General features: G+C 44.7%; 1 protein-coding gene across 1 annotated transcript; it reads right to left on the bottom strand.

The window, feature by feature from the left end:
- Positions 1 to 42,621: 42,621 nt before the first annotated feature.
- trabd2b (TraB domain containing 2B) lies at positions 42,622 to 106,806 on the bottom strand. The gene is made up of 7 exons (XM_070961227.1): positions 106,412 to 106,806; positions 103,182 to 103,751; positions 68,596 to 68,742; positions 63,254 to 63,428; positions 46,437 to 46,533; positions 43,579 to 43,854; positions 42,622 to 43,429 (listed from the first exon to the last, which is right to left on the bottom strand). The coding sequence occupies exons 1-7, from the start codon at positions 106,523 to 106,525 to the stop codon at positions 43,195 to 43,197; spliced, it is 1,614 nt and encodes a 537-aa protein (XP_070817328.1). The 5' UTR covers positions 106,526 to 106,806; the 3' UTR covers positions 42,622 to 43,194.
- Positions 106,807 to 109,787: the final 2,981 nt, after the last annotated feature.

Below are 109,787 nucleotides of genomic sequence, written 5' to 3'. Positions count from 1 at the left end.
ACTCGAGTGGAACTGAAAGTTGTAGTAAATCAAAGGCCAAGAAGAGGAGTCCTGCCACTTTGTCCATGTGTCCATGCTGTGGGTGTGTATGTGTGTGTGAGAGCTCTTTCTTTGTGCATGCAAGTGTGTTTTTGTCTGCATATGAGTCTGCTGAGTGTGGGAGGGTGTTCGTTCCCTCTCTCTCTTTTTTTTTTTTTTGCCTCTTAATCTCCATCGTCTTCCTCGCTGGTGTTGCCACAGACCTCCTTCTCTCTTCCTCTCCAGTTCCTGTGGCCTCACGAGGCTTCCTCTAGCCGTCAAGACGTAGGACTGCTGAGGGACTTGGACGATGGTGGTGGGGGTGGAGGTTTTGAGGAGTAGGGTGGGTATCATGTTCTCCCTCTCTCCCCTACTACAGATTTATGGGGGCTCAGTCCTTCTCTAAATATTTGCCTTTCCCCCTGTACTGTGGGAGATTGATGGCCTTTGATGTGTGTGTGTGTGTGTGTGGGGGGGGGGTGATGGAAGTGCAGAGGCTCAGGGTGTTGGGATGGAGGACGGGAGGAGTGTACGGATAGGTAAAGACCCGGTTTACGGCCACTGAGGGGCCCAGTGATTCTGATGTACAGTATATGGTTGCTGCATGTTAAGGTTAATGTCTGCATGCGTTTTCTGAAGCATCCTCCTCTCTGTCGTTTTACTCGCCTGTATTGGGTCGATATGGTTTATACATCTTTACAGTCTGGTACATGGTGAAACCAATGACCCGATGATTTTAACATAAATGTTTTGGAGTAATGGAACAAGCTCTGCCAATTACCTGTTCCGCGGAGGATTATGCTGGAAAATCCTGAGTGGAGCTGCTAATAATAATCCTATCCAGAGTCAATCACGAGTTACAAAAACATCTGTTATAAAGCTAACTCTCAATCTCTCCGAATCTCCTCTGTAAATAATTGGTTTCAGATTCCAAAATCTATTTCCAGATCCAACAAAAGTTGCATCATCTGGAGTTAAATTTGTCGACGTCTGTTTTCTTTTTGAATACAACCCTTGCTTTCACTCCCCAAAAGCTAATTGCACGCTCCCCACAGCAAAGGCCAACTTATCCCCAGACAATGATGTTTATGTATACGTAATTGTCGTAACTACGCAGCATAACGGCCCCATTCTCTCTCTGCCTTGTTGTCTAATCAATCTAAATAAATCTTATAAAGACACGCAGCCAAAGTAGTAACTGCCCTGTGAAAGCAAATAATTGCTTCGCTTATTAGAGCTGAAAGGAACATAAACAAGTCATTTTAGCTATCACGGTGGCGGTGACACAAACTTTCTCTCAGTTGCCTCCCCTTCGCTGTACATCTATAGTTCCGTGCCAGCCATGACACACACATGCTAACACACACACACACACTCCCACTCCCTCCACCCACTCCACCCTGCACATCTCCTTTTCTACTTTTCTCAGTTAAAAGCTCAGTGTCAGGGGGTAAGTACTGGGGCCCTACCTCTGCACCCCGCTGAGTGGGGGAGCTTCCACTGCAGACACACACACACACACACACCCCCACACTCGCATTTATACTCAGATTTTCATGCACGCATGCATACACGTCGGCATGTCTGCAGACCTGCAATAATAAACAGATTCAGATAAACACAGAAAACGCAAAATGTTTTCGCAAACACACTCAGTTCAGCTCTGGTTCCTATTTACCTCCCTCTTCCCCAGGCAGCCATTGCTCCATAGCAGCGCTGTGCTAGTGACACGGAAGGGAAAGGGGAGGAACAGAGAGGTCATTCGGATGACTAATGGTAGAATTCACAGGAAACTCCGGGAACATTCTTCTTCAAATTATGCTATTAGCTGCTTGGGGGAGCAAAGAGAGGGAGACAGAGGGGGAGAGATGGAGGGAGAGAAAAAAAAACAGGCAAGGTTACTGTGTGTGTGTGGGGAATGGGATGGGGGGGAGGGGGGTGGCAGGCCTTAAAACAACAGAAACAGAAAGAGAAAGGAACTTGTAGCCGTTTGGCCTCCTGTTCTTTAGTGGAATGTGGTGCAGTGGCATTTACATGTTCGCAGTGATTTATCAGCACTGGCGTCCCCCCCTGTCTCTGTCAATACAGGCCTCTCAGAGTCAGGAAAAGGCCCTAAGCCCAAGGAGACAGTGGGCCTGGACAATTCTCCTTCTCCCCCTGCACCTGTTCCCTCGGCGGGGGGAAATAAGAGCCTGTAATTATGTGTGAAAGGGGCTCTGCCGGATAGCCGGTGTGATAGTGTCAATCCGCTAATGTTTTGTATGGGTGGACTATATGATCCTATGAGCACGGGGGGGGGGGGTGTCTTTGAGGATTTGTTTCAGTATTGTGTCACACGACAGGCATTTACATGTGTTTGGTTTGTGTGGTATTTTGTGTGTGCGCGTTATTGTCAGATGTATTTATCTTTTTTTTTTTTTTTTTAGTGCCTGAACATAGTCTCGCATAACTGGATGTAAGTCCACAGTGCTGTATCAGCGAAAGTTCTGGCTGCACCCATTGTCATTCCAGTACAGGGGAAAAAACACACTTATTTCTTAAACCAATCACAATCATCTCGGACGGCGCAAGGCCCGATATGCAGCAACGGTGCTCTTGCAAAATAGTGTCGCCAACCTGTTTTCATTCCCAGGACATCAGATACCAATGCTTTGTCACGCTCCTCATCGTCTCAGACAGACGCACAAAGTGTCCTTCAGTGTCTGTATGAGACGCATCAGGCTTCCAACTCCACTGTTAACCCATTCGTGGCAGTATTCGACACCCAGGGTAGCTGCAGAAAGCCTTTTATAACACATGGTTTATGTGGCAGTTAGTTGAAAGCCTGGTGCGTCCCATACGGATGCTAATGCAGGAATGAGACGCTGGCAGCTTACACACACCTAGCTGTAAACTCAACTGGTCAGACAACAGGGTCGTCAAGTCATCTTCATGTGCTGAGGTCCTTTGGAGTGTGCAGGACACTGTTAAGAACATTTTAGGACACAGTGGTGGACCTGCGGTCTTCTGTGCAGTGGTCTGCTGGGGAAGTGGGAGCGCGGGGGGCAAGAGGGCAAACTTTGTCCTGGACTGCCCCGTAGATTACATAGAGGAGCATGTTAGACAAGATGACCTCAATGCACAAGATGTTGATGATGGTAACTTCTAAATCCCAGCTTTTTTTTTGAGCAATTCTTTGGCATTTTGATTTTGAGCAGGACTGACAGGAAACATGGGAAGCGAGAGAGGGGCATAACATGCAACAAAAGTCCCCACCGAGATCAGAACCAGGGACAGAGTGGCTTCATGCTATGTGTCCCAACCACCAGGCCACCAGTAATGTTCAACTTTTGAACCAAAATGTATGCTTTGCATCATAAATTGGAAAAACATCTATCATTTGACAAATTCTCCTCTCAAAATATTGGATTATTTCTGGAAGAAAACATGGTTTACTGCTTCCAGCATTGGTAGATAATTTAATAACTGGTAAATCTGTGTGAATTTTTCAGCTCTACTGTTGGTTTTACTCCAGGGTCAGGTTTCCTAGCCTGAGCATGACTTAAGTTGAAAATGGCTGCAGTGGGAATAAGGTCAGTTATTAAATATCAATTTATGTCCTCCAGGTAGCAGCCTCTATATTCAGTGGTCTGAGCAAGACTGTGCTAACTATTAAAGCTCCGATGTCTGTGCTTGGGAAAATAAAAGGCAGGAGAAGGCACACTGTGGGGAAAGGGAAGGAATTAAGTGTATGTAACGCCTGCTGTGGCAGCCTTAGCGGGTAAAACTGTATTCTCTCAGTCATCCATGAGAGAGACAAGGAGACAAAAGCTTATTTCAGTTTTTCCAGGAAATGTGTTGGCATTGTGTATATGTGAGCGTACATGTGTGTGTGTGTGTGTGTGTGTGTGTGTGTGTGTGTGTGTGTGTGTGTGTGTGTGTGTGTGTGTGTATGTGTGTGTGTGAGTGTGTCTACAGCAGTCAGCATATACAGGAAACCACAGAAAGCTAACATTTATCTCCATAAAATGAGGGAAAGGTTTTGCTCCACCTGCCTGATGCAGAGAAAATCACAAAGCACAGCGGTCAGACAAAATAACCAACGATTTCTACAGCCACCACTAACTTCATAAACCATCTGATGTGTGTGTGTGTGTGTGTGTGTGTGTGTGTGTGTGTGTGTGTGTGTGTGTGTGTGTGAGATTGTGATTGTGGAGCGACACTGTGTGAGTCATAGCAAGGCTGCAGGTGATTGGTCAGGAAGTGGTCATGTTATTATCTCTAATTGAGGGGTAATTGTAGAGCTGAGTGTACCGTACTGTATGTGTGTGTGAATGTGTATGTGTATCTTTCTATGTGTCTGTGTTTGTGTTTAGGTGTATGCAGAGTGGAAAATTACATCTAGAGTTTAGGCTTGCTGTGATTAAAAACAAAACAGAGTAAACACTGGGCTTCAGTGGGCAGCAGTGGGAATGGCTGGATGTTCTGCATCCTGTGTGTGCGATAGTGTGCAGCGATTGTCGGTCTGCCGACGGTGATGAAAAAAGTCCAGCGCACAGGCAGCCAACTCGTCTAAAGTTGCCAACTACAGCGGGTCTTTAAGCTGGTTATTATTTTAACCTGCTTTCTATTATTTCCAGCTATGAATAATTAATCCTCAAAGTCCACTGACAGACAAGCTAATGTAAAGAGCATGTAGTTAGACTCAATTTGCCACCGATTTCTAGGAAAGGACCACCTGAAAACATGTCAGTGCTGGTAAAAATGGTGCATTATTCTCATTTCTGCCATTTTTTATATAATTTAGCCATCTAGCTATCTCGGACATGCCTGCTTCTCCATGGTACAATCTGCTGAGGGGCTGCTGCACCCCTTAAAAACTTCTCCTTTCTTACCAATTGACATTAGTAGAACATCAGTATCTGTTGCAAGAAATGGGTTTGATCTTGTTTTTTAGCCATTAATTATCAATATTCTTCTGTAATACTTCCTGCAACACGTGAGGCGTCTTGTCAGCAGATGGGTGTTTATCTATCACACGCAAACCTTATTATAGGGAGTGCAGCGTACCGAGTTTCAAAGGAATGAGTGTGCATTGGTAGATTCACATATATGCTCACATGTTGTATAAAACATCTGTATCCGCTCTGTCTTGCATTGTTATAAACCATGATAACCTGGGTCACATCTCTTGCCCACATCCATGCACTGCCTCACTTCCTCTTCCTCTTCTTGCAGTGCTCATGCAGTAGTTCTGTATTATATTGTATTATATTGTATTGCCGATGCTGTGGCTGCTTTGATTTGTTCAAGTTTGCTGTGTGTTGTAATGTAAACCGTTCTAAAATTAGTGTAAAATGTTATTAATACCTATAATGCAACAACCATGACTATCACACAGCATTTACTACCCCCAAGCCTGACTGACTTCCAGTGTCCCTGCATAAAACCAAAGAAAATAGGCTTGAAGCATAAAAATACGGCTTGTGTTATGTTTGCCATGTTAAGATGTTGAGAGTGAGTGAAACATGAGCTGTTACCCTCAGACAACCGTACTCATTGAAATAGGAGCAAATCTGTTCTGTCAGATGTGAGTGAAACGTCTCCAGAGCAGAAACGCTGCAAGTTCCAAGGCCTTGATCACTGGTAGATGTTTGGGAGCGGTAGCTGACTTTCCTTGCATATATGGCCGTAGCTTTGATTGAAGACAAGGACATACTCCCATCTATGTGGGGGTCAATGGTTTTGAGATGCAAGAATTTGGTAATTGAATCTGAAGGAGATGAGGCAGTTTTGGGGAAGTCGCTTAAAGTAAACATCAAAAAACTGTACAATACATCGAACATGCAGCCGTAGTCAGGAGACCTCTGGATTTATAGTTGACGTGTGTGGTTATGGCATTGTAACAATGTCAACAATGTCAAATCTCCACCGACAGCTGAAACTTGTTGGAGAAAACACAAGCAGCCAAAGCTGACCAATCACAATTCTTGTGGTTTCCACATAGTATCTATGTAGCCCCGACGTGTAGCCACATTTTGGAGGAAATTGAAGTTGGCTTTGGTGCAGATAGTTTTCCAACTAAAAGCTTTTGCTCATGCAAACTGGTTGTTTATAATCGTAATTTTGAAGTTTTTAAGTGGCGTTTATTTTTGCATCATCATGTTCTTAGCTTTTTGTTTGCTAGTAGGTGTTTCGGGCCCAGGGTAGGTCTTTTCTGACCTCTCTACTTTAAAAACTGCAAGAAGACGAATTTTTAAAACACAGTTTGGTCATGCATGTACATATTTTTTCATCACAATCGCTTCTTCCCTCTCTCTGCTCCAGCTGGCTCTCCTTCTTCCTCTTCCCTCAGTATGTGGGGGAGGACGAGTTTTCCTCACTCTCTGACTCCCCATCTTTCCTACCGTCTACTGGTTTGAACCCCCGAACCCTCCCCTCTGCAGATAGCTGTCTGTTCTCACCTCCCTTTGAGCAGGGATCTAATTGAGGGCAATCATTCAGATAAAACCCCTCCTGATGCTGCTGTGCTTGTGTCTATGTGCATGTTATGTATGTGTTTGTGTGTGTGTGTGTGTGTGTGTGGGGGGGGGGGGTGTCCTCTCTCCTTCTACCTCCATCCCCACCACCTCCTCTCCTCTCTCACTCTCTCCACCGCCATTAAAATGCCATGCCGCTCTCTCGACCTGTCTACCCTGCTGCCCCCCCCAGCAATTCTTTTGTGTGGCACAGAGAAGAGGCACTGAGACCGAGAGAGAGAGACAGAGGGGGAGCGAGGGAGAGAGAGGGAGAGAGAGGCAGCTCCTGTTGTTGACTGGTCGTCTCGGACCTGTGGGAGCACCTCCTTAACATCAGGAGAGCTGGGGGTGCTTCCAAAAGCGCTCCACTTTTCACTCCTCTCAGCCCCCCAACCACCACCCTGACCCCGGCCCGATTCCAACCCATATCAATGCTTTTTGCTTTTTTTATTGCGTTCCTGGACTTATTTGGTGATTTGGTGCCTTTTCTGACTTTTCATTTCGTCCCCGCTCTCTGTCAGGGTCTCACTTTGACCTCAGTTTGTGGTTTCCTACATTTCCAACACATTCCTGTCAGCAAATGTTGGGAGTTTGCTCTCGGGTGTATCGAGGCCACTTGAAATCGGTGTTCCTGCCTCCTCTCCAACAGTTTTCGCCCAGAACGATGGTTGAATGCTGATATAAAAGACTTTCTATCAAAGAGGCCCCTCACTTTTTGTTCCTCGTGGCAAGACGCTAAAGCCTAACGTGCACATGATTTTTTTTTGTAGAGCTCAAAATGTTCGTGCTACAGATTCCACTTTGGTGGAACACGATGTTACCTTGCCTGTCAGCTGGCTAATTATCCTCTGGATGGAGAAAAGTAGATGCAAGAAATGCCATGCAACATTTAATAAACATGTTTTGTATTATATAAATTAAAGCATGATCCCATTAGTGATAGACACCAGTAGACGTCTGCTATAATGACATGTGCATCCGTAAAATATGCGAAGTGATTGCAAAGCCCTCCATGTGAAGAGCACCCCACCATCCTCTCTCCCTCTCCCTCTCTCTTTCTCGTTCCCTCTGTCGCTCTCTCTCCATTCAGCCAGTAAGAGCCAGTGATGTTGTCATTGTAGTGCGACTGGTGGTGTGACCCCACAGAGCAGGGGGACATGGTGGTGATGGTGGTGGTGGTGGTGGGGAGGTTTGGAGAGGGTAGAGTTGGGAGTTGGGGGAGCTCGGAGGGTAATAGGGTGGGACAGGCTGTTGTCGAGTGATCCAACCCCACTTGGCACCACTCTGCTCCCCATAGTGTCCGTATCCCACTCAGGGTTCTTCTCATTCCTCTGACGCTCCTTCTCAAATCACTTTCAATTTTATTCAAGAAGTTTTATCGGCATGAGATCATTATAACATCGCTTCCATTTCTTCCGCTGTGTCTTGGGGCTTCTTCATCTCTTTATCACCATGACATATGTTTTGTATAACTGACAAGGAGGTACAGATTACTGATGACAACTTTTCTACAATCATAATCGTGAACTATTACCTGTAATGCAAAATACATCACCCGTGCAATGCAGAAAGCTGTCAGATATCGACATTTTTTTATAACTTTCCAATACCGTACATCAGCATTAAACCTAGTTTTTGATGCTGTTTAAGGTCAGAATTTCTCAGCAATAGCCATTTAATTTACTTTCATTCAGTAGTTAATTCTGTGTGTAGAAGTTGTCATTGTGAGTGGTGCAAAGTTTGCATCCCACCCTGGATACAAATTGCCTTCACACACAGAGGGGATTCACGGGAAAATGATGCAGCATTACTGATTTAATCGTATTCATATCAGCTGTTTCTGTTCACTCTCCCGCAGCCAGTGTTAAGTTTTGTGCAAACCAAACATTTGCTGGTAATTCACATGAAAAGCCTTTGACTGGTCAACACCGAGGTTGTTTTGGGAAGCATTAATTTCTTAATGTTTCTCAGAAGTAATGCGGCATTCCTCAAAACTCTCTCTGCTCAGCTCCTGGTGCTCTAGACTCTAGGAGTTTAAAGGCCATCTTGTGACCCTGGACCTTCTAATTCTGTCGCCCTGTGCTCCATCAGACCTCCTCCTCAGACTCCCTGTTATGTGCTTCTGTGCACCTAGTCATGTGTAGGCTAAGTGGAGAAAAAAAAGGAGGAATGTTCAGTAATCTGAGGTAAAAGAGCCACTTTGGGAACCTTATTCTGCATTCACTTACATTATAGTTGGCAAATGGAAGAGCCACTAAGTAGAGCTGAATGAAGTTGCTGCTTTGGCTCTAATGTGATTTGGAGGTCTGGTTTGTATGTGCATTCTGTGGGTGGCTACTGTACTCCTAATGTGGTTTTGTGTGCGTGCGAGAGAGAGAGTGAGTGTGTTTGGCACTGTGGGCTGGTGAGCAATCCAGCAAGAAGACCCCTCTCCAGTATCAATTAAAGCCACCAGCTCACTCCACTTGCTTCTGTCACCCAGGTTTACCCAGCTCTCTACTGCAGCCAGCACACGAGCAGCGAAAACATTAACATAAGTAAGCCCTCTACTGACAACTCTCCCTCTCTATTTCTCTCTCTTCTCATATTGCCCTCTTTTCCACATTCTCTCTTTGCCTTTTTCTCTTTTGCAATCTCTCGCTTGTCTCTTTCTGACTCTCCAGCCTTCTCTCTCTGTCTCTCCAGCAGGGAAAACATCATTGTCATGGAGAGAGGGATGACAACAATGAAGCGGCTGCAAATCACACTGATTGTTAGTGCTGGACCTGGTGGATGGGGAGAGGGCTAATGTAATTGTCCAGGCCCTTGTCACTGTTGATACAGGCTCTTCAGAAGGCGGGGTGATTTAGCTAAAAGCTATCTCTAGGCCAAGTAATTAGACACACCATTCAGGGTGGCATTAGCTCCGGCTGCTGCTGCCACTGCGTCCCTCGCACTGTGTGAATACACACACACGCACACACAAACGCATCTCGCTAAGGCCTTATCACGCCACTCTGGGTGTTATTCAAACCATTAGCAGGGAGCATGGTGTTCTAGGCTAGGAACAAGTGTGTGTGAATTTGTGTGTGTTTATATGTGAGAGAGAAATTCTTGCACGTGGTGGCTTCTCTCTGCTGGTGTGCACTTGCCTGTCGTGTTTGCCTTTATGTATCATCGCCATCGGCAGTTTCTGCTGGCTGACACGGGCCGTCTAAGATCGAGTTGAGGTAGTGCCGTACACTTGACTTCCCTAAAGCATCCTGTGTTCGCCATCTCCCGCTGTGACTCCGTGCTCTCCCATTAAATCAATTAAAGCAATCCAACACTCAGCTCAAAACAGACGGGGCAGAGTAGAGCAGGCACTGTGCCCCCCTGTTCAACGTGTACTTCAGTGGCATTCTAACCTAAAACCCATGGGAATTGAACTGAAGTGTGTTGGATTGTTTAGCTATACTCACTCCAGCATAATGCCTTCTGTAGAGGCCCGTTTTCATTTGAGGCCTTGAGATGAATAACGCTCTGATTTCTTTGGGTTTTTCTTTTCCAGTTGTATGGTCAATGCAGATTGTTTAGAGCATGAATGACATATCTGCTGGTTTACATGATGAATCTGTGGTGCTTTACTGTTTCTATCAAGGCAATTCATTTTGTGTGCATCCATTGTGATACGAAGAAGACAAAACTTACACAATATAAGGCGTAATTGGTGAATTTATGAGGGAAATCGATTGAGCAATTATGTGACAATGGCCGGTGCATGAACCCAGCAGTGCTCTTTGTTGATGATAGACTCGTTGGTTTATGAAACCCCCAACCGAATCCCTCCCTCCCCCACCTCCTTCCAAAGCAAACCAACATATTTATGAATATGAGAAGAACGAAAAAGCTCATTTTCTGGGTGAAAAAACCTTTTTGAAATCCAAAAACCTGCATCCTTTCCTCTCCCTGCATCGTTACTAACACAGACAGAGATATTGCTCGATCATACCCTCATTCAATCCCCGACATTAATCAGAAATTAAAAGATTTGCTAATGCACCTGGGCAGATGCATTAAAAACAGTGTCATTTGGAGGAATGTGTTTGTCACACTTTGGCATGGCCGCTGTTCATTTCCTTAGGTGATGGCTCTGAATACTTCTTTCACCACTGACCGGCACAGCCGAATGTAAACACACATGTTGCACTGTTAAGATGTCAACCATGAAGACTTTCATGTGTTTGGCTGTCTCGAGTGTCAACAGACAGTAAAACAGTGACACCACTTTGTAATTCTAACAGCCATAAAAAAAGACTGGTAGCATTGCTGGTGAGTCAGCTATGCCCTGCAAGCATCCGGATGGCCTGAGGGTGCTTTGTGTTTAAGTTAAGGCCAAATGGAAAGCACTAAAACTCCCTCCTAAAAATCATTCCCTCTCTCTCTATTTTCCACCGTTCACCCCTCTCCCCTCCTCTCCTCCTGCTCTGCTCCCTCTTTATGGGGACACCGGACTCCCTGACAGTTTGTTTTAAATTTGACCGTGCAGATGTTTCTCTGGGTGACTGACTTTTATAGTTTAGAAAAGATTATATCAGCTTTCCCTAAGATTGTGTTACTGTATTTAAAAATGGCTGGAGATCGAACAGGAGGGGAGGAGGGGGGGGTTGTGCAGCGGGAGGGGAGGAGAAGGGGTTTGTACTGTAGGTCTCTAAATCCTGGGTCTCCCTCTCAGCACAGACTGGACAGGGAGTTGCTGGGGAGGATGGAGGATAAAGGGGGGAGATGGAAATCAGGGGAAGGAGGTTAGAGTTCACAGCAGCCAGGTTTGGCTTATTGCATTAGACACAGATTCTTTCTAATTTCAAAGGACAACACCAGCGTTAAATTTGAGGATATTAGTTTTTGATAGGCAGCTGGGGCAAAGCACACAGTAAGGGGGCGGGTGAGGAGGACAGGGTGAGTCCTACTTTTTCACATTACTGGCCACATAGCCAGATGGTCACTCCTCTTTTGCTCTGTTCTTTACACATTTAAAAAAAGATCTCTGTTGGGTCTGTCCACTGGGAGCTGTTGCTTCCCCTTTACATCCCTGCAGCACATTTTTCCTGGTAACCAGTTTAAGGTTGTAAACTGTCTGGGTATTAGGAAGGTGAAAGTACATTTTTTTTGGATTTCCGTGTTGACCTTTAAATGGTGAATAAGTGTTTTCTGTCTTGTCATGTGAAGGCTGGAGTGACACAGCAATTTTAACTGTGATACTGAAGCTGTAATTCACTGTACTTTAAAGTATGCTCCAGTTATTTTCTTAAATAAGACCCCAAACACTGCAACGTCCTCTACTGGGAAACAGGTTGAACTTATTGGCCCAGGAGAAGGGGCCGTTAAGGGTAGAGAAGAGGAGGGTTAAAGGACGAGGCATACAGACATAACGGGAAAAAAGCATACAATTTATTGGTAATCTTTATATCAGACAGTCTTCCCCTTCCGTATCGGTGTCAGGATGAATCAATTCGGTCATTCATCCACATTCTCACAAAGGGCAAAACCCATCAGCAGCAACCTCTAATGTTTCCTTATGAAAATATGCAGAATAGCAACAGTCACTGTAATTGAAAGATTAAAGAAATGGAAGCCGGCCATTGCGTCTGGCCCGGTCTGTATGTCCAAGCGATTTTAATGAGAGATGAAGAAAGGGCGATGTGGAGGTTTTCTTCACAGGTTCGGCCTGTTTGTTTAACAGGGAGCTCGGGTTACGTTCATTAAACCACGGGCTGCTGCTCCACTGTGAGGGTGTAATGCATATGTGATCAGGCTGCGTGGCAGGAACAGTTCAGTACTAAACTCTGTGTCCTGTCTGACTACCTGCCTGGTGCGCTGGCTGACTCCTCGCTTGCTGGTTGACTGATCATCTGATGAGCCTGGGTGGCTGACTGAAAGATCAAACGCCATGAATGTTAAAAATAAAATGTTCTTTCAGGCTTTAAAATAGCCACTCAGAGGCCTTCCTCAGACTAACACAGGACAACAATGCTCATTCCCCAATGGCAGTTCAGCAGCAGCGCTGTCTGGGGTTAATTACAGTTAAGGTTAATTGTCCATCAGTTCCAGTTGTGGTTCTGGTGCATGTAGCAGCATCAAAACAGCTCTTACCATTGGCCCTATACTTACTTGCTGTATGAGAGGAAATTGGGCTTAGTGCTGGTAATTTTCTTGCTGTGGTGGCCCACCACTGCTGAGGAAATGCATAGGTAATGCTGAAGGACAAGACAATGACTACATAGGCTGTGGTGGATTTACTGGCTCCCTGACTGACCTGATGTCTGACTGGTTGGTGGGCAGCCTGACTAATCCATCTTGCTGAATCACCACTTCCTCCTCTCTCTCTGCTTGTGGGGTATGATGGGCGCAAGAGTGAGGATTATGTCTCAGTGCTTGACTTGATATACATGATACATAGATAAGGGGTGTGTGATGGAGGGCAGCTGGAGGTACTCTACATGATACCTGCCGAAAATACACAGGGCCTTGTAGTCCCTCAGTCTGTCTCTGCCAGTCAGTCAGACAGTCTTTGCCCATAGTGTTCGAGGAAATATCTGAGGAAGTCCTCAGTTGAGGAAGTGTAGTTAGCATGTTTTCTTTACGTTATTTGTTAGCTTGTAACCGGCAGTTGCTGACAGTGTTAGTGGTTGTGAAACATAGTGCACAATAATGCCTGCCATAATATTACAGTGTGTTCATTGTTATTACATAATTAGAAACAATCACAGGTCCAATCAGAGTTTGCATAAAGATATATTATGCCGAGACATGTGAGAAGACCTCTCTTGTAACAAACCTTGAACAGATACAAAGAGTCAGACATTTTAAGGGACATGAACATAAGAAAAACCAGCCTGTTCTCACTCCCAGCTCGTCACATGTGGACACTTGTTCGGACCCCATGGGGTCACTTTTGAACCCACTGCCTTAAAAAGTGACGCCAGGGGGTCCTGACTGGGCGATGGTGTGTGACATCTTTAAAGGCTATGGGATGTCATATTACTAGTACTGTAGTTCTCTCCTGAGACCAGGGTGTCCCCCGTGTGGTTTAGGCAACAAAAGCACTTCGGTTAAGGTTAGGATAAGATCATGGCTTCAGTTAAATGTTAATAAAGGAAACACTTCCTGTCTCATGCTTCAAGTCACTTTGGACTCTTGCAGTGTTTAACCAAGACCACAATCCTTCACCAACCTTAACAAATGTGTTCCTAAACTTCGCCATAAAAAGTCTGATAATGCTGTAGCTGCTACACGCGGATGTTGAAATGTATACATTACAGTATATAAGGGTAATATAAACAAGACGACATTGAAACAGCATGGCGGCAATGCGCCCTTTGTCTTATATTTGACTTATTTCCCCAAGCCACCAAAGTAAGAAGAGAAAAAGTATTATGCAGGAGTTAGTTGTGCCGCCGCCTCTTCACTTCTTCCTGCCTTCTGCTCCTTCTCAGGGAAGCAAAGATTGGTAGTTTGCAGTAATGTACATGTAGAACCCAACATGATTGTCTTGAAATAGATGAAAGGGCACCCCTGCCTTGAACTTTGAGTGGCTTCCATCTCTTTATCCTCTCCCGTTCTGCTCGCCCCTCCAGGCTACTCAGGGATGAGGAAGATGGCACGGGAGACAAAGAGCCTGTACCTCCACCACCTCCCTCGCCTTCCCTTTGTTGCACTCTCTCCATCACTGTTAGTCACACATGATTATGCCCTGTTGAATGCCGACCAAGTGTTGCTATTTGCCTGTAATAGCATGACAATCAGTGTCAATCTGCTGGGCTCCAAATGTCGTTCACACTGCGCGTCCTTTGACTATGCGTTTTACATATGGTTAGCATACACAGATGTCGCCTTGTCTCCACTCGGACCAACTGATCCGGTTTATGCGCCTGTTCAATGTATGAGAAGAAGCGGCGTATATATACACTGTTAATAATGATCTACATTTTTCCATATAAATACCCACTTGGCACAATATTGTAGCCTACATCTAAAGGGTAAACAATTGACTGTCTGCACTTGTCAAATCAGTTATGTTTCATTGGTGAGTATGTTTGGAATTGTTTTCAACCAACGATGAGAATGAGATGAGGGTTAAGAAAGAAAGGACTGAATGGGGACGATACAGAAAAGAGGAGATAAGGTGGCGAGGGCTCAGCGTTCATCTCCGTTAAGTGTTTCTGCTTCACCTTTAATCTATGGAAATGTATGGAGCAGATGAAGTATAATTGTAAGGTGGACTTTGACCATTAAAATCTCTCAAGTGCTCGTAGCAGGAGGGGCCGCAGGGAGACCGGGCAGTAATCACTACGGGTTCACTCCGCTGATGATGGGGAGGGAATTAATTTACCCTGGAGAAAAACAAATTAAGGCTCTACTCAGCCCAGCGCTCTGTCACACAATAGCATATATAAATATTTTATCTTGGGCGATCCAGGTTAGCAAAGGTTTAGTACATCTCCATTTTCACAAGGGCCCGCTCTCCACGCCGTGGCCTCCGCTCCCTCTCGGCTCTCCTCCTGATGAGTGCCTGGTGTCCTCTCCTTCACCTCCCTGTCTTCCTCCTTTCCCTTTCCTCGCCGGCCTCTCCATCTTCCAGCAGCGTCTTTCTCACCCGTACACGTCATTTCTCCTCTCGCGCCCTCCTCCACTTGAACTCCTGCCGCCTCTTGTCTGCACTTTTCCTCCACCTCCTCTCGTTGTTAAATACAAAAATCCAAATATTCATCCTGAAGACCAACTTGCATGGCTCCGATGTCTTAATCCCCTCTGACACAGACGTATCGCTTGTTGACAGACAGTGTAGAGTACACCGTGAAAAACAGGATTCAGCTGACACAGTTGAAAACGTCTCCGTGATTTATGGACCTGTGTGTAAATCAAGCTTGGGGCTGCGCTGTGTTATAGAAACAACTTACTTTTCCTATTTAAAATGTTGGATGTTTTGGATTGCTATAAATTTGCCCTGGCAAAAAATATGAGGTTTGTTATTTTAGCTTCCTTTTTCACTTGCTTTCCAGTCGAACAATAAAAAATAAGAGCGTGTCATACTATATTATAGGAAATATAATAATACTGTAAAATAGCTTTCCACTGAATTGGACCTCACTAAGAGTGCTGCTTGTAAAGAAATACCTTCAGTTATAGGTCCCCTGAACGCCTCTTCTAGCCCACAGTTGGCTAGGTACAGTATTTATCAAATTAATAATAATAACTGCTGTGTTTATCTAAGAATAAAATGATTTTGTGTTTATATCAGTAGAAGTTAGCCCTGTGATAGGATGGTGATCTGTCCAGGGTGTTTTCTGGCTCTGCCCCAATGCATGCTGGGATATTGTGGTATAGAAATGGATGGTTGGATGTTTGTAGTGCCTACAGGGAAGTCATCATTTACCCAGTCTTTTTTTTTTTATTAAGCACTGCTTCACTTTCTGTGACTAGTGCTGGAATGTAGCGGAGTACATTTAAGTGCTGTCATGTACAAATTTGAGGTACTTGTACTTGACTAAAATACTGGAAATATTACCTTATACTACTATACAACTTTCACAAATTAAGATTTTACATTGAAAACATATGTTAAGCTGATAAATTATAATGATTGTTAACAGTGTAAAAATTGCATGTTTTGCACTCATAACAATCTAATTAGCCTATATAATTTAATATTCACTCACAGGGGTCACTTTAACTGCTCATTCAGTACTTGGATGCTTTTACTTGCATAACATTTCTTGTACTTGTAGTGACTGAGGGATCTGAATACTGTGTATGACAACCTCTGCTGGAGTTACACTGGTGTTGAAATGAACGTAGCGTGTGTTGTGCTGACGTTGTGTTGTTGTTTTTGTTGTCAACAAAATGAGGCAATTAGAGCCACAGCAAGCCAGTAATGACTGCGGTGCGGAGGGGAGGGGAGGGCAGGGCGACACCCGGTGTGAGAATCAGCACGCGCCCCTGCTCTGCGTCCCGCCTCGCAGCAATGAGGCTCACGCTCTAATGAGAGGGATTTAATGGATTTAAAGCGGTTGAGGATTCCTGTGCGTCCGCATGCTCTTGGCTTCGCCGACTAGAAACGTCTGTAATAATTGGTGAGCCGCCTCCACATTAACAGGAACTGTAGCGAGAGAGAGAGAGAAAAAAAAAAGCTGCATCTCCTCTCCACTGCTTTCCCACGGCCGTGGTGAAAACAGGTAGCCTGTGGGCCAACACGCATGCAGTGAGAAGAGGATTGTGAGAGTTTACGTTTTAAAATTTAAAAATGTGTAGATGTGAAGGTTCATCATAAAGGTGCTTTTCTCACATTTTTACATGGAAGATCTGTAGTCTAAAGTTGAGTTTGTTAAGGGTGGCTGTGAATTGACGCCATTATTTCTCGTAACCTTTTAAGTCAGGCAGGTGTACTGCAGAAAAGAAGCTAACACTTTCTTTTACAAGCGCATTGCTTTTTAAATATGCCTTGGGTTTATGTACCTTTTAGGATAAGTGTGTGTATGTGTTTTATATTGTTCACGAGCAGTTCTATCATTAAAGAAAGAAATAAAGACATGCTTGCTTTTAGTGAACAGGTTTTTATTTGAGTTGGAGAATGTTGTTTAATTGCCATCCGAAGGTCACACTCTCCTTTTTTATTTGCCGCAACATTAAACCAACATATCTCTGCCAATGAGGCTTTGAATTTAGAGACACAAGCCTTGGCTCTGGTTGCTTGTAATTCCTCTTTGATCCAACCTTTTCAGACCGCGCTCCTCACCAGCTGTCACTGAGTCACAGTGTCCTCTGCTTTGTGGATCGATAGGCCTAGTCTGCTAATTTATTGTTAATATGTCCATTGATCAAGTGTCCTCTGGGGCCAGATAGAGAAACAGCACTTAAGCCTTGTTCAAGTAAAGCCCTAAGTAACATCACATCAAATAAATACAATCAAGTGAAATCGCCATGATGAGCCGAGCCATTCCAACTGAATGGATAGATGAAAGTCTCATTAAGAAACTGTGTGTAACCGTTATTATTGCTACATTTAAAGGCTGTCAAAATCCATTTTCTAATAGATTTTCATCCATTTTATCTTAATGCTAAGCTGCCATGAGCAGTATTTATGTGATTTTGTATTTCCACATGTATTCATAATGGATAACAAACATGTCAACATTTCTGTCACATCTGACCCAAATATCCCGTCTCCCGAACCTCATCCGATTTTAATAAATCGCATCAAAATGAAAACACCGGTGACAAAACCGTGAGCACTTATTGAGTTAACAAGTCAAATTCTCCTTTCCCTCCCGGCTCGCTGCTCGCAGGCTGAGGAGAATTTCAGGACAAAAGAAACATTTAGTGTCTGCTTGTTTATTCCTGTGCTCGCTCTGTATTTATTCACTCCTGTCACTCATCTTTTTTTCCCTCTCTCCACCTCGCTCTCCCCTGCGGCTTGCTCTCACACACAGGCAGTGTGATGGCGCTGCAGCAGAGAGAGAGAAAGATCTGGGTGACCATCTGAAACCAATTATGGCGGCGCTGCAGCCACCCAGAAACTCAGTGACGGATGGGGATCTTGTATTTATAGCTGGGGTAATTGGCAACACTCAGACACACACACACGCACACACACACGCACTCACACACACACAAGGAAGTACAAAGAAATAGACACTTTTACATGCACACATGAGGCACAGTTTGTGTTTACACCCAGGGATAGACAGCACACACACATGCACATGCCTCACAGGCAGCAGAAAAGGTGCACACTCCCTCAGTCCATGTCTCGTTTGCAGTCAAAGTGACGCAACCCGCGTATGAATCAAAGACCTTTGTCATGGGAAGACAAATAAGGCTCAGGGATGGCCTGAGAGGCATGTTTGTGTTTTCCACGGTCTAATCAGAGCTGATGTTTACAGCCGATACTGCAGCCGGGACAGAGGTTGTACATCTCAGCTATCTGTCTCGGCCTGTCAGCGCGTCAAACCTGCATGTGAAAACATATACAAAACACATCTGCCTCTTGTTAAGCTCCATAAATGGCTGCCATGTGGTCTGCTGATAAATAGGCCAGTCTATTTATTGGAGCACAACAAATTGGCTACAAACACTGACAAGGAATTGAAGAACTATAAATATTGCGACGTGATGAAATCTTTAAACGTGCTGCAGGTATTTTACGAGGGTCCCACTCCTTTGCCTTTTTTATGTAGTTGGAGGTATTTCTTTTGACTGCTTTCTTCTTTCACACACCGCCTTGTTAAAGAGGTTGGGGGGGGGGGACAATGGCACTCTCACACTGAGCAGGTCCAGCGCTAAGTGTGTGTGTGGAAGGCTTGGCCGCAACTAAGCTGAGCAGATCCGCCACTTGAGAACGATAAAGAGCCCTGTTACACCCGAACTCTCAGAGAGACGTAACCAGAAATTCCTGAATGAATCGGCAACAGACAAGCCCTAAACCCCGTGTAATTACATATTTGGAGTTTATCGGGGTTTATGCGAAAATGCACAAGTTTCCCTTCCCTGGTGGTCCTTAAACACATCCATATGTTTCCATTTCTGCTCCTCCCTCTGCTCTCTCTCCCTTTCTCCCTCTCTCTCTCTCTCTCTCTCTCTCTCTCTCTCTCTCTCTCTCTCTCTCTCTCTCCCACCCTTTTTTTATCTTCCACCTCCTATTTTCCCTCCATGAAAAATGGCTGTGGCGCACAGATGGATGATATGACCCGTTGGAGTGGTGTTTTCCTATTGTTAAGTTGTTGTTGACTCTCTAGACTCACAGTGGGACGGATCCAGTTTGGTGTTTTGGAGTGTGTCAAGGCCATCAGCACAGGGCCAGAGCTCTTGGTGGAGCTGTGTGCAAACAGAGGAAGCCGCAGCCTGTCCACATCGCACAGACTGGAACACACACACAAATCTGGGGAGGCCTTCTATCGTGTGTGGGCCAGTTTTTTCATTTCTTTTCCTCCCTGTCTGCCTCCCTCTCTCCTCCTCTCTCTCTCTCTCTCTCTCTGTTTCTCCCTGCTTGAGAAAACCGATCTGTTTTAAAACACGTGCTAAATATTACCATATTTACATTTTCCTGTTTCAAGAAGGCAGCGAAGGGGGAGTATGTGGTGTGGATTTTTTTTTTTTTTTGCAGTGGAAAGGTCTCAGTCCGGGGTTAGGCGCTGTTTGAAACTTTAAACCTTTTTCATGCTTATTTGTTTTATGATTCTGCAGGGCACTGTGTTTACACAAAGAGTGCAACATCTGGATTAGATAATTTGTTGGGAATTAACCGAGCCCGTATGCTTATCGACCTCATCTGATTACATCTGTTTGATGTTTGGTGCTTTTTTTTTTTCTGCGTTCATTATTTCTCCGCCGGCTCACCGGTATTCCGTTTTTGCTGCACATTTTTGTTTGATATGTTTTCAGACAAATGGAGGATTAACTTTGTACAGCATTAACCTCACCTCTAATCAGCAGCAGGCCCTCCATGCACTGTCACGTCTCTCCAGTCACAGCACTGCTGGCCTTTCCATAATGGCCTATTCCCAATTAAATCTCACTGGTAATGTTTGACTTTCCAGTGACGCAAGAGGCTGCTGGAGTGGACGTGCTGCTGCCACGCTTGTGCTTTGTATTAAGAGGACACATTAAATGATTAAATCCTCTAACCTTCTCAGAGGATAATCTAGAGTCTGATGATGTTAATTATATTTATTTAAAATGCAAAAACAATGATTCAGATGGAGCGATTGGTGACTCAGGGATTCTGAAGCCGCTGTCATTGCTCAGGAACGATCTATTAATCACTGTCAGTACTTTCAGCAGGGTCATGTTAATGTTTTCCTCTTGTAATAATTGTCTCCATGATTTTCTCGACTTTTTCTCCGTCCTCTCTGTTTACATTCTTCCCTCATTCCTCACGTCTCTCTCGCTCGCTCTCTTAATCACTGCCTTTCATGTATATTTTATTAGCTCCAACCAGCAGCTAGAATACTTCACTCTGTCACACAGTTAGTCAGTTGGTTGTCCAAAGTAGTTCAACAAACTTGACATATCCATTAGAACTGTTTGAGCCTAATTGCTCTGCCACTTTGAGTTTATTGGGGTTTTTAAACATAGTTATTGCCACACTATAAATCTCAAATCCTCAGTCAGTCAGTTTAGCACCAAACTGTTTGCACGTATTCATGTATTTAGTGCCTTATGAAGGGCTGGGTGAAATATAGTTCCAGGTACATAAGGTGAGACAATAGAAATCTTCAAACAAATTACCACTTATGGCACACTGTCTGTTCTGTGGTTGCTGTCCTTTAAATGCAGAAGCTTTATGGCAATATTGGTTTAATATAACTGTTGCATCAAAGTGATGAAATACAACCCTAATTCCAAAAAAGTTAGGACGCTGTGTAAAACATAAATAATACAGAATATGATCATTTTGACATATACTCAATTGAAAACAGTACAAAGACAAAATATTTAGTGTCTTGCCTCATCAGCTTCATTGATTTTTGTAAATATATGCTTATTCTGAATTTGTTGCATGTTTGCAACATAACAGGAGCAACCAAAGACTGGGAAAGATGTGGAATGCTCCAAAAACACCTGTTTGGAACATTCCACAGGTAAACAGGTTCATTGGTAAGAGGTGATAATGTCATGATTGTATGAAAGGGGCATCCTGGAAAGGCTCAGTGGTTCTCAAGCAAGGATGGCGTGAGGTTCACCACTTTGGTTCTATTCCCATCTGAATAGCCAGTGTTGATTGTTTTAAGAAAGCAGGTATTTAAAGCCAAACCATCATCTTTTCCTAAACCCAACCATGTAGTTTTGGTGCCTAAACCTCACCAAACTGCAACCGTGACACATGAAATATTTCTCAGCTTTATTTTGTAACTCTAACTGGACATTGCATATTTATTATTGCTAACTTAACCGCCTAAGAGACACGAACGGCAATGCTGGTCGACTGGCGGGTTTTACTATTCTGGATTGGGATATTACTGCACGGGATGGGAACACTGTCAGGCCGTCTGTTCTTGGCCAAACAGCCAAGAACAGATGCTAAATTTGAACACTTTGTGAAAGTTGTTTCCAGAAAATTCACTGTATCACTAATGTTGATATTGCAATGTAAAATTACACATACCCTGATTTTTGCTTTATTTTGTTTTTTATATTATGTTGTCAAGGATGTGTTAAAAAAATCCCAACAGTAAGATAATGGACACATGATAGGACATTTCTCTCTGGCTCTTATCCACGCTACCGCCTTTATCTGCCTAAAACATATCCCCCCCGGCCTCTGTCGGGCTTTATCTCAATTCTACGATCCATTACAAAGCTGCCTGCTGTCCCCTGGGTGATCTGCCCCGTCCCCTCTAATCTGGCCGAGCTGCTGTGATTCCATCACTCCTGTGGAACCGCACAGAAAGATTAGTCAGACTCTACGTACAACAGATGTGTCCAACACTTGATTTGTGTGTGTTTTATTGACTCTGGCCATCTGTTAATACAGTTGCTGGTTCCTCCTCTTGTGTTTGTTGATGCACACAGACAGGGGAGCTGAGTGCCAGAAGAAACATTCAGCAAAGCAGAGATGAGAGATAGAGACAGAAGGACAGAGAGAGAGAGTGGAGTCGGAGGTCGGAGGGTAATATTTCATAAAAGGCTGCTGGTTTAAGTGTTAACCTGCGACCTGCTGTATTCCTGCATATGGAACGGAGGTGTTCTTGTTTTTAGTTTAGTCAGAGCGTTGATACAGGAGAGCACACAAGCAGCGCTAGTTGATGAATGAGTCTCAGATGTTCGGGGCTTTCACAAAACAGTAAGGGCTAAAATTCCTTCACTAGGAGGAAAGTGAAAGATTGCTGGAGATATCTGAAATTCCTCTCTGTACCATTCCTTGGATTCCCTCTCAACACCGAAGGCGCATAAGGAGCAGTTGCTGTCAGCATTCCTGGGGTTGTCCATTTGTGTGTGCATATATGTGCCTGTGCATGCTCATGTGCATCGCAGGAATTTCTGACCATGCAAGAGGAGGATAATGCCCAACAGTTGCAGTCACTTGTGTTGGGTTGTTGTCTCGTGTTTTCTTGGACATTCCACCCGACTCCTTGTCTTCCTCCTTTCTGTGTCACTCCTCCTCACAGCCCTCACTCCCATGGTGTCTTTTTCCCTCTTCTCCTGGCTCACATAGCATTCGTATGAATGCCTTGGAAGCCACAGAGCTTAAGAAAACTTTTGCCACACATTAATTATCCTCCATCTCACTAAGATACCTAAAAGGTGAGATGGATTACATCTTAAAGCTTAACCTACTCACTCAGCAAGAATTACATCATTTAGTCATCACAATCTCAGACAATATTTTCACTCTGTGCTCTCCTCGCTGGCTGCCCTCCTACCCTGCATTCCTCCCACCCGTCTCCTGTGTTTGCCCACTGAATGGAAAGTTAAGAGCAGTCTGGATTCAGCCGCCTCGCTTTTTTACGACAGCGGTGATGTTGCTTCTCGCTACCCTCTCTGCCGTGTCATGATGATGTGATTTCTTGACACGGGCGTCGCTTGGCCAGCTGAAACCCCAGAACTCCGTGTGAACCTGCTGAAAGGGAGGTGGCGTCCGGCCTGGGTAAACACAGTGTAAGGGGGGAGCCAGGGACACAGCCTGTTGGTCCTAAATGTGGAGGGAAAAAGTCCAATAACTGAGCCTGTGGGAGCGAGCAGGGCCAAGGCTGACCCGAACACAGGCTCGTTGGGAGCAGGCATAGGAGTGAAGTTGGATCGCAGCTGCTCTGAGGGACGTATAGGTAACAGACGGGATTTGGACCTGGATCTTGCGAACAGGAAATCTTTTTCCAGGGGGCAGTATCCCCTTTGCAAAGCAGCAAAGTGTAATTCATGTCTAAGTCAACCTACCAAGTGGATTTTCTTAAAAATAAAGGTTGAAAATAACCGTTAAATTGCTGCAATAACCTACAAGGAAGTGATTCATGATTAAGTGTATTTTATCATTTAATGAATTGCGGTTTTGAATTACATGTTAAACTGAGTAAACTGAGAGCAAATTGACCTCAACTCTGCAAGGGAGACATTTGAGCTTTACATGGACATGCACTGCTACTTATGTATCCACCCTTCGTCCTGTACATTCACCCCTCTGAAGAGGTATGGATATCGCCCTTCATGCCTTTTTACCTCATTGACTCTCGGTTCCCCCTTCAACTCTGACCGCTGAGGGTTTTAAGCGCAGTCCAGGCGAGCAGCAGGGGTTCATGGGAGGAAAAAAAATCACGCACAGAGAGAACACTGTATTCAGCACAGAGCTGGAGGTGTTAACAGTAGTTGTGTCTATGTGGGGGATAACACAGGCAGACTTGGGTCAGATATTCAGAAATAATTCTCACTGCGTATTTTAACTGCATGAAGTGACACGTGGGCTGGGTTTACCCAGTCAGAACAACTCTGATGGTATCTGGATGATAAGTATACTTCACTGACTTTGCTGTGTTTTTCTAAACTCGTTGGCGCTGTCTGATATGGTAACCTCCACCCACCCAGCACACCTGACGTATGAGCACCAAGCATGCTTTTATTTTTATCCACCTGTGGCAAGTGAACAGAAAAATGCTGGTTTAACAAATATAACCCCGATTACAAAAAAGCTGGGACACTGTAAAAACAAAAAGCAGTCATTTGCAAACTGTGTTTACTGACAATGGTTTTACGAAGTGTTCCTGAGTTCATGTAGGAACATTCATGCAGTCATGTGTTCACAAAGTGGTGAACTTCTCTCCAGCCTTTCCACGATTCCCCTTTCATACCCAATCATGATACTATCACCTGTTACCAACGAGCCTGTTTACCTGTGGAATGATCCAAACAGGTGTTTTTGGAGCATTCATTAACTTTCCCAGTCTTTAGTTGCTCCTGTCCCAACTGGTTTGAAACATGTTGCCTCATCAAATTCAGAATAAGCAGATATTTACAATAATCAATGAAGCTGATGAGGTACAATATCAAATATATTGTGTTGTGTACTGTTTCTAATTCAGTGTGTTAAAAAGGATCAGCAAGTAATCACATTCTGTTTTATTTCAGCTTTATAAAGCGTCCCAACATTCTTGAAATCAGAGTTGTATAACATCATATTGTATAATGAATTATAAGTCGGCTTTGTAACAGAATTAATTTATTACAAACACAAAACATCTGATGGTTGGGAGAGGTCTGTTTTTTATAATCGGAGACCTTTCACCATGCAATGACAGCATTTTGCTGTAAATATGCTGAAGTCATCCACTCTCCCCTCTGTGGCCAACCTTCCTCTTTGTCATTGTGTTTTAGGAAATAAAACCCTTTTGAACTTGTTCTGGTTCACCCCTGTGGCCACTTGCTCCACGTCCCCGGTGCTACCTCACAACCTCCAGGATGCAGTTAATGCTTTAATTGGCACTTAATTAGTTAATTGACCCCAGTGTGCAGGGTGATGAGGGCTTGGGGGTGCAGGTGAGGGTGGAGAGGATTGGCCCAAGGTGCTTCCTGTGTCACATCACCAGCGGAGGTACCCATCAGCCCCTTTGAAGTGGGACACAAACACTGGAAACACTTTCATCGCGCCGATGTGTCATCACAGCCGGGTCCCATGTATATGTATGGGACTGTCTGAAAATATACAAAGTCCAATTTGCCCGGGACAAACCAACCTCAGGATAATGAATCACATGTGATGTGTATCTGATATGCACCCTGAGTCATCACCAGATGTTTCGACAGGATTACTTCCAGTTCTGGAGAAGCACTGTGGATTTTCAAAGAGAAAGCAACAACTCTCCATGTAGCAAGACAAAGGAAAGAAGTCAACAAACGTTTGCCGCCACGAGGAGTAAAACAGAAGAGTTTGTGAAAATTCGGCGCTGGAATGCTCCCAGTGCCTCTGGAAGGCAGACCAAAGTGTTTCTTATGTCTGTAATTGGGGGTACACATGCCAAATGAGAGGAGTTTTGAGGTCAAGTACAGAAGAGGAAGTAACTTGGGCACCAGGCCTTCAGATAAAAGCTTACAGGTGGAACTAAGTACAGTCCTACATATGTAAGCAAGCTGTGGTGCTTGTTTGTTCTGGTGTCTGTTTGTATGTGGAAAATGCAGCTCCCAGCGCATAATGTGTTTGCTCAGTCGAAGCATTGCATGCACTCTGGATAACATCCCCTGTCTCTTTCACTTGGCAAAAACACATATGAACCTGTGTGAATTTGTGAACCCATGTGCAAACCTCAGCACACTGACATACCCACACAAACACAGAGAAACACATGCACGCCTGTCATTCGCTCGCACACATGCCTGTTGTTCCTCCTCCGCAGCTCACTCACACGTATGCAAAAATAATTAGCATTTGCTTGAGTTTACAACATCCTGCTTTGCTGTTTCCTCAGAAATGAATGGTAGTGTCTTGCGGGCCGCGGCCTGCGTGTGAATCTGTGTGTGGGTTCCTGCGTTCGCCCCTGTGTGTTTGCACCCATGTGTGTGCATCAGAGAGGGACGCCCAGCAGGCAGTGTTGTTGTAGGTGAGGGTGAGGAGCCCCCTGATGGGCTGCTGTGGCAGAGAGGCCAGCTTTGATCAAAGGCCCAAAAAGAGGAGGAGGAGGGAGGGAGGGAGGGGAGAGCAGCAGGCCGAAGAGAGGAGAGGTGAAGCAGGGCTGCAGAATAGGGGACCCGGGATGACGGTGTCCTTAAGCCCATGGTGGGACCCTCTAACAACCAAGAAAAAACACCTGCTTCTCTGCTACCACGGCGCTGGGTCACACTCACTGGAATATCCTCCTCTGGCAGCGCTGAAATATTCTAAATGTTTATGGAAGTTGGTGTTGCAAAACAGCGCCAAAGGTGCACTAAAAGTTGATTTTCTCTCTGAATTAATTTCCTTTTGTAACATTTGGAGCACCGCTGAACGGATGCCAAATCTGACTCAGTTTCTGCATTAGTTTTCCTCCTCTGATGAGATGAAAAAGAGGCGCACGCAGCTGAGTTTTCCAAATAATTGAATCATGTATTTATTCAATAGGCTCTGGGCAGCGTATTGATTGTCGACAGATTGAGTTACGCTGAGAATCTGTGGGAAGTCTCGCTAAAGGAGACGACCTAACCAAGGGCATGTGTGCAAGGAGCCGTGTGGCCAGACAAATGTATTCAGACGAAATTCATGTCGCTTAGGTCATTCTGGCTTCACGTTTGCCTTGAGGGAGACGTATTTAATTTAGGCCTTTAGTTCTAACCTCCTGCTACTTCGTTTACTTTTCTAGCTTCCTGATTATACTGGGTTGAGGAGCGTAGAGGACAATTTATGTTTAAAATTATTTCAAAATATTTTACTTTAATCCGTTTATTTTTATTTTTTAAATGTCACATTAAAATAACAACGTGATTTTTTTCTACAAATAAAAAGTCCCAGAAATCAAAGGAGACACTGTCCAACACTGGTGTGAGTTCAGTATTTCACTGTAATAAATATGGGCCTATAGACTGGGGTATTTATAGCAGCTTTTGCCACACTGTGGAAATTCCGCCAAGCTCAGGAGCTGAGAAATTATATTTAAAAATGAAATAAAAGTAGTCTTTGAAACCCAAGGCCATGCAATCTTGAAACAAGCCAGGTTTCTCTGCCAAGCACAACTACAAACATCCCTCCAAATCCAGGCTTCATTGGCCTTGACGCACTCCCAGAGAAAATTAAATTTGACACAATAAATTAATGCCAGTGCGTCATTTCAGCAGAACTCAGCTGCGCTGACATGTAGCTCGTTCTGGGACATGTAACTGTGTAAAAATGTAGAATGTTTTGGCTGTAAGATTCTTTTTCTCCTCTTTGCTATAGCTACTGAATTTTGAACAGGCTCCAACAATGACAATAATAATAATAATAATAATAATAATAATAATAATAATAATAATAATAATAATAATGATAATGATAATAATAATAATAATGCTAAATTAACAGCCACAATGTATTATTGTTATTATATTTTAGACTTTCAAGTTAATATATTTGGTTTACTAGCACCATTTTAATTAGCTTTTTTTAACCTAACAATCAATTTAAGTAAATCTATTTGGATAAATGTGTGCTCAGTGAATCAGCCGTTTGGATCTGCCTTCTATTATTTCGTTGAATTATCGCAAGCAAATTACGCTACTAAAACTCTGATTATTTTTTAAGTCCTTAAGTATTATGTAATGGATGATGTTATTTGGTGGCCCGCAGGAGTTTATGAATCACAGCAGCGTTTCAGGACCGTATGGAAATGGAGAACATGTGTTTCAGCTTTGACTGCATGATGCACGTTTTCATGCCGTTGTGCGCTTGGTACAAGGATGGTTTTCTTAACCCCTTCATTCACCTGCATAATATCGTTTATTCCCCCCCTGTATTATAATGAATGGCGTTTCAATAAGGATGAAGGCGGATTAGAGCTGAATAATAAAAAAAATAGAATGAAATCCGACCCTGAAAATTGGTGTTAAATAGTGCGATCAGCGTGCGCTGGCAGGAGGAGTAGTGAAGTTATGACAAACGAGTGGGGGCCGCTGGTGTGTGCAGCCCGGCAGCCAGCAGACAATTAAAGGCTGTCATCTATCTTACAGTTCCTCGCCTGTCATTAGTGTATCAGAGTAATAGCCGTATCATTGCGCCGTGCACTCACAGACAGGCTGCAGGCTGTAAGCGTCAATCATTTGGCCCTTAACTTCTCCAAGGCGATACTCCGCTTGCTCCAGAGTTAGAGTGGACCCCGGAGGCAAGCGTCGTTGTTAAAAGAAAGGCAGAATGAATGAAAATAAGTCTCATTGATAGCTAGTTTTGCCAGATAATTTCAGATTCCTTGCAAAACAATGAATGCGTGACTTCTCGGACGCAGCGCATATTTTCAGCGCTCTTCTTCACTGATGCTAAAACGGACACTGACTTCCGTTATAATTATAGCTGTGTTGATCTCCGCATAGAGAGAATGACGCTTGTTGGGCCGCAAGCCCGAGCCTGCTGCTCTGCATGCAATGGGAAACGCCGGCCCTGCGCGGGGCTGTTTAGTGTGGTTTCAGAGGAGTACCGATGCCATATGCGCTGCCTGTCCTGCATGATGCATGTGCGCCTTGTGGGGTACACTAAAAAAGAAAAACAACAATTAGACATGAATGTGTGTGTCCAAACAAACGAATCAAAGGGCCGTTGTGTTTGTGGGAAGATGACTGGTGGGGGAGAGCTCTTCCCCCGTCTCTCTTTCTCTCTGGGCTGACCCCGCGTTTTAGTCCTGCGGTGCGAGGCCGAGACACACAGATGGGCTGCAGGCTCTCTTTTCTGTCGCCCCTCTCACTCTTTCATCATCTGCCTTTTACTCCCAGTTCAGTTAATTCCGCGCAGTTTAATTCGGCTCAGGAACTCAATTCGGGGCGGTGTGAATTTTGAAAAATAGTGAAATAAAAAATGCGAGCATCCATTAAGCCAAAAAGCGCATTAAAAAAATAAAATAAAATAAAAAATCTTCCTGTCTGTCTCCCACCCACAACAAACAAACAGCAGTCAGTCAGTCAGTCCACGCCTGTCCCAGACAAGCAAAAAATACCAACTGCAGTGTTGTTATGGTTTTCCTGTAGACACGTGAGGATGTGGTCCCGCTCCATCAAATATAATAACAGGACCAAACAGCTGTCATGATCCGGTCATATTGTCCAAGAACAATATGACGCGTGAGGATTTACTTAAGATGCTGCCCATGTTTGAAAATGGAAACTGTCGCGAGAATGAAAAATAAACAGTAAAATAAACAACAGCCATGACAATAAAGGGAAGAGATGTCAAAGACTAACAGCAGTTTTAGATCAGATTTGACATCCAGCGGGCGTTTTATAGACAGAAAATGACGCTGCTGAGCTTTTGGATCAAGCGCAAATCCTGTCGGTTTTGTGTGATTTATATTTTATTTAAATTTCGTTTAAATTTAAATGCATGTTTTAGCAAACTACTAACTGTGGGTTAGCTCTGCGTCGCGGATTTGAAGCTATTCTGATGCGACAAACGTGCGTTTTTCCGCACAAACGCGCGCTTTCGATGGGTGAAATGTGCGCGCAGCTTGTGTGGGCCTGCGGCGGTGAAAACCTCACGTCCCCGCCGGCCCGACACCAAACTGTCTGAGCCTCAAACCCCGGTCCGTGTGTGTCCCTCTCAACCTCCCAAGCTGCTCAGAGAAGGTATAAAGCTCCAGAAGTACATCGAGTCTGAATAGACCGGGCGGGCCAACAAAGCGGCGCAGCCGTGGGGGCCCCGGCCGTGCAGGGTCTGTGTTTGCAAGCCTCCGGTGGCTGAGGCGAGGCGGTGCACGGGGGCCGGGGGTGGGGGGCTCCCACTGCATTAGGCAGTAGTAATAGGTTTGGGATGACTTAAACGATTTGTTGACTGGGACAATAAATCTGTTGTGTGTTTCTTGGCATGCTGAGGGGAGGATTACAAGTTGTCACACAAAGGAATGCAAATTGCAAGCCAAACTCTCCGAGAGGCCTGTGGAGTAGCCAGCTATTTAGAGCATTTGTGCGGATCTGTGCTTCTCTCTCTCACTATTTTATGTTTCTCTATTAGTCCTAATAACTGTGAAGGGCCTGAGAGTAGCCACTGTATTCATCTCAAATCAATGGCTTTCCCGCACCAGGCCCTATAGGCCTCCACATTTGCATTCTATCGAGTGAGATGACCAGCAGGACAATTGGCGTTAAGTCTCTTTCAGGCGGCCAAATGGAAATCTTGAATCCTAAATGACATTTTCTCTCGGCCCTTTTTCGAAAATCCACTCTCCATATTATGATTATTTTTGCTATTTTCCGCACACAGTTTCTCACTGGTTGAACCCAGGAGAGCCCAAAGGTGAGATTCAATTCTATATTTATATATAATTGAAAAATAAAATAAAAATGGATTTTTTTCATTCTATTCTCCCTATTTGTCCCACTCATATTTTTTTTCATCCTTACCTCTTACTTTGTTAGGCTTTTTTTTCTTTTTTGAATTTATATCCTTATTTATGGGGTCATTTTTTTCAGTTTGCAGAGGAGTCTTCATTCATAACTCCTCCTAGCGACTGAAGGATGAAATACAGGGACAGCAGCCTCCTAAATTAGAGCCCATCAGCAGCAACAGCAGCAGGTCGACCGGGTTTGGATGAACAGTAGCCGGATTATTCTTAGAGATGTGTTTTTCCATATCTTGCATCCAGCAGACACCGCTACTAAAGTACTTTTCTTTCTTTCGTTCGTTCTTTCTTTCGTCTCAGCGTCCCTCAGGTTAAACCGGACTGTGGTCCGTGCGCCAGCTTTCCGTCAGGCGGCAAATGCCTGAGGCCGGGCGGATGAAACCGCAGGACTCGGATCAACACATAGATAGTGGAATTATTCCTCTCAAATCTCAGCAGTGGGCTCCTCGGTCTGACCCACCACTGCTTGAACTGAGAGAAATTGCAGATGGCAGAAGCTGCCGGATCAAGTTACTGCACCGAATCAAGCGATCATCCTGACACAAACTCCCACTAAAAGACGTGATGAATTCTGCCAGAAAATGAACCCCTGCTAATGTGATTTAGAGCTTTATTTGACTATATTTCCTTAGTGCTGTAGGAGGCATTGCCAGTTAACACCACTGTAAGCAAGTGGATCGACTCAAACGTGATTCATACATAGGTTTATGACTGGATTTCTGCAAGGTTAGCCGACATCTTGTCGAATTATAAGCAATAAATATTCACAGTTAAAAGCGACTATCAGCTCACTGGACAAAAATAAAAGTATCCTCTTATAGAACCAATTCTTTTGAGGGTGCAATGCTCGAATATCTACTTTTGCATAAAGTAGATAGTTTAAGGCAAACAGTAAACCTGCACTGTATAGAAAACATATTAGTTTGAGTGATTCAGCTTAATGTTGGGTCTCTGCAGCCTTTCTTATGTGTTCTATGCTCTGTGAGACCTCACTGCTGGGTTATGCACGATGTCCAATCGGTTTCCAGTTCAGTTCCAGGTTTTAATCTCGTAAACCGAAGCCGCTTCAGAGGCTGATCACCTGATTCCTGTAATGAGCTCTGATGGTTGATTCATAACTGTGATTGCAGGAGTCAGTTTCATGTTTTGACTGAGCGGAGCCTTGTTTTAATTGGCCATCAGTCTGGAAAGAGCACACACACGCAAACTATTAATGCGCACGCACACACACCGCCACGACCACACAAAGAAGCTACAATACTCCTCGCTATTCCACAGTGCATTGTTTTCAGCCATTTGCCCAAGGTTACCATACCTATGTGCCTTCTCCCCCGCTCCTTAACACAGCACAGCAGAGATAGTTTAATTAAAGAACAACATTATCTTAGGGCAGCAGCACTCCTTGCAGTGAGGAATGCCCTGTTTTCAGTGCTGCGTCAGGAGAGACAAGAGAGCATGCCGCCTACACCGGCTGCTGCTTGCCTTCCTCCAGCTTATATGGCCCATGCTCTCTCAATAGCTTTTAATGGTGTGATTGTAAAACATCTTGTCACATGAGGGAGTTACAATGATGTTTTACAGCCCCTAGCTTTCAAAGATGAGTCACAATATTGCCCTCCGTAACTTTTAAAACAGACTCGGTGTGTGCAAAGACTTGCATAATGCCAAGGACCTTTTTTTTTCTTTTCTTTTTTTAAAATGCACACTTCAAGACAGGAGTATGTGTGTTCTGTGATCATAAAGTGGGTGCTTAAACACAAGGCCGCAGATGCGGACATGGATACATGCTGCGCTCGGGCCTGAGCGCACTTACAGGATGACCTGCGGCACACACACATGCGCTGAAACAAATTGTAGCAGAGAAGTGAGATATTATCTAGATTGGGGAAATATTTGGGCCATCCTTGAGCAACAGAGAATACTTGCAGCAGCTGGACAGCACAGGTAGACAGATGAGCACACAGAGGCTTGACAGACAGACAGACAAGGTCGATGGGCTGTTTGGATGGGGGAAGGAATGGAGCCCTGATCACTTCCTCTTTTTTAAGAAATATTTTACCCAGACAAATGTAGGGTTTGCATTCACGGATTATTAATCTGCTTCCCATTATCTCCCTGTTTTCAATCAACGCTGGTGTTTGGATGCTGATCTGTTGGCCCGGCCGGCCACGCGATGTCTGAGGCCGGCCAACAGGGCGGGCCGTTTAAACAACATTTTTTTTTCCCTAATCAACACGATCGTAACCCCTGCAGAACAAAGGCATGAATATCCATTTCCAAGGAAAAGGGTGAGTGCCCTCTCCATGCCCCCCTCACCCTCCCCACCCCTCCGTGTACTGTACTCGTTACCCTGGTAACCCCATGGGCAGAATGCAGATCAGGGGGACCAACCAAGCGGCCCTTTGCGTCCCCTCACAATTCACCCTGATGATGACTAACACTTTTGTTCATGGAGAGGGCAGGTGGGAGTTACAATACGCCTCAAATCACTGCCCACCCGAGATCTCCCCTTTACTCTCTCTAACTGCCCCCCCCCCCACCCCTCATATCTTTCTTTCTCTTTTCCTTCTTTTCATCTTTCCAACATATTCCCTCTGTCTTTGATCCAATAATTTATATTTATCTTCTTTTTTAATTCTCCCTTTTTTCTTCATCCGTCCACTCAGGGGTGATAGTGAGTCCCACAAAGCTCACTCACAGCAGACGGTGGCGGTGGTTTGCGAGAGGTCAGTGTTATCTAAACAGACCCATTGGGCTATTTGCTATAGCACCCTCCATCAGGCAGGAAGCTCTGAGGAATCAGCCCATCACTTCAATCAGCCACGACAGCGTACAATGAATTTATAATGGCCGGAGCAGGGCGAGGAATGAAATCAGATGAAAACCCGAGAGAGTGAGAGGAGGAGGGGGGGTGGCAAAGAGGGAGAGGGGTTGGGGAGGACAAGAGAGCAAAAGATGGAGAGTAAAAGAGACAAGCCAGAGTTCAGGCGCTGTTTGTGTCAATGACCACTATGTGGGGGAGTGTGTTGTTTGTTTGTGGTCTGAAACAAACAAGTGATTGTTGAAAGTGGACTGTGTCTCACGGTGAACTGTACAGTGTATGTGAGTGTGTGAGTGTGTGTGTGAGGTTAAATCCTGCCCGAAAGCCTGTGTGCGATGTTTTTATTTTAGCGTATGCACAAATACACGTACAGTAGACGCTACATGTAACAGCACACATGCATGCATTTATGTGTGTGCGTGCACGGGTGGATGCGCTGATGTGTTTATTGGCCTGTGTGCAAAGAGAAGTAGTAATCTTATCTCTGCTCAGAGGGTAAGTACATGTGACAGTAGATATATACAAACTCTTGATCAATATCTTGATAGATTGTCAGATAATGACTCTTCAGGCAGATATGGACAATTGCTTCAATATGTATGTTTTCCTGGCTTGTGTGCAGACAGCTTGGCTGGGAGCCACCATCCACAATGCACGGTCCAAAAGCTGAGCGCGGTCCGGTCTCGGCTTGGACTGACTGACTGCAGCCGGCCCCTCACTCCCCAGCGCAGCCTCTGCCCTTTGACCACATTAACCGGTGCAGTCAAACTCATCTCCCAGTCTTCTCTTATCACTTGGAATCAAACATTAAAAGAGGGAGGGAGCCAGAGTTACTCATAAAGTCAGAGAAATATGGGCACTGATGGGGGGAGAGGGAGAGATAAAGACAGTGAGAGGCAGAGAGGGGGGATTAGAAAAAGGAAACTAGAATAACTTCTATCGAAGAGTGGGAAATGGGACAGAGGAAGAGGAGCGCAGACTGTCAGAAGCGGGAAGAAAAAGGAGGTGGGATGAAAAAGAAAAGGAGAACAAGCAAGACACCATGCCATGTCACCTCGTCCTATGAGCTGCCGCCTCCTGCCTCACCAAGTTTGGCGTCTAAAACAAGCAGGGCGGAGTTCAGCTGTAGGCAAACAGGCCGTTTTACGAGTGCCGTTCCGCAATTACCTGTTACCTTGACTGTCGTGGGTTTTAAGAGCGGCCTGGCCTTGGAGTTACCTGGATACACCTGGAGGAGAGCGATAAAAAGAAGAAGAAGCACGGGGTGGGAATGAGCTCCTATCTGAGCCGCCGCAGTCTGCCCCCAAAACTCCATCTGTCTGTCTGCTGTGCCACGACTGCTGGTGCCCACACACACCCCGCCTTTCGGTCTGTACGACTGATCTAATAAAGCCAAGTTGTCTCAGTAGTTTCATCATCTAAGCTTTTATATGCTGCTCGGCCAGCCTGTCCTCCGTGCACGCACACGCGCACGCACAGTTCAAGATTTCAGGCAGGTGGTTTGCTGATAGTGATGGGTAGGAAAATATTTGATGTCCCCAGCTTGGCCATTTAACATTCTCACCCTGCGCTCTGACCTTAAAGAGTGTGCATGCATGCATACAGCGTGCATGGGTTTGTGTGTGTGTGTGTGTGTGTGTGTGTGTGTGTGTGTGTGTGTGTGTGTGTGTGTGTGTGTGTGTGTGTGTGTGTGTGTGTGTGTGTGTGTCTAAGTGTGTATTTTCTGCTCCTGTGGATCTGCACAGTGCATCTCTGTGTGTTTGTTCGCTTAGCTTTTAGCCCCAGTTAGCCGGTCAGACCCCCACGACCCTATTCAGACCCGCACACGCACACATACACCGTCCTATTAGCGGGACTTATCAGAGCCCATTTGACCTCCACCTTCTCCCTGACCTCTACAGGGTGGAGGTCTCCATCCCTTGGGAGAGCGGGTCAGCGAGGCGAAAGTGTGTGTGTGACAGGATGGGGGGCTGCTCTGCTGTCTGACTGTGAGCAAACACTGATGGTCAAACACACGGCCTCCTCCACCACCCGTATTCTCTATCCCTCTCTCCATCCTCCTCTTCAGCGACTTCACCTGTTTTTATGCGTCAATGCACAAGCAAATAAAATACATGTTAACTTGAGATGCAGCTTCAAAAATCACTCTAGAATCAACATTATTGTGATAAAACCTTGACTCTGAATAAGAAGAAAAGCACTCTATGCATGACTCCTAAGTGTTGTCTTTATTCTTGTCAGCTGTTAAATCCATATCCAGCTTCTGCCAAGAATAGAGTATTTTTCTGTTGTAGCAACTGAATGCTGGTAAATATGAGATTTCATACTGCCTGACAAAAATGGCACCCAAAAGTGGTTTATGATATTCAACCTTTTTATGAATCATTATTTAAGATAACAGCTGAAATTTTGGAAGAGTGAATGCAGCGACCATGCTAACTCCTCCCAGCCTCCTGTAATATTAAGTTAGCGCTGACGGGGTCCGCCCCCCCCAGCCACGCTGTGCTTTTCACACCCGTCCTCCATGCCACCTCTTCTCCCTGTTGTTCTCCACTGTTTCCATGCAGGTCAGTCTCATGGGGTGTCTTTATCTGCAGAGAGACCACTAGGACTCCAAAGCCAAATTTTACCTCATTCATCTCCAGCAAAACCCACTGCCAAATTTACCATCCGTCCAAATCTGCCCCACTCACCATCCTCCAGCACAATCATGCAACCATTTCCGTTTTCAAAAAAGGAACTGACGATATATCGAGCTGCGGTCCTTCTCTCGTGAACTTTGATTTGTTTCTCTGGGTCACTGTTGGAGCTTGACTGGAAAATGCAGGCGTATTGCTCAAATTTCCATTGTGTAAACTTTAAACATTATACTTTCCTTTAAATCTTTTACCTCCTACAATCAAGTTACCAGTTTTTCCACAAATGGGACTTCTGAGGCGTTCGATAGAGCCAAGTGTTTGTGCTGCGGAGTTAGTTTTGCCGTTCAGATTGGGTGAATTTCAAATCAGGAAGAAAATATCTGCGGCTGCAAAGGAAACTGTTAGAGCGGCAGAGCACGGCACGTAGAGCACTCTCTTTGGAGGTCTTTTTTTCCACACTCCTCCATCCTGTGTTCTCCAGCAGACAGAGTCTTCTATTGAAAGGGAACAATAGGGTTCTTAATCAGCAGACCTTTCCCCCCTCGCCAGTTCCTGGGTCAACTGATGGCCCACACTGCTTTGTAGCAAGTGAACAGCAGAAAATATATGTTTATGAACAGGAGAATTAATCACAGTAGGTATCTTTGGATAAAGTCATATTTGTTGTTTTTTTTTTTATACCCTTTCTCCAGCTCTGTCTAGGAGGGCTTTCATGTGGCTGTAATTACCATATTTCATTAGCGTGTGGAGTGTCACTGCTGGAGCATCAAAGCGGTTGGCTCTTCGCATGTGCGGCAACCACTGCCAGGGAAGTACACAACTATCTGTTTTTTTCCCAGAATAAATTCGCCCGCGCCTGTTTTTGAGTGCACTCTCTCCCTCAAGCTGCTGTCGATATCAAAGAGAACCCATTCCGCATGTGAAGTGCCCCTTGTGCAGAATAATAAAGCAGTGCATCATGGCAAAAAACTGTGAAACACAACACTCTCACCACCATCTTTCAATGCACACACAAGGACACACATGCACATATACGCATGGACACACAAGCACACATGGTATTCCTCTCTCCTTTGTACCTACTTTACTCTCCTTGGTACACATTCACTCCTTCTACCTCTGCACTCAAAAACAAACTATTTTGCCCTACTGTATGTTGAAATACAGAACCGGTCGTGCAACATAGCTAGTTCACTATTCTCCTTCCTTAAATGCAAGTTTATTTCCAACGTAGTAATTCATGCTGTTTTCATTTGATGCAGTATATGAATTTAATATCCTCATTCACAATCATGGGGGGTACGGTTGGGATTGTCTTTTTATTATTATAAACAAATCTGAGCATAAATATATTCTGGTGAAAAGCAATATATCCGTTCGTTGTAATGAAAGAATAGGTCACCCAGTGCACACACCCTGTTATGTGTGTGTCTGGATAACACTTGAGTTGTATGGTACGGATTCACAATAATTAATAATGATAATGTATTGTTGATTTTGGTATCTTCAGGGGTTTGATACAAATAAGATAACACCACTGTATTCTTTAATTATTGCTCCTTATTCCATTTTAAATCGGGTTTTAATCACCAAGAAGAGGCTCATTGACACACCGAATGTAACTAAGCAAAATCAAATCTACACAGTATAACATGACGGCTTCATCATGAGCAGAGCTTTGATTCACCTTCACCGGACGCCGTCTTGCCTGGGAGACTTGCACCTGACCCGTGTTAAGGCACTACAAGGCCACAGGGCTCAATCCTACGGCTCAAAGCCACACATCTTCAATAGGACTCCGGACAATGGGAGAGAATAATGTCTCAACCAGCACAAACACAGATGAGCTGTGAGTTAGCAGAGCTCACCAAACAGCACCGCTTTGCCTCTCGCTATCAGCAGGATTATCTAGAGGGAGAGGAGCTATCTGCCCCGCGGCTAAACACACTTTTGTTTTCCCAAAGCTTTATGGCTTCCCTCGGCTAGACAGAGAGTCAAAGCTTTCAGCGGAATATGTGGTAACAGTCACCACACAGGACATGGTTAGGGTAGACAGACGTTCCCTGTAGCACGCAATTACAGATCTGGTGTTAAAAACAAACAAACAAAAAAAAATTGCCATTTTGAAAACATCCTTCGGCAACACCCAGACAAAGCCGGCGCTCCTCGCGTAGCTTTCAGCGCCTACGTGTGTCGCTACAATAGATATGATAAGCTGAGAGACAACAATGTGTTGTCTTGGCTGTGTGATAACAAACTCCTCCGTGTGTTATTGCTGTAATCGGTGTCGACCTGCGGCTCAACCATCAAAGCAGCACACACTTGAAATGCTCGTAACAGCTCCAGCTGCTGGAGATCGATGTTCACCTTGGCTCCGGTGACTTTCCCTCTCTGAGGTATTGATCAAAGATGAGGCCACAGTGCTGAAATGTGAAAACACTACAACACTTCCTTTCACTATTGTGCATTTCTATTTTTTTTTCAGCTGTTAACTGCACCATATTTGTCATATGCATTGTAAAGTATATGTCAATAGAAGAAGCTTCTAGGTCCAAGACCTTGAGAGAAGTTAACAAATGATCCCTTATCTTGCTTCTATTTCTTCCACCCCATCAGTTCAGCGACGCACTGTGTGCGCCTTAACGTCCTGTCACGGCAAACACATGCAGTTTGATTCTTAATCCTTTTACCAGAGGTGATATTTAACAACTTCCTGGTCCCCTTTCAGGCAAGTCAATGGGTCTGAAGCCTGATCTACTGCAGAGGCTTCCTCAGGCCCAGTAAGCTTTAACCTTGGAGCCCCCCACTCCTCCCCAAGAGGCCGAGGCCAACAGGGAAGGAGACTGGGGGGGAAGGCAGGCCGGAGGTGTGCGGAGAAACGAAGGACCTGCCACATTATATGCTTTAACATGACTGGCAAATCCACCACGGTTAAACAAACTTAACCTTCATTTGTGAAACGGTGCAAATCAAAGGGCAAAAAACGACTTGTGCAAGTAATTACCACCGGGGGAGAGCAACAGGGCAAAGGAAGGATGGAGGGGAGAGAGGTGGGAGGGATGGGACAAGGCAGCGGTGGCGGGGATGTGGGGGTGGGGTGGTTGGTCTCAGGGACAGCTAGGCGTTAACAGGTTGAATGGAAGGAAATGGGAATCATTTAAGGTGAGGGGCATTTTTAATGAGTTTGCTCAGAAATTGATTTTCCACTGTAATCTTTTATTTATATGCGGCTGGCGGCGTGTCCCCGGCAGACTGAGGGTCAGCCCTCGGAGCGCCCTGTCAAGGCCCCCACTCCTTCAAACAACACCCCAAAGTCCAGGCAAAATGGTATTCTAGCTAAGGCAAATATTGTCCTGTCTTGGCTTAAGGGGCGAAAAAGCTGTTTGTTCTAAAAAACTTGCTCTTCACCGTTTAAGAGGAGACTGTTTAAGAGGCGAAGGCTCTCTTGAAACATAAGTGTTAAAATTGAAGCAAAATTTGCTCTATAATTATTTATGCTGTTCAATTAGTATTGATTAGAGGCATTTAATTCAAACATCTTGAGAGGATTTTGTACCATTACCAGTTCAAAGCTATATCAAAATTAAACACTGTACTTTAGACATGAACCTACATGTTTGGCTTATTTCACTTTATTTTTACTCGTTGACTTTTGAATAAGTGTCCAAGCGAGTTAAATCTATGGAATATGTTTTACTTATGGGGTTCAGCAGATAAATTTTCTCTGCTTTTTTGAAATATTGACATGGATATTTTAATTCTTTATTGTTTCGTGAATAACTTCGTGATTTCAACTGAGGCAAAATATTCTTTCCATTTTATTATTGTTATTTCACAATCAAATATAGAATAATATTTTTGGCTCAGAAGTTGCTCAGAAATAATAGCTGAATTGGGTTAAAATACAATTATCTCATAAATATTTTACATCTTTAAAACCTTCTTGCAAAAGCACAACCTAAAACAAAAAGTAATGAAGCTTTTGTTTTGTTTTCTTTGAATTTTTCTGACCTTGATATGTGTGTATCTGTGATAAACATGCCAAAAACGGGTTAGTTTAAAAGAAATCTCTAACTGTTTTTTTTTTTTTTTTTTTTTTTTTTACAAACACTTAGAAATCTTAGAATATTTGCAAGTTTTCTTATGTCGGTATTTTTTGTAAAGATTTCAAAATACAGTTTCTCTGGACTGCCAAGTTTAAGTCAGACCAGAAGGTCTGGTTTTCATTGGCTTATCTAAAATATACAATGAAATTTTATTAATTGGATCAGTTATCACGTGACATTTAGTTGTTTATTTTTTGTTAAAGTGTGTCTATACACACATTCAGCATTCACATATGGTATTCAGAAATCAGTGCCTACCTCTGTGTCTGCATGTCTTCAGTGTCAGGCTCTGTTATGAGGCCTTTAACCAGTGTTTCACAGACAGCACTTTGTGCCATTTGAGCTGTTGCTGAAGATATTTTGTGACTGTGGCGCCACTTAGTGGTTAAAGTGCTAATTACAGCAATGCAACAGTTACTTTGTGTGTTTTTTAAACAACTCGTCTTATATATTATTACGATTTATTTATTAATTTATAACGTTACAGACATGGATTGACTCTTTACAACCAAAATATTCTGCTTTGGCCACTCAGCAGTTCAGCTGGAGCATGTTGGGGTCAAGTGTCCGGTTCAAGGACAGCGAGATGATACTTGTAAGTGGAGAGCGTTCATCTTTCACTTTACTGTACTTTCCTGTGGACTCTTAACCTGTGACTGCTTCTCCACCTTGGTGTTGTTTCTCCAACCTGTAAGCTGTATAGTCAATGTGAATGTTGTTGTTTTTAAATACATTTCAGCTACTATTTCTACAGTAAATATATCTTCTCATTTACTTAAAGAGTGCTGCCTTGTTGATGTAATGCAAAGCATCAGACTGAAAACTATGGAATCAGATTAGTCTCAATATTAATGAATGCACTATGATTCATATATAAATGTCTCTCTTTCATCGCACACAAAATGTTTAACATTCTGTGAATGCTTAAAAAAAAAAGAAAATCCACATGCAAAATAATAAAGTAGCATGTTAGCTATGCAACGCTAATAGACAATCCAGGATCATTTGGTAGCTAGCAAGCATTCATAACTCAAACATGTTTAATCACACACACAACAGAGTTATCACTGGAGTATGAATTACAGTCATATTTAGGATAATATTACTGTGTGTAATGTTCCTACTGTACATGTCATTGGGACCATTGGCACCACGCCACTAACTAGCTCCACTCTGATTGTTTTTTGCTAACAACATTAGCAAGCAGACAAGCTAATGCTAACCAGCTCGCTGTAGCTACTCTGCATGATCTGTCATTGGTTGCTTTCTCAGCTGTTCAGGTAATTTGCAAATGGAAAGCTAGCCGATTTACCCACCAGATCAGCCCCAGGAGTCTGGATGAACTAGCTAACGTTGCCCATTCAAGACAATATTTTGCTACATTAACTAGCAAGCAAATTGTCCATCTTGGGTAATTATTTAAAAAGATTCGATGAGAAAATCCACCTTATCTTAAGTGACTTTAGTGTTCATGTTCCCTGAACTGATTTTTTTTTTCCTTGACTGAAATCTGGAACATTTATAAACAGAAATCTGGAAATTGAAATGATGCTTTTTCTAGTAATGACCTTTTAACTTCCCCTGAGACATGAAGAATGTACAAACTTTCAACTCCTTCAAACACATTTCGTGCTCGTCAGACAGAATAATCTGAACAAGATGACAGCCATGAAGCGAAAGTGATACGATCAGTTGCCATTATCCATGCTGTCAGTAAGAATTCAATTCAAACTGTCGTTGACTCACATGTGGAGTTACAGTGTAGTCAGCCAATATTTCATCCCTTTGAGAAGAGCTGGCTGGTTTCAGAGCTCTTCATTGCACTCATGTTGCTGCCTGTGGAGATTGTCATTCATTGAAGTGCTTTTCAAAGGCAACTAGTCTTGCTCGAGGATGATATAGCATTAAGCAGGCCTAAATGTTTTCCTCCTGAGGTCTGATCATTCTGACGGACTGTGGGACCCTTAAAAATGGTCTCCCAGTCCTCTCTGGAAGTGTTTAATGCAGCTGCAGTGATAGTAGCAGAGACAGAAAGTGAGTGGTGCTTTCTGAGTTTTAGCCAGCAGGTGGCAGATTGAGATCACCTGTTGCACATGTTTCCTCTTCTGCACTTATGTTCAACTGAAATGCTCAATAACTTTCAAATTATGCTTTCAGTATGACATTTATGGGTGTTTACTGTGTTTTCATTTACTAATTTATTTACGCTTAATTCAGCCTGATACTGACATTTACCCTTTGGTTCATGAATGTGCCTGTCAAATGCATAAATGAATAAACTGATGCATGATGCAAGGACAGCTTACTGTAATAACTCTATATAAAAATAAAATCCTTTATTTTACAAATATTAAGAATTTACATGGAAAGCATGGGAGATTCTGTCTTTAGGAGGCTGCTATTGATTTATTCCATTTGATTCTATTTTTCCTCCAAGACCTGGCCCTTGAAAATGATCTGAGGAAATTAATCTTGAAACATTTGGACAGTTTTCAAGTTTATTTTTTTCCATTTGTCTTCAACAAGCAAGAAAATATACTCTTTTCTTCCAGAAATAATAAATATACAATATTTCTTTATGAACAAAATGCACAATTTACAAAAAGTGGCAACCGAGTGCTCCACCTCCTACACAGTACTGTCCGACTGTAAGCATTCGACTCATTTATCGCAGAGTTACAACAGTTATTAGTATGTTCTATTCTCATTATTAGTGTCAGTCTATACAGTATTACAGTTTTTTTTATTAGGTAGACGATTCCACGCTTCAAAATGACATCTTCATTGTGGTATGTGTTCGTTGGTCTACCATCATACTTTCTTGAGGTTTGAAGTCCCCACCCTTCAGAGACCAACACACTCATTGCTTGTGTCATGGCTGAGAGCTTATCCCACACATTTTGAGACGTGACAAGTTCGTGAACACTTGGCATTTCGGCAGGCTGGAGGTGATCAATCCCTGTGGGTGGAGGCCGACAGCAGGACTGTCCCGCCTCAGGACACCCTGTCCTCCATCTCTTCTCTGCTAGTGCTGACCGTCATTCCTTGTTTATCAGGTACATCCCACTGCTGGACGCAGTGGTGTCTTGAGTGTTTGTGTGTCTGTGAGATAACGCTGTCCTGTGGTCAGGAGGTGAACAGCATGTATGATAACAGCCAGGTTAAAATACAGGACAGTGTCAGCGTGCTGTGGACTAAGGCTGGCGGGGCCGAGCTGGGGTTGGGTGGGGTAGAGGAAGCTGGACTGGGTCGTCGCTCTGTGGCGTAGATCTTCATCTGTCTGCGCTGCTCTTGATGGGTCAGCGGAGGCTCCACTGTCACGTAGCCATTGATGATCCTCACACCGGGTGGTGGAGTAGTGCTGGAATACAAGAGCATAATAAGAGGACACAAGAAATGTAATGTTTAAACAAAAATGCCAAAAAAAATCCTCCCAACACCTTAAGTTACTGTATAGAGCTGAATATCTTTCTAAGAACTAAAGTAACCGGATCATAACAGATATCTCACCTATCCCCAATGCGAACCCACAGGTCACTGAAGAGGCGGGGTCTGCCATGCCCACGGTGGGCTTTGCGAGGCCGCTTGTGTCGTCCGAATTCCTCCAGCTGGCTCAGGCTGTCGGGGAGCAGCATGTGGGGCAGCTCCTCGTCTCCGATGCCGGGCATGTTCTCTGGTTCCTCCAGCTCCAGCTCCGTGTCTGGTGGACCAGTGAACCAGCTGGTGGTAGTCGTGTCAACGCTCTCCTCGCTGGACCCCGCTGCAGACTCCTCGGCTGGTTTACTCCTGGACCGGGAAGAACCACATTTTTTTGACCATATGAATCCTTTGTGTATACAACACCATCACTTAAACTTTTGACTTACAGATGGAAAACAAGCCGTTTGTGTATCTTAGCTGATCATTATTGAAAATGCACAACTGCTTCGCTTTGTGGCTGCTGGCGAACGTTATTGTTTGAGGCTTCTGACCGCTGTATTGCTTTCCACTTACAACTCTTGACTTCAATCAAGGGCATGAACACCACATAGGGTGCCTTGCCCTATAAACGCTGTACTGAGTGGCAGAAATACCGAGCAGGCAACATTACAGGAAGTTGTAACTCTTGTGGCCGTACTGTTGCGTCAAAACTGACATCTGCCCAAAGCAGACCACCCAGAATGGCCGGCCTCTCCTTGAAAACATTTGCCATGCTCCTCTCTCTTCCACCCATTACTCATACTTTCTCCTCTCTTCCCTGTCAATGTGGCTCTCCTGCGACTTTGCGTTTCAAGGTAGATCAGAAAGAACCTACTGTACACATCATGTCAGGGGCCGAAATAAGCAGAAGAAACCAAAACATGCAGTGACAGGGTTTCCAGCGCTCATGTCAGAGTTTGAGATGACGGACTCAGATTTCTAAACATGATATGATGGATTGTAGGATGGATCTTAGTCATGATTTCCTCAGCTCACTCATAATTAGTTTTGTCTGTCCAGTCATCATAAATCTGATGTCTGTACTTGAACTTTTACAGACTTGAACTCCCCTCCCCCGGTCATGGTGATGATAGCTCCAGGCCCGTGGTCAAGCTACTGTGGAGCCAAACCCGGCTGCTCTGTCTGTCAGTCAGTCATATAATCGCTCACGAAGACCCTTTGCCAATCGACTCTGGTCTGAGGCTAACAGCTTTCATAAACACCTCTCATTCAGCCATCTTGTGGTGTTTTTCCTCGCCTGTCATGTCACCTTGTATCAGGGAGCAAAAAGTGTCTGAGCGCATGGACTCGTGTAAGTGTGTGGTCATGTGGTTGCGCGTGTGTGCGCAATGTACGCAAGTGTTTTGTGACCACAGTAAGTCAGTCCACTTGTCAGCTTTAAAAACCAGAACCACTGGCTAAAGCCCACAGCTCTGCAAACAGGGTGGAGGGAGATAGAGAGGCTGCGTTTCCAGTTTGCAGTGAGACGTTCGGAACGTCTCCGGCTGGCTGGAGGGATGGATGGATGGGGACGTCTTAACCGCTTAAAGAGATGCCCTTTGTTTTGCCTTGTTTTTCCCCTTTTCACCCTGATTCAAGTGGCTTTTGTTGCTGTTTTATGGGCCCATGGATCAACCCCCTTGGTGAGAGGGGAGCTGATCTGTGCCAAGGAATGGGGGTGTACACACACACACACACACACACACACACACACACACACACACACACACACACACACAGATATTAAGAGGGCTTGTAGAAAATGCAGCAGGACGCCAAGCCTCTGTGTGAGTTTGAGTGTGTGTGCGTGACCTTGCTCCTTGGCACAGTGCATCGCTTTACCTCCCCCATGTGTACGTGTGTGTGTGTTTGTGTTGACCGTGGTACCAGTGGCTACTGAGAACAGGGCAGAAACACCGCTGGCGGCTTGCCTTTGGCAGCCAGGGGGGAGAGGGTGGGAGGAAGGAAAGGAGGCAGCGAGGGAGGAAGGTGAGGGAGTTGATGAGGTATCAAAGGATTCCTGCATAGCTGAGCTTTATTTGTTTCAGAGCAAAATTTGGACCATATCTGCACTGCACTGCAATAAATCTACTGAGGTTAAATAGCTCCACTCTTGAGGGAATTAGATGGAAGTGGGCTTTCTTTCTTTCTCCGTTTGAAGGCCTCTGTTGATGTATGTCCACATGTATCTGCACGCCTGCCAGAAACTGCGAGTGCGAAAACGCTCTGTTTTGTGGCCGTCTTATCATAACATCATGGCGGTGACGCTCGTCTTTTTCCATTTATTATCTTGTCAAGTTAACAGGATCTCAAGGTTTCAAGTGCAACCTGTGGCTGATTATCTACACAAAACTGGAATCGTCCAGTGCTCATAATTTAATCACAGGGGAATTATTTAGCCTCCAAAATAAAACAATGCACATGTTTTATTATCATCTACACCCCTGTGAGATTCGGTCATGTCAGACGATTACTGTCATCAAGGCCGTGCACGATCCTGCTAAGGGAGGGTGTTCACTGTTCAGGCCCATGTTTTTGGTGAACGGTGAACTAAGCGTGTCTGTTTGTGAGCGTTGTTAACTCCTGTGAGAGTTACCCAAAAACAAGACTTGCACTAGACTGCACTGTAAGAGATCTGCAGCCTTTAAAAAAGGAGGAATGAACGTGAACTAGTTCCCTCTTTTTGGGACTGTGAGCTCATGTGAACTGAACTTTGAACCAGCTCTTGTGATGTGTGAACTTGCACAGCACTGACTGTAATGTTGTCGTCAGATGTATACTGTGAGTAACCCGAGCAATCGCCCGCTTTTTCTGTTTTTAAACAACAGATTTTTTGTTTGTTTCTTTGTAACCACAGTACTTTAATCAAATGACATGCTCTGTCGTCTGTTTTGGTTCTGCTTACTCACTCTGTGACTGGCTCTTGGTGATCGGGGGGCATGTGGACGATCTCGTAGCCCTCCTGCCTCAGGATGTCCAGCACGCTGTGGTTCCCCAGGAAGTGACCTAACAGCAGACAGAATGCCAAAAGTCATGAGTCAAGAGTCAAAACCATGGGCCAAGGCAGAAACCATTAAAATTTGGAGCAGATCTGAATTACAGGGCGCACGCATGACTTTCATTATCACAGCAAGAGAGGACAGGTGGTCATTGTCAACTTCAGTAATGACAAAACATAGCCGACTGTGGAAATACGATGACTCCATATCACAATCCACAGAATGAGAATTCTTCGGGGATATCTGTCACATGTAGTTGCTCAAACTTCATACAGAAAGCAGTTGGAGCACTCAGGGACAGTGATTTCATCGGAGAACACAATTGTAATGCTTTTTTTCTCTAACTAAGGCATGCTTATGGAAATGGAAATACACAAGCATCATGCAATGATACTTATGTAAACTCCACCAGAGATATGAAGGAAAAATGTTCAAACTTTACGCACAGAGTGGCCTATTAGCCTTTGCAGAGGTCTGACTTCCCTTCTCGCTTGATATGTAAAACCCAGTATTAGATGCCCTGAAAATGTCATGCAGACACTCATGGTCCCTGGAAGATAAACCCTGAAGACGTCCCCTGATCACTGCCCATACTACCATTATTAAGACTCAACTTGATACAGATTCTTTGAAATTGACTTAATGGGATCTCAGACATCTTCAAAACACATCTTTTAAGATCAGACCAACACTGGATATGCCTGACAATCAGTCGACCTCCCCCACCAAAGATGACACGTTTCCATCCAAGGTGCAGGGAGGCTTGTTTCATAGCAGCTACCGTCCCCCTGTAGAGAGACAGGACCGTAGAGGATCTGTGAGATAACAGGCTTGCTCTTCATCTACTGGGCCCACTTGTTGCTCTGTAATGACCCCATATTGTCGGCACTCAACCTCCTGCCTCCTCTCCGCCCCTCTGCCTCTTTCCTTCAGCTTGTGTATGATTCCTTCAGACTAACATCAAACATGTGGGCCCCAGCCCCACGCTGATAAAAGCTTTTTTTTTTTTTAATTTCTCCCATCAGCCGATAATCCTGCGTGTCAGTCAACCTTGCAATAAGATGTAATGTAGCCTGACATCACCCCCGCTACACACACACACACATTGTAGCAGAACTCATATTTGTGCTCACACATATACACAAACCTGCACATGCAAACATTTGCACACACGCAGGAATTCACACACTCACACACCTCGGCTCTCTGCTGCAGCTTATTAACAACACGTTGACAATATTCGAGCCTCGCACTCGCTTTTTGTCAGGGCCTTCTGCTCCCACTCAGCTCCTCACCCCCTGCCAATTTTATCATTATAATGTTCCTGATCATTCCTGAAAGTCAAAGAAAGAGGCACGCGGTGTTACACTTTCTTGGCAGCCGAGTTCAAAGGCAGCGCTGGGATAGGCTGCAGAGTGAAAGGAGGCTTCTAACAACAGAGTGTCGGCGAGATCAGATGGGATTACACAGAGGGGAGAGTGTGAGTTTTTGTCTGGTTGAAGGTGGGTGTATGTATTTGTGTGTGCGCGCGTGTGTGTGTGTTCCAGTTTTGCTATGCTTGTGCAGACTGCTTATGCAGAAATGCCCTCACAGTTTACAGACGTGAGGATGTGTTTCATATCCTTGTTTCTTTCAGATATTTAAACTGAACCATGAGACAGGAAAAGTTTTTATGAAGGAAAGCAGTTACAAGTGATCTTGTCACTGCTGTATGAAATATGCATACAGAAAAGTTCAAATTAGATCCCTTCAATGGAAAAGATGAAGAAAATAATGATTTTGTAGCCATGTTAGTCCACCACTTAGGCTATAGTTTCTCAACAACTATTGGATGGACTGCCATGAAATGCTGCACAGATGTCCCCAGAGGATGAATCCTAATGACTTCAGTGAACGTTTGTATCTACTGCCACCAGTGGGTCAAAATTTTCACTTATCAAGTAAGATATCTCAACACGTACTCGATGCATTGGCACAAAATTTGGCATGCACATTCATGGTTCCGTTACCTTGCGAGGCAGCAGAATTCAGGAGATCAAGCAACATGAGAATCCATCTTGCCAGGCTTCAAGTTATGCACTGGTGGCTAAAGCGCAAGTCTTTTTGGACCAATTGGCAACCTCTGAGCAACTACTGGCAGCTATGCCCGTGGTTTGGTGACAGTGAGATGAAAGAGGTTAGTGTAGATACTGCTGTAGCATTGGTTTTTATCAGAACTGGAGTAACTTACTCCATTGAAAGAAAAGCAAAGAACAGAAGGCTCTTCTCGATGGAAAAGAAGAAGAAGAAATCCTTTATTTCTGAAATTTTTTGACACACAACATGCGAAGTTAGGGAGGGGAAACTGCACACGCCATGCATATGTGAAATTAATTCTTCGCCTTTAACCCATCCTTGGTCCGTCCTTCCTCCACAGTGGACCAGGAGCGGTGGGCTGCCAGCCGACCGGCGCCCAGGGACCAGTTCCTTGTCGTCACCATTGGTCAGGTGGTGATCTTCTTACATGTTTTTAGTGGGGGTATTTTTATGGACGATACCCCAGGGAAAACATGCAAACTCCACACAGAAAGGCCCCCTTTTTCCTTGAGCAGCAGGCACTGAAGGCATGGTGGAGGACACGCCACCAGCGCCCACAGTGGGATTCGAACCGGGACCTTTTAGCTGTGAGGCAACAGTGTTACCACCTGTTCCACCATGCCACCAAAAGATGTTTTCTCTCTTCTCCCAAATGGCTTTGGTAAGAATTTCGCTCTCCTGTGAAGTCATATGGTCTGATTGGTTAAAATTAGCTGTGGATAGACTATGACAGATGGTTTATCCAATCACCTGAAAAGAATTTTTTTTCAGTACCTGGCCTTTTTCCAAACAGTTCCCATGGTCGACTTTCCCGATGGTTCTGTATAACAAACCGCATAGCACGCCAGGTTAAGCTCCCAGACGATGTGCTTTAATGACTTTTTCTCTTGTGCCGTCACAAGTTTGACATTTGTTTTTTAGTATTTACCCATCAGCTTTTGATTGGATTGCCGTGAAATCTGGCTCAGATGTTCATGTTCACCTTGAGATGAATTGTAATAACGGTGGTTATCCTTTAATCTTTTCATCGTAACATCAGATTTTCAATTCGCTCTCCTTTGTTTTCTGACTAGATATCTGCACATTATAAACAGTATATCTGTTTAGCATCAGCATGTAAGATTGCTATTTTTCAGCATGTTAGCATGCTGGTGCTAGCATTTACCTCGCTGTGCCTGAGCACAGCCTCACAGAGCAGTTAGCATGTCTTCGCTTAGTCCTATTTTACTGAAAAATATTACATTTTCCATATTTGGCACATTTATTTTCTGGAGAAACTGCAGGAGATGTAGCTACGGATGATTTATGTTACCACATGACATATACAGTAGGTAGCAGCCTGTAATACTGAAGTAAAAATCACTGCTAAAATGCATACACTCAGAAAAGTCCCACTACACAAATACCTGCTAAATTACTGCCAAGAATAATTCTTCCCCTCTGCATTCTACATTCTTCCCTCTTTTCTTTCATCCCTTTCTGCTAACAAGACTCAGGGGCCAAAGTCAGCTCATTCAGTGACTGCACGCTGACAGATTCAACCACCCTCATATCTGTGTCAAGCAGCTATTTCATTAATTTCTGCCGGCTGAGGGCAGAGAAGAACACCTCCTGTGTGTTCCGCCGGGTGTGAGGTCAAGCTGACTGTTTGATGTGCTGACTTGATTTCCTCTGCTTCGCCGTCATGCATAACACACCCAGACAGAGCAGTGTATGTGTGCGTGCGTGTGTTTGTTTGTATGATGAAATTGTAGTTTTCCTTCACAACCAGCAGACGACCACATGTTTTCAATTTCTAAGACACACCTGCTGTAAATCTGACATTCTTTAAACATTCAAATCTGCTGAGTATTCCTTTCAGTATCCCCCCATTTGTTGTTTCCAGGCTCTTGTAAACATGTACCCACTCCTTAAACAGCTTACTGTACACACAAACAAACAGGCAGGCAATGCAAACACTTTTGTCTGCAACGAAGGGCTAAAAGAAGACACGAATAAACTGCAAACAGCTACAAACACACACTTGTGCACACGCGCTCCCACACACACTCAAACAAACTGTCATTCTCATTGTGAAAACCACCATTTCTCAAAATTTGGTAAATTCCCTGTTTGAACTTAAATTGAGGGATTGCACAGTTCCCCATGAGTTGGCACAATTTGTCAAACAAACAAAAATGTTTGTCTGAGTTCCTCAACATTTGGGCTTTTGGAAAAAGCTTATTCACAAGCTTTTCATCTGACAATAGTGGCATGTGTATTGTTTGATTCTGAGTGTTTTTGTGGTTGATCCCTGTGTGTGGGTGAGCGACTGGGTCCAGAGATAATAGCTCTTTCCATACACATAACTGTGTGTGTGAGTGTGTTTGCTCGAGGATGGGCTAGTGTGTTTGTTTGTAGAGTATCGAGACAGTAAACAGTGTGGTGCTTCTGAAGCAGAGAGCAGGCCCAGCAAACAGCTCCATTAGCTAAGACATAATGAGAGGTCAGCTGACTCCTAATCGCTCCCCTGCTGCGTGTTGTGCTCGCAGGTTGACTACACCGGGAGCACACTGCAAAACATGCCGCCGCTGCTGCTGCTGTGGGGAATTCTTCCAAGTGACTGATGACATCTATGACTTTATGCATACAAATAAATGAAAAACAGCAACAAGGGTCTATGTGAAATGGAAAAAGAGGAACGGTGGAGGCTATCACGAGCAAAACAAATTATAACGTACAGAAACTGTTCAGATGCCTTTCTATGTACTGTATTTTTCTGCCTCCAGACATGAACAGAAAATGGACCACATGAGTCTGGAAGGCCACCACCAATTAAACTTAACAATGAGAAAAGAAAATGTTATTCCAAAGATTTAATTTTTTTTTTTTTTCCCCTTTTGCTGTATCACCGCCGTTCACATGTTGTTTTGATGTTTCGCAGCTGTGAGCAGCTCCTCCATTTCCATGATTAATGTTTTTATGGTTATATTTAGGCACTTATTCAGAGAAGGTTAGGGAAAGATCGCAGTCTTGGTTAAATCATGAAAAAGTCAAAAGTGACTTCAAGCATGAGACAGGATGTGTTTACTTACTTATCAACATTTAATCGAAACCCAAATCTTTGTGTAACCTTAATCAAAGAGGCTCTGTTGCTTAAATCTAACCACAGGCTGGACTGCACTGTGCAGGCCCACCATTCACCCCAAACTGAGCATAATCCAGCAGCGATTATGTTTTCCTAAAAAATATAAAGCAAAGGGTCAGGGTTACGAGAAAGCATCGGTGGGACAAAACATCAACAAATTCAAGCTGTGTAAGTACTCAAGTATTATTTTCCAGTGTGAACTACATGATCAAAACCTGCTCACAATCAATATGTTGCATGGAATTGGGACTCAGCTTCGGTCTTTATCATCAGTGACATCACAGTGTTTAATCTGTGATCTGCGGCCCGGGCCGACACACAGGCAATGCGAGTTGTGGTAATGTGGCTTCAAACCACTTCCAACCACTTTCACACATCACCGAGCCGCCGGCCTTTCTTCCCACTCTGCTGTCATCACTCTAATAAAGCAGATATGCTTGAAAAAAATGTTCTTTGCTCGGAAAAAAAATATAGATTGAAGCGACCGTGACTTTTTGCAGTGTGTACACTACCTTGCAGGGTGTTTCCCCTCATGTGGCTCCCGAGAGCCGAGTTAATGACCCAGTTACTCCTTTGTTTAATAACCTCTCCATCCTGATTTCCACTTACAGTAGCGACTTGATGTACTCCACCTCTCCCTCTGTCTGTCTGTGTTTACTGTAGCTGCCTCTCGTCTCAGGACTATCTCTTCATCTGTCTGGTTTTCCAGCCTTAATCATGTCGCTGTAAAGCATCTGCGCTTGTCTGCTTGTCTTCCATCCTCTCTTTGTTTATTTGCTTCTCCTCCCTCCATTGGGAGTTTGCGCACGTTGCAAACAACACATTAGTGTGTGTTGCAAAAAGAGGCGTTGCAGCATGTCTCTCTGGTTGCCAGCCGGGCTTGACTCCAGCCATGTCAGCACCACCTTACTCACACCAGCCTGGGCCTGCACTTCTCCTTCCATCTCTGCAGCCGTCTTTCCCCCACGCTCCATCACAGGCTCAGACTCATCGCACCTCCCTTCACGTCGATTCATCCTTTCCTCTCTACATCCTTCTGGATAACCTCCAAAGTGCAAAGACCAGCTGTTAGCAGTGCAGGAGGAGAATGGAAACTGAGATTGGTCCAAAAATGAAGGAAACTCACGGGAAGAGAATTATGTTATTTTTAAGTTTTGCGCAAACAAATGTGTTTGCAATTATACTGTGTAAACAACGGATCAACTGATGCACACTGGTGGTTTTAAAAAAAAAATCCCACATGGCTTACAAGCAGACCACCTCATATGAAAACTGCAATCAGAGCACAAACAGTAAGGAAATGAGGAGAGACTGCATGAGGGAAGGGAGTAAAGCAGACAGTTTAGTGGTGGATTGAGGGAATAAAAAGAGAAAGGTCGCAGACAGGATAGATGGAGACTGGATGGAGTTGGAGAAGGAGAAGGGCAAGAAGCACATACATCCTCCTCCCAGCCAGGATGCATGCTGGGGACTGTTGATCTAAACAAACACAAGCTGTTGCCTACCAGCCATTTGAACAACAGATGAGGGGAAAATGGAGAGAGTGAGGTGAAAAGGAGGAAAAATAAAGCCTACCCCATTATTTTATCGTTGACAAGGGTGTGTTCCTCTGTAGAGTTGTTTGGAAATGTGTTCCCGTGTGCGTGCGTTCGTGCACAGGCTGACATGATGGGGAAAATTCCTCTCATCGCCACATGTTTGTGACTTTATGCGTAGGTGTCAAACTGGGTGACAAATGAAAGGAAAAACTAACATGTGAGGTGCTGGACCACCGTGAGCCACCTGAAAAGCCTCCACTGGACGTTTCTTTCGTGAAATAATCCTGCATTTGGTGTTTTGATGGTGGTGGTGGAGAATTCTGCCGTCCACAGTCAGTCCGAAATCCCCCCGTGTTTAGTTTTATTGACCATTTCTTGAACCGTTATTCAGCCAGCTCTAGCATTAGCATTTCCTTCTGCGAACTCGCAGTAACGATACATTTTGCTGTTGACACTTTTCATTTCAGCCAACAAAGTCGACCCATTATTTAAAAAAAAAAATACTGAGAATTTTGAGTGGTGAGTTCTTTTTTTGAAGCCGTCATTTTTTACTTATAACCCAGTATCATAAATCACAACTCGCCTCAAGGGGCTTTAAACCTGCCACTGTTGTAATTGCACATGTACCGTAAGACAAGTGGGACAGGACTTCGTGGGGTCAGTTGCGTTGAGATCATTTTCAGACTCATGAAACAGTTCAGGGTGCTTCATGTCTTGCATAGAAGCATCTTTTGTTTTGCTTTGATTCTGCTAATTTATTTAAGTTTTCCTTTTAATTGGCCACCTGTTAACCAACCAGTGTGTTTTCTACTTGTGCATGTCTTTGTGTACCTGCATGTGGGGAAACTCTCTCTCTCTTTCTCTCTCTCTCTCTCTCTCTCTCTCTCTCTCTTGGACTTATCCTGTAGCACCACCACGCTTTCCTTGAACAACATATGAGTAATGCAACAAGGATTTTAACAAGCCCAGCATCCCCGCGCCTTGCTGTGCATTTCCATTTGCAGTTTTACAGTACTGGGATCCCTCTATAAATCACACAGCAGCCTTTGGATTAACAGAGCGGAGCCGGAGAAACAACTACCCACGGCACTTCAGAAATACTTGAACCATTGCCTTGAAAACAGAGCACCGCTTTCACTTGATGTGTAAATCTAAAAAAGGCAGGATGGTAAATTCCACCTCTCAGCCCGGCTCTGAGTTTGCAGAAGGGGAATAACGGCAGTCTTTTCCCTCACCCTCCCTCATCTCTCACTCATTCCTCATCTCCATAATGACTTCAGTTCCTATGCATGCAGCACGACGTCTGTATGTCTCCCTGCACCGTGCTGAGGCGTTATGAGTGACAGCTGCCGACGGGGCCGTTCACGTCCAAGTTCTGGTTGACGTTCCGGTCAAATACGGAGATCAAGAGAGTTGTGAGGGGTCAGATCCAGAGGCTGAGTGCTGCGTGCGGTGGGCCTGACACCGCTCCATGTCAGAAAGGCTGGAGGGCGTGCTCAGTGGCGCAGTGTTGGAAGCTTTAAAGTGACTCCCCACGTTTAAATATTTAGACTGCGTGAGCTTGCCACTGCCGTCTGCAAAGCTCTAATGGAGAGAAGAGAGAAGGTGAAGAAAGTGGGTGAGGTGAGGGAAAAACACAAGGGTGCCGGGAGGGAAAGAGAGACAGTTGGAGGAGGAATACAAAGGCGCACAGAAATAAAGAGAGGAAGGGAGGGGAGCTGAGCTGAGCTGAGCCAAACAAAATTTGGTGAAAATTGCTCTAGTTGTTTGTTTTTGTTGCTGTCAGCTGTGGTCTTTACCGTCTCTCCCTGCTGGGAGCGAAGGGAGCAGCTGATCAACGGTGGAGAAAGACTCCTTTCTCGTGCACACTTGTGATGGAGGAAGCCTTGGCATCCTTGCGGAGCTCAGTCTCATGGCGGCGTTTATCTCTCTCATTCCTCGCTGTCGGTTCATTTTCTCCCCTCCGCCCTTCAGTTAAAGTTGCACTTAAGAAAGAAGCATGCTGAGTTTTCATGTGCGCAGGTAGAAAGTAATCACACATCTCCTGTCATGTGAAATACAAACGCTCGTGTGCGTCGTCCTTGTGTTTGTGTTTTAACCGAGCGCATATTTGTGTGCATGTGTCAGTGTGTTGTGTGTGTGTGTGTGTGTGTGTGTGTGTGTGTGTGTGTGTGTGTGCGTGTGCGTGTTGCTGGCATACATTACACAGACATGCTGCCCAGCAGGCATGAGGTCAGAGATAAAAGTAAGTGTGTAGGTATGTGATTGTGTATGCAGCCCATGGTATGCACAGTATGTGTGTCTGACTTTCTCAGGACCAGAGGCCTGGTTTTCATTCTTACCATTTAATCAGGATCTGATTTACACCTGGAACGCCAGGTGAATGCAATTAACTACCAAGCAGGAAAACCAGCAGCACTATAGGTCTCAAGAAGTGAACCTTTGTATTCTTTTGGCTGCACAGTTTGTGCTGTGGTGCATGAAGTTAATGAAGTTAATGCTCAATAGATCAAAGCAACAAAGACTGAAACATCCATGTGTTTATGAAATGTAGCATTAAGCTTACTGGCTTTAAAAAGGCTAAGAGATGTTCTTTCAGTTGCTAATGAAGTGTGTAATCTTCGACAAAGCTAATGAGCTGTACTGATTTAATTAGAGGTAGGAAGCCAACCAATGTAGTTAAGAGTTACCATAAGACGGTTTCACACAAAGTCACAGTTTGCAGTTACATCCCTGAGCCTTTAAAAGACAACGTAACCTCACATGGGTGCCGCAACAGAGCTAATGCTGTTATACTGCAATTGCTATCGTGAATAAAAAGGTATGTATGCTAACATCTCAGATCCTCTTTGCTTATATGGTGCACAAACAGACAGGGCTCATTTGAAATTTATCTCAATATTCATATTTATCTCTCTACCATTTTAAAAGCACACGCAGTTAAGAGAGAATGTCACATATCCAGCAAAAGCATAAGGGAAAAGAGTAACATTATGTGAGTCAAAATGCTACTGAATGGCACTTTAATTAGGAGCAAATTATTATTTAAAAATAAATCAACCTTTAAGTCTTTTTTCTGGTTTTCTAATGCTTTATAAAAGTGTTAAATACGTGTGTGTGAAACTAGTAACAAGTGTAAAAGTACATGGAGTAGACAGTGAAGAATAACATTTCTGTGTTTTCAGGTCATTTCAGTGACTTGGATGGAACTCTTTATTTGTCTGTGAGTATGAAGCAGACAATCCACACATTTAAAGCTTTTATACTTTTAATATAAAGTGTTTTGAGACAAGTGGTACGTACAGAAGAGTTACTAAGACAAGCATATGTGTGTATTTGTGTGTGTAAGTGAGAAGAGATGGGTGTAGCGCTGCTGTGAAGGACATTGTTATCATAGTGGCAGGACAGAAGTAGCCCTGTATTGGACCGAAGCACTGCACACTGTACACTGACACACATTCGCTGTCACCCTGCAGCAAACAACACAGGCTTGTAGGCCAAACCGCACTCCTTTTAAAAATAAATTTAAATGTGTGTTAAGCTCAAACTGTCAGTAGGACAGCACTAATAATATCTCTCTATATCTGCCGTCTCTGCTGCACAGAGGACAACACATGACGCACATACACGGCATCTCTGTCACATCATAAATGCTTCTGCACTATGCAGAGGGGGAGCCGGCGTGAAGAGACAGAGCTGGACAGCAGTTAGGGACGCCATCAGTTTAATAAAGGCGAGACAGCGGAAAGTGGACGGGACTGAGTGGGACAGACCAGTAAGACAGCAGCTTTAGACAGATAGACTGGAATTAGAGGCAAAGACAAACTGGAGTGCAGGCAGAAACATAAAGACAGACATATGAAAAAAAAAAAAAGGGCTGAGAAAAGCAGATATGCACTAAGAGAGGAAGAGCCACGGAGACAAAGTGTCATGCACGCCAAGCAGACTCTCTCCCTCAGTCGTCACTTCAACACCGCAACACCACAAACGACTGCAAAACACATGGGCCTGCTCTGCCTGCACAATGGACTATTATAGGCCTGTGCAGCAGAACACAACACACAGAAATCAGCTTTCTGCAAACAGATCCAAAGCAGAACAAACTTCAAAACAAACAGCACTGCAACATATATGTGCTTTTTTGACAGTGACCACTCTTCTCGCTGATAAATATCTCTGCTGATCATATGACTTTTGCGTCGCGAGCGCGCACAGACGCACGTGAAAGTGTGTGTGAAGTGGTGTCTAGGCCGTGGCAGTGTCAGGAAATTCCATGGGATGTTTTCAATAAGGCCGGGCAGCGGCAGCCAGAGAACTGGCAAATGAAAACCTGCTGAAGCACACCACAGAGCTCCAACAACACACCGCCCCTGCACTCGCAGCGCTCCCCAGACCAACTGATAACTGTGCGTGCATGTGTATAAAAAAAATGGCAGTGTGTGTTTATTGTTTGCGTGTGATCGAGAGGGTGGGCGAATGGGAATGCATATTTTGCCGCGTGAGTGATGGAAAAAAGTGCATTGAGGCTTGTATGTGTTTGCATTAGCAACAGAACAAGTGTCCAATGCGTGCGTCTGCGAGCATGCCTTCCCTTTACTGCTATCATCTGGTGTTGCTGTGTCATTCTGTCCGAGGGGAAACAGTGATGCGTTCACTTGGCCTCACACAGAACGCTCACGTCATGCTACAGTGGGTGCCTATGATTGGTCCCAATTACATAATGCTGATAGTAATGGTGAACAGCAGTGACCACAGTGGTGTAAAGGAACAGGATGAGAGACTGCGAGGAGACAGAGGGAAAGAAAATGGAAAAGCTGAATAGCAATTTTAGATAAATATTCAATCAGTAACACAATGTTGCTCACATCAGCCAAAAAGAAATAGCTTGACATTTTCCCCTCATTTCCAGTCTTTGCGCTAAGCTAGCTTACTGGCTGCCGGCTGTAGCTTCAAATTTAAGAGACAGCTACGAGAGTGGGATCAATCTTGTCATCTGCCTCTCAGCGAGGAAGCAAATTGGCTTATTTTGCAAAATGTCAAAACAAGGTGACAGATACGCAGCCTGCGTTATAGAGTTGTTGATGTTAGCAAATAGTTATCTTACACATCCAGCAGACAGAGAAACTTTTCATTCGACATCATGTTTCTGGCTACATAAGAAATGTGAATGAAAGTTGAATATTCAGCCTCCTTTTAGCTCTAGTTTGACTTCCACTTGCTAACTCCTGACCCAAATGACTTCAGCTGCCAGCTTTCCTCACTAGCTAGTCGCTAACTTTGACTTAATGCTGCTAGCCTGTTAGCATAAAGCGGTTTATCGGGAGTTTTTTTTGCTGAACAAACTGCTGATGCTGCTTGAAAAAGGCAGATCGTGAGACGACGTAACATATGAATCAGTGAGACTTAACCATATGTTACATTTTTGGGACTTGCGACCATAAACCGAATGAACCATCTGTAAATTAGGCTTCATAGCTGCCTGGAGCTGAGTGAAAAAGTTCGACTGCGAGCGACCTCTTTAACATTACATGTAGTCACTTGATACATTGGCAATAAAAAAAAACTGATTAGTGGAGTTTTACTGATGTATTGTAGGTTTGCGGTAATGTAAGCTCACTGGATAAGAATTCAGCCATTCAAAATATATTCCGAATTACCGACTGAAACAGAGAGCCTCAAGTTGACTGAGTTGCTTCTGTGGACCATCAATATCATCAAATCTTGGCCCAACATGGAGCTGCTCAGTCAGTCTCTTTTATACCGCCTGGGGTAATTCAATTATGCCTGCTGGAGCTCTTTTAGCTCTGTAATTTGTATTAATAACCTGTTGGTGAAAGTGAGGAAAATAAAGAATGTCTGTTACAGCATGTGTGTGCATGCAGATGTGTGCAGGAGGGAAGAAAAGGGACGAAAGAAACTGCTTTAGCAAGTACAAAAGCATACATTTTGCACATAAAAGTACTTGTGCTACAGGAAGGTGTAGGTGTACAGCGAGAGGAAGCGGGGAGGCTGGGAGGTAAGGTGCTGAGCTGAGCAGAGATGGATTTCCTGCCTGAGCCACTTTATATACACGCCGTATAGTTTAATTACCCTGTGAAAAAACTCCTGGATGGGGCTACGACATCGGTAACTCTAGAGGGCCTTGACCCGAGCGCTGCCCCGGCTCTTTCCCGACAGTCCTGTTTTCCGTCTGCTGCTCTGGACAGGGTTCAGACTGGAAGTGAGGGGTCCAAGGGAAAGGCAGCTAAAGGGGTCATTAATATTTATCTTTTTCATGGCAGCAATGCAACCTGATAAACGCAAAAACAGCCACTTGACACAGACGTAAATAGGCACAAACAGAGGATTAGAGCAACAGAGAGATCTTTGGACAAACAGCGCCAGGACCGCGTTATGATTATTCCATTTTATAATCCACAAGAATAAGCCATGTGCTCTGAGTCCACCGCCTGCAGTTGCACACGTCATATTAATGTGATTTTTGAGATCTGACCATAAAGGTTGGATTTTATGTGATCACATTATTGTACGCCCACATTTGGCCTGAAAATGGCTGTTCTACGTCTCCCCAGGCTGTATTTATTTTAAAATATGTCTGGACAGTCTTAACCCTCACACCTCCTGCCCCCTTTATTTCTCCTCATTACTCAAAATACGCATTGCGGTTAGATTGTAATCAGACTATAAGCAGAGCTGCTTTGACAAAGCAAGCCTGACCACTTCCACAACTAGTTTTTTTTTTTTTTTAATATCTTGAAGAGCAGAGTGAACACAGTCAGATTTCTGGGAGTCCAGGCCATCATTTAATACATCCTGGCATCATTGGATGATAAAATTTCATGGCTGGTTATGGCCAAAGAGAAACTGGGACCAGCAGGGACAGTTACAGGACCGTAAAGACATGAGTCAGCGTCCGAAAGACAGAAATAATGGATGAGAGAAGGGAAGCGTTGTGATTAGAGCATGGGAGAGACTTTATTAAGGCTGATTTATTAAGCTTCTTGCGTCTTGTTTTTGGTAAATCAGCCCCGTTTGTCATCGGAGACGCAACTTGTGTCTAATCAGCAAAGTTCATCTCTCTCCTTTTTACGTACAGGAGGATTGAACCCACTGGTCGGAGACATGACAGATGTTCAGCTGGATTTACGGACTGTCACTATAAGAGCAGCTGCACGTTTTTGCTGGTATGTAATGGAAAAGTCTTAATATCCTCTATTCTATACAACTCTGCAATGAATTAGTTACAAGTTTTAACTCTGCGGTCTTGAAATTTTAATTTGACGTTGATTGTGCTGACACTCCACTTTGGCACGAGCAGACACATCACGGTGGGTGGCTTACATCTTTAGAGAGGCCTTCTCCTTTTGGGGTTGTTTGGGTTTCCATTAGTTTCTTTTTTATTTCCATAGAAGTAAATTGAATGACTTTCAATACTGCTACAAACCTTACCAAAATTATCTTTTGATCAGCATTTTTTTTCCAGTAATAGTCCAATTGCAGTCTTTCTAAATGTTTTGAAATACCCTTAACATGTTGTAATTCATATATACTTCTTTTTTTATTACTAGTGTTTGATTTCAATCTTGAGCTTCGAAGTTCTCCTTGAATGAACCTATAAGGCCGCCCCAGTAACTAGTTGCGTAATTAGCCTCTGCCGTAGTAAATCAGACACTAATTACATGCAGATTGTGAGTGCAAAATTGGATGAACGTGCAGCATGAATTTTCCCTGCTCTTTCATGTAAATCTGGCCCTCATTGACTGCTATCTGCTCTGCCTTCACAGAGACGTCTGTGTTTACTGTATGCGTGTATGTGTGTGTGCCCAGCAGGCTGTAACTGTAATGGTTCTTATCACCTCACACTCGCTGTCAGCTCTCTCACACACAACGCTGCAGCTGGCAGGTGACCCGACACACATGTTCACCTCCAGTCTGCCCAGGCCAGGTTGGACGGGGGAAAGCCAGCACATGGCCGCCTTCCTGATGTGATAACGTTTAGCAGAGGGCAGCGATTTTAATGAGAACAAGCGCAAAACGTGGCACGACATGCGACCTGTTGGTTCGCTTCGATCCCAAATGATAAAAATTCACAATGCAAGTAGCAGAAAGGGATGAAAAGTTAGTTTTATCTAGACTAGTGACAGTTACACACTGTCATCATAACTGCTGGTAGTCTGCTTAATGTAACCTGGCAAATTCTGAGACTCAGCCACAGACACAGTCCATATTTATCCACAGAAGACTTCTTGGCTGAGCGCCAGTCTTCTTCTCAGCACTGCCCTTCTGCACATTTAAACAGATAAACATATTCACAAACTATTTTAGCAAGGGGATTTAGGCATAAGCGCCTCAGCGGTAGTACGTTCAGATTTGGAAAACAGTTTCTTTCACTGTCTTTATCTCCAGGGATTCAGACATTTAATCATGTAACTCCCACTCACAGTCCAGTTTAATGTTCACTTTCTGCCCTCTGTGCTTCAGCTTGAACTCAGCTGTCACACAGCAGTACAGTGCTCCATCAAAGTTTTAACTTTGCCCTGTTAGCATACAAATGATACAGATGCTATCCTGGAAAAATCAAATCTATCTGTAAAGTAACACCTCCTTGATCTTAAAATTACTGCGCTGTATTTTCAGGATGTTTTGACAAAGCCGAAAATAGTGTCTCCAAGCTGTCAGTCTTAGAAAGATCTTGTCATCTCCCATCCAGGCCTGCGCATGTGTCAAACAATACAACATTGCTAACAACCTATAATAGAAAACATGGCTCATTTTTCCTTTACTTCCTACTACAGTGCAAGTCCTCAGTGCTTTTTTTAGCCTAAGGAGTTGGACCAGCTTTGTTGGCATTCTGAGGTTCACACGACTTTCACTGTTTCATCAACACACTGTGTAACAACAGAGGGATGCATCCTCGGCCTTCACCTCTCCATCTGCACTTCACAGAAACACCACTTAATTAAGTGCTGTTGCACAATTTAATTCCTCCTCCACAGTCTTAGTACATATGTTAACTTAAAGTGTTCAGTCCACGCACACACACACGTGCACTGGCACACACATGGCAGCTGGATGGGGCGATGGCAGCCTTGTCCAAACAGCACAAAGAGCAGAGGGAGATGAAATGCTCAGAGGAAGGACGCAGGCATTCAGCATTAATCATACACTGTGGCGCGCACACACACTTGCATGCACTCCCTCACACACGCACGCACACACAAACCCTAAAGGTAGTACCACCCATTTTCAGACACACAGTCATACAGTAAACAGACACCCGCCCACCACCTGCTTTTGTGGGGAAACACACTTATGCGTATGTTGATACACACACACACACACACACACACACACACACACACACACACACACACACACACACACACACTCACACAAACACAGATACAAACACTTGCCTCAGGACACACTACACCATTCAGGAAACATTAGCAGCATTAGCCAGGAATGCTAATTGAAACAAACAGCTCATGGTTTCTTCATTTCTGAGGTGGGAGCTGGCTGTAATCGAGACTTCTGTGTGTGTGTGTGTGTGTGTGTACACGTATAGACACACAGTTTTTCATGCCAGAGATCTGGGAACCATTGTGCACTATTATTGTCCTGCTTTTTCTCCAGCTTTGCTTTCAAACACGAAAGAGAGCAAATTGTTCACCATAAACACACATTAGTGCTGACAGGATCAGAGTTCCAAACCAAAGCAAACCTGATCTCTCTTTCACTTCATAATTACATGCAAACACACACTCTCAACTCCAATCAGAATGTATTTGGAAAGACCTCATTTGATGCAAAGTAGAGATTCAGCTTGGAGCGACTGTCGGGATGGATTCTCGTATTGTCTGGCCTGCGGTTTAGAGAGACAGCCCATAACCAGCAGGTTAAAGGTCAGCTGCTGCGGTGAGGCTGAGATTCAGAGGCTACACTTCATCTTAGCATCCCCCATGCAGTATCTGAGACTCCCTTACCTGCGCCGAAAGCGAAAAAGAACGTCTGGTTGGGATTTCTCTGCAGCAGGGCGGACACTCGGCGAGCCATCCGCTCGTTGCGTTTGTAGATGAGCTCCTGGCGGAAGTAGCTGTCGATCTGCTGGGCCGTCATGCGGTCGTGAGCTGGCAGGGAGCTGTTGATGAAGTGAGGCAGCTGAGAGGACGAGGAAGGCGGAGAGAAAGGAAAAAGTTTAAAACCCTTCGTTGTGAAAAAAATCCAAAGCAGAATAAAACGATCATGAATCATTTGAATCAAACACACATGAAGAGAGAAGTGACATTAAAGAAACGGGGAGCGACAGAAAATGACATGGATGAAAGAGGGGGACTGAATGGGGTTGTTGGCGACAACTTGGCAAATGTGTGCGCCCGTGTGAGTGCGAGACCTGGCAACTGCGAGTGTTTGTGACGGGATGCTTGAGAGAAAATGACCGCTGCTGTGCTCAGCTATATGTAGGGCCTTTTTTGAATGAGAAGGCATCCATTAATGAAGGAGAAGGAGCAGAGAAAAGAGATGCCACTGTGTACGCTAATGTGTGCATATGTGTGTGCGCACGTACTGTACATGCACCAGCGTGAGAGTGTGTTTAATTGCTCTGTGTGATTTATTAAGAGCCAGACAGGCAGAGACAGACCACTCTGGCTCTCTTCCACTCTTGGCTGCATCAGTGGGTTCAGCAGGCTGTTAATCTGTGAGGATGAGTGGGGGTCGACGGTGGGGTAGACGGGGTTTGGCATCGGGGTCTTTGCTGTCCGACTCAGACGCGCGCACAGTCTCACTTTCTCTGTCTTTAGTTCTTCCACTTCCTGTCAGGGTATTGCCGTACCTGTATTTGACTTTTTCTGGCTCTTTCTCTTGATATATATGCAATAAAATATGAAATATTGGGGATAGGTGAAATCCCAATACACCAGAGCATGTCCTTTTGGTCTGTTCCCTCTTCCTGGCATGCTGTTTGCTGCCAGTAATAAATACGTCTTTTCTTAACTGAGGACTGTTTATGCGATTGTGGCGCTGGAACTCTTTTCCATGTGTTGTACTTTCTTATTTTGGACTTGAAAAGATTGATTTTGATCTTTTATCTCGATTTCGGACTCCAACTTTGGTCCATTGCACTTTTATTGCACTTTGTCTTTACGATATAAATGAATGCTTTTATTTTTACATATTAAATGTAGATTTTTGGCCCTCTGCTTCCTGAAAATCAGCATATGGCATACACATATTTGGGTAAAAGCTCAATATTATGCACAAATAATTTCATTTGGATTGGTTCGTAACTGCAAGGAGGGTGCAATGGGCCTCTGTGTTGTTTATCATCCAAACTGACCTGTGAACAGTCCTCCTCTCCCTGTTAATGCTCCAGTGGGATCTCTGTTTCTGCCCTGTCTTTTGTCACCTGACTTCACAGGTCTGTCTCATACGATCAGGAGTACACGTAAAGCTACCCAGCTCTCAGTCTTTCTTCCCAAGTCGGAAGGAAAGATTTGAGTTTTAGTTTTACGGCATGTTTTTGTGTCTGTGTGTGTGTTGGAGTGCACACGCGCAGATGTGTTTGATCTGGAATTGTATTTGAGTGTGACAAGAACACACATTTATACGTACAGTTGCTGTCGAAAACTGAGTTACAAGTTGACACTACAGTAGAACAGCTGCAAATGGTGCATAAATCAGTGTGTGTGTGTGCATGTGTGTGTATGTGTGAATACTGCATACATGGGCGGATTTATTGTACCACATGTGAAAAAGGTGCTGCTCTCCAGCATCCATCCAGAATCTGTATCTGACACATTTTCTTACACTCCTCTGGCTGCTCTTCTTTCAGTCTGTTTCACATAACGGTTGAAAGGTTCGCACCTTCATCGGCTATTTATCTCCTTCATTTGTGATGTGTGTTATAGAGGAACTCCTTTGATTTGACACATAGTTTAGAGGTCTTGAGGAGCACTGCTGCATGTGTGAGAAAATGTTGCATAAAGCTTTCTGTGTCTCCAAAGGGAGCCGCGTGACGTCCGATAAATCGCCTCAAGTGATGTCACTTTGGATGGTTTGAAGACAAGTTTGAAAATCTGAAGGTGTGGAGTTTGTAAGAAGTGAGGTAATCAGACATCTGTAGCCTGTTCTTCATTTCTGCTTGAAGCTAGCCCAAAACTCTGAAATAAACAGCTGGGGGCGAGATGCATTGTGGGTAATGTAGGCCCCGGTATTTGACATGGAAAGGGTGGAATAAAACCAGATCATATCTCTGGTTCTGTTGCATCGATTTTAATACTTTAATTACTTTATCACAAATCTGACAGTGTTATAATTAAGTGCAATGCTACTCTTTTAAACATATGCAAATGTGCATGCACTCAGGTAATGCCAGTGTGTAGGAAGGTGACATCTTGTCATATAGTCTTGGGATAGGTTACCTCTCGTTTCAGCAGTGTGGCCCTGTTATCATGCTGCTACAGAAACAGTTCAGATGTATTTTGGCTTGAAATTCATCACGATTTTCCAAATTCTGTGACATTTTTGGACATTTTCCATTTTTATGATGAGCTTCCGTAAGTTAGAAAGACAGAAGTAGACAGAAACCTTGTATGTATCTGTGTTTTTTCAGCATTAATGACCTGAGTTCATCCGGAGTGACAGGTAGGGGTTCATGATTCATTGGTAAAATGAAGCAAAGTTGGATGAATACGGAGCAATAAGTTAAAGAGAGAGAGAGAGGTGGAGTACTTCATCGTTACTCTGATGAGTGAGGATTGCATGAGTGTTTCATGACGAGACTAAAAAGTGTCCGAGCAGAGAGGGGTCAAGGTGGGAGTGTCGCGGTAAATGTAGATAACTTATCACAGCAAAGGCCATTAGCTGCTTTGCATCCCAACCTGCTCAGGAAATGTGGAGTGACAGGGAGATATTTCCTCCCTTCCTCACTACCGGTATCGCTCTGCACTCACTTGCTCAGTCTGTCTTGCCAGCAACTTACTCTCCTGTTCTTTCCTCATGTTTTGGCTCTTTTAAAGTCACTTTTCCTTCTTCTGTTACGCTTCGCTGTCATTTCTTTCACATTTCTTTTCATTTCCTTTCTTGTGTTGTCGTTTTCCTTTTCCTGAAGCTGCATCAATTCCTCTGCAAATATCAGAATAATCAGGTATTTGGGTTAAATTTCATTTTACAAAACAATCCAGATCATTGCAGTTTAGATCTTTGACGTTGCTTCATTCCAACTTGTCTACAGGGAGTTTTTATTCTAAACCTTCAACCTTGCTTGTAAGTTATTACTCTTTCTTAATCTGCTTCTTTCTCTCTATGTATTTTTGTGTGTCTATCCCTGATAGATTTGGGACCATTTGAATGTTGAAAAGCGATAACATGTCCTGCACTCCTCTGCTGGGTTCTGCTGTGAGGCCCATCATCAGCCTCTTACTAATATGATAAAGACTGAACTGGTAGAGCATCAGGGGTGTTGGAGGCCTCTGGATTACGTCCTAATCTATCAAAAAACACCTGCTTTTTTATGGCCCTCAAAGTGCACACACACACACACACACACACACACACACACACACACACACACACACACACACACACACACACACACACACACATTCACACGCATGCACAAACCTGCTATAGATCACCAGGAAGCAGGCACCACAGCCAGGCATCTGATTGCTCTAGCATGTGCTGGGGAATGTTAATACATGTTATTATGACACGAGGAGCAGGGGTGAACTGGTATGATTTAAAGCGCTCGTGCAGGAGACGACTGCAGGTGAAACTGTGGCTAGCAAGCTCTTCGTGGCCCCCGGAGAGGAGATGGGTAGACAGAGATAATAGGGGAGACGGGGGGAGAAAAAAAAGGGAGATCTGTATCTTCTGTCAAGGCTTAACAACAGCGGCATGGTGAGATGTGAAGCCTCTGAACAGTAAGTCATGAGTGCTTTCTCTTGCTGCGTGCGCCTCAAGTGTAAATGATGTGGAATCTCTGCAGTTGAGCGTTGAGTTGAGGTTACATGGTGTGTTAGATTTAATGAGACTTGAGGATCAGCGAGGGACGTTGACACAGCATAATTGACTTATGAGGAGGACTTTCGAGTAAATCTGCATTTGAGGTTGGAGACGGAGCGAGAGCTTCTGCGCGCTGTGCTGACGTATGTGCGCCTGCTATATATTGAGTGGTCTTTTGACAGCTAGCTGAGCTGGATGTGATGAGTGATGAGGAGGCCATCACTGAAGGAGCAGAGGCTATGTTAGGAAACACAAAGTGAGAGGAGGTCGGATGGTGTATTTACGGCCGAGTCAGACCTATTAAAGTGTCAGACTATCAAGTAACTTGAGGTTGAGAGGGGATTAAGATGGCAATGTGCAGTTTTGTGGAATTGATGTGCAAGCCTAAAAGTTTGAAGTGACGATAGCGTAATGGCAGAGAAGTGGCTGTGAGAGGGTTGCCAACTCAAATCGAGGGTCTGACAGGATTGGGTTATTGAATAGCATTACCAGTGTTTTTGGATTAAAGCTGCAAGTAGCTGGCATTTTTGGTGAATATTATACTGTCTCAGAAACTTTACCATCCTTTTGTTCAACAAAACAAAGAATCTCTTTCACTCCAAATAATTTTATCCTTTGCAGAGTGAAAAAAAACCTCTGAAACAACATTTATACTAAAGCAGACTTGGTTGGCCTTGTAAAGTGAATGCAAGAGGGAAAATATCATTTCATATGATACCGAGGGTGCTGACATCATCAGTCATGTTTTACATCCAGGGACCAGCTTCACTCCACCTGACAACACCAACGACAAACGTCTACATACAGTATGTTGACGTGATTCATAATGAAAGTCAACCTTGAACCATTCATCATTTGTTGATTGTGTTTTCCACACTAGTTGAAAGAAAGAGGGTGAGTGTGTGGGTGCACAGCAGACACACAGTGTGCAGGGGGTGATGTCATGGGAGCATATATTTTCCCAGGATCCTATGTTTCCCAGTTCAATATTCTGTTAACAACCACTAACCCTAACCCTAACCCTGGGAACATAGGACCCTGGGAGAGGACATATGTAGAACTGGGGAATGTAGGACCGTGGGAACGATGGACGACTCTGACGTCACCCCCACAGGTGTGATTAATTTGGCATAATCCTCCTGAAGCGAGTATCACCATTGTGTAATGTTTTATTGACTGTAATGAAATAAGACGTAGTTCTTCGTTCACCTTGCCATGTGTACACGCACGTCCGCCTTGCTCCAAGTTCCTCTTTAAATCTACATGGAGCTACAAAGGTATGATTGTAAATGTCGTCCAAAATCTAAAGGGACAGACCGACCTGTGAGGTGTCGTGGTTGAAGATGATGGAGCTGAGGTCTCCACAGTTGTAGTGGGTAATGAGGTCTTCAGTGGTGTACGAGCCCTGCAGGCTGCCTGCTCGCACGCCCTCGTGCTGCAGCAGTGTCTGGTTCAAGGCAAACAGCACCTGCAGGGAGGGAGAGACAGAAAGACAGGAAGGGTGCCGTTACTCTCTGCATCCACAAACTGAGTTTTCTCTGCTCTGCATTTGAGAGGAATTTGCCATGAAGAGGGAGAAATGGAGAAATTGTGCAAGCATGGCCACTGTTCCTCTTTAAAAAATATAATGTGACCTTAATATACAATGAAGCCGTTATTCCTGAATGTGAAATGTAAGTTCTTTTGCAGCGTTTTCATTTCGTTCAGGATATTTTCATACACTTTCCATACAGGCTGACTACAGGTAAAAGCAGACCACAAAGGACATGGCAAAACTCCACTGACTTTCCTCTGAAGGAGGCAGAAAACAGGGCGAGAGAAAGAGCTGAAGCGAGAGAAAGAGAAAGAGACCCTTTAAAAATAACCCTTCTTTCTCTTTCACCAGGCCAGGGTGCCATAAATTTACAGCACCCATTAAAATCAAAAGTAAACCCTCTTTAGAGGGAATTTATAGCGTGCAGCCGCCAGCCAGCCCAATGACTCCACAGCTGTCCTAGACACGAGGAGTTAACCTCCCTGCTCCCGCCCTCTACAATCCCACGCCACCTCTGACTGGCCTCGCAACTGGGACTGAGTTGTCAATCACCTTTAAGCTCTCTTACAGGATCCAGAGGTGTGTTATAGGAGAAGTTTTTTTTTGTTCTTTCTGTGGACAGCAGATTTCACACAGATCTACATTGCGCCCAGTAAGACAGTTTCAGCTGACTTGATTAGTGACTCCTCTCATCATATCTTCAACCCACACCAGTCTGATGCATGACTATGATCCTAATTACCAAGAAACCTGACTAGAGCTTTGGAAAATACTGCAGCGAGAACGTCAGCATCCAAGGCCGGATGATTTGTGGAGCAGCTTAAGGCCGATACAGCTGCACAACTGATTGAGCCCGATGTCAAAAGTCTACGTCGTAATTCACGCAATTAAGTTATGTTTTTGCAATCATAAATGCCCATATCGTGCATATTGAATGTTTCAACTCCAGGTAACCTTTATGCTGGGATAATCACACCAAGCTCTTAGCTCCACCTTGTGATTCTCTCTCTCTCCCTGAGGTCATTGTGTTTGCTAACCAGTCTCGTCAGCTCGTTTTGGCTTTAGCGTGCTTTTTTCATAATGCAAAGAGACGGCTGATGAGCTAACGGCATATATTACACTCTCATGCACCACTCTTGATCCACTTTCACTTCAGAAGAGCGTCCATCCTCCTCTCTTCTCTCTGCCAGCGTCGGATCCCGAGCCCTTCCTCTCGCTGTGAAACCAAGAACTGAGTCTGATCTTATTTATTATTTTCCACGTTTCATTGAGTGTATTTTATGCTCCGCTCAGCGCCGCGCTGTCGCCTTGCCATCATCCAGGAATGGGTCTCAATCAAACCTGTGACCATTTCAAAATATGACTTTCGTGCTTTTCTCAGCTTATGTGTCAGCCTTCTCAAACCCAGAAGCCCCCTGCTGTTTGAGTAATGGCACTATACCTCATTCCAGTTTCTATTTCCATCTCACATGAGACTCTTTTATTGCTCTGAACTTCAGGTCATGCTTAGGTGTGATGCAGAGAGGCTAATACCTGTCTGGTGGCTAACTAGCCACAGTAGCTAATTCTGCTTCTGCAGATGCCCATTCCATGCCAGCAAGTTGCCACTGCCCCCAGTCCTTGACCCACAGGGCTCTCTGCCATGTCTCGAGGGTTTTTCCAAGAGAAACACCAGAGCAGGGCCTGGGCAGAGTCAGGGTCTGGAGCTGGCAGAGCACACACACCTGCCAGGCGGTTTGTAATGCTGCCAGCTCCAGTAGTTTCCTTTACATGGCAAACTGTGCCAGACACGTCAGACCGGAGGGTGAGTGCAGCAGAGGATGCATGGTAAGAAGGGAGGGTGTGTGTGTGTGTGTGTGTGTGTGTGTGGTTGGTTGTGTTGTTAAGGGAGTTGTTATTTCAATATTGTCTGTCTCCTGGGGAAAGAACATCTCTTCAGCTGTAACCATGGAGCCAGAGTTTGTGCTGAGCTGAATGAAAGAGCATGTCAATCACTGTGGGAGAGGCAGAGGAGGGGAGAGGGGGAGAGGAAAAATGCAAACATTCCCTCTGTGTGCGTTTGTGTGTGTGCGTGCACGTATATGCATATGTGCGAATATGTGTGCGTGCACGCACGCATGCTCGTGTTGAGTGACAGAGTGGGTGTTCTCATGCTGAAGTGCTCCACTCACTCTGACCGACTGGCTCTTTTACAACCAGGCCTTTTCAAAGTAACTCACATCGACACCGTTCACCGCATAGTTTACTGCTGCAGGTCTCTCCTCTCACTCTATTCCTCGTCTCCTCTAGCACATGCGTGAGAAACTCCCATTGTAATTAAATAAAAGCTTTATAAGAACAAAGCTGGAAGGAGCAGAGCGCTCGGATGGTCTTGGAACCTGCGATCTGAGTGGAGCCCTCCAAAAATTCATTAGTGAGCGCTGGAAAGAAAACAGAAAAAAAAGGGGTAGGGCAGCAGTGGGAGCAATATAAAGAAACAGAAATCAGAGAGATCTTTTATGTTTCAGAAAATGTCATTTATCAACATGTGTGTGCATTGCAGCAATTGACCTTGAAGTGCGTTAAATCCTGGCTGTTTGCTAGCAATAGTGTTAGCTTGTTTGAAGGTTTTACAGGTCTGAAGCCTGAGTAGGTGCCGATGACAAGGTGCTGGAACCGAGAGGGCTCACTCTTGTCGACTACATCACTCCGCTATTATACCTCCTTAAATCTGAATCGGAGAATGTGAGTGATGGATAGAGCTAAAGGGCTTTGGGCTGTGATACAACAGAAGGAAGTGTCAAACTGTGGAGGCCAAACACTGAGCTCTGGCGAAAAGGAGAAAGTATTATACCCGGGACTACTTTTTACTTGACAGCTGGAAGAGTCGGTAAAAGCAGGCGTGCTTCATTAACTGTTAATTAAAAGCACACATCATCAACAACAGCAGTTAATATGAAGACAAGAAAATATCAAACGCTGTCATGTATCAGCGCTGTCTGCTTTGATCTTTTCCCCTCCCTGATGTCCTCTTTCTCAAAGCTACCCTTTTCATTTCTCTATGCTTTGCTCACTTTTCTCTGAGATGTAATAAAACAATGAGAGACTGTTGCACAGAGAAAGAAGAAAGAAAGAACAAAGGAGGGGTGGAGTATTAGCAGGAGGAAGACAGAGCAGAGAACAAAAGCTGGGGAGAGCTGAAAGTGTGAAAGAATGGTATAAGACAAATAAAGCCTTGTTCTCTACGAGACGAGCATGTGTTGTACAGATGGAGGTGATTCTTCCCCGTTTGTGCAGCGGAGAGTTCGGGTAGGTTGCGTAAACAGTGTAAGGGTATAGGCCTGGCATGGGCACTGGGTATAACCAGGCAGTCAGGTGCATGAAAGCATGGCAGTGCCTGCCAGCATGAGGCGGGAGATCGATTTCTCGTGTGAAGGAGCGTTTGTTCCTTCACACATCCTCCTCTTCCTCCCAGCTTTATTCAGTTCTCTCAGATCTGTTCATGTCTTTTCTTCTGCTTGTTTTGTTCACTCAGTTTTTGTCCTCTCAGGTGTTACGTGTAACGTCATGACAGTAATTATCGTCGCATCGGCTGCCAATAGGAAAGCAGATGGATTGCTTCCCTGCAATGGTTGCCAACCGTTTTGTTGGCTTTTGATGCACTGGAGCAGTGCATATTTTTTAATGTATTATTATTATTTGTTTTCTATTCCAATTTTTAAGTTCATTCTGCCTTTTTTATGTTAAGCACTTGCTGCGTGTCATTTCTTTGCTGTAAAGCACTTTGCATTTCTTGTATGGGTGGTGGCAAACAAGTAAAGTTTATTTATGAGACCCCTGATCATATGTCTGTGAGCAGTTCTGCTACAAGGTGATTTTCCCCTCTAAACTTTCCAGATTGTTTCATTTGAACCGTTTTAGAAGCCCTCAAATGTAAAAACTATCCAGCATTTCACAAGTAAAAAAAAAAAGAAGCAAAGATTAAAAGAAAAGGGCAGTCATGCAGGCGGCTCTGTGAAGCTATAATTATGCACAGTGGTGCTTTGAGCTAAACGCTAATGTTGGCATGCTAACATTATCTGTGTGACAGAAAGCACATTTCGTTCTTCTTCTGGGAAGTGTGGTCTTGATTTCCAAAACAAAACAAAACAAACAGCAAAGATGAAGTAGAAGCTATCAGTCCAAACATGATTCTGTGTTTTTGGTAATTGCTGCCAGACAAATAAATGAATTTATCAGCAATCAGTTGATTCTTTAAAAGCTTGGCAGCATCTCTGAATACAGACCATGGAAACAGGATGGTAACTGAGCTTCTCTGTCTTTATCTCTAGTCATTTAATCAGCCCCTGATAAAGAAAACAGTACACACAGTTTCAGGGTGGTGCGTTCCCCTCGGCCGCTCTCGTCTCCCTGAGAGCCACTTGTGTTTCATCGCCCAAGAAAGAGAAGAGCTAGACCCCCGACCCGGGACACGCACGGCTGGGTTCCACCGGGCCGAGCCAGCTTCCCCCCTTGGGCTCCGGCTGCAGACGACAAGAGGGGATTGGGTTCACAGCACCCTGGGGTGACTGAAGGGAAGGAGGTAGAGAGTTGAAATAACATCCAGGGCAACCCAAGAATAGGAGAAGCGCGATAGCTCATCCCCTTTCCCCACGGAGCAGGCCCAAAAAAGGGTGGATGCCAATTTGTGTAGGTGTACTTTCCCTTCCTGGTCACAGTAGAAAACCCTAAAACAATTCATTAAAAAACACCTTTGTGTCCATTTTCTTTTAACCTGTGCTCTCTCAGTATGACTTCATGCTTGAATGTACATATAGCAGAGGCTCGGCCTTTTAAAAGCCTGCTGTTGTCTGACCTTTGAGTCCATGCTAGCTCTTAGAAGCACCTTGAAAACATTAGGGTGGAAAGATGGTGTCACACAAGACCACATCAAAGTAGTCTGGACAGCCTCACATGATAGCTTCGCTGTTGTCTCCTACAGTTTTATCAACAAGATCGTCTTTCTTTTTTTCTCTCAGAGGGAATCATGTAACCTGTCAAGGGCTTTAAAGGCAACACTCGAGCATAAAAATGCCTCAAACGCGACCTCCAACGTCGGAGCATTGCCAAAATAGTTTTACAGCCCTTCGGCGCCTTTCTGCGTGTATCGTTTGCTTATTTGAAGGTGAGCAGCACTTTCAACTCATCACATCTGGCATGAGCTGCAGCAAGCCAGAGCCTTGCTTTCTTCCAACTCTTTATCCCTGTTAATACCCACGATACACACACGCATGCACACCCACAAACACATATGCACCCATAAGAACACACGCTCATAATTATACACACCACATTCCTCTTTGAGCAATACCTGTATACAAAACACTTATTGTAGAAAATGACAGAGGAGACATTTCAGATCTTTTCCACTCAACACAGCGTCATTATTTTGAATATTGTTTCTCCTTTGTCTCTGCTGCTCTTTCTCTTCCCACTTCCTTTCTCTCTCCTCTCATTCTCTCTCTCTCTCTGCCTCACTAAGTCTCTCACCCTGCCTGGTCTACCTCCTGTCTCATCCTAGGAAATCCAGGGATTACCAGAGGAACAATCCCAGTGGCAGAGGCCTGCTGCTCCCAGCTTCCACAGAAAGCCTCCCATTCTTCCCCCTCCTTCTTCCTTCCGTCCTGTCTTATTTCCTTTCTGAGGCAGGGGGTGGGGGTCGGATGATGGGAGATATTCCTCTCTTGGTTTGGAATTGTAAAAAAAAAAAAACCCTTCAAACATCCACCCGCTCCTTCTTTTTCTCCTTATCTGTCCTTCTGACCAAAGTTTCTTCTCTCCACTTCTACTACTATCCTCCTTTTTCTGCTTGCTCATCTCCTCTTGTTTATCTTCTGTCCTCCAATAAAACCAGACCTAAAGGCACCCGTATACACTCATACTGTATACACCCCTCCAGTCCCAAGGGCCTCCCGTCTCTCCTTAATAAAAGTCTCCAGTGATTTTGGGGGTGGGTGTCGACCCTACACTTGTCCACAAATAAACCCTGCTGTTTGGCTTGGCAGCGCTGCCGCTGGGCCAGTCATCCCGGCTTTCCTGCCTGCCCAGAAAACAGAGAAAATAATAAAGTATCACTTGATCCGAAGTGAAAAAGCACACAGCTGGTCCCTCACCGTGAATGCCCACAAGCAAAGGGTGTGGGGTGTGAAAGAGTGGTGGAAAATTATAGAGGGAAATTGTGCTAATTTTTGTTTTCTTTCGACATCAAGGGCCCTGGGCTGTGGAAGTGGAAGAAGTCTGTGTGTCGATATATCAGGACAACAAAGCTGAAGATTACAGGGGTAATGGAGATAGAGGTGACCAGTGGAGAGGGGGAAATCTGTCAGCTTCCACCTCTCTGCATCTGATTTCTGACTAAAGGACTAGAAAACATGTGAAAACACAGTGCTTGATTTAAAAAAAAAAGGTAAATTAAAGCTGCACAAATCAGAATTATCACCCAACTCTGCAGATTCCTTTTGCTCTCCAGACTTTTTTTTTTTTTTTTTTAAGCATCCATCCATTTTCTATGCCGCTTATCCCTTTCGGGGTCGCGGGGGGGCTGGAGCCTATCTCAGCTGTCAACGGGCAGGAGGCGGGGTACACCCTGGACCGGTCGCCAGCTGATCGCAGGGCAACATATATACACAAACAACCATTCACGCTCACACTCACACCTAGGGGCAATTTAGAGTCACCAGTTAACCTAATGAGCATGTTTTTGGTCTGTGGGAGGAAGCGAGAGAACCCACGCATGCATGGGAAGAACATGCAAACTTCACACAGAAAGGCCCAACCCGGGAATCGAACCGGCGAGCTTGTTGCTGTGAGGTACGCGCACTACCTGCTGCCCCACCGTGCAGCTTTTTTTTAGCATGTTTTAGCATATTGTTTTGATTTTACAGCCCAAATTTATAGCCTGTTACACTGCCTCTAAGGGGCTGAAAAACAATTAATTCAAAATTGCAATAATAAACTTTATTTGTATGGCATCTTCCATACAGGAAATGCTGCTCAAAGTACTTCACTTACAAAACGGATGAAGACGATGGAGAATGGATGGATGAACGGAGATAATAATAGTAAAAATGAGATAAATATATATACAGAGAATACATAAGATGGAAAATAAAACCGACTGAATATTATTATAGATTTTAAAAGTGCAGCAGTGCATAAGTGCAAAGCAAAGCGCAGCCCTGTTATCAGGGAAGTCATAGCGAGTTACAGGCTAAAGTGATGAGATAAGTTTTAAGGTTATTTAGTGAGCAGGCTCCCCTGATGTCTATGGGTAGTTTGTTCCAGAGCTTTAGGGCATAATTGAGAAAAGCTGCGTTCCTGATTTCCTTTCAGCTGTGGGAACCTCCAATAAAACTCAACATTACTCCTCTTACACAGAGATTTTTGATATTCAAAAAGATGTTGCAAACCGTATAATGTGCTGAAAATGCGGCCTGTTGTTGTGGCGTGGCACGCTTTATTTCAAGACGCTTTAATTTTTTTATAGGATCACTGATGTAAATAAACTGCACCTGAACAAATGATCTCACTCACCGTCAGATCCACCAGATTTCCTCACTTGTTTTAGGGGAAACAACATTAAAGGACTAGATCAGGTCACTCTAACCTTATCGCCCTCAAAGCTCGGACTCCACCTCTAACATCACAGCCTCTGCTAATCCCAACACATTTTCCCTGTATGCTTTTTTTTTCCAAGAGAAAAACTCTCATTGAATTCCATCGGATTTATCCCGCTCCCATTATGATGTGTGATGCTATCCGAAACAGATGAGCTGGGGCTTCTCCACGGCATGAGAAAGGAGCAGGCAGAAAACAGCCGCGTATGTTTAAAACATGCCTCCCCAGCCCCAAACCAGGACCTCACCACTCTCTCTTATCTCCACCAGTCTGCTTTGGTTGGACTAATGGCTTTAGACAGAATAATTCCCAAAGAATGATTTGTCCTTTGTAAAGTCCACATCTGAGGTCCGGCAGAAACACGAGAGCTGCACATAATCTCCCGCATGAACATAAATTGTGTAATGGAGGAAAAACCGAATCCAGATTGAGGAACAGCAAGTGTCCAAACAGTTGACTGAATTCGTTCCTTTTTAAGAGAGGAATCCTTGCAGAGGTTTCTGTGTGCGTGCAAGTCAAGCACGCATGCAGTCAAATGATGCAGTGCCAACTTGAGTCGAACTGTTTTTTCCTCAAATAAATCACTATTTCAGTTCAGGATTGTGTGCGTACCTCAGCCTGCATCCAAGACTGACTTGTTCTTGTTTGCACTATTTGACAGGTGGATTGGATTTCCCCTGCAGAGTAGTGGACACTTTAGTAGCACGGAGAGTAATGCAGCAGAACATAGCTATAAAAAAAAGCACACTTTCAAATCAAAGGGATATGATTGAGATGTTTTTATGTACGAGTTAACATCTGCATCTTGTGCATATGTGTTTCAGTAGGGCGTTTGTCAGCAGAGGAGAAGGTAAGAGGAGGAGGAGGAGAGAAAAATGAGGTGAGAGAGATGGAATAAACAGAGAGACAGCACGAGGAGGAGAAAATGGAGAAGGAGAAGAAGTGGAAGAGAGACAGCAGGAGGTGTAATGTAAAAATCTCTAGGAGACAAAAAGAGAGACAAAAAGGCCAGATGTTTACAGTTAACCAGGAGAGGTAGAGAAAAGAGAGGCGGGAACAGACCTACTGCCCCTCTCCTCCTCCTCCTCCTCCTCCTCCTCCTCTAACAGGTCTGGAGCACAGCTGGGCAGTTTTGTCCTCCTCCATTTCCCTTCATCATCCTCCCAAAGCCCTCCCATCCTCAGTCCTGTCCCCATCCCTCCAAAAACAACTCTTCATCTTCCATCAATTCTCAAACCCTCAATCACCACCCCTCCTCCCTTTCCCCACCCAGGTTATGCGCTCTTAGTGACAAATCTCAAGATTATACAGTTCAGCAACAGCCCTTCATCCTTCTCCCACCCATCCCTCTTGGTCCCATTCTCTCTATTCTTTCATTTGATGGCGGCTCTCCTTCCACTCCTGTCACCGATCTCTGTTTATTTAGCTTTCATGTCCTTCCTCCTTCCTGTGCTCCGCTTCGTACACACTCAGCATGTGTGCATGAGCATGCACTTGTAACTCAATGCTTGTGTGCATATGTGCACGCATGTGGGTACTGTTTGTGTTTCCATATGTGTCTGTCTTCACTGCAGAGTTTGTCCAAATTGCACAGTGCTCTGACTGTCTGATAGACTGGAGCAGCAGAAGGAGGAGTAAATGGACCACACTTCCTCTCCTCTCCTCTCCTCTTCTCCCCTCTCCTCCCCTCAGTCACGGCTCTATTAGACTCGATGCTGAAGCTAACGCAGCGTAATCCCACACAAGCACACCATTTCACGGCAAATCAGCAGAAGAAATGTTCAATTTCATGCAAGCGTATTCAGCCTGCAAAAAACAGGCAGAGACAGGGCAAGACTGTAATGTATACCTTTCAGGCACAAAAGAGACACAGACTGTGAACAGGCAGTGTGTGTGTGTGTGTGTGTGTGAGTGTTAAATAAGGGTTTTCAGGGGTTGGGAAATCACACTATGAATAAGGGTCACGCTGCTCTTTCATTTCAAAACGTTGTGTCAGCATGTCCATGAGGGAGCAGAGCCAAATCGCCTCCCTCTGAGAGCGAGCTGCCTTAAATGAAGCGTGGAAAGGGACACACTGACACACAAACAGGCAAATGTGTTCAACCTTGCCAACTTTTGGCAAGAGTAGGGACCACCAGAGACACTTCTGATGTGTCTGACAGATATTAAAAGTATTTTCAGTGTTTGAAAATGCTTGGTTGCTTCTTTTCGGCATCTGAGAGGAAGATCAACCCCGTGCAGTGCCACAGTTTGTCCTGCGTAATTTTACAAGTGTGTGTGTGTGATTTTGTCTCTGTGCATTCAGAGGCCAGTCCAGGACATGTTCTTAAGTCTCTGCCAGAAGAGGAGGAATGTACCTTCCAGTAACTCCTAAATTGTCTTTTTTTTTTTTTGTAATTTGTCTGACATTCAGAGTTGGATGGCGTGTGAACCCTCCGGAGCGCTGCGTGCACTCACCAAGGCTACACTAGCTGTCGGTGGTGGTCAGTGAATGCCTCCAAACTGTCGGGCGTGTCTCATCTGTTTCATTCTCTTTCTGTGTGAATGAAAAGCAGACTAACACTCAGTCTTCATGTGCTGGACTGACCAGGTAATCTTGGTGCACTTGCACACTTTTTAATCCGCGTCCGCGGTGTCTGATCACACGGAGAGATATTGCACACTCACAGACATACATTCAGTACACGCCCACATAAAACTCAGCCATCCTCACAGAGGCCTTTAAGGAGCAGCCAAGAACCTTCACGGAGGAGTGAAAGGCTGCAGCTGGTGATTGAGACCAAGCTAGAGAAGGAAAAGTAAGAAGAAACATAAAATGACAGCTGAGGAAAAAATGTGTGAGTGTGTAAAACTGAAAATGAGGTATGAAGAGGTGGTATAATAGGGATTCCTGATGTTATTAAGTGTTTCACTTACCCGTACATACAGCACCATGTGAAAGGCAGTTTTTGAAAAATACTGCCTGCAAGAGCCATACTGTATGAAAAATGCAACCCAGAAGACCATAAAACAAAAAACCTGGATGCTCTGAAAAGGACAATTTTGTGAAATTTTAAGACATTAATTGAAAGATGCATGAGGTATATTTTACTGATTGCACATTGAAGATAGTTTTCATTTAAGAACCTTTGAGATACAGTAAATTAGCAAAATGCTTTGTATTTGGTGTAATGGCCCATTTCCTTTAAATAGTCAGTGAGCATCAATAAACTTGACCTCCCTCGATCACAAAATATTAAGCAGTCAAGATTTTTTTGGGGGGGGGGGATCAATGAGATTTATGAAGTTAGGACGTCAGCCAGGAGGCCTCTAAAGTGCTACTCCTAATTACTGCGGTTCACTTTTGGCCTCACCGCACTGCAATTAATTAAGAACCTGTTCATACTGACAGCTAAACCAGACGTCAGGCCGAAAATTTAAATGAGGAGGAATTAATCATCTTTACGAGCGACGCATAAATGAGTCTGTCTGCATCATCGGAGCCACGAATCAAAGTTGCAGGAAGGAGAGTTGGATTTGTGCAAGTGTGTTTGCTTGTGTTTGTGTGCATGAGAGACAGTGTTTACGCGTCTATGTGGGAGTATGATGGAGGGCAGAGGCAGAGGCAGCGAAGCCAACATAGAGACAGAACAAAACAGACAAACAAACAGACAGGAAAATTCACAGAAGCACCAAGTGGGAGGCGGGGGGGGGGGGGGGGGAGCGATAGGATATGGGAAATAACTCCTCTATGCTGCCAGTGGTTTGGGGGTGGAAGGCAGAGTCCTGACGGCATGTGGTGGAGGGTTTACAGTAACACTGGCCATAGATTAGTAGCTCTTCCTCTCGCTGGCCTTGACTAGGGGCGGCGCTGGCTGTCACATCAGAGACAGGGCATTTAACTGCCCTCATAAGACTCTCATTATTTCATAAATCTGCAGTTTAGGCGCTCAGCTCTGTTGATTTGAGCCCACGCCAAGGCTTAGAGAATGTTTTTACAATCTCCCTAATTTATTTACAACCTTGATTCATTTCTGTGTGTGTGTGTGTGTGTGTGTGTGTGTGTGTGTGTGTGTGTGTGTGTGTGTGTGTGTGTGTGTGTGTGTGTGTGTGTGTGTGTGTGTGTGTGTGTGTGAGAGAGAGAGAAAGTAGAGAAAGTCAGAGGAAGCTGGCGGATGCAGAGAGATCCAGGTGAAAGTTCCACAGCTCATTCTCTGCTTGTTGTTTGCTTGGCTGCGTTATGCTTCGTCTTTGTGTGTGTATGATCTAATGTGATAATTCTAGCACAGCGCCAGCAGGGAATTCAATTTCACCACGTCTGGAGCTCACATGAATTTATTCCTTCTTGAATCAGTTGCATCTATTTCCATTCCCAGTTTTTATTTTGCGTGGTCACATTCTTGGCTGTCCCTTTATCTCTGTATTGTCTCTGTTATTGGCTCTCTGGTGCTGTTTCTGTTTCTGTGTGCTTTAAGTCTGACCTGAAGCCTCTCAGTGTCAAAAGCATGCATATTCATGTCTTTACATAAACGCACGTACATATGTGTGTTTATGCTCCTGTATGAATCACATGATATTTCTACTGGAATGAAATTTGCTGTTAAAAAGCAACACAAACGTCCTTTCTTTTACAGCTTTGTTTCCTGGTTGAGAGGCACATGCACTCACACACACTTCCATATTCATCCAACCTCCAACCACCCAGAGCTCTCCACCCTGTAGCCTCCCAGGGAAAGTGCTTGGTATGAAGAAATCCAATATGATTAAGACTATGATTGCTGCCTCTAATAGTTTTAGCACCCATACCCTCTATTAAGGAAAACATTGGGTTTGGACCACAGCTCAGCGCAGGCTTGTGACAGAGGAGATCAGCCTGTGGGAAAGACCCGTAATTCAGTGTTTGGGAGTGTGTGCGAGTGTTTATGTGTGTGTGTACAGTAGGTGTGAGTGGCACATATGTGGGCGCATGCATCTGTCTACGTGTGTCTGCGCTTTCTTCTTCTGTGTGTCTGCTGCTGTGTGTTGTTGTGCAGCCCACAGTGGCTCAAGGGCAGACTTGGTCGGCCATGCTGAGGGTTTGTGGTCACCCCGACTGACAGATCACAGGATTGTGGCTTTAAATGGGCCGCAAATCATCAAACAGGCCACACGGATGGAGAGGAATGCTGAAGCAGACGGGAGGAGTACTGGATAAACAAGATTACAACTTCTGCAGTTTGTCTTGACTGGAAGAATAAAACTTGTGGAAGAAACAGCCAGTAGCTGAGATCAGTGCAATGTTTAGTGTGTTATTCAGCTACATACTCCATCACGTTTGTGCACGACAGCAACTATTTTGTGACATGCAGGAAAAGCTTTTTTTCATTAAATATACACTGCTCCCCCTTTTTCCCATTTTTGGAAGGTAAATTCAGATATTTTTAGCTGTTTCATTAACTTTTTAAAACTTAAGTGTGTTTTTTAATTACGTTTCATCTTAATTTCATCTCAGCTTTTCCCATTTTGGACGGTCCACCAAACTGCCCCATGAGCAAATCCACTAACTGTGGCATTTCCATTGGAAAGAACAAAATCCACCACAACATTTTGACATTTAAAATATTGGTGCGACCAGGCTTTTAGGCTTAATCTCTGAGACAAACATTTAGTTTTAAACTGAGAATGCAGGATTGAAAGTTTACTCTTCTCCACATGTGGACAAGTTCCAAATGCTCGGAAAACTGATGCTTGTATTGTGTTATTGGAAAACACTGACTAAGAGCTGGGGGTGCAGCTCTTTTCAGAAGCCGATCTGATGGTGCCCAGACACAAAACCGTTGTTTGGATGGAAGTGACTGAACATGTGCAACACAAGACGCTTTATGTGAGGACAGTGCCTGTATGCACACACGCCAGAGGACACCTCATCACATTTACTCGGGTGCACTAGAGGGCAGTTCATCATGTTTTCCCCACTGAAAGACACCCTGGAGGGCACATCATCATGTTTCCTCCTCTGAAGGGTGCCCTCGAGGGGACTTCGTCACATTGAAAAGGCAGCCCAGAGGGCACTTTATTAAATTTTCTTGCACAGTGGGTCACTGTAGAGGGCACTTTATCATGCTATCTACCACAGAGACATCTAAGAGGCCACTTTTGCAACGTTTTTTGAACATGGGTCACCGGGGGGGGAGGGGACTTCTGCTGATTACCGCTCCCCTCCACCGGTGCACACACTGCTTCTTTGTGACCCTGGCCTAACCTTAGCGTTATCGCCCTCCTGATCGCTGCCTGAGACTGCAGGCCAACTGTCTGCCCGAACTGGCTCTGGAGCCACAGACACACCAACAAACACAAACACATTTTCACAGCCCCCCCCCCACACGCACACACGAACACACACACACACACCTCGTCTTAATGGGCCAAGTCTCACCACAGAGGAAATCATTTCCTATCAAAGCTGCTGTGAGTTTCCAGAGCTGTTTATTTAGTTTTTATTGTAAGAAGTGATATGCCTTCTCTGTTCTGAGCTATAAAATAGAGCAGTGTTTCACCAACCGTCTGGTCTGAGCCTAATCTTTCTGCATTAACATGGCCCGAATTGCTTCACTACGCCCTTGTCTATTTATATGAGTATTACTGTCTAAACATACAAGAGCTTTTTTTTTTTCCACACCAAGCTCTCAGTTTCCATCTCACCACACTCCCTGCTGGGCCAAAGCCTATCTTAATTAACACAGGGATTTTACTAGATCACTGTTGGTTTAATACCAGCTACACATCTTCTTTGACAGTAATTAAGTGTCGAGGTTCAGACTCCAGTGTGTTACTTAAAATGTTACTTGTGCACACGCACACACACACAGACATGACGTTATCAACTTGAGGGTCACTGAAAACAATACCTGTCAACGTCGATTGAGTAGAAATGGAGCCACATCAAGCAGTGCCACAGTCTGTGTGTGCGCGCGTGTGTGTGTGTGTGTGTGTGTGTGTGTGTGTGTGTGTGTGTGTGCGTGCGTGCGTGCATGTGTGTGTGTGTTTGTGTGTGTGAGAGTGTTTATGTGTTCTCCTGCATGCATGAGTGTGTGCCAGTGACCCAATCGTCAGTGTGTGGTTACGGGTGAGTAGCCGTGGTTTCAATGCCTACACACACACACACACACACACACACACACACACACACACATACACACAGAGGGGCTTGCTGACAGATGCCTTACACAGTTCAGGGTTACAACAGAAGAATGGAAAAGAATGATTGTACTCTGCGGCTCCCACAAATAAATACTCTGTCCACCGCAGCCATTGTTGTGAAAATGCCATAAAGGAAGTGAAACACAATCAAACACACACTGGTATAAACATGCATGCACACACAAACATAAAAGGACTTAAAAGATTTTCAAAAAGCTGACAGAAACACGCTGATGTTTGCAGTCTCTGGATGTTACATCTTGAACAACAGGAGCGAGCTCAGGAATGTTTACCCCACCAAAACAAAACTCTTCATTTCTCTTCTTTTTTCTCAGGTCGCCATCCCTTTCTCTCCACCTCATTTCCTCTCCTTCACTGACCCCCTGCGCTCTCCGTCCACACCCCCCACCTCCATCCTCATCAACACCCCCACCTGGTTCATTTCAGGCCGGAGTGGCAGTGGCCATGGCAACACTCCAAGAAGGTGGGTGAGTCAACAGAGAGCCACAGAGGCCCTTCTCTCAACCCCCCGCCTCTGGGGGGTGTGCAGCAAGGGGACCTAAAACTTTACTGCAAAGATCCCTGAACGACTGAATGAGAGGAGGAAGTGGGAGGGAAAGGCAGAAGATAGACAAAATAATGTAAACACTTATACACTTATATACTTAAAGAAATGTGACTTCTTGATCTCAACAGCAAACACTCCTACACATGTGAGTCATGTTAGCTTGGTCGCCAGTAGCACTTGTGCTATAAAAGATGTCTGGATATCCCAAATGTTATGTTATTATAGTGTAGACTCATGCTGCTCTGAATATTTAAAGCAGCGTGAGTCAACCAATAAAGCTCCAAAGAGGCCAAATTGTCTAAAACCTACATTTTTTTTAATAAGTTTAGAGAAAAAGTGGTCATTTTTTTACATTTCTGATACAATATAGTAAAGAGATAGACAGGAAATGTGGGGAGATAACAGGGATAACGTGCAACAAAGGCACCTAGCCAGACTAGAACAGGGATGTTGCAGTTACGTGGTATGCAAACAGACCCCGAAGCCACCATGACGTCTCGCAAATTTGCACCATTAACTGCAAACCGCCTTGTCTGCGTCAAGTCCAAAATAGACAGAAGTTATCATAAGCAATGTCCTGCAAGCTGTCAGTACCGTCAAGTGTTCAAGATCTTTTGTCTGCTCCCGAGGATGTAAGTGAGCAGCAAGTTGGAAGGCGAGTGAGGACAGGCCTGAGGGAGAAAAGAGGAGCAGAGAGGAAGAGGAGATGCAATGCTTTGCTATCTGGCTCTAGTACTGCGTTGAAGGCGTGATGGCTTGTGTCAGTTAACGCCCGCGCCGTGCCTTTCTCCCGCCGTTGCCAAAATGGTGGACGAGGTGTCTGTGCGTGTGTAAGTGCATATCATCATGTGCACTGTCAGTGTCAGGAGTCAGAGTGTCTGTAACTGTGAAGACACACATACACATAAATAGAGCCGAGCGTCCTGGGATGGATGACACAGACACATGTTTATCATTGAGGAGATTGGCTGGATTCCTTTCATCTGAAGATGGCTGACTGTTCCCTCGCTCCCAGCCTGACCCCTCGGCTGCCTTTATCTCCCTCTCGCTCTCACTTTCTCCTTCGCTCTCTCTCTCTCTCTCTCTCTCTCTCACACTCTGTCTCTGTGACCTATGTGATTTGTATTTGCCTCCTCTCTCTCTCTTTCTCCCCGGACGATTTCTCTTAAGCGCTTTCCTGCCTCTCCTGTCTGCCTCTGACCTCTTGTCCTTCATCTGACTTTACACCCATTTTAGTCCTCTTCACGTCTTTCTTTCTGTCTCTCTTTCACTACCCTCTGACCCATCTGCTTTTCATCTGAGCCCACATCGACGGAGCAGCGAAAGCTGGCGGTTGATGGAGTTAGGTGGGGATGGGGGAGCCGCATCCTTTATTGCTGACTGATTGATGCGTGTGGACCGTCTGTGTGTTTGTGTGCGGTGTAACACCCGTCGTCACGTGTGTTTATGCGGGCACATTCCTGCATGCGTGCGTGTGAAAAAATAAGTGCGTTATTAAGCTGCACCGGGGATGTTTGCCTTCTCATAATAAATGCACACAGATATTTGGCACAGTCTGACACCACCACCACCACCACCACCACCCCCCCAACCTTCACACACACATATATACACAGCAGTTCTCAGTGCGATGAGCTGTCAGTCCCTGTTAGGCTTGGCATTCTCGTTAGCACGCGGTTTGGATCCCCTTTCAGAGGAACTGAACTCGGGACCTTTTCCCCCTCAGTATTCCAGAAAGCAGTGAACAAGTAGGAAAGACAGACAGGAAGTGAGAGCCAAGGACCTCTCATGATATCGGAGCGTTCGTATTTAATCATGTGCTGAAATATGCTGCGTGAGTTTTAAATTCCCAGTGTTCCTAAACAGTTTCAAAGCCCGTGCCCAAGCTCAAATAATTGCATCTTCATCTAAACTGCTGCAGGATCACCCCTCGGGTATATCAAAGGCCAGCTGCGGGAGAGAGAAATCAAGCTTAGCAAAGCACATTTACCTTATGAATAACTTTACCTTAAAGGTTCAATTGCATTCCTTCCAAATGAGCCCCCAAAGAACCCACGACTGATTAAAAGGAATTTATTTGTGTTTCTCTGGGAGAGAAATTGAGTTGCTTTTTACAAGAGCCAGATCAGCAGGTCCTCCTGGGTGGGCAGTGCTTCCCCAGAAAAGCTGAACCCGAACCAGACGTCGTTCTGAATGATTTCATCCACAATCACTGCCGCGCTGACGACTGCAACCTATCCAAGATAAGCACTTCTTTTTTTAAAAAAAAGAAGAGCGAGATAATTGCTTGAAGTGGAGGGGATCGTCCACCATTTCTGGAGAAAATTTCTGCAAAACTTGGCACCCTCCCAACCAGAAAAGCTCCCGCCTCTGCGGTCTGCACCATCCCAGGTTAGCCCGAGTGAAGACGGATGGAATTCCTGGAACATCTTGCAGACTTAAACCAGACTTCACACTTTCTGAATTCTTTGTTTTCCTTCAGAGACGCTGCTGATGGTTTTGACAAATAACCCGTCTGTCCTGGGGGAGTGCGGTCTGGGTGTGAGTGTAGGTGAGGTGTGAAGAGGAGCAGCTTAAATGGCGTATTTGGTGCCACAGGGTTCAGCAGTTTTGGGGGGCCTTGGGGGGGGTTCAGCAGTTTCAGGTTTGGTCTCTGCGTACAGGCAGACCACAACAGGTTTGAATGGAAGGAATGAGGACAGAAATGTTCGACTTCAATATAGATTCTGCTTTTTGTCAGTCAAGTTTAAGAGTTCTGTCTTTGCTGAGTGAATTGCCTGATGTGATGCAGCCCCAGCTTTCGCCAAGCTTTTGGCTTCTTACACAAGTAACAGAGAAAGTGAATACTTCATAAAAGGATTAAATAGAACATAACACACACACACACACACACACACAAAAGAAATACCAAAGTTACAACTCACACTGTCCAACGCAACAGATTGGACAACGTAAAAAAAAAAAAAAAGCAAGACTCTTTGTTTGATTCCCTTTGAAAAATATGAAAAAGCACTTTTTAATCCCCCCGTTTGTTTTTCTTTCTCCCCTTTCACTACCTCCTGTAATTTCGTTCTTTCTCTTTCCCCTCCTCATCATTCTCATCTTCTCTTCCCATGGTTTCCAGGGAGCCATCCAGCTTTTGTTTGAGTCAGGGGCCGTTTTGTGTAAACAGCAGCCGGGTTGAGGTAAGATAGTGAAGTTCATGTGGTTTATATGACCTGACCAGTTTCTTACATCAGTATTCCTCCTCTGACAAACACGATAAAAATGGATTTATGCTCTCTGTGGCTTTATATATATATATATATGTATTTCTATGTATATATACTTGGACTGATGCAGTGCATCACTATTCATTACATATGCTGATTTTATGACACCAAGGCCAGTGAACTGATTTATAAAATCCTTTGCTGTTCAGTCATAGAGTTAGCACTCATTTATTGAAACCTTTTGGACACGCAAGTTTGATTTCTTCTGCAGCCGCAATAAGACTCCCTTTATTTGGCTTAACTTGCCTCCTTGGCAATGCCGCACAAAACTAATCCATTACATGCGAGTGACAGAACACACAAATTACGTGCCGTGCTATTTGTAGAGCTAGCATTCCATTTTTTATTATGAAAACCTATTAGTGGAGGCCAAAGGTCATGTCTTTTTATAAATATAATAAATGTTTCTTACAGGCAGCCTCGACATTCGTGTACTTGGAAGCGCAAATAGTCGAATGCAGAGAAATGGACGCGCGCACTGTTTTTTTGCCATTAGTCTTTTAAATCACTGATGCTCACAGTAAACAGTCGTATCATATGTCTCCAGAAATTGGTCAGAGGACAAAACAATGAAAGTAATTTTGTGATCATTGCACTCCTACGCTGGGCAAGGCAGAGCTATTGTGGTGGATGGCTTTTGTCTTGAGGCAGCTGTAGGAAAATGTAAATCAGTACTGCAGTCATGATCAGCTTTGTCAAGGCCAAGACCAAACAAAAGTCAGGCCAAGTCTAATGGAAAAGAAGCCAATACCCTCCTTCTGACCACTGCCACAATTCAGGGTGCAAATTTGCAAGGATTGTTACTGATAGTGTATTGGGCTTTTTATTAAGCTTGTGTTGGAGAACATTCCTCAACGGCATATAAATCAAATGTGAGTGAGTGCATAATCAATAGCCAGCTGGACATTCATCTATAGATGGTGGAGCAATAAAGGCAATTACGCCTGTGATTTCCACATAATTGAGACTTCATTTGTGTCAGTCTCAGGAAAAATAACAAGACCTCAAGAAAAACACGGAGACGCGACCAAGATAAATGACGCTGGAGACGGAGAAAAGACCACAGCTTTAAAAACTGCGATCAGTAACGACATGAAATCCAGTCTGCGCTCGAGTCTGCAGAGAGGGGAGTGGTGTTGCAGTAGTGGTCAGCTGGGACCTCGCGTCCAAACATTGTCGTCACTCTCATCCTTTCTCCATCCCTCCCATCCTTCACCATAACCCTTCATCCATCCCAATAAATACCCCGGCTGTTAGCAGGCATTAAAAAGCCATTCGCACTGCTCTCAAGTGCTTGGGTTGGCCGTCACCAGAGCTGACTACAGAGGCTTTGAGGTGGCCCCTCTCTCTCTCTCTCTCTCTCTCTCTCTCTCTCTCTCTCTCTCTCTCTCTCTCTCTCTCTCTCTCTCTCTCTCCATCTCTCTCTCTCTGCATCTCTCATACACTCTCCCCTTTGCATTTTGGCAAGCTGATAAAATAGACTTGTGTTTCCATTCCAATACTCACTCACTCTCCGTGAGCTCTGCACAAAGATCTAGCTTTTGGCTGTCAACAATGGCACGCATGCCTGCTCCGTCTGTCTATCAGGCCTCCGTCAGCCGCCCGAGGCGCTGACACGATTACCTGAGAGAATTGACAGCAGAAAAATCCATCAAAAACATGGGATTTGTTCATGTTGATCCAGAACATGGCTTGGCTCACTCTGTGCGCGGTCCATATTTTTCATATTATCAGATTGTGTAAAATTGCAGCGTGACATAAGACGTTGAGGGCCACATCCGTTGGAGACCAGTGGCGAGGAAACATCTCTCTGGAGCCCTTTCACCACTGGCGAAAACAGACCCTCACAATAAAGTCTGGAAGAACAGGGACAGATGCCATGCATGAGAAAACCACATTCCACTGTGAACCGTGAGGATGCAGCCAGACAAAACCAGTGGAAAAGTGACCTCTTAAAAAATGATTTGCAAGCACTGTCGGGCTTCACGTTTGATTTTAAAATAAAAACATCTTCTTCGGTTTATCATTTGATGTCTTTACAGAGAGACACCGTGGACAAGGAGTGCATATTTTAATGGTTCGTTATCAGCTAATATGAAGCCAATCAAAATCTGATCCTTTGTTTACTGCATCCTACTGTTTTTCTACTGTCCAGCTCAGCCTGCTAGAGCTGCAGCACAGCTCTCCTTAATGACAGTTGGGCGCTTCACTGCGAGGATTTCTCTCCGCGGGCGAGAAAAAATGAGTGTGAATATGCAGAATTATTTGGTGGCACTGGTGGCTGACTCTGTTACAACACCCAGGTTGGCAAAATGCATGGATTTGCTGAACTTCAGTGCTATCAAAGCTCTCTTGTTAAAGAAAAGCAAAAACATTGAAGCAGTATGTCATATCAGCCTCCACTAATTAACGTTAATTCCATAAGTAAGTTGATGGTAAGCCAGAATACAGCTTCTCTCGTTTGTCTGCAGCCGGCGTCTGTTATCTTGCTTGGATGGTTTACGAGGTGAAATCTCGCATTGTGTTTTGTCTTCTCTCGAGCTGCTCGTCGCGTCAGTTTCACATTCCTCCAGTTAAACTTTCCTTCACATCATATCAGTTTATAGTTTTGAATCAAGACCTTCTGCAGACAGATATATATTTCAACATTTGAGCAAATATAAGCATGGGATCGGACCCTGTATCAGCTTATACCCAACATTCGAGGATTTGGATCGTGATCAGATATGACTGAGTTTTGACTTTGAGAAGGTTTGCGGATTTTGCCGCAAATTGCAGCTCATGTCTCACGTCTTCCCAGGGGGCGCCTCACAGTCTGAAAACCTCCGCTGTAGACCTTAAACATGCCAACCAACAAGCATCCTTCCTCCCTCTCCCCTTCACCAGTCCTCTGTATCAGATGCTTTAGTTGTTTGCTTTTTATTAGTAGTATGTACATTGTTCTGATTATCATATACAGAGTTGATGTACAGAAATTATTCCCAAACCCCTCCAAAAACAAAGCTAAAGTCAAGGCTGCCATTTTAGAAAGTGCTACCAGAGAACCAGCATACTCTTAAAAATGTGATTCAAATGTTTATATCCTGTGCTAGAAAGCGATAAAAATGCACAACATAAAGGGGTTTGAGTATTTCAGGGCCAAACATGGTTGCCATCCACACTGGGTGGCATATTATGGGATGCTGTTAGTTACTCCATGGCAGGTGGTTTGGCACAGAGCTGACAGGGGCATCAGAAACCAATAACTGTGCCTGCTTACACACCGACTTTCTTCAGCCAAGTTAAACACACATATCGGTCTGTTTCCAGAGTCGATTTCAGCTGAGAAGACGACTGTACTTTAGCGTAACGGCACGCTTTCTTTTCTGCATTTGAACGCTAATAATTACATTTTTACAGTGAAGATGTGGATTGCTTTGTCATTTGGTGATTTGTGCTAATTTTCTATTTCAAAATGTGATTATGTTTAATGAAAATATTTGATGTCTTTTCAGAATACCTTGACAAATCCCCATAGAAGTCACAGAAACAAAAGAATAGTTTGATGTCTTCTAAAATCCACTTTGCAGTTTGCTTTCATGCTGAGAGTTAGATGAGACATTTGATACCGCTCTCATGTCGGTCCATTAAGTGTGAAGCTCCGTGCAGCGGCTGGTTAGCTTAGCTTATTTTAAGGCCTGGAAAGTGAGGGAAGCAGCTAGCCTGCAAATCCGCCAACATTACAGCTCTCTCAGTTGGTTGCCTGGCAACATCATGACGATGCCAAGACTCCAGGAAGTCACTTCTCGCAGCCAAGAAATAGTCTGGCGTATAACCCCTCGTGAAAACCAAAAATTATTGTCTTTTTCACACTCAAATGTCACACAAAGTATAACATGTTAGTTGGTGAGCTTCAGAGCCAGCCTGTTCCTCTCATTTCCAGTGTAAGCTCAGCTAATTGGCCGCTGCCCATAGTATAAAAGTGAATGACTATATTTCCCAAACTGTCAAACTATTGCTTTAAAACTCTATCAACACCCCTCATACCATCAGAAAGGTGTAAGTCGGTGTGTGTGAGCTACGAACGTGCTGTGAGAAGTTTTAGACATACCCGTGTGATCACACAATGAGCTTCTGTTCAGCGTGTGCAGCGGTGCAGCAGAGCCAAGCTTTACGGCAGAAACCAACACTTGTATCCTCAAGTGTCCTCAAACCACACTGAACCTCTGGAATATTTGAGCAGAGTGCAAACATGATTTAATTTAGCGAATGCAAATGAAGCATTGAAAATCTGTCTGTCGATGAATGCGTCTGTATCCAGCGTGCATAACTGCACACAAAGACCTGCGCTCTAGACGTTCCCCGCGTGCCCACGAGAACAAATTTGTCTGCGACAAAGTCAACTTCCCCACCTGTTCACCATTAATATAGGTTTTACTCCATCAAACCATTTCCCACACAATCCCACATCTGTGATTCACACAACACACACATTCACCTCTGCAGGCCCTCAGGCTGACATGTTTCCCTGCTAATCTGTTTGCACAACTCTGGTGTGACCACAGGCCCATTACACGTCGTCACATGATGCACACCCACAAGAGAGAACGAGAAAGAAAAATGAGAAAAGAGCCACCCACTGAGAGACCCGCTTTCTTAATTTCTCCCCCCTCGCCCCTCTTTTCTCCCCCACGGACCATCTCCCCCTTTCTCCCTCTCCTCCTGGCTCTCTTACTTATCCCATCCCCTCCATCTCCAGCCCTCCCACTCTGTTTGTGGCTGTAATCACAGCTGCCCATCATTTAGGCTCTCCCTAAACAACAGCACCCCTCAGAGACCACGGCCCCACTACGACTCTCTAAGTAAATTTGATTTCTCATCTCATTTACATTCCATAAACTCTGCCATATGTTTGATATTACATTTAAACTGTTCCAGTGGACGCCAAGAGAGTGTGCGCCCTGGGAAAGGTGGAGGAACTGTGTTGGAAAAACTGCACTGCTGAATGACAGGTGAAATTGGTCATGATGTGAGAGGGCAGGAGGAGGGAAAAGAGAGAGAAACTTCACAGCAGCATCCTTTTTTTTACTGTTGTCTTTTTTATTTTGGCACAGAGGAAACTGTCGAGTGGAGAAAGTGAAAGATTTCCTGTGTTATTGTTGCTTTTGTGCTCTCCCAGTACCACCAAATTGAACAATTTTATTTTCCTCTCCTCCTCTTTCCTGTCTTGCTTGGGTGGCTTGGGGTTCCTCTGCCTCCCCCGACTCCCTGCTTGTCCCTGGTTCTCCACTTCTCTTTCTCATAATCCCTTTTTATGTTTCTTTTTTTTTTTCTTTTGGTCCTTTCTCTCGTGGTAGGGATTGACCAGGTCACACGTCAACAGCAGGGCAGCCAATTTTAGCATTTTTTTTTTTTTTTTATCCCTTTTACGTGCCAGATGGAGGGAATTTTCCCATAGGTCCATAGAAAGAGTGCCAAACAGTTACATTAGTGTACTTTTCCTCACTGTCCTGATATATTTATCTTATGGTGCAAAAAAAACTCTCCAACCATCCATGCATTCGCTAAACCGCTTATCTCGTTAAAACTGAATTTACAAAGACTAATTGACTCAGGCCTGTGTCATTACAAGGAACTGAAGAAGTCATGTTCAACAGCAGTGCAGGGGGGAGTTGGGGAGGGGGCTGCTGGGGCTTTAGCCAAAGGGATGAGGTCATCCAGGGGGCAAGGACGAGGGCAACTGGCTCCCTCAGTCAATCCGGCTCAGAGAAAATTCTGGGAACTCTAATTTGAAAGGTGAAACAGAGGCCTGACTGCACAAATGCCTGAAATCCCCTGAGCTACTGAGGGGACATGGAGGTAAAACAAATTTATTGACCAGGAGCTGAAGGATTTTCATGGAGGCTGCAGTAACATGAGACCTATTGCACATGCAGGTGGTCAGCTGCTGGTTTTTAAATGCAGGTCCAATAGTTGCTGTTTTAATCCACGCTAACCTGGTGCGGCGTTGTGGTACGGCGTCCACATCTAGGTTTGTTTCATGAAGACAGGCTCATGCATACAGTCAAGAAATAGATCCTTCTGTTACAGGGAGGAACAAGAATAAAGAGGACTCTGAACAGATCCGCAGTGGGAGGATGAAAGTAGTACAGGCGATAATATTTTTCAAATTGGTGTCTCGCCTCAGTTTGACCTGTGAAGTTCTGTGTTTGTGCTTTCCCTTATCTCTGTAATCTATCCCTGCAAAACTGTTTATGCTGGTAACAGAGCATCTGCGCCTCAAGTCTTGGTAATGGTACTGGAGCCTGTCTCCTGCCGCTTGTCTGTCTGATTGTCCGCCTCACCTCCTGCCTGCTTATTTACCCAGCGGTCCTCAGCGCTGTGCCTCACTCTGTCTTCCTGCTTCACTTCTTACCTGCCTGTCTCTCTGCTGGTTTGTCTATCTGCCTCCATCAACAGAACGGTATATTTAGGCCTCCATCATTCGGTAAATTACTGGGATAACCTCTCAAGCACTGCCAATGATTCACACGTGCAGCTACATTTCTGTCATGCATCTTTTCACACATGCCATGGCAATGCCAAATATGGGACAAGGGACTGTCCAGCAGATGGCGATAATGCAACACTGATGAATGCCAACCGCCATTAAAACTCAACAGAAGAAAATGCGAACGAGTCACGAATTGAAACACGTCATCAGCGGAGTCTTGCAACTGGTTCGACCAATATTTACATTTATCGCTTAGGTGGCCTCTAGTGGCCATAGTAATTATTACAGCACCAAAGGAGGAAGTCAGGTGACGGCATAAAGAGCAAGGAAGTCTGCATATGGAGGAAGGTGGGGTGGATGGATGGGGCAGACAATCCCAGGACACCAGGTTCATGTCCCGCGTGAAACTGAAAGTCAATGTTACAACAACAGTAACATACTTATTTTAACACGTGATCTTTTCCATCCTCACGTTAGTGACGTGAGGATGAAGGTCTAATTTTGGGAATGATTTTCAAACAACCTACTGCATCACTTACGTATGAGGACGTGCTGGCTGCAGCATTTTCCCTGCAATGTTGAGTTGGCAAATTGGCGGTACATATTTCCCTGAATATCGATCTCTGCTCCCATTCACATGACCCCATGCAGGAAATGCTCCAGAACATTTCAGGGACAGACTGCATGTATGAAAGGGGCTTTAGATGAAGAGGTGTGTAATGACCGTCACTCCACCCAGCTGGGGGGAGATAGGACGAATGACAGGATTTATGTGCTCCATAATAAAGTTTACAAGTGGCGCCTTGTGTCAAGAGAACTGGCAGTTTTTACATTGGCCAGGGAGTTGGGGACCAGCTTCAGGGCTCGGTCATGCACACTGCCAGTTACTGGCAGCAAAAAAAGCAGAAGCTACGTTAAGTGTTAACGTAGCTATGCTTTTGAAAAGGCATGAAAACATTTGTTTACAAGGCCAAGCAGGAAGCTCAGCTGGCTCCTGCAAAGACAGTGTAATGTCAGTGTAATGCAACTCCGGCTCACCTCTTTCAGAATCAGAGAGATGTTTTACTTTGGGCCAGTTATGTCAGTGGTTGAAGCTTTTATGATGCTGGGAGTACAGTATTTCAGACCATGACTGTTTGACATTTGCCAACCATCTTGACTCAACACAAATAGTGCTACTCAGTGTCCGATTGTTTAACCATGACTAAACTACATTTGACCCAAATCAACACTTTTTATATGAGGCTAGAATCAAAGTGTTCTCATACGAGACAGATGCTCGACTGTGTGAATGTGTGACGCACCATATTGCCAAAAAAATGACGTAAATGTTCCCGACAAGTCTGACTGGATAAATAAACATAAGAAGCACAACTAAAACATTATTATTCGACTTGCAGGATAATGCAAGTAAATGGTGTGAAAGTGAAAATGAACGTGCAGGTTTTTAGGGAGGGGGGTATAGCAAGGTGAGAGGTGCAGGGGTGTAAGCACAGCTCAAGTGCTCCACTGGGTTGTGTATAATGGGGACAGGGCAGAGGGGCCAGAGAAGACGCATGGGTCACATTAAAACCAGGTTCAGTGAGAGGGCTCCACTAATGCTACCTAATCCCAGACAAGCCCGGCTCACACAACACACACACACGCACACAGTTGTTCTCTGCTGGCACCTATTTATGACTGTTGGCCAGTGGTGTGTGTGTGAGGTGTGGTAGTATGTGTGGCTGATGTCACAGGCAGGCCGGGACGCTGAGTTCATCTCGGACCACCGAGCTTCCAACACGGAAAGTTGCATGCCATGGCGTACTGGCAGTCTTTTTTTTCCATGTTCACCTACGCTGGGCGATTGATACGCTGCATTGTCTGGTTAATGTCTGCTCCACTTTGTTTGTGCTAATACACAGTATTGTCTTGGCTGTGCTGTGTTTAGATTTGGTTCCTCAATGGTCTTAAAAACAGATGGTGTGGCTGGCAGATCAGTGCTCACACTCTACTACTTTGTCCCATTTAGCCCCAATTGTCTGTGTCTGTTTATGGGTGAAATTCTTGCCACTGCACTCCTGAGGAAGAAGGATTACACACTCATAAACCACCAAAGCAGCACATGCTTGGAACAAGATGAAGAATTATTCAGTCTGTCCTTCAAAATGATAGCATCAGTCATTCCAGCAAAGGCCTTAAAAGCGATATATGTTTATGCTGAAGTTACAAATCCCTCTAAAGGCTGTAGGAATGATGGCTGTTGTCCATTATGAAAAAGTAGTTTGATAGTCGAGAGCCACAAACTCTACAGAGGCAGGAAGTAGTTGGATGGGTCAACAAAATACTGGACTTTGACAAGAGTCCGTTGTTCACTTCCTGTTACCTAACAACATGTCATCGTTTTCTCTTAACCATCACCCACTATTGTTCCCTAACCTTAACCGACCCTTTGCGAACCAAAGATTTGTTAGATCGTAAGGTGATTGTTGCGATGGTGATTTAGGAAGTTGTTGACAAATGACGTTATCCTGCCAGCACAGGTGTCAGATGGGTCTTTATGGGGGTTGATACATACGATGTGTTGTGTCTTTTAATTGGACAGACATTTCATGATAGATATACAACCCTGATTCCAAAGATAGTTGGGGTGCTGTTGGGATAATGTAACGCAGAATAAATAAATGAGAATGTGATAACTTGCTAATCCTTTTTTGACATATACTCAATTGAAAACAGTACAAAGACAATATGTTTAATGTTTTACCTCATCAGCTTCATTGATTTTTGTAAATATATACTTATTCTGAATTTGATGCAGCAGCACATTTGTGTTGTTGTTGGGACAGGAGCAACTAAAGACTGGGAAAGTTGTGGAATGTTCCATTGGTAACAGGTGATAGTATCATGATTGGGTATGAAAGGGGCGTCCTGGAAAGGCTCAGTCGTTCACAAGGTTGAAGCGAGGTTCACCACTTTGTGAACACATGATTGTCCAAAGGATATTACTACATGAGCTCGGGAGCACTTCGTAAAACTGTTGTCAGTAAACAGCTTGTTTGCAAATGATTGCATTCTGTTTTTATGTTTTACACAGCGTCAGGGTTGTATAATATAAAGGTTAAAGGCTGCATTCCCAACTGCAAAAAATAGTTTGAACACCTGAAGACAACACATATGCCTAAAAGTGTTCTCCAAATGCCTGCGCTGCATTTAAGCCCCACCTTTAAGTCAAAAAACTGGATAAAGCATATCCTTCTGAAGAATGTAATTATGGGTGATGGCGTCCAGAGAAAAGCATGAACTCGTTCACATCCCAATGATCCTTGGTTTTAGCTGAGGCTAACCTGGTTAAACAAAGGTTATAAAACAACGACGTCCCAAAAGACAACAACATTCCAGAGGGGCCAAGTGGGTCTCTGAGGAAATCAGTCAGTCACATTCTTGTCTGTGATCAATCAGCCTCTGGCCCAGACAACCTGAGATTAACCTCAGCCTTCCTGGAAACTACCTGCCCTTCCCATAGAAAACAACCTCCAGCTCTATACAATTTACCGCAGTTTTCCCTTGTTGTGATGAGCAAATGTGTATTGTAGAAATACAATGTGCGTGTGTGCGTCTTTGAGACTACCTGCCTGCAGGAAAACAGGCTAAAACACCATTCACCTCACTGCAATTTCCACTGCTGGGATGACAAAATAATTATACAGAAACAGAGAGCAGTTTAGGTGTGTGTGTGTGTGTGTGTGTGTGTGTGTGTGTGTGTGTGTGTGTGTGTGTGTGTGTGTGTGTGTGTGTGTGTGTGTGTGTGTGTGTGTGTGTGCTCGTGTAGGCGTGTGCTCGGCAGCTTTGGTCCTCATTTGAAGATGACGATGTGCAGTGAAGATGGATCCGTGTGTGATGTGAGGCAGTTACAATTGAAGCAGAAAGGAACGCTCATTTTCTCCGCCAAAGAGAGAACGTGGGCGAAGGAAGGAGGGAAGGATTTGGCACACCGAACGCTGAAGTATGGAAGAGCGCTCCGACCTGCCACGCTTAACTCACTACCTCAGCGGCATTCAGCTCAGTGACAATGTGGTGGAGTCATTACTGCAGGTCTCTCAGGTACGATGAGGAGGGATGTGACCGCCTTTGGATTCATTGAGTGGAGACAACGCATCAGGTTTATAGAAGAGCATGGAGATTACAGTGATGTCAATATTGTTGATTAATCAAGTTAAAAACAGAATAAAGCAAAAGAATCAACCCTGGACTGCTTTTATTGTTCTTACACCATCGCTGCATGTTTTACATCATGATATCAGTGTTGACTCAAGCTTTTTCCGGTTAAGAAAACTTAACTTGTGCCACTTTAAGTGGAGCATTGCTTGTAGCTACACTGTACCTGGTTCCTGTCAGCTCTTGTCTGATTTTTTTTCTCCCAAAATCTGAATCCAGTAAAAGAAATTGTGATTAAATCAAGTGCACAGGGCCCCTGTTATGTCAGCGTCCGCATCCAGCCTCTCTACCTCGTTCCATCTCGCCGTCAGCCTGCAGTGTTCTGGCCAGCACATAATTGTCTAAGTGCTTCTGGATGGCAGCAGGCTATTTGGTCATTAAAGGGCCTATTAAGTCATTAGTGCAACAGTGGGACCGCCGTCTGCCTGCCGACAGGACCAGATGATCGGCCTGATACATGTAGCCTCGCAGTTTTCCACATATTTGCGCAGGTAATTACAGCTTAGATGTGAAACACCCTCACATGTCACACTTAAAGAGGGGATACACGTCGCCAGCTCACTTTAAAGGTAATCTCCTCCTCCCCTTCTCCTCCTCCTCCGCCTCTTTTTCCACTCGGGGTGTGTGTGGATGAGCAATGGGTTAGCAATGGGACAACCAGAGCCTCGGGACATGTCAGGGAGAGAGAAAGATAGGGAGCGAGAAGGAGGGAACAGAGATCCGAAATGAGTGAGGAGGTCAGAGAAAAGAGGAGCAGAGTGCAGACGAAGAATCGCTTTTTCCATCAGTCAGCCTCTGCGGCCAACACGTACCTTCCAACTCACACGCCTGTCACGTAATGTAAATATTTGGATGTGAGTGAGGTTGGATGTTACTTAATTCTTGGCTGTAAAGATGTCCTGTTAAGGTGAACACGGTCCAAAGAACACAGTGAGAAGTATTCAGCATGATATGATACGATGCATGAGAATCTTATTTGGATTTCAGCACTGCTGTTACTCTTTACAACCCTTGCCCAGCCTTTGGAGACATTCACTAGTCTGGACTCACAATATCATGTTCGCCGTTTACCATAAATGCTCATCAAATAATGCACAGCCAGAAGCCTCTGGATCTGAACAGAGAAAGACATTCCTTCTGGATACGTGCTGCATTTTACTTTTACTGTTCTTAAACCATTTTCAAATCGCTGATCTGCGTCCTTGGGCCATATGCTTTATGAGGTCCAATCTGAGTTGGAAAACCAAACACAAATGCAAATCAAATTAAATATCATACAAAGTAATACCGACTTATGGGAAACAGACTGTGTGGGTCTAAACACAGTTAAGGGTAATGTCTCTGGCCCAGACAGACAAAAATTTCACTTTATGACCGCTGTGTGTAAATTCATTGGTTGTTCTCCTTGCACCATGCACTTTTCCTTTTATATTTTCATATATATATATTGGAAAAACTCAATGTCATCACATTTCATGTTATTTTGCCATGAAGAAATACCTTGTTGTAACACTTTAGCCACATCCCCCGGCCTGAAAGTGCCCCACTGTGACCACAGCGTGTGTGAAACTGCAGTGTCAGCACAACAAAAAGCCCCAGCCTGACATCTTCTCTAGCAGGGGGGTGGCACTGACAGTTCACTGATTGAAATATAAATGTCAGATTGTCACTGAGGCTGTAAATAGAGCTCACCAAGAGGGGGGCACCCTGCTGAGAGGAAACCAGATTCTGTCACCTACCACCCTCCCATCCCCTTAAAATCTTTACCCGCTGCCCTCTTCAGTCCTGAGGTGGCAACGCTGGGGTGTACCAACAGTCAGTCTCTCTCTCTCTCTCTGCCGATGGAAACTCAGCCTGGTCAGAGGTTGGGCCAGGTACTCTATCAGACTGACCCCAGCAGACTGCCAGTCTCCTTACCGCTCCGCGGCTCCACTGCCACCTCCCGCCATGACCCTTGACCCTTGCCCAGGAGACAGGCGCCACCGATATGATGTAATTTCTCTCCGACATGGGCCAGTGGCCTTGGCTGCAACGTGACCCAGGGAAAATAAATATGGGTGTTTATTTGGTGGGAGTGTGAGAGGCCCGCGGGCTGAAGCCTGCCCTCAAGTTTCCAAAAAGCAGCTTTGCACTGGAGCTGTTTTTGTTCCACATCTTAACTCCAATAATATACAGTAGGTGAAAATAAGCTGTTATGTTTTGGTACTGTACTGTGCACTGAGCATTGTGATGCGGAGACTGCTGAGCTACTCAACTGCTGTTTCTCAATTTGAATAGATGCCAAAGCACCTTGCATCTTCTGATTTATTATTTCTATAGATGACAGATACATTCGCAATGGTTTAATACCTGATACATCATGATGGTAATTCGCTGATCCGCCCTTGAGGGAAGATGGTGTATAGGAGTCACCTCCTGGAGCTGTGATTGCGCAGCTTGCACCCTCTGACCCGACTAAGCTTTCTCCAGCCGTTTCCACTCAGCACTCAAAGCATTCATAAAGACTTTGGTGCTGGCCTGCCCGCGCAGCTGTCAACCTACATTGGCCTCCAAAGTACTGGAGAAGAGCCATGCACCATCCACCTTTGTTTCCGCAACCTCTAAACTCCCTCTCACAGAGACATCCACACCTCCCTGTGATCTGAAGAGACCATAGAGAGGTCTCAGACAGACAGACAGGCACAGCTCTTGTTAGACCACAATGGAGCAATGGGCTCCGGCACACTTAACATCTCTCCATCCCTCCCACGCTACCGCCAGCATTACCACTGCAAACAGGAGATAGCTGGATTAAAACACCCGCTCCACTTCCTCCCATCCCAGAGAGGATGATCTGCTATAGCTCTTTTCATCCAAAAACAACTTCCTTTGAAGACCGCTGCCTCAAAACCGCCCCTCTCCCAGTGATTCTAGCCCCACTGCACTGGCACCACTGCGACCAGGCGCCTATGAGAAACCTACAGTGTGACAGATGATGAATCACCAGCGTTCACGTTTCTAAGAGCCTCTTGGTGAAATCAAAGTTACAGGATATTGTAAGCAACTACTTTTATTGGGAACAAATAATATGTGGGCCGTCGGGGTTTGGAACCGCTCCAAACTCAGATCTCCCTTTAAGGATTGCTCATGTTTCAGATTAGCGTTAGTGGTGGGACGACGCACATCACTCTCGCTGCATTTTCAGCCCTTTTTTTTTTTTTTTTTTTTTTGCCTTTGCACTTTTTCTGTTCCCACTCAGTCTCTATCTCTGCCTTTGTCTCTCCCTGTCTCACTTCTCTTTCTTCTGACTCCCACCCACACGTTTTCTCTTTGACTCCTTCCCTATCCATCCTTCTGACCTCATTCTTGTTACACTCAAGCGTGGAGAAAATCAATCAACCATAGTGTTCAGATTAAATCACAAATTATTATAATTGAGAATAATGGTTTCCATGTCAGTTTCAGTTCGGCTCCGAATTGTTTTCATACATATCTGGAAACAAGGGGGTTGGACGCTCAAACGTCCAGTGGTGCTTGTGCTCTGGTGGGGTGAAATTGAAGTTATCCATGATCCAATTTTGACTGAACTTTCCATGCCAATAAAACTCTTATCTGAATTTGAACACCTGTCTTGTAAAAATTTTACCATGCCTTGTAAATTTGGTGCATTCTGACTATTCTTTTCTCTGAATAACAATAGATTATGCTCATTTAAAATCGAATAGAAGTCCTGGGGAAACATAAACAGTGCTTTCTAAAGTTGGACACTCTCCTGCTCCTCAACCCTATTAGGATGTAATTTAAAACAGTGTTGTTTTTAGGGGCAACTGCTGTGCCTGCCACACTAAATACAGATCAGCGTTATAGGGACAGTTAAACTGAGACTACTTTATAGATGAAAAAGACAGGAGGCATGACTCCCTTTGAGATAACAAGAAAACAGCATGGGATATAACAGGCTGTTAGGCAAGCACCTCTCCTCTTCATTGCTGAGACGCACAGTGTGCCTCGCTGGGCTTATTTCTAGGGGCAGTAAAGCTCCCAGGCATGTGCAGGGCATGCAGTGCGACTTTGACAGCGTAGTTAGGAGGTGCTGATGAAAGAGGAGAGGCTGGGAGCCCACTGCCTCTCAAATTAGCCCCAGAGCCCTCCGACCTGTCACATGAAGGCGAAGACCCTCGCAGATTCTGTTGCACTGCGCCGGCAAAGTGCATGTATGGAGCTTTTGCGTGCATACAGTGTGCCTTCGTGTGTGGTGTACCCAGCATGCAAAGCACATGTGTCTGGTTGTGAGTACTGCATAAATACACATGATGTTTTTTCCCCTCCTTAATGCAGATTAAAGGTGGTATTAGAACAGAAATTAGTACAGAGCATCTTCCTCATGCTGTTGAGGCTCATCACGGGTTTCTGTGGGACCCCCAACAGTTTGAAAAATGGTCTCCAGGGTCGGTGACGTCCAGCTGATTCAATCTTTGAATAGATGCATGTTCCTTTCATCTCTTTAACAACAGACAAGAAATTAAATATGAATATACTCCCCATGCTCTGCTCATCAAGTAATTAGGTTATTTCGTTCATCTGGCAGTCTCCTATTACAGCGCGAGTCCTAGAGTGCAACAGAGAACCAGACAGACAGTCTGCATTAATGAAAGAGAGAGCCCTCCGCTCTTCTCACCTTCTCTAATCTGTTCTGCATGTGCATTGCTCAGCCTGACACCCTTTCTGCAGATTCAGCTGATCAGTGTGTTTGCTTAGTGAGGTGGAGGGACATCCATAATCGTAAAGTTGTCTCCAGCAGAAAGGTTTTAATCACTTTTTTTCTTCTCGTATTGTCTTTTCCCACATTCTCTGACTGTTTCTCTCAGAGACGGTGCAACACCCAGAATCTGTTCACACACACTCAGCTTTTACTGTGGACGGAGCTCAATCTGCTTGTCTTCAGAGCTACTTATTGCACAATCTTCCATCTGGTCATGCCCCCTCTAGGCCTGGCTTGTCCTTGCAATTTCTCAAGGTATTTCAGTTGTGTATAAGCAGGGGATCAAATGCAGAAAGGAGAAAATAATCAACTCTTCCATCATCCTCTTACCTGAGAGAAGTTGAGCCCGTTGAGGGGGTGACACTGCTCCTCCACCCGCTCCACTGCCCCTGTCGTCTTTCTCATCCTCTCAGCCTCTTGAGCCAAGAACAGGTCCAGCACAGGTGTCCCCCTGGACCTAACGTCCCACTCTGTCAACGAGTTGACCATCAGCATCACCCACACAGGCCTTTTCCTTTCCCAGTTTCCCGCAATGGCGTTGAACAGGTAGTCAGCATACAGGCCGCGGCCACGCTGGTCAGCAGTCATCCAGTAAGGCATCATGTGTTTGACGTAGTCCAGGTGGCGTTTGAGGCGGCGGTACAGGTCTCGAGGTAGCAGGGTCTGCAGGTTCTCCCCGTGGGGCAGCAGCTGGCAGCTGGTCAGCTTGGAGATGGTCAAAGGGTCGGTCAAGTCCAGCTCAAAGAAAACATTGTGGCTGTTGTGGAAAGCCTGCTTGGACCTATCGGGGATGAAGTCCCAGACTCGAGTGTAGGGCACGTGGATGGTACCAAATAAGTAAGAAGGTGGGTGAGGAGGCGCACGCTTGATTGTCCACAGGAAAGAGTTCATGTCGCTTTGCTGTCGAAGAAGCAGAGGAGAGAGGGAAGGAAAGAAAATAAATGGAGGTAAAGATTTTTAAGAGCAAAAGGAAACAAAAATACCAGAGCCATCATGTTAGAGCAATTCAACTTGCCTTAAAACTAAAGCTGACACTTTTTTCCTCTATTGTGGTTTACTGGCTCATAGGCTCGGGTCAACAAGTTAAAGATTGAAATACCATTTTGAGATGACGGCAGGGGAAGCATGAAGTCTAGTCAGCTCGAGGCTGTGCTGCGAGGGCTTGCCGCTGTGGTGCAGGCAGCGGGTTTATAGAGGGGCCTTCTGGGCTGTAAACAGACCCCCGTGTATTGTTGAGGTGCATACCTTGGTTGCCAAAGCCTCTTTCGGCCTGGGAAGCATTTTGAAGGCTGCAGTGCAAATATACTGCACTGAAGCTCATAAAAGCCAAAAGCTGAAAGAAACCTGCTCTCCGTTCTGACCCCACTGTGATACTTTTGTTTGTGAGATTTTTTACACCAGGCAGGGAGATCTGGTGCTGACAGCCTAAAGTACGACACTGTTTTTGTCCTCCACGCTTAATATTACAGGAAGTGTTTGTCTACTGTGGTTATCTTCATTCAAAACAATGTCACAATGGAAATTAAATAATCACAGCCACTCTCAATGAGCATGAGGCCGCGCTGCGTTTAGAATATGTTTCTTGTTAAGTGCTCTGCGAATGTGCTGTGCATGTGCTATGACTTTGATGTTGGCATTATTCAAATATGAAAAAAGAATTAGCTTCTATAAACAATATCAAAATTCTGGCTTCTGAGACAGGGTGTAATCAGGCATTTGTGGGATGAAACCCATTACTGTAAAATAAAGTTATTCTTAGAAAATGTTTACTTCAAAAAATTTAATCAAGGTTTCCTTCAGCTGGTTTCCAACGATGCCGCGCGCTGCCAAAGCTGCCTTTGTCATATAAAACTTTTCAAAACGACTTGCCAAAAGCGAGTGCAGTCGTCTTGTGGGATGGTCTGTTATCATCACAATTAACTACAATGAACAGAATTTCTGGCGCAATCGCTTTCTTCCTCTGACAAAATAAATCAAAAGTGCTAGGCCTATATAATTTCAGAGCAGCGTTTCCCCCCTTACTGAAATGTTTAAACACTTTGTTTGGGTTCTAACTCGATTTTCACATTGGCAGAGTCCAGCCGGCACTGCAGCCTGACGGGAAAGGTTTGGACGGCATTAGATGCATTAGTGCGTCCTCCGTCTCCATCACGTTTTTCAGACACGGAAACTTATAGAGCTGAGCTTTTTTTTTTTCTTATGCATGTGCAGCATTTTGTCATTCGTTAACTTGCTACTGGCCGCTCAGGCCTGCCGCATAAATGAAGACTTTTCGACATGGAAAGTGTTGCGGTCGTGTCCTGGGGAGAGGCGAGATCCCCTCCGCTGAAGCTGCGTGGACTTTTCTGGAGAGCCTCGACGCGCAGGGCTCCGTTTTATGGGGGTAATTACTCTTAACAGAAAACAGAGACCACTGTACTGACGCATTACAAATCACATGAAGCGAAGGAGCACCAAGTCGTCAGTGATGGCTGACAACAGATCCATTATCCGCGTGATGCACCAATGAAACAAAGGCCTGTGATCTCCAAACGACCTCCTAACGATATCGGAGCGCGCAGCCAAGTGTCACATTTAAAAATGTCTGTTGAGGTCATATTTTTTTCCCAGAAGGGAAACGCGTTGGGTGTGATATTTGATTTTGATTAACTTTTTTCCCCCCTTCTTCATGTCGAGGATGCTTTCAAAGTAGGGGGCAGGCTGTCAGGCAGACAGGACCTGGAGCTGGAGCGCGTTTGGCTGCTCCTCACGCGAACGCATCCATAATTTAACCAAAATGCCCTGTAAGTGTTTTAATAGGCGATGCGCTGAAACGTGATCGCGTCTTGAAAGGTCAAATAGACTTTTTTTTTTTTTCTCCAAATGAAGTCGAGTCACTCGTGGGTGTTCCCCGCGCGCCTGTCACATAAACAGCCGTAAAGTTGGCGAGCGGCAACAATTTCTTTTGGCAACTGCTTTCTTTCATCCCTAAGGCCCGGATGTCTTCTTGGAGTTTAATGTATGGGTCAGAAACAGCCTACCTGAGCTTTAAATGTCTGAAGAAAAGCCGCAGTTTTATTATTATTATTATTATTATTATTGGTAGTATTAGTATTATTATTATTATTATTATTATAGCCAGTAATTAACAAGTAATCCATGTACATTTGCACATTTCATCCCATCTTTTCGTTAAATCATCACTTTATTTGTTACTGATGACAGGTATTCAAATATTTAAAAGGCCGTCACCTTTGACCTCATTGCAGAGCAAAGCCGTAATAAATGTTAAACCATGTCACGTGTGATTGTCCTCCTGTCGTTGTAGTAGAGCATAAAAGTGTGAAATACTATCAAATAATAGTTTAGTTTCACTATCATTTCTCCAACTCGAAGTTACCACGAAAGAGCGCTTTGGGGTGACAAGTGTCACCATCTTTAACTGTGTCACTCGCTTCTGTAGGCGGAATATAACATACTTGTCAAACTGGGTAAAATGTTATGTATCACTCTGGACACGTGTCTGTCTCGGGAGGAAAAAGATTATCCTTGACTTGATCGAGTGCCCCGACACAACTCACCGACTTTGGAGCGTCGCACTGCTTCGGTCTGTCCGGTCGGTGTGCGCCCCAGGGTGCCACAGTGTGCAGCAGAGCGCTCAGGAAGACCCAGCTGAGTCCTCGCAGACAGACCATCGTGTCGAGGTGACAGGACACTTCTGACGAGCAGCTCTCAGAGACTTTTCTGTCCCTCCTGTATGCGCTCGTCTCACTGCCCAGTCTTCGTCTCCTTTTGAAATAATAATAATAATAAAAAGTTACCGGTGGCCTCTTGGCTCACATGTGCCGCTCGGCTGGAGGACCATTCCGCCCCTTCGCCGTTCCCGACGCTCTCCGCGGCTCAGCTGAGTCTTTTCTACCTGAAACTTTTTCTCCTGGCTCCTTTTCGGTCGGCGCGGTTCCCGAAGCAGGAGCTGAAAACTCTTTGGAGAGTTTCCGCGGTGCGCTCCGAAAGTTTGGAGCGTCTTGACTGGGAGAGAGGGAGGTGGGACGATTTGAGTAGCCCCCCTACCCCACCCTAATACACACAACGCGCACACACACATCCCTGCGTGTGTGAGGAGGAGGGAGCGCAGGTTCAGAGAGGGATGCAGGTTTGCGTGAGTAAAGCCCCAAAAGAGTGCGGAGTGGTGACTGAATGTTCTTAATGATCTTCCAGCGTCCTGCAGTGGGAGCCTGGACATGACTGCAAGGCAGCATTGCTTACAGAATGCTGGAGTCTGTGTCATGCTTGAGTTTATAGGGTTGCTTTTTGATGCATAGTTGTATTAGTTTTTAATGACACTAATTACGTAGTTAGATAGATTTATAGTGAACTTGTGTTGCTTGATTGTGTTTATTTTAGATTTCATTACTGCAGGGTTATTATGTGCTAAACTAAACTCTTGCAGCTTCAATATGTTAAAAAAAATATGTTATAGTTAGAAAAAACTTCCACCTGCTACTTTTTTTTCTTTCCTCTGCAGATGAAAGGCCTGATGTCTAAAATCACATTTTCTTGCATCAATCTGTGCCATGTGTGATACTTTTTCTAAAATGTTCAGTATAATCAGGTTTCTGTTGCCTTTTACTTTAAAGAGACCTGCAGAGCCAGGTGGCATACCCAGAGCTTTGTTTGGTTTGGTTTTCAACACAGTCATTACAAAGACGTAAATGAGCGATATTTCATATTTTGTCATGTGCTTCCTCTTCAGGAGGATTTCATTTATCTCTGTCTTTCTCTGTTTGACAACCCTGCAGCAATACGTTCATATGAGGCTCTTGTTGCAGCAGACAGCCTCAGACCTTACATCCGTGATTAATGGTCACAAATAAACAGGTCCGAGTAAAGACAACTGTGAGAAGTGTTTTATTTATTTTCAGTGCGGCGCTCTTCTTGAGATGTGTTAGTCGTGATGTGAGGCAGAGGGATCTGAAGTAAACGCCGGCACTGAGGGAAAGTGGCCCCTCTCTCTGCAGGCCACCGTGTCACTGCTTTGCCGCTCTGCTGTGACCTCGGTTATTGTCCAAGTGGCAGACAGTGTGACAGAGTCAAGTAGTGGGAAATTTATCATGGAGACCCCTCAAACAAGTGGCACCGGGCCCCTCCCCGCGGGCCAGTGGCACACAGACCTCGGACAAGCAGCCCTTTGTCCTCGACCATGTTCTCCCCTCCTCTCCACTCCTCTTCTCACCACTCCATGCTCACTCCTGTTCCTCGGCAGCTTCGTCAGCAGCCGACTGTCCCTGTGCGCTCATTGTATTTTTTCCGTTCAGATGAGGCAGATTGGGCGTTTCTGCTGAGTGTCTTTGATCAGCTTGTCTTTTAACACAGTCTCACGTTGTAAAACTGTGACACTTCTGCCCTTTGACCCTCTGACTTCTTTTATTGGGCACCATTCATCAAGCTTTTAGAATCTGAACGGCTGGAAAGTCAATATTTCTTTGTTTCATGCAGCGGCACAATGGCCTACTTGAACGCAGCCTCAGATGGTTTTAGGTTCACGAAGGCAGCATATAAAGGAATTACACAATAGAACCATGTTGATCTGATCTAATCTTTTTATCCTGACTACTCTGTTTCTCCCCTTTGCTCTGAGACAGGTGTGGGATTTCAGTTAGCGGTTTCATCTGCTCTAATGTGTCCACCTGTGGACTCAGGTACCTTCTTCAACCGCACTTTGCAGAGGGCTCCTCTTTGAAGGAGCTTTTCACATTCTTGGCCGGTTAGAAGAGAGCTTATGAGCGGCTGGCTGCAGGAGATTCCTGGACTGGGGCCAGCGCTTACAGCATAGCGCACATATAGCCGGGGACGAAAGAAGACTTTAAGGTTAATGTTCTGTTAGCGGACCGCAGAAACGCTCACTTACAGGACGCACATCTGGGGAGGCGTTAGAGAGCGAGGAAGGCAGGTTTTAAAACGTTAAACAAAGTATATGCGCAGCAGCACACTGATGCTTTCACTTTCATTGACTTTGCATATTTCTCTTGCATGTGTCCATTATACACCCCCCCATAGACAGACAGGGAGCAGCAGACAGCAGGAAGAGAAAGAGTGAAGAGACCTTGTTAATGTTTGTGGCCCTGCAGCTCTGAGGATCCTGTGTCTACTTGTCCTTGTGGCTCCGCGGCTGCCTGTCGGTCTGATGTTGTGCAGAAGTCCTGCCACAAAACCCCAACATTAGCTCAATGCCTCTGCCTCAGCATCATTACTTGTCTATCAGTATGTAATGACAGAGGTACTGCTCCTATTACATGTACTACCACCGCCGCTACACCACATGAAAAGCAAAATATGAACTAGTACAGACACACTGAGGCTGGAGGCATTTGTTTATCATGCACACAGGGACCCCTAGTGGTGTGAAGACGAATTAAGATGATGCACGGTGTGGACAAAGGTAAGGACACAGAGAGACGGTTGACCCGAGGGCAGAGAGATAGTGCTTCAAAGAAAATGTGAGCGTGATGGATATGAAGGAGTGGCTCATAGCTTTAGGCAGCCATACTTCAGAGACTGACTGTCAGACTGACTGCGAAGGCCACATTAAACACCCTCTCCGTCTCTGTCTGTTGTCTCTGCTCTCAGCTGGACTACACACACACACGCACACACACTCTCTGACTATCTCCACCTGTCTCTTGCTTGGGCTCCAATATCCTCTGTCCCGCTTTGAAGATGTGGAGGAATAATATTGACTGAGTCTCTGGTGAAATGTTATTGTGGTTTCCCTTTCCGGACGTCCTGGGGAAAGGGGGGGTGGGGTGGGGGGGTGGGGGGGGGGTGGGGGGGGGGGGGGTGGGGGGGGTGGGGGGGGGGATAGGAGTTGGTAGAGGAGGGTGGGTAGTGTTCGGGGGTGGAATATGTCAAAGAATGTCAGAAGGGGATTCAAAATGAATCTGTTTAGGGGAGTCACAG

This window comes from Chaetodon trifascialis, chromosome 4 (assembly GCF_039877785.1).
Source record: "Chaetodon trifascialis isolate fChaTrf1 chromosome 4, fChaTrf1.hap1, whole genome shotgun sequence".
NCBI classification, from domain to species: domain Eukaryota; kingdom Metazoa; phylum Chordata; class Actinopteri; order Chaetodontiformes; family Chaetodontidae; genus Chaetodon; species Chaetodon trifascialis.
Note: the sequence above shows the minus strand (reverse complement) of the source record. Positions and strands in the feature narration are given on the sequence as shown.

Bases quoted from the DNA above. Each gene is read 5' to 3' on its own strand.
- trabd2b (XM_070961227.1), bottom strand. From the start codon at position 106,525: ATGGTCTGTCTGCGAGGACTCAGCTGGGTCTTCCTGAGCGCTCTGCTG. The intron at 63,429-68,595 runs GTCGGTCTGTCC...TCGTCCTCTCAG, and splicing joins TCAACCACGACACCTCACAG to CTGCCTCACTTCATCAACAG. The intron at 43,430-43,578 runs GTGAGATATCTG...CTTGTATTCCAG, and splicing joins TGGGTTCGCATTGGGGATAG to CACTACTCCACCACCCGGTG.